The 111,674-nt window shown below is 41.6% G+C and overlaps 1 protein-coding gene across 13 annotated transcripts; it reads left to right on the forward strand.

The window, feature by feature from the left end:
- Window positions 1–35,810: 35,810 nt before the first annotated feature.
- Window positions 35,811–90,932, forward strand: LOC309620999 (integrator complex subunit 6-like). Of its 13 annotated transcripts, none has more exons than XM_082377834.1 (19): window positions 35,815–41,586; window positions 41,728–41,805; window positions 63,376–63,525; window positions 64,327–64,416; window positions 64,634–64,817; window positions 65,077–65,205; window positions 67,592–67,755; window positions 70,235–70,387; window positions 74,319–74,451; window positions 77,990–78,084; window positions 79,049–79,159; window positions 81,337–81,555; window positions 82,594–82,717; window positions 84,135–84,277; window positions 85,915–86,149; window positions 87,886–88,260; window positions 89,168–89,231; window positions 89,953–89,989; window positions 90,669–90,932. In XM_082377834.1, exons 1-19 carry the CDS (start codon window positions 41,476–41,478, stop codon window positions 90,777–90,779), a joined length of 2,706 nt encoding a protein of 901 aa, XP_082233960.1. In that variant the 5' UTR covers window positions 35,815–41,475; the 3' UTR covers window positions 90,780–90,932. The 13 variants fall into 13 exon arrangements, 12 of the variants coding, with proteins under 12 accessions (XP_082233958.1, XP_082233960.1, XP_082233962.1 ...); XM_082377833.1 differs by having other exon boundaries at window positions 35,816–41,586; window positions 89,138–89,231; XM_082377836.1 differs by lacking the exon at window positions 65,077–65,205 and having other exon boundaries at window positions 89,138–89,231.
- Window positions 90,933–111,674: the final 20,742 nt, after the last annotated feature.

The raw sequence follows: 111,674 nt of genomic DNA on the forward strand, positions 1-111,674 counted from the left end.
CAGAAGTAGTTGATGAAATATATAGGAACACTCTCCTATATTACTGGTAGGAATGTCAATTGCTCTAACTCTTTTTGGAAGCAGTTTTCAAATATTTAGTAAGAGCCATGAAACTATTTGTACCTTCTGAAATTCCAATTTTGGACACTATCCTAAATAAATGATCCAAATGATTGGAAATTCGTCGTGCACAGATTGTCAGCAAGGTGCCATTGATCCTACTAGAATATGGGAAAATGATGCATAAAGTATGTAAAACAACTGATGTTCACTGTCGCCTAACCTCTCCCCGCTTCCCCAGACCCCAGCAGCTGCCTAGCACCCACATGCACACTCTTCTTTTCATTCATTTACTTGCAAAAATGCTCCTTATCATAATGTCACTATGTCACATGCGTTATGCCAAAGGCACTCACCCCCCTCCCAAAGGAGACAACCCAAAGTCTCATCCTTGTTTTACATCGAGCTTCAAGTGCAGTACCTCTGGGTGATGATCCTTCTTCTTGTTCCTTTCTGGATGTGGCACCTCATAGTTCAAAGACCTACAGTTAAAGGATAACATTAACCGTCCCTAACAGTCACAATACAAGATGAGAATAAGATAACAGAATACCTGCAATACAATATCCATTTAGAAAGGGGGAGGGGAGAAATCACCCTCGGTGGTCCACAAATTCTCACATATCTCACGTTCTGCTGGAGAAGAGAAGCAGGGCCTCCCCACTCTGACAAAGGCGTGAGTTTCTTAGGCGACCTTTCTGCTGTTCCTGGTTTCTGCTCTCTGGGAAGATCAACCATGTCCATTTTTGTCGTGGCCACATCTGAGGAAGGCATGGAGAAGCAGTCCCCTTCTGGGATGTAGCACCCACTTCCTGGTGGTAAGCTATGTGCATGGTGGGGTAAGCACTCACACGTCCTTGATGGTGAAGCTAGAGGTTTCTCCAGCAAGATGACCTCTTTATCAACTGAGGAGGTTAGGGATCTCTTTGCTTCTGGTCAATTCTATAGACTGATGACAAAAGAAGACAGTTACCAAACACTAGATTCCAGACTGCGTGGTTTTGTCTCTTCGCATCAATCTGTGCCGGCTAAGCCCATTCCCCTGTCTCTGAGTTTAATGACATCCTTGGTTTCTGCTTTAGGACAGTTCACAACAATACCCTGGGATGGAGAGGCCCCGTGAGGATAATTGGTATCTTTCCCAGGCGTAAGGTGTTTGGGAAAGACTGAGAAGATCAGGCTTTGGCTCCCCCGAGGTCTCTGCCTTCACTGGTCCTACTTCACCTTGGGGCAGATAATTGGGCTTTGTCCACCTTGTACAATAGTCATCACTCAGCCATCTTGGAGTGTAGGCTACAGGGCTTCTATTAGGAGAGCTGTGTTTTCTTCCCTCTCTGCTTTCAGATGGATCAGTTTCACCACCCAAAATTTGTCTCTTGCTTGTAGAACCTTTCTGAATGCCACAAGGAGCAACTAAATCAACACCAGTATCTCGATCCTCTACAAAATCCCATAAGGCCCTAGCCTTACTAGGCACACAGTTTACAAAAAATGACCACTTTGAGGCCATATAACTGGTTTGCCCATTTCCCAACTCAAGATAGAGGGCTTTTCACTGCCATTCACCCAACCTTGCCTTAGACAATTCCACATTATTTGGCTTGTTTCTTTTCCCGGCCCTACTTCTAGGGACCAATTTCTGCATAGGAACCCTTTAGTTGCCTGTGACAGCAAAACCTAATTGCTGTGTTCTTGTGATAAATTCAGCTGAATGGGTGTCAAGTAATGCTGGTTTGTGAGATGGGGATGGAGGAGTGAAAATTTTCCATACTTCATTTTTAGTCTTTCTGATGCCTATCAGTGCTTCTTATGCCCCAATATTTGGGTAACTTGAAAGTGTCAGTGCCCTTCAGGCAATGATCGCCAGGAGCACACCTGCAGTCAGATAAGTTGGGTTTATTACTCACTTTGCAGTGAGGAAGAATGAACACCATGGAGAAACAATGAGGTCTTTCAGTAAAAGAAGTGTGATGGAGTTCTTCCAAGTACGTAGGACTGAAGGGTAAAGGGGGCCAGAAAGTGATATTAGCAAGAAAGTAATTGAAGGGTTGGATCTTGCAGTTCAGGCTAAATAAGAGGTCATGTGTGAAGGATAATTTTGAGGACAGGGGAGAGGAGGACAGCAATCAACAATATCCAATACTAGGGAGATGACCAGAAAGAAAAAGACCATTTTGTCAAGACCATATCAATTGAATGATGGGGGAGAAGCCAGATTGCAGTAGTTGAGGAGTACACAGGAGAGTAAGATGTGAAGGCAGAAAATATAGACAATTCTTTGGAGAAGCATGACCTTGAAGGAAGAAGAAAGGGCACTAGCTAAAGATAGGCAGAATCGAGGGTGCTGATTATGTTGGTGTTATTTTAATGGGAAAGACTTGAATTTGTTTAAATGTTGATGAGAAACATTAAAGAGTAGAGAAGGGGTTGAAAATAGAGAGTACAAGGGAGGAATGGAGGAAAGGGGTCAGGAGAGGATTCATTCAAATGTCTGAGGGGCTACCATTTCCCTCACACTATATAGGTCCTGAAAATGCAGTAGTAATCAAAACCCAAAGCACAGGTGGAGAGGCTGGGCTCAGAAGCAGTGACCCCTCTTCCTCTGTGACAAAAAGAGAGGAGGCAAGGATGGCTGCTGAAATGAGTGGGGTTTCAGTGGCTTGAAGGTAGAAAGCTGAGGGGCTTCCTGCTTTAAAATATCCATTTTCCCTGAAGAGTAAGAAGCATCTTTTACTGACGGTTAAAAGTGGGACATGGAAAAATGTGATGGTTAATTTGATGTGTCAACTTGGGTGGGCCACACTATTGTGGTATTTGGTCAAACACTAGTCTAGATGTTGCTGGGAAGGTATTTTTCAGATGAGATTAACTTTAAAGTTAGTACACTTTGAGTAAAGTGAGTTACCCTCCATAAAATGGGTGGGCCTCATCAGTTGAAGACCTTAAGAGCAAAAGACTGAGAGCCTCTGAGGAAGAAGGAATTCTGTCAACTCAAAGGAACTGAGCCTGTGGACTCAAGCTGCAACATCAACTCTTCCCTGGGTCCCCAGCTTGCCGGCCTGCCCTGCAGAATTCAGACTTGCCAGCCCTCACAATCGTGTGAGGATTCGGAACTCCTCAGAATCCTGATAGATAGGTAGACATATGTTTACCTAGAGATATATCCTATTGGTTTTGTTCTCTGGAGAAGCCTGACTAATACAGAGAGAGACTGAGACTGCTGGCTTGGGATACAGAGAAGACTGCTAGATGGCATCCAGGACTGAGTTCGGGGTGGCGACCAGGGATTTGTAGTGGCCGGCACCCATCCACATGGTGGCAGGGTTTCCTCTTGCAGCACTCAGCAGCCCTCCAGTAAGGAAGCAGAAGGAAGGCAGGTGCAGTTGGATTGATCCAGGACTGGAGTTCTTCTGGGGAAGTGGAATGAAAATATAAGAGGATACGGAGTCATTGAATTATGTACCACAGGTCTGTTCTGGATCGGGAAGGAATTGAAGACAGAGGTGAATTGACTATGAGAACATGGAAGCGTCAGGACTGAAATCTGGTGAGATTAAAAACCAAACCAAAACAACAACAACAAACACGTATGTTATGGGTTGAATTGTGTCCACTCCAAAAAAGATATGCTAGGGGCTTCCCTGGTGGCGCAGTGGTTAAGAATCCGCCTGCCAATGCAGGCGACACGGGTTCAAGCCCTGGCCTGGGAAGATCCCGCATGCCGCAGAGCAACGAAGCCCTTGCGCCATGACGACTGAGCCTGCGCTCTAGAGCTCGCGTGCCACAACTACTGAACCCGCATACCACAACTACTGAAGCCCGCGCCTAGAGCCCGTGCTCCGCAACAAGAGAAGCCACTGCAATGAGAAGCCCGTGCACCACAACAAAGAGTAGCCCCCGCTCACTGCAACCAGAGAAAGCCCACACACAGTAACAAAGACCCAATGCAGCCAAAAATTTAAAAATTAATTAATTAATTAATTAATTATTTTGAAAAAGATGCTGAAGTCCTAATCTCCAGTGCCTCAGAGTGTGACCTTATTTGGAACTAGGATCTTTATAGAGGTAATCCAGTTAAACTGAGGTCATTGGTATGGGCTCTAAACCAATATGACTTTATATGTCCTTATAAAATGGGGAAGTTTGGACACAGAGACAGGCACGTATAGAAGAAAGACAAAATGTAGACACAGGAAGAACATCATGTGAAGAGAGAGGATTGGAGTGATGCATCTACAATCCAAGGAATTGCCGAAGATTGCTGGCAAGCCACCGGAAGGTAGTAAGAGGCAAGGAGGGAATCCCTTAGAGGTTTCAGAAGGAACATCACCCTGCCAACACTTGAATTTCAGATTTCTAGCTTCCAGAAGTGTGAGACAATACATTTCTGTTATTGTAAGCCACCCAGTTTGTGGTACTTGTTATAGTAGCCCTAGCAAGCTAATACTAGCTATATGGAGAGTAAGGGAGTCAAAGAGCCTGAAGAATCAGAGTTGAGTAGAGAGTAGACGCTAATTGAGTTCAGACCCCTGAAGCAGTTAGGATGTTTTGAGGGGATGTACAGAATAATCAGTTGCCCCAGAGTTTCCGAAAAACCCGGATTTATAGAGGGTGATACCAGGTAACTAGGGGGCTTCACTGGAGCCACTGGACTCTTTCTTATCTCAGCCCAAATCTTGCTGGTGGTCCTAGGGCACCCCAGAGAAAGCCAGGGGTTCAGAATGTAGCCTCCCCAAGGTAACCATTTTGGGATCAAATGATCACTCTCTTGCTTTCACCAAACATTGCTACGAGGGCATTTTGTGTGAAACTGTAATGGCAAACAGACTTTCGGTTCACCAGAGGGTGACTTCCTTTGGCCGTCACTAGGCAACAAATCAAGATGGATCCATCTGTAGCCAATTACATGCTCTCCAAAAAAAGACACTTTCTTTAGGAAGCAAACCTACAAGTCCTGTACAACACAATACCCACAGCAGAAATCCTTTACTTTGCTAAAAGCACTTTCACCTTTTGGAGTTTCTTCAAAATGAAGACCAAAACTTCACGCCGTACACTGGGTTATATGTGTAGTTAAGACACTCATTATTGTATGAGGAGTGTCTGGTTTTGTTTTATAAAGCGAGGGTGGCAGGTGACCCATTTCACTGACCTACTTTCAGTATAAATCAGAAGTGCCAACTAACACCCATCTCACGTCAGTTGCAGAGATCTGTCTTTCAAAATTGATGTACTAAAGAAAAATATTACTTCAGGTTTCCTCATAATCAACAACAAATGCCTGTTGGACCTCGGCTCCAAAGATGAATAGCACACAGTTCCTGCCCTCAGTGATATGTGCTACGACCTAGTTGGGGAGACAGTATATGTAAATAGGAAGATAATAATAAAAAGTAGCATAGAGATGATCTCACTTAATCCTCAGAAGAATCTTGTGAGGGAGGTACAATTATTGTGGCCATTTTACAGATGAGGAAATCAAGGCACAGAGAGGTTAAATAAATTGCCTAAGAAAACATAACTATCACGTAGTACCTCCAGTATTTGAGTCCAGGAAGTCTGGTTTCAGAGTCCACACTCTTAAAACCACACAAGAGTAAAAATGAATGACTCTTTGAATGGCGGCCTCTTAGGTGTTCTAAGTCTTGGGCTAGGACAAGAAGATGGATTATTGAGAGAGAAAAGCCTTTTGATCAAAATTTCATATTCAGGTTCACAGGAGTTTTAAAATATGCATAGCTTTTTCAAAGTACACTAAGTTGTTATAAATAGAAAGTCAGCCAGTACTAATCAATTATAAAACTCATAGGTGAGTGTGATAAAGGCTCTGGCTTCTTGCCTTAATCATTTCCATCATCGTCCTCTAACTCCGCTGTGATGGTTGGCCATCTGGCCAGTTGAGAAAATACTACCACCAATAAGGAACATGCAACCTTCCATTTGCATTTAAAGAACAATAGCTATTATGACTATGTACAATAGCCAAGACATGGAAGTAAGCCAAATGTCCATCGACAGATGAACGGATAAAGAATATGTGGAATATATATATATGTATACAATACACACACACACACACACACACACACACACACACACACACACACACACACAGTGGAATATTACTCAGCCATAAAAAGAATGAAATAATGCCATTTGCAGCAACATGGATGGACCTAGAGATTATCATACTAAGTGAAGTAAGCCAGACAGAGAAAGACAAATATCATGTTACATCACTTATACGTGGAATCTAAAACAATGATACAAATGGACTTATTTACAAAACGGAAATAGACTGACAGATATAGAAAACAAACTTATGGTTACCAAAGGGGAAAGAGGGAGGGATAAACTGGGAATTTGGGTTTAACAGATACACACTATTATATATAAAATAGATAAACAAGGGCCAACTGTATAGCACAGGGAACTATATTCAATATCTTGTAATAAACTATAATGGAAAAGAATCTGAAAAAGAATATATATATATATATGTATATATATCTGAATCACTTTGCTGCACACCTGAAACTAATACAACATTGTAAATTAACTATACTTCAAAAACAAAACAATGGCTCTTATGCATTAAGCACTATCATGTATCAGCCTGTTTGTATATATTACTTCAATCTTCATGAAAAACCTATGGAATTAGTATTATCATTACCCTATTTGATATCTGAGGAAACTGAGGCACACAGAGGTTAAAGTACACACAGCTGGTGAGTGGTGGCTGGGACATGAACCAGGTCTGACTATGGTCTGTTCTCTTAAACACTTCACCCTAATCAATTCCATACAATATTGAACGAGAAAATTATGTCTACGTGTCAATTGACTGTGCTGTTTTATATTCCTATCAATGTTTATATGTCCATTCTGGATGCCTCTTTTCAGCTTATTTTGAATATCATTGCTCTAGGACTTACAGTCATTAATTTTTGTGGAGAAACCAGAACTCCCCTATGTCTATAATGTATGGCAAACTTCTCTAATTTGGGCTAACTCATTCAATTCATCCACTCTTCCTATTTAGGGGTGTGCAGGTGCATGTGCACGAGTGTGTGTGTGTGCGTGTGTGTGTGTGTGTGTGAAGCAACAAGTTAGCTCAGGATAGCTATCAAATGAAGGACCGTACCTATAACAGCCTTGCATTTCTAGATGCTATTGCTGTGAGAGAGCTACTGCTACTACTGCTACACACACACACACACACACACACACACACACACACACACAACGTGCCTCAAGTTGCAAAATCATCCCCACCTTAAGGTCAGTTGGGGAAGTGGCCTTGGGAGCCCCCCATGCTGGAACTCATGTACAGGGAGTGCTGGGAGAAAAAAATAAGTGTCTGACATAGAAAAATCAAACTTACCTGAGGTTCCCTAAGTGAGGCTGTAAAGTGCTCAGAGACCAGCTTCTCTGGCAGCCGCTCTTGGACATCCACTGTCAATCATCCTGCTCTGTGACTCCTTTTCCCTTTAAAACAATCTTGGCGTGCATTTGAACTTGATTTTCTCTAGATTTGAAAAACAGACTGCAATGATCAGAGATGGCATTGTGAGGTGATTTTCCGAGGCTCCTGGTGATGGGGACTTAAAATGTTCTGTCACCATCTATTCTTCTCCAGTCCCACCACCTCCACCGTAGCCCGGGCTCCCATTTTCTCCTGCCTGCATGATCACTGGGTGGCCTGGATAACCACAATGACTCCCCCCTTCAATCCATCCCACATACCGGATACCCGAGTAATAATCCTTAAATATCCACACGTGACACTTACTCCTCTGAGCTAAGCTTTTCAATGGCTCCCCGGATGTCCAATAGCAGAAAGTCTAAACTTACCTGTTAGTGGGAAATCTGCTCAATGTTATGTGGCAGCCTGGATGGGAGGGGAGTCTGGGGCAGAATGGATACATGTATATGTATGACTGAGTCACTTTGCTGTGCACCTGAAACTATCACAACATTGTTAATCAGTTATACGCCAATATAAATATATATATATATATTTGCCTTGAAAAAAAAAACTTACCTGTTAGCCTATCCAGACCTTCCCCCATCAGGCCTCATCTCGGCCTCCACCCACTCTCACTTCCCAGACTCCTAACACGCCTCTTCTACTCTGATCAGGTCTGTCCCATCAGTGTCCCATGAACCCGGCAAGCACATTCATTCACAGGTTGTCATATTACAATGAGATGCTGTATCTGTTTCATTCAAAAACATATTGGAGGCCTGCTCCATGCCAGAATCTCAATCAGCTTCCAGATCACAAAGTTGAACAAGATGGTCCCTAGCCATCTGGTGGAGGTGACAGACAGCTAACCAGGCAATCAGATTGCAGCGTGATGGGTGGTGTGATGAGGGAGGTCCAGGGAGCTGTGGGAGCCCAGAGGAGAGGACCCAAACCCAGGCTTGGGAGAGCAGGGAAGGACTCAAGTTCTGGAGACATGAAGGATGAGTAAGAGCTCGCCAGGCAAGGAGCTGGAAAGGGGAAGAGGCATCCCCAGAAGAAAGAGTAGCATTGACAAAGGCCTGGAGAGAGATCCTGACCTGTTCCCAGAACTGCCAGTAAGTAGTTCAGCCTGGCTGCAGGCTTGAGAGAGAGGGCGAGGAGAAAGGGTTATGAGAGCACACAGGAGGAAGCATTCAGTTCTGTCCACTGGGTAGCCAGGGGGATGGGGGCTAGGCAATCAAAGAAGACGCCAGAGGCAGTGAGAGTTTGAATATGTTTCGGACATCTTTGCACTGTGCGTGCACCTAGCCCTCTCCTGGGCACACAGGAATCACTTAGGAATTAATTCTTAGTTGGACATCAGCCTCTTCAGCTGATAGGCCATATAACAGATGCATTTTGGCCAAGGGATGCTGTATTAGTTATGCCTTGGTAACGAACAACGCTAAAATCTCAGTGGCTGACGTCAATAAAATTTAAATTCTTGCCCTCACAAAGTCCATTGCCAGTCCAGGTGACACTCTGGAGCAGCTTTCCCCCATGTGGTGACTCAGTGATACCTGCTGCTCTGATTTTGTGTCTCTACCTACGCTTCCGCAATCACTGTGGGAGGCAGAAGAGAAAGTGGAAGGACTCACACTGAAAATTGAAATATGTCACGAACTATGTCACTTCATCTCACAAGTCATTGGCCAGAGTGAGTGACATGGTCCCTCCCAACAGCAAAAGGGCACAGAGAAGAGGAATCTTCCAGAGTGCTCAGAAGAAGAGAACCAGCTCAACTAACACCAGCTAGGTGAGGGCGAGACTTCTCTTAAACATATTACTTAGGATTATTGTGTGCTAAGTGGGTCAGTTGGCTTATTGCTTTCAGAGAGCCAAGTACCCAAATGTTTGGGCTTAGATGGTTTTGTTACAGTTGTTACTTTTCCTAGCTGGAATCTATGCCATCATCTGTTCTTGGGTTTGAGCCAACAATGCTAGGCCATTTGGCAAAGTGATACATTACACGAGCTGCAGTATTAGTGAAGTTGTTGTCACCATTTGGAAAATGCAATTTGTCCATGGTGTGAATGAAACAAGACAAAGAGGTAAACGGCAGACCCAGGACAGATGCACTGCACTCGCTAGGTATTTATTGCCTGATGAAGATCTTCTTCATCTATGACTTTTGACGGGCAATTCGGCTGTTTCCTTGGATCAGGCTAGTGTGTAACCTATGTTACACTTTTATCCATTTTTATCTATATTTCCTATATACAAACTCTATGAAGTAATATGTACAAGGCATATGTCTGGTGTGTGCTCCCAGAGTGGGTACCTAACATGGCAGCTCCTGGAAAATGGCCCTCAGAACTTTCTGAAGACATTTGCAACTTACATGCAAGAATGATAGAGACCAGTTAACACTAGCTTCCTAATTCACTCTAAATATGGATGCTTACCGTATATGTATTGATTGTTGGAACAATAAGATATCATTTTTTGTCCATCATAGTAGGAAAGGTTTAAAAGTTTGATAATATTAAAGAGGATGTGGAAAAGCTAGCACACTCTTGCTGAAAGTGAAAATTGGTATAATATTTTCAAAGGGCAACTTGATAGTATCTATTAAAAGATAAATTTCAGACCCAGTGATCCACCATTTCAAGTGCTAGAAATTTATCCTATAGAGACGTCACCACAAATGTGCAAAGATTTATGTACAAAGATGTTTATTGCAGTATTGTTCATAAGAGAAAACAACCCAAATGTCTATTAATAAAGGAACTGAGAAGATATACAATAGTGCATTAAAAAAAAACCTAGATAGATCTAATGTACTAATATGGAAAAATGTTCATGTTGTACAGATCAGTGAAGAAAGAAAGTTTAAAAATAGTATGGGACTTCCCTGGTGGCACAGTGGTTTAGAATCTGCCTACCAATGCGGGGAACACGGGATCAAGCCTTGGTCCAGAAAGATCCCACATGCCGCGGAGCAACTAAGCCCGTGCACCACAACTACTGAGCCTGAGCTCTAGAGCCGCGAGCCACAACTACTGAGCCGGCATGCTGCAACTACTGAAGCCCGTGTGCTCTAGGGCCTGCGTGCCACGAGTACTGAGCCGGTGTGCCTAGAGCCCGTGCTCCGCAACAAGAGAAGCCACCGCAATGAGAAGCCCGCGCACCGCAACAAAGAGTAGCCCCGGCTCGCCGCAACTAGAGAAAGCCTGCACGCAGCAACGAGGACCCAATGCAGCCAAAAATAAATAAATAAATAAATAAATAAAATTTTAAAAATAGTATGAATAGGTTGTTTAAAAAATTGTTTTGTCTTAATAAATGCTATTATACATACAAGAAAAATGTTTGGAAGAATAGATACCAACTCAACAGTCATAATCTTTGTAGTGCTGGAACTATGGGATACTTTCGCTTTCTAGAATACTTGTATGGCTCTGTAATGATTTTGGAATCAGGAAATGACATTAATTTTTTTTCTAATTAAAAAACAATGTAAAAACTTCTTCTGAGAAAACATATAACAGCATTCTTTGAATAAAACCTAACTTCTGAGAAAATCCTGGTTTACTCTATAGCTCAGGGAGTAGATTTGACAGCACTTAACTTGACCAGTCATGTGTAACAGAGTAGAGTTTAGCAAAAGGCTCTGAGCAATTAAAGCTGCAGCATAATTACCAGGCATCAGAGCTTCTGATGGAACCCAGGCCTTTGCACTGCTGTCTTTGATCTGCTCTCAGGGCCTAGTGTTCTAAGCACTTAACACTTTGGGGGATGAGAGCACAGTTCACATGAGACTACCTTCCTTAAAACCTTCCATGGCTACCAGTTGCCTACAGACTAAATCCAAATCATCTAACATGGCATTCAAAGCCCTACGCCATTTCCCAACCCTAAATTCCCAACCCAGTCAAAGGGCTTATACAGCATAATGTTTAAGAGTTTAGGCTTTAGATCTCCAGCCAGATCTAGGATTGAATTTTCTGCCTCATCTCTCTTTCAACAAACCCTAAACTATTTGTAGCTCGAAGCCAAGTTCACCCATCCTTTCTCCATACGCTGCCCTTCCCAGATCCCCATCAGAAAGCATCAAACTGTTTTCCCCCTAAACTCTTGCATAGCTGTATCTGCACTGCTTTCGTGGTATGCACTTACACTATCTTACAGAGTGGTTTTTTTTGTGATGACCTCCCTTAAAAAGGTCAGCCCGACGAAGTTAAACCCCATAGTGCACTGCATATTGCTTGCACATGCCAGACTGATAGCAAATATTTATGGAATTGAATGAACAAACACGAATGAATTTCCCTTTTAATAACCACCCGGCCAATTCATTCCTGCTGCCAGCAGGTGGCGGTATTCTCCGTTGGCTCGTACCATTCAGCACACTGCTGTTCACCAGAGCCTAAAATCATTCTGCAAGTCGAGCAAATCCCAGTTTAAGATAGTTTGGCAGAGATGAAAGTTCTGAACTCAGGGTCAGGTAACCTGGCCTTTTAGCTCCAGATCTGCCACTAACTACATATGTGACGTTCAAATCTGTTCCTTCACTTCCTGGATCTGTTTCCGTGTCTCCAAAATGAAGTAGTAGGATGGGATCATTTGCATAGCTTGACATTCTGTGATTTTCATACTCTGCAAACCAAGATAACTAGAGGTATGAGATCCTTGGATAGTTGCCACCATTATTTCTCATGTATTCTAGAATGTTCTTGTGATAACAATATGGTCAGAGGCATTTCCTTAGAAGTCCTCTCCAAATACTCTTGCCTTGTTTGGATATAATGGGCTACACCAGGGCCTGATCATCCTGAGTCTCTGACTAGTGTTGACTCTCAGGAAGAAACTGGGTAATGATCCTTAGAAGTGGGGGAAAGAGGTGGATGAGGGGAGGAAACTCAGTTCAAGAACTGTGGAGTCAGCCAAAGCCTCTAACAGTGGGAAGAAACTCTGTTGCATGTATTTTGAAACTGCTTTTCTTCTGTATAAATGTGTTTCAAAAGTCAGATTTTGGGGGAAAGGAGTAGTTACTTCTTATCATTACTATTATAATTCAGCTGTTTAAATTTTTTAAAAACCACAGTTCTACATCAATTAAGCACTGTCCCTGCCTTCCCAGTTGGGGAGCAGACAGGAGGCCTAGGGAAGTACAGGTAGGACTAAGGAGAAGAGAAATTCTTCTTGTCCAGGTCAGGTTTTAAAGGCAAGAAAGGACAAAGGGCTGCCAAGTTACTTTAAAAAAAATGTACATAAATAGGGTTTTATATTTGGTTACCAGAGTTAATGGGCATTGCATTTAAAGTTTTGGTACTTATACGCTTGTCATAAAGAGATATATTCTTTTGATAAAAAGTTGAACTTAGTGGGCTTCCCTGGTGGCGCAGTGGTTGAGAATCTGCCTGCCAATGCAGGGGACATGGGTTCGAGCCCTGGTCTGGGAAGATCCCACATGCCGCGGAGCAACTAGGCCCGTGAGCCACAACTACTGAGCCTGCGTGTCTGGAGCCTGTGCTCCGCAACAAGAGAGGCCGCAATAGTGAGAGGCCCACGCACCGCGATGAAGAGTGGCCCCCGCTTGCCGCAACTTGAGAAAAGCCCTCGCACAGAAACAAAGACCCAACACAGCCATAAATAAATAAATAAATAAATAAATAATAATAAAAAAAGTTGAACTTAGTGTAGAAGTCCGATTCTAGCTCCAAGGGAGAATCTTCACCCTTGATGAAATTTGGAATAAGGACCTCCTCTGAGAGGGAAACTAACAGGTAGGGGAAAAAATGCTTCCTAATTACAAAGAAAAACTGCTTAAACTTTAGCTGACTCAATGATCTTAATGCATCTAAAGAAATAATGTCTTTATAGATGACAGCAGGAGAGAGAAAGAGAGAGAGAGAGTTTTTTTGGTACATGTGCAGCATTAAGGGACAGAGAGACTGAATCTCATAATATTAAGTGAAAAAAAACTAGATTTCAACCTCTGTAGACAATATGATCCATTGTCTTTCATTGTAGTGTATACACATAGAAAATGAATGGCAGAAAATATAAAAAATGTTCATAGCAATTATGATGCAATGACAGGTGATAAGCAATTTTTGTTTTCTTCTGTAAAATTTTCTGTATCTTCTCAATTCTCTGTGGAACTTGTAGAATCTTTACAACGTGAAAAGCGAAACGAATGTCAAGTCCTATTATGTTAAGAGTGGAAAAGGCAGGTAAGGTTAAAGTTCTGTGGATCCTCGAAGCCCATCTTACTGCCCAGCCCCACAGATTCCCAAGGGTAAGATATAGTCACAAAGATGGTCCAGGAAAGAGCCTACTTAGTACTGAATCACTAAGTAGTTACGTATCCTGCTAAACTGACCTGCATTATGTGTGAGGTGAAAAGAGCCCTTTTGCCCCTTGAGCTTAAGGAACTTAGGCCAGAAGCAGGCCTCAGCAGAACTAAGGTAGGCCTACTTTTTTCTCCTCGGTCCACCCTGCTTTCCTCTTTGGGCAAGGTCAAACGTGCCTGCTCGTAACAGGAGGTGACCCTGGTCTGTCATGTCATAACAGCCCAGAAGATGCAGGGGTTAGGGCAGTGGTCCCCAACCTTTTTGGCACCAGTGACCTGTTTTGTGGAAGACAGTTCTTCCACGGACCGGGGGTGGGGGGATGGTTTCGGGATGATTCAAGCGCATTACGTTTATTGTGCACTTTATTTCTATTATTATTACATTGTAATGCATAATGAAATAATTATACAACTCACTGTAATGCAGAATCAGTGGGAGCCCTGAGCTTGTTTTCACTTACTACTCACTGATACGGTTTTGATATGAGTCTGCAAGCAATTGATTTATTATGGTCTCTGTGCGGTCAAACCTCTCTGCTAATGATAATCTGTATCTGCAGCCGCTCCCCAGCGCTAGCATCACCGCCTCAGCTCCACCTCAGATCATCAGGCATTAGATTCTCATAAGGAGCGCACAACCTAGATCCCTCGCATGCGCAGTTCACAGTAGGTTCCTATGAGAATCTAATGCCGCTGCTGATCTGACAGGAGGCGGAGCTCAGGCGGTAATGCGAGCGATGGGGAGCGGCTGTAAATACAGACGGAGCTTCACTCACTCGCCTGCCGCTCACCTCCTGCTGTGCAGCCCGGTTCCTAACAGGCCACAGACTGGCACCAGTCTGTGACCCGGGGGATGGGGACACCCCTGGGTTGAGGGATAACGTGGAGAGAACTTGCTCCACACTGAAGAGCAGGTCCCAGTCCTCTTCCAACTAAAAGAAGTTACCACACGCCCCCTGAAAAATCTCCAGCCCTTAGTAGAGGAGGGAAAGGGGAAAAGCAGGGGCTCTCAAACTTTGATGACAATCCCAGTACACACATAGCACACGCTCATTCACACACCTGGAATAAAATATCCAAAGACAATACCTCCTTTTTTTTGACTTTTTTTTTGAAGTATAGTTGATTTACAATGTCGTGTTAGTTTCAGGTGTACAGCAAAGTGATTCAGCTATACATATACATATACCCATTCTTTTTCAGATTCTTTTCCCATGTAGGTTATTACAGAATACTGAGTAGAGTTCCCTATGCTATACAGTAGGTCCTGTTGCTTATCTATTTTATATATAGTAGTGTGTATATGTTAATCCCAAGCTCCTAATTTATATCCTCCTTCCCCTTTGGTCACCATAAGTTTGTTTTCTATGCACAGACAATACCTTATGATCAGGGCCGGCTGTCTAGGCATGTGACCTGTAAGGTAGCACAGGATTCCGTTCTCGGGCCCACATTTGGTTTAATGTCCTGCTGTCATTGTCTTGAAATTCTGAATAATTTGATTTTTGAACTTGTGCTTTGCAAGTGAAGTCAAGTGGAAGAGTAGAGCATGGCTGCGAGCAGACGCCATTCAGGCAGTATGTGTGGGGGCTGCCACCGCTTGCTGGCCCGCTGGCACGTAGTGTTTTTGATGCCCCGTAATCAGGGAACTGCCCTGGGCCTGTGCCGCATGGGAGTCCAGCAAGGCTGAAAGCAAGGACAAGGTCAGTGTGCTGAGGAAGGCGGGGCTGGGGTGGGGGAGTAGTGGTGGTGACAAACCAAAGAGGCCCTCCTTTCCTCTCGCTGGAGAGGAAACTTGTTTCCAGCGCAGAAGGCATGCAATTGAGTTCTGAGAAACATGAAGGCCGAGGAACCGTATCACATCCTATTGTGTTACTTTCCTATATTAGCTAACCTCTTATGCTGGAAATGATGACAGAGAAGGAAAGGGGACGATAAGCCAAGGCTTTCCCTCTCATCGTCCCTTACTCATCAGTCAGCTGAAGGGAGGGTGTGGGTAGAAGTCTGGTGTGCGAAGCAGTGCAGAGTGAAGTAAGTCAGAAAGAGAAAAACAAATACCGTATGCTAACACATATATATGGAATCTAAAAAAAAAAAATGGTCATGAAGAACCTAGGGGCAAGACGGGAATAAAGACACAGACCTACTAGAAAATGGACTTGAGGACACGGGGAGGGGGAAGGGTAAGCCGGGACGAAGTGAGAGAGTGGCATGGACATATATACACTACCAAATGTAAAATAGATAGCTAGTGGGAAGCAACCGCATAGCACAGGGAGATCAGCTAGGTGTTTTGTGACCACCTAGAGGGGTGGGATAGGGAGGGTGGGAGGGAGGGAGATGCAAGAGGGAAGAGATATGGGGACATATGTATATGTATAGCTGATTCACTTTGTTATACAGCAGAAACTAACACACCATTGTAAAGCAATTATACACCAATAAAGATGTTAAAAAAAAACACAACAGTTGAATTAGTTTTGTGCAGCCAGCCCATTGTCCTGGTAAGTACGACCTACATAATATATATGCATGTAAGAGCTGTAGAATTATGTAATTTTGGTGATTTTGCATATAAGTTAGATGCTCTTACATTTGCGTTTATTTTATTTTTTAATTTTTATTGCAGTACAGTTGATTTAAAATGTTGTGTTAGTTTCAGGTGTACAGCAAAGTGAATCAGTTATACATATATGTATATCCACACTTTAAAAAACTCTTTTCCCATATACATCATTACAGAGTATTGGCATTTGCGTTTTAAACTGGCATTGCAAGACAAAAAGATGTAAGGTAAAATTCCCGTTAATAATGAAAAACATCTTTTTTAACTTAGGATGACAATCAAGAGCACATGAAAAAATACTATGACAAGTGAAGCGGGAGGTTGTGGAAGAAAGGAAAAATGCTTATATTTGAACAACTTTAACAATACTTTTTATCTGCTTTTTGATCAAGGAGTCCCACATTTCCATTTCGCTCTGCAAATTCTGTCACCAGTCCCGCTTATGGTGTGTGAGGCCTTTTGATACTCGCTACTCTGGTCTCTTCTATTTGTTTTCAAATGTTGCTCATGATCCACTGGATTGATTTCCTGACCCCGAAAGGGTTGTGACGGGCACTTGGGAGAACACTGCATTAGAGGTTAGAGTGCGTGGTCTACACTCCCCCAAACATTTTTCTCCTCAACTAAAGCAAAGGGCTTAACAGCCAGGCCTGGGGTCAATCAGAGGTGGTATTGTTCCCCCTTGAGGGAGATAATCAAAGGTATCAGAAAGAGTCCTGCCAACACCTTCACAAGACTGCTTGATTCATTATCGCCATGGCTTCTAGAACCAATGAGATGGGTAATTTGGTGCCTCGAGGCCTTATTCGCGTCTCTTTGATCTTACCTCAGAAGACTCTGTAATCCATCAAAGTAATGCTTCAATTACGTTTATCCCAAAGCTATTCCAGGTACTAGGTCAAGAAGTCACCCTCTATTCTATTTCCCGTTTAAAATCATGCATGATTCTATGATCCCAGTAAGGTCATCAGACAGGATTATACAATGTGTGCCAGTATTAATATATTGCAGAGGACACTACATTTCTAACAAAACTAATACTATGGTGTATAGAGCATAGCTTAGGAGTCAGTTAGATGAAGATACTAATCCCAGCTCTGCTCCTCTCTTAGGCATGTGACTTAACTTTTCTGAGTTTTTATTTCCTCATCTGTAAAATGGGAATATTAATACCTACCTCCTAGTGTTGCTGTGAGGATGAAATAGTTCATGTTTACAAAGCGCCTAATAGGGCTTAGTAAATGATAGTTGTTGTCATTTGTATTTTCAACCGAGAAATTTAAGTTATCTACAAATACATATTCCTTATAATACAACTTTCATCCTGAATTGTCCAGTCCAGCCAAAAAGGTTCTTTCTGGAGTGTCTGTCCAGTGGTTCTTGATCAGGGGTGACTTCGCCCCACCAGGCGATATTTGGCCATGTCTGGAGACATCTTTGGTTATCACGTGTTGGGGAAGGTGATGTCTAGCGGGTAAAGGCCAGGGAGGCTGCTAAACATCACATTGTACACAACAAAGAATGATCCAGTGCAAAATATCAAGAGAGGCGAGGCTGAGAAACCCTGCTCTGGTTGAAGCCTGAACTAGCACCTGTAGGAAGGTACAGAGCTCCTTCAACGCCTCCACAATTGGATTACGGCAGCCCCACCACCCCAATCTTCCAAATTTCCCAGAGCTATCAGAATACATGGCACGTGATGTAGTATCAAAGAATAGCCATAATTATCTGAGAAAGTTATTAACACCCTCCTTTTTTTTTTCCAGCTTTGTATCTATATAAGTCCTGATTCTTTTCACATACTGTAACCAAAACAACATATGACAACCGACTCAACACAGAAGCAGATTATGTGAATCTAGCTGTCTTTTATTATACCAGACATTAAAGAGATTTTTAAAAATGCAAAACAATGTCACTTTTCTCCCTCATTTTTTTTAGTTTTGGGTAATGTAAGGTTTTAAAACAATTCATTTTACCAGTTTTGAGAAATACATATACTCTCTATGAAATTAAAATCGCAAATGAGACACAGCCTTCATCACCTACCTGGATTACTATCACATCTAGGAATCATTTTTCCAGAAGGAAATATATTCTAAATAAGAATCTAGCTGACCTTTATCATCTGTTTTCTAGGGATAGATACAACTGGAGTGAGAATATGAGTATTCCTGGAAAATGTGTAACTGGAATTGTTTGAGATAAAAACAGAAGGGTATTCCCATAGAAAAGGTTAAAAGATTTTATGGAAAGGAATTGATAAATAGAAGGGTAATAAGAGGTGGAATTTGAAGTAGAAAATGATGAGATAAGGCTTAAAAGTGAAAAATGAATTGAAGCTGGACCTTGGTCTACTAATGAAACTGGAGACAGACTGAAAGTTAACTAATGAGAAACCATTCAAATTTTCATTAACAGGACGATGGGTGAACAAACTGTAGTGTATTCATACGATGGAATGCTATTCAGCAACAGAAAGGATGACTCTCCACAACATTGTGATGAGAGAAAAAAGCCAGACACAAAAGAATATATACCGTACGATTCCACTTATATAAAGGTAAAGAGCGGGCAGAAATAACTGATGGGGACATGATTCAGGACAGTGGGTACCTACAAGGCAGTAGGGATTGCCTGGAAGGAGGCACAAGGGGACTTTCTGCGGTTACTTGGGTAATACTAACACGGATGCTTACATTTTTCAAAGATCATAAAACTGTACACTCAAGGTCTGTGCCTTTAACGGAATTAAATTATACCTCAATAAAAAAATAAAAATAAGGTAACCAACCAATGGATCGATAATGCTTTGAAAGAATCTGTCACTGATTTCACCTAAGATGCTGGTTTCTTTCCAACTGAAATGGTTGAAGCAAAGCTGTCACGTCTTGTGGTCTGTTTTTGTGTGTTGGCATCTCTAGCCTTACGTGCCCCTGTGTCCTAACATGGAGCTTTATAAGATTTCTCCTTCTTACAGTACAGAGAGGGCTAGAGTGGGGGAAAAGACTCATTTTTCCAGCAAAAACATCCCAAATCATCTATTTCTCCCCACCTCCGCTACTCCACCAGGGTACACTAAGAGCCTCCCATGGGAATCCCCTGCTTCCCATCCTGCCCTGCTACAATTTTGGTCTAGACAGCAGCTGTGTCAATCAGATCACGCACTTCCCCCGCGTCAACCTTACACTGGCTTCCCACCACATTCAGGAAGAAACCAAGCTCCTTCCTCTCTCCCACAAAGCCCTGCATGAACTGTCCCTGCCCTCCTCATTAGCTGTTCCGCCACGTGTTACTGTGTTCCAGCCTTCTTTCAGTTCAAAAGCACCACGTTCTTCCTTGACACTGGACACCCACGTTGGCTATTTCACCTGCCTAGAAAGCTCTCCTCTGTCACTCTTCAACTGACTAACTCTCAGACATTTTACAAATCTGCTGGAATGCTGCTTCCTCAGAGAGGCCTTCCCTGATTTCGTCAATCTGTTAGTGTCTCCTGTTACTCATCCTTACAGCACATCACATTCTTTTCTTTCATGGAACTTCTCATGATTTATAGGTATATATTTATTAGTGTGTTCATTTGTTTGGTGTGTGTTCATTCCCTACTAGAATGCTGTTTCTTCAGGGTCGAGGGCTTATTCATCAAGAAATATTTGGTGAATGAATGAATGAAAGCTCTCATCCTGCTAACTACTTTGAAAGGGTTTCATAATGGAGTACTTTGGAGGATGCTATGAAGACTGGATTAATGAAAAAGACAAGGGAACATTAGTAGAACTACTCTGGACAGAACAGAAAGAAAAGCAGTAGTGCGATAAGGCAGGGTATCTGTTGTTTCAATGAGTGATTCTGGGGTGATTCTCAGGTGATTCTGGGGCAGATGATCCTAAAATGGGACTTATTCTTTAGTTGATGATACAAACACATAATTAGCACTGGGTGCTGGGGATACAACAGAGAACAAGATAGACAGTCCCTGCCCTCACGGAGTTCACATTCTAGTGAGCAAATGACTGTCTAATACAAGGTGCTCGAGCTGTAACAGTGGCTCTCCCTACTCCATCTCCACCCCTGCAATTAGAAGCCAAGCAAGGACCAAGAAGTACCACTCTCACCTGATCACGTTGCTTCTTTCTGCCTTCTCACTATTTTAGAGTAAATCCTGACCAGGTCATTGCCCTTCCTATTTTCACTGTGTTTCCCAATCATGACTGAACAACAAAACTGTTTAGAGAGCTCTTGAAAATACTGACATCCTGGGCTCTCCTCCCTCAGACATTGTTTTAATTGTTCTGGGGTGTGGCCTGGGCATGTAGACTTTTTTAAATCCCCAAGGTGATTCTAATGTGTAGCCAAGGTTGAGATACTTCATTAGAAAGAATACTGCAAGACATAACAAGGCTTGGGTATCTGTGATTTTTAACAAGCCTTCCGCCTTGCCTGAACACTTGAACCCTAACCAGAAGTTCTCCATGTGCAGTACTCTGAGTGCCTGAATCTGCTGGGGAGCTTGTTAAATGCAGACTTCTAGATTCTACACCCAGAGTCTGAGATGAAGCCCATGCGCCTGCATTGAAACACGCATTCTCCATGGCTCTTAGGCACACGACAGTCTGAGAACCTTGGGTCTTAGAGACTGACCACTCCCACCAACAGTGGGTGCAAAGCCCTGTTCTAGGTGGTGTTGTGGATTACAGAAAGAAAGAGTACATTAAGGACCTCACAACCTAGTAGAGGAGAGGAAAGCGGGGCGTGGATAGCTGAAAGTCAAGGTACAGTAACAGAGATGACATAGCAGAGATATTCAGGTAGAAAAATATTAAATTGCTGATATTCAAATATTTTAAAGATGGGGAAAACTTTAATAGGTCAAAATAGGGCTGGAACAAGGAGGTCCAGACACCCTCACCAGCCCCCTTTTCTGGTCTGGTGCATTGGGTCTCAGTAGTGTCAGGTTTTAAGGGTGGAGTTTTCATTTCTCTGGGATAAATACCCGAGTGGCATTTATCATGGGTAATATGATGAGTTTTTTTTTAACTTTTAATTTTTGGCTGCGTTGGGTCTTTGCTGCTGTGTGCTGGCTTTCTCTGGTTGCAGCGAGCAGGGGCTACTCTTCGCTGCGGTGCGCGGGCTTCTCATTGCGGTGGCTTCTCTAGTTGCAGAGCATGGGCTCTAGGCGTGCAGGCTTCAGTAGTTGTGGCACACGGGCTCAGTAGTTGTGGCGCACAGGCTTCATTGCTCCACGGCATGTGGGATCTTCCCTGGCCAGGGCTCGAACCCGTGTCCTCTGCATTGGCAGGTGGATTCTTAACCACTGCACCACCAGGGAAGCCCTATGATGAGTTTTTAAGAAATTTCCCAACTATTTTTCAGAGTGGCTATGCCACTTCACATTCTCATCCACAATATGTAAGTGATTCAGTTTCTCTGCGTCCTGGCCATCCTTTGGTATTGTTACTTTATTTTTGTTTCAATTTTAGCCATTCTGATAGGTGAGATTTCATTGTTGCTATAATTTATATTTCCCTAATGGCTAATGATATTGAGTATCTTTTTATTTGCTTATTTTCCATCTTTGTATCCTCTTCAGTGAAATGTCTGTTCATGTGTTTTGCCCATTTTCTAATTGAATTACTTGCTTTTTTACTGTTGAGTTTTGAAAGTTCTTTATATATGCTAGACACTAGTCCTTTGTCAGATGTGTGGCTTACAAGTATTTTCTTTCAGTCTGTAGCTAGTCTTTTCATCTTCTTCCCAAGGTCTTTCACACAGCAAACTTTTTTTTTGCTTTTTGATGAAGTCCAATTTACTGATTTTTTTAAAAATTTATTTATTTATTTATTTATTTATGGCTGAGTTGGGTCTTTGTTGCTGCGTGTGGGCTTTCTCTACTTGTGAGTGAGGGCTACTCTTCGTTGCGGTGCACGGGCTTCTCACTGCAGTGGCTTCTCTTGTTGTGGAGCACGGGCTCTAGGCACACAGGCTCAGTAGTTGTGGCGCCCGGGCTAAGTTGCTCCGTGGCATGTGGGATCTTCCCAGACCAGAGCTTGAACCCGTGTCCCCTGCATTGGTAGGCGGATTCTTAACCACTGTGCCACCAGGGAAGCCCCCATACAAATTTTAGAATAATCTTGTTTATATTTGAAAAAAATCTTGCTAAGATTTTGAATCGTGTTAAAGCTGTACATCAATTTGAGGAGAACTGAAGTATTTGCTATGCTGAGTCTTCCAATCCATGAACACAATATTCTCTATATTTATTTAGGTAGTCTTTGATTTCTTGATCAGTCTTATGTAGTTGTCAACATACAAGTCATAGTTCTTTACATGCTTTGTTAGATTTACGCTTAATTATTTCATTTTTGAGCAATTATAAATGGTATTGTATTTTTAATTTTGGTGCCTACGTATTCATTTCTAGTATACAGAAATGCAATTAATTTATATGTCTATCTTGTATCCTGGGAACTTGATGAACTTACTTATCAGTTCTAAGAGTTTTGTGGTAGATTCCTTGGGATTTTCTACATAGACAATTATATCATCTGCAAATAGACACAGTTTTACCTCTTCCTTTCTGATCTATATGACTTGTTTCCTTTTCTTGCCTTATTACATTGTAGAGAACTTCCAGTAGTATGTTGAATAGCCACAGTAAGAGCAGACATCCTTGCCTTGTTCCCCATCTTAGGGAGAAAGTATTTATTCTTTCCCCATGAAGCATGATGTTAGCTGAAGACTTTTGCAGATGTTCTTTATCAGGTTGAGGAAGTTACCCTCTATTTCTATTTTCCGATAGTTTTTTAAAAATCATAAATAGTTGTTGGATTTTGTCAAATTTTTTCTGCATCAATTGATATGATCATGTGATTTTCCTTCTTTAGCCAATTATTATAATGGATTACATTGATTCATTTTTTAAAACTACTGACCCATCTCTGGAAAAAAAGTCATTTGGTTAAGGTATAAACTTGTTATATCTCTGGATTCTATTTGCTAATATTTTCTTAAGTATTTTTTCATCTAAGTTCATGAAGGCTATTGGTCTATAATTTTTGTTTTTGCTTTTGCAACCTCTTTGTCTGGTTTTGATATCAGAGTAAAACTGGCCTCATAAAATGAGTTGAAAAAGTGTTCCCCTCTTCTATTTTCTGGAAGAAGTGGTGGATTATTGGCGTTAATTGTTCATTAAATGTTTGGTAAAATTCTTGAGTGAGACTATCTGGGCCAGGAGATGTCTTTTAAGGGAGACTTAAAATTACAGAATCAATTTCCTTCATTGTTATAGTGCTATTCAAATTTTCTGTTTCATATTGGGTGAGTTTTGGCAGTTTGTGCTTTTCAAGCAATTGGTCCATTTTATCTAAGTTCTCAAAGTTACGTGTGTAGAGTTGTTTGTAGTATTCTGTTATTATCCTTTTAATGGCTACAGAGTCTGTAGTGATATTCCCTGTTTCATTCCTGATATTAGTCATTTGTGTCATCTCTCTTCTTTTTCATTCTTGCTAGAGGTTTTTAAATTTTATATACTCTTTAAAAGAACCAGCTTCTCTTTTCATTGATTCTCTGTAATATTTTTTCTATTTTCAATGTCACTGATTTGTGCTCTTTATTATTTCCATCCTTCTTGCTTTGGGTTTATTTTGGTCTTCTTTTTCTGGGTTCTTAAAATGGGAGCTTGGATTACTAATTTGATACTTTTCTTTTTTTCTAACATAAGCATTTAGTGCCATAAATTTAGTGCCCCTTTAACACTGCTTTAGCATGGTCTCAAAGATTATATGTTGTATTATCATTTTAATTCGGTTCAATGTATTTTTTAATTTCCCTTGAAACTTCTTTGATCTATGAATTTATTTAGAAGTGTGTTCTATAGTTTCCCAGTGTTTAAAAACTTTCCTGTTATCTTTCACTTATTAATTTCTAGTTTGATCCCACTGTGATCAGAAATCAAACTCTGTTTGCCTTCAGTTCTTTTACATTTGTTGACGTTTGCCTTAGGGCCCAGAGTATGGTCTATCTTGTTATTATGTTCTATGGGTGCTTGAAAAGTAGATGCATTCTGCTGTTGTTGGATGGAGCAGGCTCTAAATGTTGATTAGACCCTTTTGGTTGATAGTGTTGAGTTCTTCTGTATCTTTGCAGATTTTCTGCCTGGTGGTTCTATCAATTGTTGAGAGAGGAGTGTTCAAATTTCAACCATAACTGTGAATCTATTTTTTCCTTTCAGTTCTATTCTTTTTCTGCTTCACAAATTTCTCAGCTCTGCCATTTGGTGCATACACATTTGGGATTGGCTCTTTTATCATGTAATGATCCTCTATTCCTGCTACTTTTCTCTGTTTCATTGTTCCTGCCTTCCTGTGGTTTTAAAAACATTTATTAGAATTCTATTTTGAGTTATCGATAGTGTTTTTAGTGTATCTCTTTGTACAGCTTTTCTAGTGGCTGCTCTAGGTATTTTATTATGCATACATAGTTTATCACAGTCTACTGGTATCATCATTTTACCAGTTCAGGTGAGTGTAGAAACTTCATCTCCCTTTATGTCCCTTTCATTTCCCCCAACTATAATATAATTGTCTCAAATAATTGACAACCAGGTCAAGGTAGTGTTGTAGTTTTTGCTTCAAACATCAGACATAATTTAGAAAACTCCAAAGGAGACAAAAGTCTATTGTATTTACCATATTTTTTGTTCATTCTGTTTTTCTCCCTTCCTGATAATCTGAGACTCCTTTTATTATTTCCTGTCTGTTTATAAAAGTTTCTGTAAACATTCTTTCCCACTGGCATCATATTCTCTTAGTTTATCTTCATCTGAGACTGTCTTGATTTCACCTTCATTCCTGGAAGATATTTTTGCTGAAAACAGAATTTTGGACTTCCAGTTCTTTTCTTTCAGCACTTCAAAATGTTGTCACTTCCTTCTGCCCTCCATGGTTTCTGATGAGAAATCTTCTGTTATTTGAATTAGTTTTCCCCTGTTGGTAAGGTGTCATTTCTCTCTGTTTGATTTCAAAATTTTCCTTTTTTATTTATTTATTTATTTATTTATTTATTTATTTATTTATTTATTTTATTGATTGACTGATTGATTGCTGTGTTGGGTCTTCGTTTCTGTGCGAGGGCTTTCTCTAGTTGTGGCAAGCGGGGACCACTCTTCATCGCGTTGCGCGGGCCTCTCACTGTCACGGCCTCTCTTGTTGCGGAGCACAGGCTCCAGACGCGCAGGCTCAGTAATTGTGGCTCACGGGCCCAGTTGCTCCGTGGCATGTGGGATCTTCCCAGACCAGGGCTCGAACCCGTGTCTCCTGCATTGGCAGGCAGATTCTCAACCACTGCGCCACCAGGGAAGCCCCCAAAATTTTCCTTTTGTATTTAGTTTTTATTGTGATTTATCTTGGCCTGAATTTCTTTGGATTTATCCTGTTTGGGGTTTGTGCAGCTTCTCGGAGTTGTAGGTTTGTTTCTTTTGCCAAAATTTTTTGGCATTATTTTTTAAAATATTTTTTCAGCTCCTCTCTCTTCTCTGTTGGGACTCTGTTGACATAAATGTTAGATCTTTTGTTATAGTCCACATGTCTCCATTATAAGAGTTTTTATAAAAGGATATTTTTATTGCTCTATTTTCAACTTCAATGCTTCTTTCCTCTATCCTGTCCATTCTGCTGATTGGCCATCAATTGCATTTTTTATTTTTGTATTTTTCAATTCTAAAATTTCAATTCGTTGTTTTTTTTTAACTTCTTTCATTTCTTTTCTGGGATTTTCTTATTTTTGTTTCAAATGTGTCCATAATTGCTCCTTGAAGCATTTTTATGATGACTCCTTTAAAAGCTTTGTTGGCTAATTCTAACATCTCTGTCATCTTGGTGTTGGCATCCACTGATTGCCTTTTTCCATTATGGGAGAGCTTCCTGATTCTTTGTATGACAAGTGATTTTGTTTTATGGACATTTTTTTATTATGCTGTGAGACTCTGGTTCTTATTACGCCTTCCATTTTAGCTAGTTTCTTCTGACACTGCTCTGGCAGGGGAAGGGCAGACACGGCCTCTTTACCGACAGGTGAAGGTAGAAGTCCAGGTTCTCCACTTGGCCTGCATTGACACCTAGGGTGGCTCCTCATTACTGTTACACAGGGATGCTAGCTCTGCCTCTCGGACTCTTCACTAGGCTTCCTCTGACTTCACCCTAAAGGGGGGTCGGGAGCCTTGTTACAGGCTGTGGAGGGTGGAAGTCTAGGTTCCACACTAGGTCTTCACTAGCATGAGTGGGTTTGGGCCACAGTCTTTTCTGTGGGGTTTGGCTGGAGTAGAGCGTTCATTGTCTAAAAGGTTTCTGTCTTGCTAGGCTGCCCCTCTCCTTGTCCTTTGGCTGGAGAGAGCAGGCTTTCCTTGGGGATTTTCTGTCTTTGCCTTTTCTGCCTGTGTACCCAGTCTGGGATCTAGGAGGCAAAAAGAAAACCAAGACAATTCACCATTGTTTAGAGCCTTGCATCCTCCAGGTTCCTACTCCTTCTGCCTTTTTCTCTCCACCTTTCAGTGTCTTCTTGGGTTTGTTTTTATTAAAAATGTCCAGAGTTTTAAACTGTACTTCATGGGAGGAAGAGGGGAAAGCACATCTACTCCATCTTTCTGGAAATGTGTTTTGAAATTCAGAATTTGGGGGATTTTAAGATGGTAATTGGATGCACAGTGGTTCTCACACTTGAGTGTGCATCAGAATTGCCTGGAGGGCTTATTAAAGCACAGTTTTCTGCCTGCACCTCTCAGAGTATTCTGATAAGGGAGGTGTGGGGTGGGGCTTGGAAATTTGCATTTCTAACAAGTCCTAGCCAATACTGCTGGTTCAGGGACCACATTTTAAGACCACTCCCTTAGGGATATCTAGCCTGATTATTCTCCATTCTGGATGCCCATTAGAATCACCTGGTAAACTTAATTTTCAAAAAAAGAATGTCCAGTCGTCACCTACCCCCCACCCCTCAGATACTTTTATTCCACTGGTCTGAGGTGAGAACTGGGAATCTGGTAGTTTTTAAAGCTTCCCAGACGTGAATGTTCACAGCAGCATTATTCATAATAGCCCCAAAGTGGAAATAACCCACATATGCATCAACAGGTAATTAAAATGTGTTATATCCATACAGTGGAATAATATTCAGCCATGAAAAGGAATGAAGTACTGATAGATGCTACAACATGGATGAATCTTGAAAATATTATGTAAAGTGAAAAAAGTCAGATACAAAGGGCCACATATTATATGATTCCATTTATAGGAAAGATCCAGAATGGGCAAATCCATAGAGCCAGAACTTAGTGGATTTCAGGGCTGGTGGGATTGGGAGAAAACGGGGAGTGACTGCTAATGGCCATAGGGTTTCCTTTTGCAGATGATGAAATGTTTTGGAATTAGTGAGTGGTGATGGTTGCACAATCTTGTGAATATGCTAACTGCCACTGAATTGTACTTTTTAAAAGGATTAATTTTATGGTATGTGAATTATATCTCAATTAAAAAACATTCTTCCTGGGTAACACCTAACACATTCCAACAATTGGCAGCATTATACTTCACATGAAGTTGCAAATGCTGACAGGAGTTACAGAGATTTTAAGTGTCCAGGTAAAGGGTTTGTATTTATTTCTGTAGATCACAAATTTAGTTTTCTGAATATGTCTGATTAGAAGAATTATCTGAGAGCTTGTTAAAACTACAGAATCCCAGACCCCTTCAATGAAGATTTAGATTCTGGGTCGTAATTAGATTCACGTCTGGGGTGGTGCCTGAAAATCTATCAACAATACCTGGAATGATTTTGATGTTCAAACAAGTTTGGGAATTACAGTCTTAAGTGATGGGGAGCCATTAAAGGTTTTTTTTCTCTTTTAATTGAAAATTATGTTATTTTCTGAAATGTCTCCTTGTTTCAGCAGCTTATTTGAAGAGTGTTAATTTAATCAGAATTTTGATTTAGCACAGATGTTTGCCAAAGAGCAAGGAAGTGTTCTTATATTTGAGCTACATTAAACAGTGGGAAATGGTCTGTGTATTTGTAAAGTCCAGTTGATGTTAAGTCTAATTATGTCTCTGTAGTCAGTTCCCACAGTTAACAGATGTGAATTGATGTCAACCTTAGTTTTCGAACTGCTTTCTCATTGTTTCCTCCATCGTGTTCCTTTTTTCTTTTATCCATGTGTAGCACGTTTCTAACACTCACATCATTCATGCAGTGTTTTTCTAAATGAAAAAATATCTCTCTTTTCTGACAATAATAGAACAAAATTTTTAACTATAAAGAAAAAAATTAAAGTTCTCCATAGACTTGCCTACTTCACAGAAAGAACTTCTATTAAAGCTGTGGTATATGTACTTCCAGACATTTTATGCATATATATAAAGGTGGAATCATACTATGCCTTCTGTCTTTTTCACTTAATTTGGTAAACAACTTTTTCAAAATTAATTAATTTATTTTTGGCTGCGTTGGGTCTTTGTTCCTGCTGGCGGGCTTTTCTCTAGTTGCAGCAAGCAGCGGCTACTCTTTGTTGCAGTGTGCGGGCTTCTCATTGTGGTGGCTTCTCTTGTTGCGGAGCACGGGCTCTAGGCGCGTGGGCTTCAGTAGTTGTGGCACGTGGGCTCAGTAGTTGTGGCGCACGGGCTTAGTTGCTCTGCCGCACGTGGGATCCTCCCAGACCAGGGCTCGAACCTATGTCCCCTGCATTGGCAGGCGGATTCTTAACCACTGTGCCACCAGGGAAGTCCTGGTAAACAACTTTTTAAGGATCTATCTACCTTATCAATCTTAATAGCTGCCCAGTATGTATGTATACACCGTAATTTGCTTAATCAGTACCATTTTGAGAGACTGAAGTTATAATCCATTTTGTTGCTAATGTGATTATTTTTTAGCCTTTGGAATGAAGATCTAAACATTTGAAAAATAAAACCATGAATGTACTAGGAGAAAATATAGAACATTTTTTATAATCATGGATTAGGGAGAGCTTCTTAAAACACAACAACAGGGGCTTCCCTGGTGGCGCAGTGGTTGAGAATCTGCCTGCCAATGCAGGGGACACGGGTTCCAGCCCTGGTCTGGGAAGATCCCACATGCCGCGGAGCAACTAGGCCCGTGAGCCACAATTACTGAGCCTGCGCGTCTGGAGCCTGTGCTCCGCAACAAGAGAGGCCGCGATAGTGAGAGGCCTGCGCACCGCGATGAAGAGTGGCCCCCGCTTGCCGCAACTAGAGAAAGCCCTCGCACAGAAACGAAGACCCAACACAGCCATAAATAAATAAATAAATAAAAATTTAAAAAAAAAAACACAACAAACCCAGAAGCCATAAAGAATATGTCAATCAAACTTGACAGCAGAAAAGTTAAAACTTTTAACAGACACCATGAACAAAGTTAAAACACATATCAACAGGTCGGATTAAATAGTTACAACAGAATTAAGAGTCATACTGTATGAAAAGCACATAGAAAGTATTAAGAAATATTGAAAATTCAATAGGAAAATGGATAAAGGATATGAGTCAATTCATAGAAGGGGAAATATAAGTGGCTCATAAAATTCTGAAAAAACTATTCAACTGCGCCAATTAAATAAATACAAATTAAAACAACAATGCAGAAGTACGTTTTATTATTAGCTTTGCAAAAATTAAAAATGATTAATAGTAGCCTGTTTTGGCTGGAGTGTGGGAAAATGGGCACCGACACAGTGTTATGAGGGTGAAAATCGACACAACCACATGAGAAGGACAGTTTAGTGCTCCCTGTCAATCCGTAATTGTCCACACCTTATGATCCAGCGGCTGCATTTTCTAGGACTCTAATCTACGGAAATGGCACAAGTCCATAAAGATATTTGCACAATACTCATTGCAGCACTGTTTGATAGCAAAATGTAGAAACAACCAAATGTTTTTCAATAGGGAAATGGTTAAATAAATTATGGTGCAATACTGTGCAACTTTTAAAATGAAGTAGAGCTGCGTTGTGCTGTCACGAAAAGATAACCAGGAAGCAATGTTGGGTAAAAAACAAAATTGTAGAACAAGATGTGTGCTGTGATCCTATTTTTATAAACAATGTTTTTTAAATGTATCTATCATGTATGTGTATATAACACGTAGCATGCTCTTTCTCTCTCTCTCTCACATGCGCGCGCACACACACACACACACACACATGCCTAGAATACACACAAACACTCACATTTACCTAGAAAAATGTCTGGAATGTAACATAGCAAATGTTAACAATAATTACCTCTGGTGAGTGAAACATTCACTTTTTTGCACACGTCTGTATGGTAATAAACCTGAATTTGTTACAATGAACAAGCAAAGCATTATTTCTGTAAACATATATATAGAGAGAATATATATATATTTAGAATATGTATATGCATACATATATTCCAGATGAAATTATAGAATTCATCTAGAAGGTATGTTTTTGTGAAAGTTGACAGTTTTAGAGCAGGGGTATGAAAATGATGAGAGCTGGGCTTTAGTTTAATCTGGAGAGAGACAGTACCGAGGAAAAGGATAGATGGCAGAGACACTGTAGAAAGGAAATCTATAGGACCTGACAACTAATTATATGTAAGTGGACAGACGAGGGTGAGTTAAAAATAGCTCTGTCACTGAAAGAACTTGGAGATACCATTAACCTGGGTAGGGAAGCTAGAGGAGCTGATTTTGAAGGGAAAATTGTAACTTCAGAGTCTAGACAGATGTATTAGTTACCTATTTCTCCAAAACTTAGCGGCTTAAAATAACAATAATCATGCATTATCTCTATGGTTGCTGTGGGTTGGGATCTCTGGCTAGACACAGTAGGGAAAACTTGTTTCTGCCCCATGATGTCTGCTGGGAGCTGGAATCATCTGATGGCTCTTTCACTCACATGTCTGACGATTGATGCTGGTGTCAGCTGGGGGCGTAGTTGGGACTATCTGCCAGAATACCAACATGTGGCCTCTTCATGTGGCCTGGCTTCCTCACAACATGGTGGCTGAGTTCCAAGAATAATCATCCTGACAGAGAGAGAGAGAGAGAGAGAATCGATCCAGGTGAAAGCCATTGCCTTTTATGACCTTGCCTTGGACATCTCCCAGTATTTCTTAATATATATATATATATTTATTTATTTATTTGGATGTGACAGATCTTAACTGCGGCACATGGGTTCTTCACTGCCACATGCGGGATCTTCATTGTGGCATAGGGAATCTTTAGTTGCAGCATGCAGGATCTTTAGTTGTGGCATGCGAATTCTTAGTTGGGGCATGTGGGATCCAGTTCCCTGACCAGAGACTGAACCCAGGCCTCCTGCACTGGGAGTGTGGAGTCTTAGCCACTGAACCACGAGGGAGGTCCCTGGCCATCTCCTAGCATTGCTCCCACTGCATGCCATTGGCCAGTGCATTCACAGCCCCCATCCCCAGATTCAAAGGCAGGAAGCATAGACCCCATCTCACAGTGGGAAGAATATTAGTAACATTACAAAAGCATGCAGGTGAGATAAATACATAGATGTGGCCATCTTTGGACAATACAGTCTCTCACACTCTATCATATCTTAAGGTGAATTAGACTATTAATGGCTCTAAGTAATGGATTATCACTTTCAGAGCTATTTCTATTTAACTAAGGACCCCAGTAGTCCCCCATGGCTCAACCTAAGTGAATAAGTCATTGAAGGTGAGGAGGCTACATCATTAAAAGTGGGAAGCATGATTCGAGGAAGAGTATTTTATCTTATTTTTTTTGAAAGACTTATTCTTTTTTTGTTTTTTGTTTTTTAATATTTATTTATTTATTTATTTGGCTGCACCAGGTCTTAGTTGCGGCCCACGAGATCTTTAGTTCCGGCATGCAGGCTCTTAGTTGTGGCATGTGGGATCTAGTTCCTTGACCAGGGATTGAAGCTGGGCCTCCTGCATTGGGAGCGCAGAGTCTTAACCACTGGACCACCAGGGGGATCCCCGAGGAAGAGTATTTTAGCCTTTAATATAAAAGGCTCAATATAGAAAGACTTAATATAAAATTAAAAAGTCTCAAAGTCTTTAATATGGCACACAAGGTTGTCTATGATCCGGTCCTTGCCTAATTCTTAGATTTAATCTTCCAATTATTCCTTAACTCACACCTTAAATACAAAGTATGTCAAAATACCAGGTATGCCAAATTTCGAGAAGTTCATCAAACACACTATCTTAGGTCAGGTTCTCCAGAAGCAGAGCCTGGGACAAGGATCCGGGTCCTTGTAACTTACTGAAGGAGAGCTCTCAGGAAGAAGGACGAGAGAGAGAGAGAAGCAGGGTAGTGCAGGGAATGGAGCTAAGCAAGAATGTGGCCTCATTTGGAGTCTAGCTTTGGCCAGATCCCTAAAGCTGTAAAGCACGAATGACACCACAAGGTGATCCCATTCTGAGGCAAGGGGGCTGTGTCGCTGGCTGCAGGCTGGGGGAGGGGAGGCGGGCAGGCTGCCCACATGGCATGGAGCCTAACCTCTGGGCCCAGGCAGCTCTCCCTCCTGAGGGGAATTTTCCAGAGCAGGGGGAGCAGCGGTGAGCCTCCAGCAGCTCGTGTTCACAAAAGGGGACGTGGGCTGGGCACCAGCAGGGGCCACCACGCACAGTCACCTGTTTCAAGGCCTCAGAGCCTGGCTCATACTAGTCCTTTATCCTGGGATACAACCGCCTCTCCTTTTCTTCACTGATATCACCTCCTCCAGGACGCCTTCCCTGATAACTAGCCGGCTACAGCCTACCCTTCTGGGCTTGAATAAAACCCTGTTACAGCTATCTCTCTAGCTCAGCACTTACCACGTTGTATTGAAAGTATCTGCGTACATAACCAGCCTCCCTCGGTGGAGGAGAAGCTCAGATGCACAGGAAGTACGTCCTGCTCATCGTTTAGCCCCAGGCACTTAGCGGAGTGCCAAGCAGAGCGGGCCGAAGTACATATCCGGGTAACTGAACACCAGGTAAGTGACTTCCTAGGTGACGGTGCAAGGCCCTCCAGCTCTGCTATCAAAAGCTCTTCCATCCCCACATAGTTGGGGGGGGGGGCGGGGAATGGAAAACCTGTCAATATATTTGGGACAAATTAAGTGATTTACGACAAATAAACTAGCTGTAGAGGTTCTTGCTACACCTAAGTACAAATACAGTTCTACCATTGTTACATTTTAAAAGGTATGTGCTAACATGGTTTAAATGCTGTCAATTTAAAAAAAAATAGCCTTAAGAAGAAGAGGGGGGCTTCCCTGGTGGCGCAGTGGTTGAGAATCTGCCTGCCAATGCAGGGGACACGGGTTCGAGCCCTGGTCTGGGAAGATCCCACGTGCCGCGGAGCAACTAGGCCCGTGAGCCACAACTACTGAGCCTGCGCGTCTGGAGCCCGTGCTCCGCAACAAGAGAGGCCGTGATAGTGAGAGGCCCACGCACCGCGATGAAGAGTGGCCCCTGCTCGCCGCAACTGGAGAAAGCCCTCGCACAGAAACGAAGACCCAACACAGCCATAAACAAAACAAAACAAACAAAAAAAAAATTAAAAAAAACTAATAAATAAAAAAAGGGAGAGGGAAGAATTATGAAATCTATGCCTTAGCAGGAATAGAAAACCCAGAAGTTAAAAAAGAAACTAGAGGTATGTCATTGCCGTGGGCTAACTAATATGCAAAGGGCCTAAACCAAGGGAAAAGGAGTGAGATGAATTTGAGTTATACCTACAAGGTGAACGCTCGCCAGGACCTGATGGCCTGGTGGATGGGGGGAGGGGCGGAGGGCTGCAGATGGCTGTGGTTACTCCCTGTGTGTGCTGTGCCCCCCGGAGCTCCACAGAAGGGGTGAGGATGCCTTGTGAGTTCCTGACTGAAGCCCCACCCCACAGGGGACATGGGGCGGTGGCCTCAGGGTGGTGAGAGAGAACGAGGGGAGCAGCACAGAAGATGTGAAAGGAAAAGAGGGAGATTCCAAGATGGCCACCCAGAGGCTCCTACCCCCTGACTGGTGACAAGAGGTTAGCCAAGTGGCAAAACCCGCTGGGGAGCTTGTCTGGGGGCTGCCCTGGGCCAAGTTTCATCATCAGCTCTTTTTATTTTTAGCCTACGCCACCTCTCAGAGTAACCAGGTCTATAAATGTGCATACCACTTGCTGTGCCTGGGCCCAGGGCAGAAGGGAGCCGCTAAAAAGCCTTGTGCTAGGCCTTGTGCTGGAAAATGCGCTGCCCTCGGTTGGCAGATGCCTGGATCTCCGGTGCCCCGGGTTACCTCCTGGACCACTGCCCTCAGTTCTCTGAGCAGCCCACCAGAGCCATCACCCCTCACCAGCTCTCCTCCAATCAGGCTTCAGAAATAAGGCTCCCCGAGCACAGGCAAAATCAACAGGTGTCAGGAGGCAGATCGCAGCAAAGCCAGGTCCCACCCAATCCCACAGGGTGGGTTATCCAAGGCCAATCTGTCGGGGAATAAGAGGGCACTCTCCCAGGCCTGTGGTGCTTGCCTGGAGCTGGTGGGCTTCCTCCCACCCTCCTGACTCTCTTCTGGCCCCTCTGCACCCTGCTGGCGAGCTGCTCCCGTGCTGGGCTCCTTCAAGTGCGTTCAGGCTCTCAGGCACCCCGCACACCCCTCTCATTCTGGTACTGCTCCTGCAGAGTCGGGGAGGGAAGCTTGGGCTCTGGCATCGGGAGGCTGACCACCTGAGCAAACTCAGTGTCCTCCCCTGGCAAAATGGGACGAAAAATAATAGCCCTTAACTCGCAGGAAGGCTGCCCTGGCACATGGTGCTTAAGAAAGGAAGCGCTCACGACTCTAGTGTATCCCCCCAAAATCTGTCAGAGGGGGGCAGCTTCTCCCCACTCGGAGACTTACTTTTACTTTTACACTTCACTCAGCCAGCTTGTGCCCTTGCATGCAGGGCACTGGGCTTTTTTTTTTTTTTTTGCCACCGCAGGGCATGTGGGATCCTTGTTCCCCAACCAGGGATGGAAGCTGCGTCCCCAGCACTGGAAGCGCTGACTCTTAACCGCTGGATCACCAGGGAAGTCCCACTGGGTCTACCTTGTTCACTGATGTATATCTGGCTCTTGGGAAAATCTCCCGGCACATAGCAGATGCTTAATAAACATTTGCTGAATGAGCCCCTCCCCCTCGCTCCAAATATGCGTCTCTTCCTTTGTCGCCTGTGTCAGCGAGTGGACCCAGTTTCCACATTGCCGGATAAAATCCCAAATTCTCAGCAGGGCCTAGTAGGCCTTACATGACCTGATCCCTCTCACCCCTGCAAGCTCATCTCTAGCCACCTCTCTCCCCATCCTACTCCCCCCCACCCCAGCTCCCCTACACTCTAGCAATACAGAACTTTCTTTTTTCCATTGGTTTTCTTTCAATGTCTCTCACCATCTGACCACCTCACCATTGCCTGCCTAGAACATTCTCTCTCCTCGCCTGCCCCATTCCTTACCTCCACGAGCCCTCCTTCACCAGGCTACTTCCTACATTTCCTGCAAGTCATATCCTTCAGGAAACCTTCTCTGTATGTCCTCCTGACCTCTCCAGCCCTTCTAGAATATACGTTCTTTCCACTGCTCCCAGAGCACTATGCATTTCCTCTCTCATAACACTTAATAAAACATTGCATCTACACTTTTGATTATTTTCCCCACTAGAATGTAATGTATGAGGCCATGGACTATATCTATTCTTTTATTTAATGCTTACACAGAGATAACTCTGTGCTAAGCACTTCTGTAAACTCTGTAAATATTAATTCATTTAATCCTCATAACAATCCTATGAGGTACTATTGTTATCGCCATTATACAGATGATGAAGCTGAGGCAGAGTTAAGTAACTTGCCCAAGGTCACATAGCTAGTAAACGGCAGAGCTGGGATTTGAACCCCCAAATCCAAGTTCTTAACCGTTATAACATGCTGTGTCCCTTGTTCACCAGTATATTCTCGTTGCCTGTCATATAGAAGGTCCACCCAAGGAATATTTGAATAAAAGAAAGAATGGCTAAATGAATAAAGATTGTGGAAATAACACAGTCCTTTGTGGGACCAGTGGGAGGAAAAGCGGTAGCCACAGACCGAGACAGAGGTTAAGTTTAGGAGTCAGAGAAGTTGAAAGCAAATAGTCCAAGGGGTAAGGAAGATTCCAGGACAAGTGGCAGGTGATGAAAGGCAAGGTGGCGGGGGCAGGGGAAGCTCAGAAAGGCAAGTGACAAATGGCTCTACAGTCGACAAAGGAAAATATAGAACAGACCATTGGATTTGGCCAGGAGCTGGCCCCTGGGACCTCAGAGTAGTTTCCAAAGAGTGCTAGGGAGAAAAACCAGATTGCATGGCCTTGAGGAGGGAGTAGATGGTGGAATTTGGAATTTGGGAGGGGGTAGTAATCAGGTTAAGTAAGGTCTTTTTGTCAAGATGAGGTGATTAGGGCCTGCTTAAAGGCAAGAAGTAACAAATCTTTGGCGAGTGAGAAATCAAACCAGCCCTCATCAAAACAAAGAGTCTATTGTATGGTGGTGGACCACCCCAAGGCCAGCCACATGAAATGGAAACATGCACAAAGTATGCTAACATTTGTTGTGAAGAGAATGAAGGCCAGGAGAGCAGTGCTTGGTAGGAATTCCTTCCTGAGAGATGTCTGGTAACCTCAGACATGAGGTACAATAGAAAGGCCTGCAATGAGGGGCCATGGTGAAGTATTAAAGTGAATTGATTTAGAGGCTATGAGTGGAAGAAAAGCAAAAAAAGAGTAGAGACACGAAGAGAAAAGAGAAAACTATTTTCAAAAGCTCAGGAGTTCAAAAAAGCAAGAGCAACCCAGAAAGAAGACAGGGGCATTGGTGTAGGTCATAGAGCTGCCGCGAAAAAAGAATTCTGTTAACTGGCCAGAGGTGGCAGCGAAAGTGGGCCTGAAAGTTGGAAGCTGCAGGGGTTCTGCCCGGGGGTGGGGGGGCAGTCAGCTCCAGGGCTTGGTCTGAAGGGGCCTACTGGGCCCCAAATCCCAAAGACCCCGCATCCACAGGGACAGGGAGCTAGGCCTCCCGCCCTGCTGGGGTGGGGTGACAGGCAGGGCTGGGCACCCCGAGGAAAGGGGCACCTGGGAAGACAATGAAAGAAGGGCAGCCACAGCACATGCAACTGTTTCTTTCAACAACCATTGATTGAGCCGGTACTTGGCACCAGGCATTGGTTATAGGCTCAGCCTGCCCTTCAGGAGTTTACATTCCAACAGCAGCAAAGCCAAAGCACAAGTCAACCTATAACAAGCGGGGCGGTGCTGATATTCTGTAGCAGAGAAAGACGTAGAAAGGGCTCTGGGGGTCTTAGTGTTGGTGTGTGTCAAAGAAACGCAATAAAAATACCCACCCCAGCATAATGCAGGGTTTACTTTCCCCTAAGAAGTGAAGAAGAGAGGCTTCAGGCTAAGGGCTTGGAATTTGGTTTAATCTGAATAAACTCGTAAATCCACCAGAAGGTTATTTTTTTTATTGGGGTATAGTTGATTTACCATGCTGTGTTCGTTTCAGGTGTACAACAAAGTGAATCAGTCATACATATACACATATCTACTCTTTTAGATTCTTTTCCCATATAGGCCATTATAGAGTATTGAGTTCCCTGTGCTATACAGTAGGTTCTTGTTAGTTATCTATTTTATATATAGTAGTGTGTATATGTCAATCCCAATCTCCCAATTTACCCCTCCCCCCTGGTTATTTTTTGTATATTGTCACTTTTGTAGTTTATAATGAAGACATGGATGTTGTCCCACTGGAGCGCCTGGTGACTAAGACTATTTGTGCTTCCTTAGCATTTTTTGGAAAACTGTTTCAATAGTATTCACCTTGGAGGGTTTTTTTCTTCTTTTTTTGGTAAATTTGTAATTTGTATTTGGGATACTTTGTAATTTTTAACATAGCCTCTTTCCTGATTATAAAAGCAAAGCACGCTCATTGTAAAAAGTTAGGGGAAAATTGTAAAGATTTTTAAATGTCATCTTAAAATACTGTCTGTGAAGACATAGAGAACAGACTTGTGGTTGCCAAGGGGGAGAGGGGGGATGGGAGAGGGATGGAGTGGGAGGTTGGGGTTAGTAGATGGAAACTATTACATATAGAATGGATAAACAACAAGGTCCTACTGTAGAGCACAGGGAACTATATTCAGTATCCTAGGATAAACCATAATGGAAAAGAATAGGAAAATGAACATTTATATGTATAATTGAGTCACTTTGCTGTACAGCAGAAATTAACACAACATTGTAAATCAACTATACTTCAAAGAAATAAACAAACAAAGAGATAAATAAACACTGTGAACTGGGGCATATCACAGTCCATATACATTTATAATATATCATATACATAATACATAAATATTTATTTATATGTTTATAATTAAATATCTTGATTATATTTATTATATAAATATATGTTTGTTTATATATATTTAAGTATATAAATAAGGACTGTGATATGCCCCAGTTCACATATATATGTGTGTGTATATATATAGCTCCTAATAGGAAATCTTGTATTTCTTCACCAAAGGATAGTCTAAACAAGCAATCAACCCCATGCATGTGATCCAGTGGGCTGAAAGTGCTATATTATGACTTGGAGTTGACTTCAACAAAAACTGTGAATGAGGCAAAGTTTGTTTCCGGGTAATAATCTCATCCCCACCTAATGCGAGGCAGAATTCTTAGATGGTCCCCATGATCTCCCCTGCGTGATATTATGTCCTGTGTAACCTTCTCTCCTTGAGTGAGTGTGGGTAAGACCTGTGACTTGCTTTTAGTCAATAGAATATGGCGAAGGTGACGGATGGCACTCTCATGATTAAGTTACATTATATAAGGCTCCATCTTAGAAGACTGCAGTGAGTGATTTTCCTGCTGGCCCTGAAGAAGCAAACAATCATACTGTGAACAACCTATGGGAGGGAGGTAAGTGCAGGTGGACCCGAGGGTGGCCTCCACCCAGCAGACAGCCACAAGGAAATGAATGCTGCCAACATCCATTCAGGATTCAGATTCACCTTGGAATCTGATTCTCTCCCAGTCACGCCTCCAGATGAAAACACAGCCTGGCTGACACCTTGATTTCGGTCTTGTGAGACTGAGCAGAGAATCCAGCTACACCGCGCCCAGACCCCTGACTCATGGCAACTGTGAGATAACAAATGTGTCTTTTTCATCCTTATTTCCCCATTAATTCCCACCAGCTGTATCCCAGATGGGCCTGAACTGTGCTATGCATGTTAGTATCTCTGGCTGAATTTTTGTTCCCACCATTCCTTTCAATCCAGAATCCCTCCCTTCCTGCTAAGTGCCTCATCTAGGAAACCTTCTGAACTTCGAGACCACTGGACCATTGCTTCCACCGCTTTTTTTTTTTTTTTTTTTGCCACACCACGCGGCTTGTGGGATTTTAGTTCCCTGACCAGGGATCGAACCCAGGCCCTCGGCAGTGAGAGCATGGAATCCTAACCACCGGACCACCAGGAAATTCCCCCACTGCACTTTTTATTTGCATCACTTGTTTGTCCCTGATTCATACATTGCTATATGGCCTCTTCTGAAATCTTATTTTTATGAAAATGTTATTGAATATGGATTTTATATATATTACAAGGAACATATCGAATGAAGTTGTAAACTCACTGAAGTTCAGGATTCCACGTTGTGCACAGCATACTGCTGGGAATACACACCTCCATATTTAAAATTCGAGTTACATGAAGCAGTCAGCCAAGCGGGGTTGGCCACTCATTGAGACTCTCCGTAGAGCCAGACCTGAGAACATCCCTCAGTGTTGTCCTCATCTCCCTGAGCTGCACTTTCCTTTACTGAAAATTGAACATAATGCCACCTACCACAATTATTTCAAAGACTAAATGAGACTAACGTGGGTGGCTGACACTTCATAGGTGCTCAATAAATGTGAGATGAATCAGAATCCAGGATGGCAAAGCTTCCATGTGTAAAGGCTGCACAGACACGACAGTGGGTGGAATTATCACAGGCAGGGCAATACTTCAAAGTGCTCAATGAAACTGAAGAAGCTTGTGCACACAAAAGGCCAGTTTAGGTAACTGTGTTTAAGTTTTAGTTTCCTTTCTAAGTAGATATACGCGGAATGCAAGGCCAGCGACCGACTCACAAACACTGATCAAGCGTGGGGAGGGATCTGAAGGAATGCGAGTAGGTCTTGCCAGGAAAGAAGTTTGCTGCTTCTGAAATGTTTTGGTCTTAGCCACTGGCAGGATTGATCGATTGCAGTTAGCAAAGCGTCTTCTATACAGCCTGTCCAAGCATCTGTTTCTGTACCTCTGCACAACTGTTGCTCAAATTCACTCTTCCTTTCGAATTATCATCTTTGAAGAGCAAGAGAAAAGTCCATCCAAACCACCCTAAGTATCCTAACAGCTTCCAAGTCCTTTAAATGAGGGTCCTTAACATTTCCCCTTACCCCCTGCCTGGGTTCAAACTTCAACTCCCAGGGTTCGCCCAAGTCCCTCCCCTTGCCCTGTCATCTAATGAATATGCAAATAACATATAATTGGCAGCCAATGGCGTGGGTTCTGGTCACATGGTGCCCATGGTAGGTGAGCGGACAGAAGTTGTGTGTTGGTTAACAGACAGCTCTCAGTCTGGGGCGAGCGCTTCAGTGAGCTTGGACCGATGCTCGGGCAATAGTCCCTGCGGCGGCAGCGGCGGCGGCGGCAGTAGTGGTGGCAGAAGAGAGGAAGGGGGAGGGTCCCGAGGGCTACACACGCTCACACTTTCAAGTTCCCTTGGACGGAGAAGAGGTGCGGCTGCAGAAAGAGGAGGCCAGGAGCAGTTCCATCCGTCCCGTCCCGTCTCCCCCTCTTACTCTTGCTCCCTGCACCCTGGCTCTGCGAGAGTTGAGGGTTCGGGTGGCAGTACGCGGCAGTGAGGGCAAGAGGGCCAGGAGAGTGGGCACCGGAGCCAGGGGTGCGGGGGAAGATGCCCATCCTGCTGTTCCTCATAGACACGTCCGCCTCTATGAACCAGCGCACTGACCTGGGCACCACCTATTTGGACATTGCCAAAGGCGCTGTGGAGTTATTCTTGAAGGTAAAGGGAGGGGAGGGGAGAGATGGGGAGAGTTCGCTAGGGATGGGGGTGGTGGTGGATTTAGGTGCTTCTGTAACGTTGGTATCGCCCCCTCCTCCCCCTTTCCCTTCGCGGCCCCCTCCGTCATCCCTCGTCCCTCAGCTGCGCGCCCGGGACCCGGCCAGCCGCGGAGACAGGTACATGCTGGTCACCTACGACGAACCGCCGTACTGCATCAAGGTAAAGGGGCCATCCAGGGGGTGGGCCGGGCGGGAAGCGGGAGCCGGTCGGCCTGGGCAGCCGAGCCCCCCTGCCCCCGCCCGAGGCGGTCCTGCGTCGCCCGGCGGGGCGGGCGGGGCGAGGTGGGGGCGAGGGCGGGAGTGAGTGGCGCCTCCGCGGCTTCCGAGGAGCCGCGGCGCCGGGGGTCGGGGAGGGGGCCGGGGGAAGGGCGGCCCCGGGGAGAAAGCGCAGGAGAGCCGGGCCGGTGGCGGCGACGAGCGCAGCCGCCTCGGAAGATGGCGGACATTTTGCTTTTGTATGAGCCGGAGAGGGAGACCGAGGGCGCTGCTGAGATGGAAAGGAGGGAGGGGAGGGAGGAGAGGGGAAGGAGGGCCCGAGACCCGGAGGGAGGCTGCGGGCGGGCCCGCCCCTTCGGGGCGCACCGCGCGCGGTGGAGGCCGAGGGGCCGGACGGAGCCGGCGACTCCGCCCCGAGGTGCTGCGGGCTCGCGCGCGGGTTTTCCTGGAGCCCTGGCTCCGCCCCCGGCCCCTCCTTCCCCCCCTCCTCCCTTCCTTCGCCGCTTCTCCTCCCCCTCTTCCTCCCGCTCCCCTCCCCTTCCTGCTGAGAGCGTGGCAGAGCCGGCCGCCGGCCTTCAAAGATTAGACTACTGCTTTTGCGCTTCTGTGGTCTCTAACCCACCCCCACCCACTGGAAAATCAGTCCGCGGAGCCAGCCTCCCAACCCCCAGGCCCGGAGAAACTCTTTTCACTTCTTCTCCGGCATCGGTCCGGTTAAGCCCGGCTCTGTTACCTTAGCTACTGTTAGTGTTTCATTGGCGATTCCACCCAAGCCGCGACAGGGTGGGGCGGAGAGATGCAGAGTCTGAACCCGCGGGGACAGAGCTTTTTAGGGACCTGGCCTACCTATTGACATCATAAATTAGGTTTGTGTTAGTCACGTAGGGGTTTGTCCAGGGAAAAGAAAGGAAGGAAGGGGAGGACTCGCTGAGCGCGGTTACAATAGTCAAATGTGATGACTCGATCCACAGGGTTCTGACCTACAGGAGAGAAGTAGGGAGCACTTCACCTCCCTACCCTTGTCCTAATGGTGAGGAGATAAAGAACTGCTTTGCCTGCAGTAGCCCGATAAAATAGAACTCAGACTATTAAAGCAACCTGCATAAGAGTCCTGCTTGCATATTGAAAATTTTAAAATACATCACCATGATCCTTGACGTCTTTCGCTAGATACCCTCTTTTTCTCAGAATTCTCTTAACAGGGTCGGGGAGGCACTGGATGTGTTGTAATCCGTTTTAGCCGAGTGAGGTGTTTGAAAGAATGGAACCTACCAAACTGAATAGTTGGCTATAGAGAGCGTTCCTTCAGAAATAAAACCAGAGAGGCTTTACTTTTGTAACTCGTAGCTTCGGTTAACAGTTTGATTAGTAGGGTCCCCTGAAGACCGGTCTGGTTTTGATGCTTTGTTTTCCGTTTTTGATTTATCTATTTAGAAAAATGGAGCAAGTAGACATCTTTAAGAATGCCATAAGCTTTTTAAACATGTCAGTTTCCTACAAGGGTGTGACCATTTTTTCCACATAGAAAAGCAGATGTTTGTCCATCCTAAGTATGAAAGTCTACACCCTTTGAGTACTCATACAGATAAGAACCCACCGTTTGTAGTGTGGCCATTTGAAATCCTCCTTAATTTGAAGTAGTAAAAAGGATAAACTACAAAGCAGTGTGCCTTTTTTTTTCTTGAAAGGAATAACTTATTTAACATTTTCCTGAATGCCAAGACTCATAGTTTAAACATGATTTTTGATCTATAAAACTTTTATGGCAATATTTACAGAATCTTTGGAAAGGAAAAAGAAAGTCTGGCCCCCTTCTTAACAACCATCATTACAGCTTTTTACCTAGCATTGTAATCATAGTGTACATATTACTTTGAGTTCTGCCTTTTCCACCTATTTTGTCCTATGAATTATTCCCGGTTGCCACATAGTCTTCATACTTAAAATTTTTAGTGGCTATGTAACTTATCCATGGTATTTTAGAGGCTCCAGATAGTTCTGTGAACAGAGGGGAAAAGTTGAATTCTGTTTTTAGTGGAAATTTCATCTGTCAGCTCGTTTTATCTTGCCATCTTCTACACTACATTTTTTCCTAAAGTAAAAAACCTTCTTCCAAGTTGACATTGATCTTTCTTTTCTTATACAGGGCAGGTATGGGAAGATACTTTGTATAATACTTTCAATTGCTGATCATGAGTTATCTTCTTTAGTCTTTAGGCTTCTCTAAAGTCATTCAGGTTTTTTCATTTTAATCTTACATGATAACTACATGTGCTAGGGAATGGTTAATGATCTTAATGATGTTCTTGTCATTTTGCTGTCTATACCTGAATTTCTAATAATATGCCATATTTTGGTAGCATTTTCTTTCTGTGAGTCCCTTTCAGTCACTCCCTGCTGCCCGCCCCCATCCCTCCCCTCAGCATGTGGTAACTATTTGTTCTTTTGCTTTTAGGATCTAGCCATTTTGGAAGGTCTGAAATTTTAGAACATTTGGTGAATTTTTCTTAAAATTTAGTCTAATCTTTCACTTGCTAATAGCTGGGAGCCATAAATGTTCTGTTTTCTGTCACACTGATTATCAAATAGGTCTTTATTTGACTGTCAGCAGGCGTCTTAGTTGCTACTTAAAACTGCACTCTTCGCTGGGAGCCTGAGGTCCTTTCAGCAAAGTGATGTTAGATAGGGTTTTATTTGTTAACTTGTTTTTCTGCAGAATAACGTGAAGTGTATTTTTGGATTTCTGTACAGTTGGAGGGCCATTATTTATCTCTTGTCAAAGTAACTGCCTACTTATTTCTCAGGTCTTGGTTATATCCAACTCTAAACACTGCAAAACCGATTTTTTTTCCTAGTAGAAGATTCAGTTCTGCTGGTGGTGTAACAGGCGTGAGTTGTGCATTTGGTTGGAAGGTTTTTTTCCTAATAGGCGTGGAACTATTCCCAGTATATCCACTTACAAGCTCTGACAATAAATCTTGTTGTGAAAAGTTACTGTGACTGGAATTCTTCACTAAAGTATACTGTTGAGCATGTGAATATAGTATTTCACCCAGGACTTAGTAGCTTCTTACTGCATACCCCTCAGGACATGGCTATGCGCTCTTTTAAAATTAGTCATACCTGTTACTTGCAGTCAGCTGGGCATGGATGGAATTAAGTTTGATTTGGGGAACCATACAAAAAGCATATGAAATGCAAGTATTTTGTGCTACATCTGTTTCAAGTGTTGCTTTGTAGACAGGTTTTATACATAGTGTCACAAATGTTAACACTACATTTATACAATGGTATCTTTAGTGTACACAGCTGGGATGAAGCCTTTTAATATTTTTAAATTTCCAGTGTATCCTTATAAGACGAATACATGGTTTTAAGAAGTGGGGTGGGTTTTTTTTTTCTTTTTCTTTTTTTGGTATAATAGTTCTTAATAGTTTTGGCTGAGGTTCTGCTGTCTTGTATGTTTTGTTTTGCTATGAGTCATAATTTCCTTTTATTCAGTGAATAGCAGAGGTAAGCTTGTCGCTACTACTAACTCTGAGCAAATTGAGGGCACCAAGAAGAAAGTGAGCCGTGAGACTGAAGTAGATAATAAGTATTCAAAATGGTTTGATGTTTGAAGCTACTTTCTTAAAGCGATTTCTTTTTTATTGAAGGAAATGCTTTTTTTTCTAAACATAAAACTGAGTCATTTTTCTAGAAATAGCTGAAACACATGTATAAATCATGTACAGACTTTTTTTTTAATAAATAGGGAGAGTTGTTTCAGAGAAATATCCCAAGTCTGTAATTTGAAACAGAGAGCATTTGAAAAAGTGCAATTTTCCCTTGAGTGTTGCTTTTTCACATCCTGTAGCCAGCCTTGCTTACTGGTATCTGTGTGCCTTCGTCAACATGTATCAGCAAAAGGCAGTATTTTGGCTTACAGATTTAAGAAGTAAACCTATGCTTTTTAAAGGATCTGTGTTCCAAGCATTTAGTGGTATTTTTAACTAAGGCTTAACTTTTTCATATGCCCATGAGTATATTTTATGGGGCTTATTTGGAAAAGGAGTGACTTTTAGGGGAGCCTTTCATTGTGGTTGGAAGCTAAGGAAGTGGTTTTGGGTGAAACAGTGGCAACGTGGCCTGTGAGAACAACCGGAGGCAATGGAAGGTGCATTGAAAACTCAAAATGCCACAAAAGTGGGGCATTGACTTTTATAATTAGTTGTTCCTCCCCTGATCTTGCTTCCTTTTCACCTTCCTCATTGGCCATTTGAAGCGTGTGATGATAGTTATTTTGAGACGAAAAAGGGGGAAAGAAATCATCAACAAAATGAAAAGGCAACCTGCTGAATGGGAGAAAATCTTGTCAAATTATATACCTGATAAGGCGTTAACATCCAAAATATGTAAAGAACTCATATAACTCAATAGCAAAAAAACTAAACAATCTGATTAAAAAATGGGCAGAGGATCTGAATAGACATTTTTTCAAGGAAGATATACAGATGGACAGCAGGTACATGAAAAGATGCTTAACATCACTAATCATCAGGGAAATGTAAATAAAACCACAGTAATATCACCACAGGCCTGTTAGAATAGCTATTAACAAAAACACAAGTAACAAGTGTTGGAAAGGATGTGGAGAAAAGGGAACCCTCCTCCACTGTTGGTGGGAATGTAAATTGGTGCAGCCACTATGGAAAACAGTATGGAGATTCCTCAAAAAATTAAAGATAGAACTAACGTATGATCCAGCAACTCCACTTCTGGGTACTTATCTGAAGAAAATGAAAGCATTAATTTGAAAAGATATATGTACCCCCGTGTTCATTGCAGCTTATTTATAATAACCAATATATGAAAACAACCTAAATGTCCATCGATGTATGAATAAAGAAAATGTGATATATACATACAATGGAATATTATTCAGCCATAAAAAAGAAGGAAATCTTGCTATTTGTGCCAACACAGATGGACCTTGAGGGCATTATGTCAAGGGAAATAAGTCAGACAGAGAAAGACAAATACCATGTGATCTCACTTAAATGTGGAATCTAAAACAAAACAAAATGAAAACAAAAACAAAACAAGCTCATAGATACAGAGAACAGATTGGTGGTTGCCAGAGGCAGGGGGTGGAGGGTGGGTAAAGTGGGTGAAGGGTGTCAAAAGGTACAAACTTCCAGGTATAAAATAAATAAGTCGTGGGATGTAATGTACAGCATGGTGACCATAGTTAACACTGCTGTGTGGTATATTTGAAAGCTGCTAAGAGAGTAGATCTTAAAAGTTCTCATAAGAAAAAAGAAAAAATGTTGTAACTTTGTGTGACAATGGATATTAACTAGCTTTTCTGTGGTGATCATTTTGCAGTATATACAAATATCAAATCATTATGTTGAACACCTGAAACGAATACAATGTTATATATCAATTAAACATACATACATACATACATAAAAAGTAAATGCTCCCAGACTTCTATCCAACCTGTGAATTAAATATAGTTTACTAGAAAGAATTTTAAGAATGAGGTACTCTGCCTGATAGCTCTTTTTCTTTGTGTAAGAGTAGAAGGAGGAATTTGAACTTTAGTGAAAGCTTATACAGAGAACCCTCTATCGGTCATGTGTATACTACTATGTTTATCTGCACTTTTGTTTGTTTATTGTTTTGTTTTGCAGCGAATAAAATATTTCTTGTTAAAAAAAAAAGAAAGAAAGAAAAGGGGAGATTTAGGGGTAGAAGACTAGATCCCTGGTCAAGGGAGTAAGTGCTACTTTCACATTAGGTACCAGCTGGGAGATGACTAGGAAGTGCTGAGACAATTATGGAGTCCTGTCTGTTCTGTATCCTAAACCTATCTTGTATCCATTCTTTCTTATTTGCTCCTCCCTTGTTTCAACTTTCATCTGGACCATTGTTTCAGCAGGCACTCAGTTGGTCTCCCTCCTGGTCTTGCTTGCCACTGATTCTTCACCCTCATCGCCACTATATTGCTGATTCTTAAAATAAAGTAAATTAAAAAGTCATTCCCCTACTAAAAATTCTTCAGGAACTCCCCATTATATTTCAGAATAAAATCCAAACTCCTTAACCTGGTTTTGCCAACAGTGTCTCTCCACACTCTTCAGAGTCACTTCTCCAGACTCACTCTGCCTCTTGCTTCTGTGCCATTGCATATGTTGTTCCCTCTGCCTGGGACACACTGGTTGGCCTGACATGCCTCACGTCTTCATTCTACGTTCTCAAAAGTCATCCTGCCCCTCTGCCCACCCCTACTCCAAATAGTGAAACAACTTCCACTATGATCCCTTAACCCTCTGTCTAGAACTTAACCCAGAAAATGCTTCTTGCTTCTTCCTGCAATCCCTTCCTCCCCTGAAGGTAGCCGTTGGTCTGACTTTTACCACCATTGTGGTGATATGACCAAAATGGTGTTTCTGGAAGATAAGTCTGACTTTGGATTGCTACTATAGCAATCTAGGCTTTCGTATACCGTATGTTCATTCAACACCCTCTGTGGACTATACTATACTATACTTGGGGCCAAAGGAGACACCAAGAAAGACTTGGCCCAAGAGGAAATTGGAATAGTAAAAGATATGGTCCTAATCCTCAAGGGTCTTGAGAATAGTCATTGGAAAAAGGTGACTGGAGAATGTGGATTAAGATACGGGAGATGTCAACAACAGTGGACTCTTAACCAACAGATTGCAGGTGAGGGAGGGAGAATTGACAGGACCCAGTGATGATTCAGTTTATCCAGTCAAGATTGCAACTAGTTAAGACTGGATCGCAAAAGGGCTTCGAAACCTACAAGCTAGAGTTTGTACATTTCTCCTGGAATGAAGAGCTATGAGGTGGATTTGAAGACAAATAGGGTAAGGCTTGTTATCTGTGTGCTTGCATGGTTATCATGCAGAAGCGTACGTTGAGGTGGGCTGGGGAGATGAGAGAATGAGAGGTGGGGGAGATCTAAAATATGTAGTTGAAATTGCCTAGTTTTGCATTAGTGCTGGCCACTTGAGAGCTTTTGACTTTGAGGTTAGGATGGGGGTAGGAGGGGTGGCAGAAGGGCAGGGCACACATAAGGAAAGGGCAACTATTGTCCTTTTCAGTTTGCCTTTGCTTCAGGAAGATGACTAGAACTGTTCAGAAGACAGGGTTCTCAGTTTCACGGAGTGTTCCAAAATGGCAGCTGTTCCACATCTCAGGGAGAAATGTGCTTTCCAGAGAAGGGCAGGATTGAAGGACCCTCTGAATGCGGGGAGGAGGGGACAGGGATGAAGAAGGGAACCAACTGGCTTAATTTAAGTACTTAAATGAAAGCTCTTTGTAAACATGGCTGTCAGTTCCCTTTTACGAAGAGTGTAGATGAGAGATCCAGGCAGTCTCTTTGTGTGCCTATTGGAAGGTTGGAACACGCTATCTCCTGGATAGTGTTCTAAATGGTGATTAGGTTCCCAGACCTTCCTCCCCAGGAAAGCCTATTTAACCCTTAATGCCACTTAGCCATAGAACTATTGTGTTTGCTATCGTTTCTACTGGGAAATGGAGTTGGGTTTCCAAGGTGCTTTGTTAAAAACACATCCTTTCCCCCCCTTCTTCCTCACAACTCCAGGTGGATTAGTGGTCCCAGAGAGGGGTGGGGACACTATAAGAGCTCCAGCAAAGAGGGTGAAGGGCTGAGGTGTCCGTGAGTCATTCATGTCAGATTGGCTGTATTTGCGCCGTTCAGTACAGCATCTGCTAGCCACGTGTGGTTATTGAGCCCTTGAAGAGGCGGCTAGTTTGAATCAAGATGTGCTGTAAATGTAAACTAAACACGGGATTTTGAAGATTTAGTACCAAAAGTATATAAAATATCTCATTAACAATTTTTATATTGACTACAAGTTTAGACAATATTTTTGATATATTAGATTAAATTAAATATATTATTAATCTCACCTGTTTCTATTTTTTTAATGTGGGTACATGAACATATAAAATTACATATGTGGCTTTCACTGTGTTTCTATTGGACAGCCGTGTTGGTCTCTATTTTTTCTTAACATATTTATGATGTTCATGTCCTAGAAATTGTTTCTGAAGGGGGATCCTCCCTCTCAAAGTTCTGTTTTAAGTGAGCACCTCCATAATGGAGTCATTTGTGCATGAAAGGTTATCATACAGTTCAGAGTTGATTGGGTTGATAACCCTTGGCCCTGGGGTAAAAATATGAAAGCATCCCATTCTTGTTTGTATTGAAAGCCAGTTTGGTTGCTTAGACTTTTGGATACAGTTGGTGATCCAACTGGTTGGGTTAGAAGTTTTTTTCCTGGGCTAAGTAGAAAAAAATATGTATGTGAACTCCTAATGTAACTACAGTAATTCAGAATTCTGTTTGTAATATGTGGTCACCAGTGGCACAAAATGTTCCATGCTTCTAGTGCTATTAGAAATATGTAACATATCCCTTATTAGATTTACATAGCTACTTGGCCCAAGAATTCCCAGGAACAGTATTCATCAACAGAAGGAGGATAAAGGATAAATTCTTTAGCTTGGCATAGTGTAAAACCTAAGAAACAAAGAGGGGTTTGTGTCACTGCTCTTGTTGAAGGATTTCTTGAGGTTCCCTAGCAAGGCCCTTGTCTTATATCATGGGAAGTCATCAGTAGCATTAAAAGGAGGGGGGAGGTCCAAGTGGAGCCATGGGCGGGCTCCCATGATTGTTGCTTTCTCTAAGCTCAGTCCTCCTAAGGGGGATTACAGGAGTGACAATGTTATTTTTTGTTACTGTAATGGCTCCCATTTAAGGAATAAATACCAATGTCTAATTCTGAGCCTGGGTGAGAGTACAGATATGTTGATGAATAGCATGTATATGATGTGGAACCATTTTATAGCCCTAGTTTTAGATCCTCCTAAAACCTATCTTATAGTCAAAGGTGTTATCTAGCTTTTACAGATATGATTCGACTTATATCTACTTCCTTATAATAATGAACAATAATATAATAGCTTTCTAATAATAGCAGCTGACATTTATTGAATAATGCTTATGTACAGGGCAATGTGCCAATGAATGTACAGTGCTTATTTCATTTATCTTCCCAACCAGCCTACATCACAGGTACTATTATTATCCCCACTTAACAGATAAGGAAACTGGGGGCCAGAGAGGTTAAGTAACACAACTGAATAGTAACCCAGGTCTGTCTCTATTCCGAAGTCTTAAGTAACGAGCCACTTCACTTTCCCTATCAACTATGGTAGAATATTCCTTTTAATAATTTCTCAGTGGTATTTTCTCATTATGGTATATGTCCTGGAATCATGTTTTTTAGACAGAATTGTCATGCTGTTATTTATAGTTGCTTTTGATATAACAGTGTTTGATACTAGAGCAAGCACTCGATGAATGAAAATGACTACTGCTAGTGTTACCATTTTTATTATTTCTCTGATTCTTTGTAGGTGAATAGCATGGTGCATTTGTTTGTGAAACACTTTGGTCTTTGATATCACAGTTATGCCCCTACTCAGGGAAAGAGATGGAGTTGTTGGGACTCTCAGTTGATGGAACTTGAGATAGTTGGGGAGTAGAGGTTGAGCACTGGGGCCTAGGCCGAGTAGGCCCCGTGGGAAGAACGGTAGGCTTGAGAAAGCAACAGGGTGGTTTTTGGCGATCTAATGGCCTCCAGAAATTGATACATCATCTTCACCCTGTCACTCTCCTGATAAATGTTTCTCTTGTAGGGAAAAGAAAGACAGTCAGTGTACTCCAGAGTAGCCATTTAGTTTCCTTTAATCCACAACCTGTGGGAGAGGCAGAAGCCATTTTGTAAAAGGCCTGAGTACGCCATACTGCCTTCGCCGAGTTTTATCTATCAGCCTGTGCCTGATCTAATGGTCCGCTCCTCATTTCAGCCAGATCTCCCACTCTCCTCAAGCCACACCCCTGCCATAGGCAGATAGCTTTTTCCCCCGCTTCCTGCTTAGTTACGTTGGTAAGGGATGAATTTCAGAGGATTGGAGGTGCTGCCAACTTAGCCACTGGGGTCTTAACCAGAGAAAAGTTACACGAAGGCTTTTGTGCCAGATGTGCCAGATGTTCGTAGAAAAAATTGAATTCTGTATCTTAAACCATATGTGCGTGATTATCTTAATATATATGTGCCTGTATCTTCAGCCATATGCACCTGCTCTTTCGTTAGTTATATCCTGCCCTGTTAAGTCGAATAGTTCACTAAACTTAGTACTAAGAACCAAACTCTGGACTTGAATGCTATTGAACGAAAGGCTCAAAACATTTGTTTGTGTGAGTAGGGAGTAGTATTACTGAGGAAAGTAAATATAGTTTATTAAGGTCTTAGGATTTACTATATAGCTACTTGGGCTAATTTACTAATGTTTATTCTTTTTGTCCTTGCCTATATTTGAAACTGTTAATGCTTCTTCCTTCCAGAAACTTATCACCTCCTCCATTCTGTTTCTCCACCCCTCTCTCTGATAATTCTTTCCCTATCTGCCAAATTCTTTCCCTTGCTGAATGCATCCTACCTCATTCATGATTTCAAATATTCCTTCTACTCCCCAACTTCAGCTTCTCACCCAGGCATCGCTAGCTGACGACGGGACATCTCTCCACTTGCCTGTCTATCCTGCCATCAGCTCACAGTTAGCATGTCAAACAGACCTCCTTATGGCTCTAAAACTATCCCCTCTTCTATATTCCCCATCTTTTAGTCGCTCAGGATTGCAAGGTGGACATTATTCAGCTTTGATCCTGTCCTTCCATCTTTTTCTGAGGCCTATCCCTTTGCGATGTCCCTTACATATGTTCCTTCAACTCAATGTCTGCTGCCAACACTTCAGTCCAGGTCCTGACTTCTATGCTTTGGCCACTATAACAACCTTCTTATGTAGTCTTCCAAGTGCTTCCCAAATTCCTACTCTCTACCCATACCAACTGCTAACTTTCTAAAAAAAGATGGTTTCATCGTATCACTCCCCCACTCATAAGCCTTCAGAGACTCCCCAGTGCCTATGGAATCAAGTCAAAATTGCTCAGTCTGCCATTCTGAGCTCTCTAGGACCTGCTCCATGTGTCTGTATAAACGTATTTCCCATCATTTCCCCACAGGAGCCCTGCCCTTCAGCCAGACCTCTCTCTTCCACCCCCTGAGTTTGTCTCCCCACTCCTGATGCCAACTCTTAGACCATCAGTTAACCAAAGGGAGAAGAGAGAGAGAGCCAGAGGAGCCGGAGGCCTGGGGGAGGAGAGAAAATGAACCGAAAGCATGCCAGCAAGGGTGTGACTTGAGGGGGAGGATGTGACAGAAGGTGCTTTAAATGCTGTTATAATGATGAGGAGTTGCAGGAGGAAGGGGGAGAGAGCTGGACTCTGACCTTTAGTGGTTGATTAGCCTGAACCAGACCAAGATGTTTTGATTTAAATTGGCCTCAAGATGCCGGGAAGCCCTGCCGTTTATCTAACCAGTCCCTCTCTGCCTTTGTCTCTGTGGAAGGGAGCCCACGCAGCTAGACAGTGGATAATGGGATTCCAGGGAGAATATCTAGTCTTTAATACAGCCGTGACATTGGAAAGTTGGGGGTCCCTCCTGTTGTATGTCTCGTAGGAGAACGTGCAAGATGTTTGGAGCAAAGCGCTCCTTTTTCTTAAAAGCTTACGTGTGTATAGACATTGTAAATTCCATTTCATAGTGAAGTTTTTGAGCTATATGTTAGAAGTCTATTTAAAGTCTTCCTAGGTACTTTCATAAAAATTAGATTTGAAAAAGTGGTCATAGGATAGCCTGTCTGGTAGCTACTGATTAGACACATGACCCTGGGCAAGTCACATAACCTTCTACGTGTCAGTTTTCTTATCTGTAAAACGAAGGGATTAGACTAGATTATTTCCACTATTCCTTCTGAAAAAAGTCAGGAGAGAATTGTATAACTGAAAGGCAGGAAGTGGAATAATTCTGGCTGGGACGTCAGGGGTATTTCAGAATTGCTTTAATTTTTTGGGGGGGGTGGGGCGCTGCGCCGCATGGCATGCGGAATCTTAGTTCCCCAGCCAGGGAGTGAACCTGCGCCCCCTGAAGTGGAAGCACGGAGTCTTAACCACTGGACCGCCAGGGAAGTCCCTAAATTGCTTTAAATTTTAGAAAACAGTTTCTGTAAGTGGTCAAAGTGCTGTATCACGTACCTACTGGTTAAATCGGGCACTCCATCTTATTGGTAAATGTCACTTCATCTTATTGGAGTCATTTCTGCTTGCTGCCAACAGTTTAACGTTCAGGACAGATTCCTAGCAATGGTTACCTCTGAATAGTGGAACTGACAATTTGGTGAAGAGATAGACTAACTTTGTATTTCTGTTGGGATTTTTAACAATGAATGTGCGTTACTTTTATAATGTAAAAAACAGCTCATACAAAATTTTTGAGAGAATTTTTTAAAAAGAATTAGTCTGGAGGAAAGAGATGCCATAAGATCTTTAGAAAGTAAGGAATGGCCATTCTGCGCTCTCCTCTCTTCAACTCTTTCTGTAATGTTTGGGTGGCTTAGTCTCACTCCTGTCCTTGTGTATTTTCCAAGGCCACTTTTGTTGATTTTTATCTTGTGTATGTGTTCATAAAAATATCTCCTATCAGAACCCCAAACCTAAGCAATTGAACATGTGCTCTGCATGATAGCGTTATTTTGTTTGTTTGGTTGGTTGGTTGATTTTTGTTTTTGTTTTTGTTTTTCTAATAATGAGTATTGGTCAGTAGCTACAGTTGAAATGAACTCGGAGTGAAAGAGGAAACTTAACATTTATATCTGACCGAGTTGTTTGGTAAATTCTTTGCAACTCTATGGTATTTTTCTTTCAGTAACAGTTCAGTTGCCTCTTGGACAGAGGAGAAAATTTGGTTTCTACATGTTAGCGTCCTCTGGTGAAGATCAAATTTCTTTTGATCTTATGCTTTCACATGAACTCTGAGAGGTGTGCTACTTCATAATTTTATCTTAATTCCCTTGGGTAAGAATTGAAAAGTCATAAATGAATTTTGCAGATATTTTAGACTAATCCTTATGATTGTTAATCCACTAAAAAAAAAAACCCCTCATCCTAGGTATCTTAAAGAGACCAGTAACACAAAATGGTGAACTTTGTGAGGGTGGAATCAAACTGAATCATGTCTTTGCCTGGTTTACTTAAAAATATGTGGTTATGAGAGTCTTTAACCATCTGCTGAAAAAACAATTCAGCAGGCCACAGACTGTCAAATAAGTTTCTGCAATATATTAGGGGGTCAATTTCTAAGAATTTTTTTAAAAAGTAGAAGACTCAAGTAAGCTAGATTTCTTTTTTGTGGTCTTGGCTGGTAGTATTTCCTGAAGCTTATGGATGAAAATTGGTGGACTCAACCACAGAATGATAACATTCAGAGTTCTCTGGAAGAGAACTGATGTAATCAAATAAAATGGGCTTCGAGTATCTTAGCAAGTTCAGGACACTAAGAAGTGCCCCTGGGGAAGTAAATTTGACAAAAAGGAATCCAAGAGAACTGGATATTCTGTTTTGTTTTTTTTTTTAACATCTTTATTGGAGTATAATTGTTTTACAATGGTGTGTTAGTTTCTGCTGTATAACAAAGTGAATCAGCTATACATATACATATATCCCCATATCTCCTCCCTCTTGCCACTCCCTCCCACCCTCCCTATCCCACGCCTCTAGGTGGTCACAAAGCACCGAGCTGATCTCCCTGTGCTATGCGGCTGCTTCCCATTAGCCATCTATTTGACATTTGGTAGTGTATATATGTCAATGCCATTCTCTCACTTCGTCCCAGCTTACCTTTCCCCTTCCCCGTGTCCTCAAGTCCATTCTCTACGTCTGCGTCTTTATTCCTGTCCTGAGAACTGGATAGTCTTAAAACAAGTAATTTTACAAGAGAGAGCTTTATTAGTACACATAAAACACAGAATAATAGAATGTCTCCTTTGAACCTAGAACTGTATCAGTACCTTGAGTCAAGTGAGAAAACCACAAAAAAAAGTGAAATCAGACCAAATTGCTAGAGTAGTAAGGGAAAAATATTGCGTCAGATAGGGTCAGAAGATATAGTGCAAGAAGAGTTTTCAAAGTTGATACAAGAAGCGAGACAATCCTATTCTTTCAATGATATAGCGTCTGCCTAATGTGTATTTCATGGTTTTAACAACCTCCTTTAAAGTGCTCTAGCTGTAAACACAATTTAAAAAGACGTTTTATATGGAGACACACACAAAAAATAAAATAAAATAAAATACTGAAAAAAAAGACATTTGAACATATTAAAGTGATTTCAGCTGTTACAGTGTTCTGTTTACCTAAAAGGGCAAGTAAACCTCATCTTATATGTATCAGAATTGGAGTCCATTTTAGTTGTGAGAAGAAAATTCTCGAAGTTGAAAACTTTTAACTCACACAAATATTCCATATAAAGCTAAGGGCAAAGACCAAGGGAAAAGTCATTTGTCTTCTCAGGAGAGAGAGTTGATTGGAAAAGCAGGGCTTCTTATTTTTCATGTCATCCTGTCCCACTGGTCACTTTACCAACACAAGAACAGTTTGTGATGACAAAGATGATAGAATGTTAAATTGGAGAAGAAAGTTAAGTTAGTTGAAAAATGCCGTTGAAGTTGATTTATTCAAATTGTCTGGGTTGTTGCAGAGCAAGTTTCCCCCAACTTGTGAAGAGCAGATGGAAAAAGGAAAATAGTTTATCTTTCAACAAGAGAAATGATGGCCCTGCTAAATTTAGACTCTTTGGCTTTAACTTGCAACATCTGGGAAAATACTTAAATCCGTTAATCATCTTGTTTGTAAGCACCTAGAAGAAGAGCCCAAGGTTCGGGATAGCCCTCTATATGAGTTTATGAAGGGCAAATATTACCAGGCTGATTTCATTTCCTTTAATAGAAGTTAAAAAGTCTTGTCAAGGAGAGGGAAACAACATGTATTTTCACTCTGCAATCCAGTGAGGCTTTTTATTCATTGTGAAGGGCTTGCTAACAAGCTAGGAAGCCTTGGATTGAATTGAACTGCTCTTCAGGCTAAGGTCCAAAGAGGCTTTCGGGTGCATTTGCCCAAAATGGGTTAGTGCAGTGGCTCAGCACCCAGTCAGAGGGACAGAGCAAGTGATGCCCTTCCAGTGAGAGGTTCTCTCGCTGCATGTGAGAGCCTGGCTTGTGACAATCTGTAATAGAGAAGGATTATTTTTGCTGTTTGAAAAGATTCACTGCCATTCTCTTTCAGGAGCTGTCACCCTAGAGGATTTTAACTATTCAACTGTTTTTTTATTTTTACATATTCCATTTATATGGTCTTTTAAGGGGCGCTTCTTCTGTGGAAAGCTAGATGCAGCTGCCCTAAAAAATGTTTTTCAGTTACCTTGGATGGAGAAGTTAATACCGTGTTCATTAAATCTGCACTATATACTGAGTCTAACACGATCATTTATATTTTGGAAAAGGATTGCAAGTGACCTTCAGAGATAGAACAGGCGTTTACAGAAAGGGCCCTAACACCACTGCCACATGGCCCTCTGGCTCCCGAGTGCTCCTGCCACATCCTCTTCAAGGACAGTTGATCTGTTTTTATCTCTTTTACTTGTTTATACTTCCTGGCAAGATTTCCTTGGAGGAAAGGGTTCTTCATTTTAAAAAATAAAAATAAAATAAAAATCAATGAATCAGAGAAATGGTCCTGCCGAAATGGGATGAAGTTTAGGAAGGACAAGTGTTCGGATGCTGAGGTTTGGGGGAGCCATTAAATAGCACCCCTACCTTTCCCTCCTCCATTGACACCAATGGAGAAATAAGACACAGGAGCCAGCCAGAATTCTAAGTAACAGCGTTATTCCTGAGAAAAGCTAGACTGGAGGGTATAACTTAGATGTGTGTTCATAAAAAGCTTCCAAATAGTTTGCATGTTGACAGACCTCCACTATAGTTCTGTCATAGGGGCAAAACCTACCCTTTAAACACCATATGGCAGAGAACATACCAGATAAGGACATGGAAATAGGGGTGCAGAGGGTAGTAGAAAGTATTTCTTTTAGGCTTTGCCCTTCTGAGGAAAGGAGTACAGACTCTCTCCTTTTTGTGGTGGTATGAGTAGGGAATAAAAGGCTAGTGGGCTAGTCCGTAGAGCTGCGGGGAGAACCCAAGTCATTGACAGACTGAAAGGCCCATACTCTTCCTGCTGATATTCAAAGATGTCTTTAGTTGGCTATACAAATTTAAACCAGACCTGAATTAGCATATTTATTAAGATATGAGGCATTTTCTTTCTGTAAGTCAGATTTATATAAAGGATGGATACAAGGTATGGAATGCTAGGATATGAAAACTGGAAGGGACCTTAGAGTTGGTTTTCAGTTTTTTCATTGCTTAGGTGACGAAACAGCCCCAGTAAGGGGAAACGACTTACTCTGGACCACTTGTTTTGCTAGTTAGTTACAGCCAGGATTAGACCAGGGTCTTCCAAGTCCTAATTCACTGCTCCCCACACCGAACTGGTCTGCGTTCTGACATCAGGGAAAGTAGGCTTAAATTAATGAAATTTGGAAATTCCATTAAACTTATAAACCTTTAAGCTAGTATAATGAGACATGTCTATGAGGTGAATATGTAGAATAGGTAGAACAATCTCTAGTATAGTGATTTACATTGGTGGGTTCTAAAGTTAGGCTACCTGGGTTCAAATCCTGGCTGTGTCATTTATTAGTTGTTTTGACCTGGACAAGTTGCTTATCCTCTCTGAGCCTCAGTGTGCTAATCTATAAATGGACATAATAATAGCACCTACTTCATGGGGTGGTTATGAGGCTCAGATGAGAAGGATAGATATAAAATGCTCTGCTTAGCATAAGTGAGTTCCTGACACATAGGCACTGATTAATATTACCTATGATTATTATTTATCATCATCATCATTATTCTCACTTTACTTCTGGGAGGCTTTAAAAACTTGACCTGTGAAGACAGTAAACTCTTAGTTTAGGATTTCATTCACCCCAGGTTTTTCCTTTGTCCTAAACCTTTATTCTTTAGTCATCTCAGGTTAGAAGTTTTGTAATCATCTGTTACTCTGTCTCATTTAGGCCTATGGTCTGTCTGTCACCAAGTCCTATCTTGGTGGTTCAAAATGTTTCTCAGTTAACCCCTTCCTCAGGCCTAGATGCCTATTCTAACCTCCTAGCTTATTTTTCCTGACTACAGCTTCTCCTTCTCCAGTCTATCCTATAATTCACTGCCAGACTGACCTTCCTGAGACACTGTTTGATCCTGTTTCTCCCAGCCTTGGAATCTGTAATGAGTCTATTTTCTGCTGAAGCAAGGCCAAGTTCTGCCTGACCTTCAGTTCCCTCTAGATGATCTCTGTCCAATAGATATATAATGCCAGCCATACACAGCATTTCAAATTTTCTAGTAGCCACAGGTGACACTTTTAGTAATATACTTTATTTACCTAAAAGCATTCAAAACATTATCACTTCAACATGCAATCAATCGAAAAATAAATAATGAGATATCTTCATTCTTCTTTGTTGTTGTTCTAAGTCCTCAACATCCCATGTGTATTTTACATTTATATCACATCTCAAGTCAGACTAGCCATGTTTCAAGTTCTCAGTGACTGGGGGGCTACTGGATCAGATAGTGCAGCTCCAGACGGTGCCTCTCTGACTATCCACTATCCCCCCAACAAACAAGACATACTCAAGTCTTACTTCCTCCTGGTCTGTTAAAACAAAATAAGGATGGTAATACCATGCCTATTTTATAGGATTGTCTTGGGCAAATGTGAAGTATGAAAATGCTTTGTAAGCTGTAAAGCTCCATAAAAATGTATGGAAGTTATTATCAGGAGTAAAGGTTTTACTGACATGAGAGTAGGATATCTTTGGAGTTACTTGAAAGAAAAGACTGTATTAAGAAGGTCAACGGGCTGTCCTGAATTCATTTATGAAAAAATCAACTGCAAGCAATGAATGAAGAATATAAACATATACTTTCTCCCACTAGAACTAATAATTATCTTTTTGGAAGAATTTTTCGCATTAATAAGGTTCTCTAGATATTTAAATTACTCTGTAGGCCTTTTTTCCCCTTCAGCATTCTGAGGACTGGATTTAGGGGCATTAATTCTTCTCTTGAAGGAGCTAAACTGCTACCAAGAAGTTTATTGCTTTGGGTTGTAAATGTAGCCCATGCACTGTGTAGTACTGAGATAGGAATAGCATTCAAATTTCAAGTATTGTCTAATTCATTGCAAAGGATTGGAATTGACCTAAAAATTGAATGCCAGTGATTCAGGTGCAGAAACAATTTGTAAAATGTTTTCAATTCATATTAGAAAGGAAATTTTAAAGAGCAAACATTCTGACAGATTGATTAGTGACAATTAGGACACATTATTTTAAACACAGATGAGTTATAGGGTGCTTGCTTAGGTGGTACTCAAACCTTATCCCAACCCTTTACCAGATCAAGTAGTTCACTGATTTTTCTTTAGTCATGCCTTGAACTATCTTGTGGCTCTCAGGAGTTCAGCACTCGCTGCAGATATAACTCTGAGTGTACAGTGTAGAAGTTAGATTGCTAAATGAAGCCGTTCTGAAAAAAAAAAAAAAAGTCAACTTTGTAAAGTGGCTTCTGGGTGAAAGACCCCACCATTCACAGGCTTGCCCAAGCAAGAGAACTCAACCTAATGTATGACCCTTTTTCTCCCTCACCCATGCCCCTAATTAGCTACTAAATCCTTCTGACTCCACCTCTGAAATACTTCTTTAATCTGCAGCCTCCTCTCCATCCCCGCTGCCCTCGCTCAGGCTTTCATCACTTTTCTCATAAGCTATTGCAACATTCTCCAAACCAGTTTCCCTGCCTCAAGCTTCAGCTTCCCCTGCACCCCACAATTTATTCTCCAACTCCCAGCAGAACGATCTTGCTAAAATACAGATCTGATCATGCCACGCCCCTAATTAAAAACCTCAAGTCATTCCCAGGGCCAACAGATAAAATCCAGACTACTGAGCACAGTGTACACAGCACGTTATAGTCAGAGCCCAGCTTATCAGCTCTGCCTCCTGCTGCGTACTCAGAGTGATGATAATCAAATTACTTGCGGTTCCCCAGGAAGCCCCGTCCTTTTATAAACTCTGTTCTCTTCCTTTGCCCTGCCCCCTCCACTCCTCACATCAGTGTGGGGATCCCATGATCTTCTCCTCATGCCATTAGACTTCTTCAAATGCCCCGTCTTCTGTGACAAGCCTTCCCTAACTCCCTGGTCATTTGTTCTTTCCGTCTCCATAACTGCATTCCTTATTCCTTTGCGGCAGGAACTCCTCAAGGGCTAATTCCTCTTGATATCTCCAGCATGTAGCATTCTGCCCAGCATAGCATAGTTGGTCCATAAAACTTTGTTGGATAAATAAAGGAAAGAACTGATACTATCCCTCTCCCTCACCTGCAGCCGTAGACCTTCTCTTCTACCCCAAATAAGAAAGCTAAGTTTTGAACTCAGTGTGATTTATAATCACCTGCTGATATTTCTAGGTATTTGATGAGGACAATTCAAATCATAATCCTTCCTTTTAACAAAAGTTTAGTTTGTCTAGTTCAGTAAGATTTTCCTTGGGCCACAAGGAATTATTCCCATCCTCTACTTTTCCCAGCTACTATAAGTCTTATATACAGTCTGGCCAAAGGAATAATACATGGAAAGTTTCTACCTTTAGATCCTTTGACTTACAGGATATGTTAGGAAACACACACACACACAAAGAGGAAACTCACATTTTAAAAAAATTAATTAATTAATTAATTTTATTTTTGGCTGTGTTGGGTCTTCGTTGCTGCACGCGGGCTTTCTCTAGTTGCGGTGAGCCGGGGCTACTCTTCGTTGCGGTGTGCGGGCTTCTCATTGCGGTGGCTTCTTTTGTTGTGGAGCACGGGCTCTAGGCGCACAGGCTCAGTAGTTGTGGTTCGCAGGCTTAGTTGCTCCACAGCAGGTGGGATCTTCCCAGACCAGGGCTTGAACCCGTGTCCCCTGCTTTGGCAGGCAGATTCTCAACCACTGCGCCACCAGGGAAGTCCCTAAAAGCACATTTTTAATTTCACAGAATCCAGACTATTGGACTGGAAAGGATCTTAACCAGGATCACCTTCACCTTGTATGGTTATGGACGTTGCAAACTGTTCAAGCCTAGGGGGCGCCATTCTCATGGGTCACAATGTGAATGGCTCTCCAGGGTTGTAACATGCACAGCCTTACACAGTATCCCTGTTTATCTAATCCTCTTCATTTTCAGATAATGAAACTTAGGTCCTAAGAGATGACAGGTTTGCTCAAGGTCATGCATATACTTCATAGTAGGGTACAGGCAATGGGCCCCTTTTCTGCCTTTCAGTCACTCTGACCCAGATTGCTTTAGGAGGCTATGAAACTAGAAAAGATAGCGTTTGCTCTAGTTGTGTGGATAATGGTCTTTAGCTGAACATGAAACTTCAGTCATTTCGTTTAGCTCTGCATTATTTGCGCTAGCTTTCCACCTCTAGCTCTACTGGTCTGGTTGGCGTGACTTGAACCTTCAACATATTACACTACTGCCCGCAGGGCTACCAAGACTCAGGTGGCCGTTCGTCCCACAAAGTTGCCAGGCTGTGCTGTCTACTGTCTCCTTTGCTGGCCGATTCCTCTGTGACCTACTGTTAGCTGCCATCTTCTTTTGGCTTCTCTTCTTGGCGTTTTGTGCTGCTTTGTCTTTATAACCACATTGCTGACCAGTCAACGTGGTCCTTTCCTTCCATTCTACAAATGATTCAATCAGAGCATGTTGGCTGTTGACCTTGGGTCTTTGGTTCTTTGCTGCTGTTCATAGCTGCTGGGGGTGCCTAGGCGATGCTGCTTCTTTGTCAAAACTTTTTGTTTCTTTTCTTTCTCCCCTATTCCAGATTTGCGCCTTTCTGAATGCTTAAAGATGCCAGAAGGATTGTCTCCACATAGTTGTGGCTCCATTCCTATAATTCCACCTATACTCTTGTTTAAAGTGAAAATATTGTTTGGGAGAAAAAAATCTTGGTTAGAAAAGTTCATGTAAATCAGACACTCAATAGCTAATTGTCTCTATCAAGGACGATGCATTTAAAAAATTACTCCTTCCTCTGCCCCGTACTCTGTGCTCATCCTCAGTGCCAAACTAAGGTAAATACTGAGGTGTTTTGGTAGGTTTGATTGAGCCTGAATAGCAAACTAGACTTCTTGAGCCAAAGCCCTCCAGCCATAATGGACTGAATGCAGATCTTTCTGAACCTAATGGCCTGCTTTTGTTCCACTTCATCAGTCGAGATATAGAATAGAATTAGATTAAGGAATTATTAATTTGTTAGAGGTTTGATACTTGCTATTTGGTGGTTGTTTGCACTTTATATATCGTTCATTGTATAACTGAGAATTTCTTTGTAAATGTTTGGTTTTCAGGCTGGTTGGAAGGAAAATCACGCAACATTCATGAGTGAACTAAAAAATCTTCAGGCTTCTGGACTGACTACTCTTGGTCAGGCTCTAAGATCCTCATTTGATTTGTTAAATCTCAATAGATTAATATCTGGAATAGACAATTATGGACAGGTAAAAAAATTTTTGAGTGAGTATAGCTAATTTATTTTGGTGACTTGGGGTAAGAATTTAAGATTGGGCATGGCTACCAAGTTTTCTGCTCCTTTTTATAACGTCCAAAAGGAGGTCCATGTATCTTTTAAATACATACTTTAACAAAAATCCTTTTGGGGGAGTCTTGTATGTGGCTTGACCATAAAATAGTTAAAATTGCCTACGCATCAGATCATCAGCTATCATGGGATGAATAAATTGCTGAGAAATATTGGAACAAGACAATTGAAGAGAAACTTTCAGAGTCCTTAAGTCCCTCGTCCCTCTCAATTCAACGAAAAAGCTCTAGTATAAGAGGAAGGCAGAATAGCATTTGCTGATGCTATCATTACACTTTCCTACTGTAAAAGCTCTGCTCACAATAACCAGTCCCTGGCCAGCTTGCAGAGCATAAGTCACTAACGTCCCCCTCACTGTGCCAGGATTCTGAATGATACACGGGTGTGGGGGATGCTGCCATTATAATCCCTTTAATATCTTTCTTTTATGATTACTTGGAAAGCAGAGGGAGAGGGGGATTTGGATGTTATAGTTTGGGGTGGTTCCTGAATTATAAGAATTCCTCCGTTTATTCTGAATGTTACCTCTGCAGGGATTGTTATTTTGATTCCCACCCACTTCAGTCCCTAATCTTTTCCTTCTTATTGATCCAGGCAAATTTGATCACACACTTGAAAGATCACAGGCGAGGCAAATGTAAAAGTTGAAATACAATGTTATTACTTTACACAGCTCTAATACTTCTTAAATGTATTTTAGGGGAGAAATCCATTTTTTTTAGAACCATCTATTTTAATTACCATCACAGATGGAAACAAGTTAACAAGTACTGCTGGTGTTCAAGAAGAGGTGAGATTTCATTTTTTCAAATTTCGTTTAAATGGCAGAGAACATGCAGCTCTTTCAGTTAAGAATAAGTTTGATCAAACGTTCCATCTTGGTAATCCTTGAAAGATTGCCTCATTTTATTGACAACATCAAAGAAAGGTGAACTCTATAACTCTTGAACTGTCTTCATTTTTGTATGGGTTGTTATGATGAAACTTTTCCAATTTTGCCTTATCAGCTTCATCTGCCTTTGAATTCTCCTCTGCCTGGAAGTGAACTAACCAAAGAACCTTTTCGTTGGGATCAAAGGTTATTTGCCCTGGTGTTGCGTTTGCCTGGATTGGCTTCTACTGAACCAGAGCAGCTAGGGAGTGTACCAACTGATGAATCTGCCATCACACAGATGTGTGAGGTCACAGGAGGTATTGGCAATATTTACTATTTCTAAAGGAAAAATTCAGGGCAGCAGAGCACCGTTTTTCTTAAATGCCACATCCAGTCTTTACTTCTTTTCCTTCTGAATCTTTCAACTCTGCTGCTTAAGCTCATCATCAGTGTGATGTTTGCTGCCAGTGTAGTTTTGATGATTTCAAGTTGTATTTTAGGATTTCAGATGCTTGTATTGTTAAGTAGTGTTTTATTTGATAAAACTTGTACTATTTGTTTTTCCTTCTGGTATAGGTCGCTCCTACTGTGTTAGAACACAGAGAATGTTGAATCAATGTTTAGAATCTTTAGTTCAAAAAGTTCAGAGTGGTGTAGTTATTAACTTTGAAAAAACGGGACCAGATCCACTTCCTATTGGAGAAGGTACAGTAGATAACCCTTTTTTTTTTTAACCTTAAAGTGTTATATAGGAGAGTGATCTGAAGTTGAGAAAACATTGAACTAATCGCAATAGACGCAGTCTTCACTAGCCACACACAATCAAGTGGTTACAAACATCCATCCAAACAACTACCATTCATTCATTGCCTGTGGATACATTTCAGGTAGCCAAATTCTAGCTTTAATTCAATGTCAAATCTTCCTCAGAAAATTCTCCCTTTTCCCTACCCATTTCATATTCCTGGTCCCAGTCTTGGGATGACACTGAATTCTTCACTTCTCTATTCATGAAATATCTGGAGATTGACTACAGAGTGCCATTTAACCAGCCATCTGCTTTTGGTCTTGTGAGCGCCAAACGCGCCAAGCTATCTTGATGAAATCTGTGAGTGTTTAGCCAGGAACTGCTAATATTCTATAAGATCCTACACCAGTATTTTCCTGGCCACTTTTTAACTGCAGAACCTTTTCTCTTCAAATGAGATTTTATAGAAACTTCAACATCTCAAAATATGAAAGCAGAGCTACTTTTGTATTGGGAAAGGGAGTCATACCCCATTGCATGGCTTCCTCAGAGCTCTGTTCTAGGGCATCGCTTCTCCTCATTCCTACACACACATACATACATATGTGTACCTAGACTCCATCATCACCACAGTGCTTGTCTGATCTGATCCATACATTTTAATCGCTGTGCCCACAATTAGTGGTAGCTGCCTGGAGAAGCAAAGGGAGTAAGTGCAAAGGGGCAGAAAGACACACATTTCTTGCTGAAGCAGTGGATCCTGTGGTTCCTGACCTTTTTGCTATTTAGTCCCCAGAACCCTTTGAGAAGCTGTTAGAAAAAATAGAGACCCCTCTCCCCAGGAAAGTGGACATGGTCAACACATACACACATAATTTTGCATTTCATTTCAGGGGTTCTTGGACTCCAATTTAAAAACACCTGCTGTAGGGACTTCCCTGGCAGTCCAGTGGTTAAGACTCCGGGCTTTCATTGCCGAGGGCTCAGGTTCTATCCCTGGTCAGGGAACTAAGATCCCACATGCCGCGTGGCCAAAAAAAAAAACCACAGAAAACGAAAACCAAAAACAACAACAACAACAAAAACCACCTGCTGTAGAAGACTGAGGCTTCACAGCCCATTTTAAAGTAATTAAATTAGTTGTAAAGGAAGGACGTGTTATATTGGTAACGATTGACCACTCAGGTCTATAATTTTGTGTTCATTACCTTCATGTGAACAGGGAACTTTCCTACTGAAAACCAATTTGATGGTGTCACGTAAATAGCTCAGACATTCTTTCTAGCTCCATTTCCCCTTTGTCCAGAGTTCTTAACCTTTGAGATTCTGGTGAAAGCTAAGAACTTTCTCCTCAGAAAAATGCACATCCCCAGAATTGTGAGCTCAACTTTAGGGGGTGTGTCTTGGTCCCCTGAAGCATTACATGTATTCTCTAGAGCTCCATGGGCTGCAGTAAATCCCCTGCTCTAAAGTAATTGCTTGTTTAAAGTAATGCTTAAGTAAATCAAATGATATTGAAGAAAAAAATGAGACTCAAATCACTAACACATATCTTTTACAAATATAATTTAGACTAATGAATCATCCCCTTAAAGGTTATGTAACTCTGCCTTGTCCTGTTTTCCGGGGGCAAATGAAATATGCTAGTTCAAATAATTAAAATGCATTCAGGATATATTATTCAGCATTATACGATGCCCAGTTTCCATGGGATTTTAATGGTGGGATGGGCAAACTATAATGAATTAGTCCACATAAACTTGATGCATTTGCTTTGTGTTCCCTCCCCAACTATATACATAGATTGTGTTGTCAGCATTCCTTCTACCTTTTGGTGAATTTGCCTTTGTGGTCATTGGGTCTAACTGTTTAGTAAAGAATACTTTTTTTCATCTAGTTGGAAATAGAAAATCTAAATAGAATTTATGACCCATTTGTCAGATTCAAAAATGTAAAACTATACCAGGAAATGAACAATTTCATTTGCCTAATTTGGAAAAATAACTGTTGTGGTTTATTTAGTGTGTTTAATTTATGTGTCCAAATCTCAGAAAATTTAAAACTAACTTTGTAACAGTCTTCCATATAACTACATATTTTGGTTGTAATTAAGGAATTGGGGGGGGCAGGATGTTGGATTAGAGGGGGTGGATTAGATGATGAAAAGAGTTGCTAGAGAGAACATTCAGAAATCCTAGTAGAGTCACTTTTTACTTCCATCTTTCATGAATCACTGATTTGGTTTTGTTTTGTACTTTGCTTTTAACTGAAAAATCTGTACAAGAAGATCAGAGGCTGTGAAAGGAAATTCATGCCTTAGTCTGTCTTTTGTTTAACTTTTAGATGGACTTATGGATTCATCCAGGCCAAGCAATTCATTTGCTGCTCAACCATGGCATAGCTGTCATAAGCTCATTTATGTGCGACCTAACTCTAAGACTGGTGTTCCTGTTGGACATTGGCCAATTCCAGAATCTTTTTGGCCAGATCAGAATTTACCTTCACTAGTAAGTGTCATAAAACAATAAGGTAAACATCATTCTGGATTTTCCATTAGTTGATTGCAGAGAACCTTTTAAAATAGCTTGGAAGCTTTTAAGTTGTGCCTTCTATTTCTTACTGAAAAGTCTAGCTTGTACCTAAGAGCAAGAGAGGACCTCCTTTCTGTTCTGGCATTCTTTCTTTCAGTTGCCTTTGCCACTTGACCCGCCCTCTTCAGATGTTAAAATATTGTTATTTTTGATGCTGTTGCAATCTGTGACTTGGTTGTTATTTCAGAGCCAGAGCCGCTGACTTGATTTACATGGTAAAAACAATCTCTAAAAAGGGCAGGCATTGATTTTCACGTACATCCCCTGGAAATTAGAACTTAGTTTGCACCTTGTATAGGCTCTAGAAACATATTCAAAGCAGAGGTCATTCTACTTCCTCCGAGGGAGCCATTAGACATGTAGTGGGACTTTGTGGGCCTACTTTTCAGGTTTTTGTAATCAGTGGACTTGAGTTCCTTGGCAATGCACCTTTCAACAATGGGTAATTAAGCAATATTTTTAAAATAATCTCTAAGCAAGGGTTTATCTTTTTGTTCACTGTATTTGGTGGAAGAAGGTTTGATATTGTAGTTGCTCCTAGCACCAGATGAATTGGCTTGGGAGGGGGGAAGGCGCGGTGTCTAGTAATAAGGGAAACCATATGAAACCCACTCTCCCTTTCATCTTCCTCCCTCCCCGCGGCCAATATAAAAAGGCCAGAGTAATCCTTGAGGGAGGGAGGGGGCACAAAAAGGTCACTGCTCTTCCAGCACCTTCTTGGTTCAGCTAATCTATAGTCTATCTAGGTTTTAGACATTTCTGACATGAACTGCATTTTCTCCTGGATTGCTATTTTGAGGCTCCTGCATTTTTTTCAGAGGTGGCCACGAAAGGCCTGAATGTACGACTGAAGAGCCATCTTCAGCCCCTGCCGTGGGTGAGGCTCTGTCTCCTAATCCCATCCCTTGGGGCACCAAGGTGGCGCGCTTGTCAAACCTCAGGGCCCAGTTACTCTCAGCCCCTTCAAACCCCAGACTGAATGTTTTCGTTACAAATTTGCTTCATTATTGCTGGTGACAGGGTTTCACTCATGTCTTTTTTTTTTAATGAAGTTCTCTTTTTTTAAATTAATTAATTTTATTTTTGGCTGCGTTGGGTCTTTGTTGCTGCGTGTGGACTTTCTCTAGTTGCAGCGAGCGGGGGCTACTCTTCATTGCGGTGCGTGGCCTTCTCACTGCGGTGGCTTCTCTTGTTGCGGAGCACAGGCTCTAGGCATGAGGGCTTCAGTAGTTGTGGCACACGGGCTCAGTAGTTGTGGCTCACCGGCTCTAGAACGCAGGCTCAGTAGCTGTGGCTCACGGGCTTAGTTGCTCCACGGCAGGTGGGATCTTCCCGGACCAGGGCTCGAACCTGTGTCGCATGCACTGGCAGGCGGATTCTTAACCACTACGCCACCAGGGAAGTCCCCACTCATGTCTTTTTATAGATTTCAATCTAATAAGCCAGAAATATTTTGCAAGTTTGATTAAAATAAAAAATTTTTTAAAAACCGGAATAGAAGGAATTTCAGGAAACTCACACATAGCTCGTAGCTTCAGCTTTAAAAGCACATTGGAAGGCTATATTTCTCAGCTTCCAAAACATCTTGTAGGTTTGTAAATCATAAAGCCAAATGGGCATGTTTTTCCCTTTTATGAAGGAAACAGGTGTTTTGTCGTATTCACATCAGCCTTACAGATCTCTCAGCCAGGGTAGGTAGAGCCACGTCTCACTCTTGACCCTGGAACTTGTCCAATCTCTTTTTCTCTCCATTTGCCCTTGCTGCCACCATTTCTGTCTTTGGTGCTCGCCATCCCCACAAGCTAAAGCCATTAATAAAATGGCTGCTCCATCAATCTGCTCTGGTACCCCAGGTACATGGGCCTTTCAGCCCAGCCAAAAGCATCCCCAGCTCTAGCTGTTCAAGGAAGTGTGTGGGTGTGAGAAATGCTGTAAAAACTCAGCTGCGAAGAAAATTTCAACCAGGCTCTGGAGTTGTGATGGGCTCCTTTTCAGTCTCTATCTTGCCGTTTCCATGCCTTTACAGTCATTCACCTTGCTTGTTAGTAGCTCCAGCTCTGTCATTACCTCATTAGAAAGCTTCACAGATTTCTTCTTCCCTAGCAGTGTCTGGCCTGTCTGAAACCTCATGGTACAGAGGAGTGAAGGGCAGGTAGTCCTTGGAGGTTGCAAAGTGGATCTGAATTTCAGAGTTCTTAATATTCAAAGCAGTTTTATTTTTTACTTCCCTGAAACCGTAGTTATGAGTGTTATAATTTACCTTTCTCAATTCATCTTTCTCAAAATAGTAGTCTGGATCTCAGCGATGGTTTAACAAAACATAAAAGGGTTGCAGAATTGTCAGAAATGTAAGCCCTCTTGATAACGGATTATATTTTCCCCTCTTGTTTTTTAGCCTCCACGAACATCTCATCCTGTTGTGAGGTTCTCCTGTGCAGATTGTGAGCCAATGGTAATAGACAAACTTCCCTTTGACAAATATGAACTTGAACCTTCACCCTTAACTCAGTACATCCTGGAACGAAAGTCTCCCCATACCTGCTGGCAGGTACTTATCCTTTGTTGTCAGCCAAATGTCTGGAACCACTCTGAGATCTGGGAATTGTTTTAAGAAGTTTCGAAGGTTAATCTGGGAATAGTCGAGCTGAGTCTGTTGATAATGTTTCTCACAAATGCTATCAAATAAGCAACAAGTCCAAGCAAATAATTTCAGACTGATATGAATCACTAGCCTACCGTACACTGCCATTTAAGGAAGTATGATCTGATGAAGCCTATGTATTTGAGGATTTAGAGGACTCCCCTAAAGCCTATCCAGGGACCCCAGGTTAAGAATCCCTAACCTAGGGACTTCCCTGGTGGTCCAATGGTAAAGAATCCGCCTTCCAATGCAGGAGACGCGGGTTCAATCCCTGATTGGGGAACTAAGATCCCACATGCCGTGGGGCAGCTAAGCCCGTGAGCCACAACTACTGAGCTCGTGTGCCTCAATGAGAGAGCCCGCGTGCCGCAAACTACAGAACCCATGTGCCCTGGAGCCTGTATGCCACAACTAGAGAGAGACCTGTGCACCGTAACAAAAAGATCCCGCATGCCTCAACAAAGATCTCGTGTGCCGCAACTAAGACTCGACACAGCCAAAAAACATAAGGAAAGTAAATAAATTTAAAAAAAAAGAATCCCTAACCTAAAGGATGTAATTCTATTCACCTATGGATTCTTCAGCTGAAGCAATGTTCTCAGTCCTTATTGTGAACTTGACAGATTGGAACTACAATATTTTTTTTTAATTAAAAAAATATTTAAAAATTTCATTTTTAAAATTGGGATGCAGGATCTTAGTTTCCTGACCAGGGATCGAACCCGTGCCCCCTGCAGTGGAAGTGCGGAGCCCTAGCCACTGGACCGCCAGGGAATTCCCAGTACAAGATATTTTTTTTTTAAACTGGAGTTCCTTTATTTATTCTTTTTTTTTAGCAGATATTCATTTTTAATTCTTATGTATGTATTTATTTACTTTTGGCTGTGTTGGGTCTTCGTTTCTGTGCGAGGGCTTCCTCTAGTTGCGGCAAGTGGGGGCCACTCTTCATCCCGGTGTGCGGGCCTCTCACTATCGCGGCCTCTCTTGTTGCGGAGCACAGGCTCCAGACGCGCAGGCTCAGTAATTGTGGCTCACGGGCCCAGTTGCTCCGCGGCATGTGGGATCCTCCCAGACCAGGGCTCGAACCCGTGTCCCCTGCATCGGCAGGCAGATTCTCAACCACTGCGCCACCAGGGAAGCCCACAAGATATTTTTGACCAAAAAATAAATAAATAAATAAGCCTGAAACTACTTTATTTGTGTAATGTAATCAAACCCTTCTTCCTGTAGTACAAACCACATTGGTGAGTGTAGTGTGGGTTTTCCTTGGATGAGGCAAATGTACAGGCAAATGCACATACACTGGCTCTTCCAAGGGTTATACTTCAGCCAGAAGGGCTTCCTGATTTGTTAATAGACTCACCTTTGGATTTTAATTTGTGAAAATCTGGACGTGGCAGTCACAGCCTTTTTATTTGAATATAATAAGGAAGCCCTACACTGTAAGGATGTTTGTTCTATTTCTAAACTACAGCACCGTATAGCAATCAGTAATTGTTAGGTTCTACTTACGCAAGGAACACTTTCAGACTGCCATCTGTTTCATCCTAAAATGTGAAATGATTGCTACTAGTTGCCTTTAAGCTACTTGAATTCTCCAAAGATGCTAAAACTGGGTAGAAAAAAAAGGAACAGGCATAAAACAAGGATGTAAAAGTGCAAGAAACAGAATGATCTCATAAATATGATATTGAGCGAAAGAAGCCAGACGTAAAAGATCACATATCATATGATTCGACTTTATATAGTTCAAAAAGAGGTAAGACTGCCTGACTCTGTTAAAAGTCGGGACAGTGATTTCTCTTGGGGGTACAGAGTAGTGACCAGAAAAAGACATGAGGGGGTTTCCGGTTAGGTTCTATTTCTTGATCTGGGTGCTGATGACACACGTGCATTCGCTTTTGAACATTCATTGAACTGTATACTTATAATTCATGCACTTTTTTGAACGTATGTTTATATTTCAATAAAATACACCAAAAATGTGCTAGAAATGTAGAGATAGGGATGATAGAATGCTAAGTTAAAATCAAGACAGAGGCTTGAATTTATGAATTGAAAAACATTTTGGAATAAAAGCAAATAAAATTATAAATTATACTTCTTCCCTAAATGAAACCCTCTTTTCTATATGGCACCTTCCTTGTAAATCTTCTCCAAAGGAACTTAAGAAATCCTTAAGATCCCTGCAGCACCCATTAAATATGCCATATGTCTTTCTCTCGCATCTTACGTTACTTTGGTTTAGAGTAGTTTAATGCGATGAATTAGTGGGAGTGAAAAAGAATAAGATGAGCCAGGAGCTGGGAAGTTTGGCAAAATCATAATGGAGACTGGATTCTAACCCTAGCTCTGCCACCAGCTATGTGGTCTTGGATCAGACACTTTCTCTAGACTAGATGGTCTCTAATGATCCCTTTGAACCCCCAAATTCTATGAATCTGCAGGTGATAAGAAATTTGGAAAAACTCAGTGGGCTTATGGGAAGGAAGGAAGGTATGAAGGTGGGAAGGGAGGGAGTAAAGACAGAAAGGGAGTGAGAAAGGAACAAAAAACAGTGCTTTTCCTTTCAGGGGAATTACAGGTCTGATCCTTGCTGGCCGTAACTTTTTTATCCTTTATGATGATTTTCCCCCTTTTCTATTATACACACTTAGGAAACTGGAGGAAATCCAACATGTTTTATTACAATTATCTGTTTCTATTAAGGTTCAGATTAAGACATGAAATCTAGTAGGTGAGTCATGTTTTAGCACAACCCATTTTTTTGTGGAGGCATCCATTACATAGGAAGGGTTTATTCTTAGCTACAGCTAAGTATAGCAAGAATTTAGTGAGCTGGTAGGTGATATGGCTGGTACCAAGAATTAGCAAAGTAAGTGGGTTCTGTTCACCATCAGGGTTTGACTTTTGTCTTAAATAATCCTGCTGAAGGGCTTTAGAAAAGGTAAAGGTCTAGGTCCCTAAAAGTACATACTGATGCCCTGATTTGGGCCAAAGAGTGAACATGGAACACAGAGAAAACATGATAGCCAGAGGACTCCAGAATAGCATATCAGGTGTATGGGACCTGAGAATATAATACATATCACATCAGGAATATCAATAAGGAATAAGATGCTAGTCATGTGGAATAAAGATTAATGTTTTCATTTTTATTGAATGTTTGCTCCACCAGGATCATTTACAAGAGAAAGTGCCTTCCAGATTGAACCAAAGCATCTCCTTGCTCAATATAATTGCATCAAAATAATTATCACCAGTGCCTGGCTTGTAACAGACTGCTCAATAAATATTTATTGGATGAAAAATGAATAAATGGGTAGGGGAGTGGGGCATAAAAGGGAAGTAGAGCAGAACTTAATAGTAGTACACATGAGGAGTGTTAGCATAATCCTTTAAATGGGCTTTGTTTTTGTAATTGCATGCTTTAGGCATAGGGGCTTGTTCCATTTTCCTAAGAGTCTCCACTCTGGTCACCACTTGTTCTTTTGAGAAGTCAATTTGTTTTCATGGCTGGTATCACTTAGTGGTATTTCAGCCTTATTTTCCATCGTGCTAACCAAGTAAATATTTGGGTATTGTTGATGCAGCCTGTGGTCTCTGAATCGTTATTGCATAGTACGGTTTCATTTCTTAACGCAATTTGCAGAAGAATTGCAATCTGAACATTCTTCTTTAGTACGATATGTTTTGACATAAATATAGTGAAAGCACTATTCCCATTTTTAAATTACAATTAAATTGTGCCAGAGATGTCAGTATGGAATGTTGCTGTGTTTAGTTTTACATAAAATCCTTATTGTCGTAACGGTACATTACTTCACCATCTTCTCAGGTATTTGTTACTAGCAGTGGAAAATACAATGAACTTGGATATCCGTTTGGTTATTTAAAAGCCAGTACGACTTTAACTTGTGTAAACCTCTTTGTGATGCCGTACAACTACCCAGTTTTACTCCCTCTTTTAGGTAAGTCAAGTATGTGCCACTTAGTCATCTTTGAAATACAACAAAAAAGAAAAATCGACGATGAACTAAGCATTTTAAACGTAGTCAAAGAGTAGTGGATATCAGGATATATAAAAGTCTAAAAACTGATTTGGAAGGATAGAATTTGCATCCTGTTTTCTGTTTTGTTCATTTTCCTTTCGTTGTTTTTACATCAAACAGAAGAGACTCTTCACCTCGGGGGGCGTGATTCTTATGCTGCTCTCTGGGTTGCAAGCTCCAATGCTGTCACCCCTCTTCTCTTCAGTTTTAAGTGCACTTGGCTTTTGGTAAACTAGTTTGGGCCCCCCAAAGTTGATTGGGGTTAACACTTCAAGTATCTGATGGTTTTCTTCAGAAAATAGGGCTTCCGTGGGGCTGTTGGCCTGCACTAAGTTCCTCCACAAAAGAATATTGAATGCTCTTGAGGCATGTGTTTTAGGCAGAGTAGCAAGTTAAGGAAATAGATACAAGAGTGAATTCTGCAATAACTGCAGTTGTAGAAGCTGTGGCTTCCATGGCAAGATTCTAAAAGGAACAACTCCAGAAGCTGTTACTCAGACATCACTGAAAATGTGTGTGATTTCTTTTTCTCATTTAAAGAGCCACATCTGTTTAGAGTAATACAGTACCACACGGTATCCTTCTCTTTGTAAAGTTGTGAACATTTTTAGTTGCTGAGGTTTCTTAATTTTTGCAAAAAGGATCAAACCTTTACTAAGTTTTAATATAGTCATTGAAAGCATAAGATTTTTATTGCTATCAATATTATATGTATTAAATGTCCTGAAAAAGCAATTCTTTTGAATGTTGCAAGTTAAGAAGGTTAACATAAGAATCATGTTAGTAGGGTGGTAGGTAACCAGATTATCACAGTTGGCAAGATTATCTCTCAATCAGGAAAGTAGGAAATTGTTTTTTCTATTGAGGATCAGTAACTACAGAAATTAAGGCATTTGTAGCAACTTGTCTTTTTTTTTCTTTTCTTAAGTATGCCACATTCAGTCACCTTTTTTTAAAAAAAATTAAGAACTGGGGACTTGTGTAAAAAATAAAGTTCATCTCCATATTAAGGCCAGTTATTATCAGGAGGAGGGAAAGAGAATAACCGAAAGAGGATAATCTGACGTTTATTTATCACTATATATCCGCTGCTTCACAGTTCACGCTATTTATAAATTTTATGTAGTGTTTTCACGTACATAATCTAGTTCCTCAGAACAGTCCTGTGGGAAAAGGCAGTTATCATTAAACTCATTTTATGGATGAAATGGAGGCACAAAAAGGTGAAGTGATTTCTCAAAGCTCACTGAGCTAAGTACATAGTATGTGTCTGAGCTTGAACTCAAACCCCTGCCTTTTTGAAGCAGGAAATGGGGAGAAAGGAACCGGAAGAGAAAATATCTGTAGTTTTTGAGGTGTTGGCAGTGTCATTTTACTCTCGTTCCACACTCTCATCTCATCTTTCAAATGTGGATGAGCTGATTGTTGATGACATTTTTACTGTACCATCCTGGAGACTGCATGTGAATGGAAATCTAATACCATGGAAATCATTTTCTGAGCTACAAAGATAGTGACTAAAGCCGTGTCACCCTAACTGCTCTCTACCCTTGATCTAGTCTGTGGAAGATTTTCTTTTTTCCTCTCGCCCCCGTTAAAAAATAAATCCGACAAGAAGTAATTAGACTAAATTGGCTCCTGGGTGGAATCATTGCAATTGGCATTGTTAGAAATATTAAGACTATTATTGACTCTCATTGTCTAATCTATTTATATCTAAATGTCTCTTCAGTCTTGTAGTATTTACATTTGTCAGTTAGTTTCCAAAATCTGCCTAATTCCCCACAGACTTCACACAAAGACATGGTATAACAGGATATTTCCACGGTCTCCCGTTCCTTTCTGTCAAGGTATGAATGGTCTTTAAAGGACCTGCATGCTACAATGAGCCAGAAATCTCTTCAGATCTTTTTTCCTTTGTTCTTTCTACCCTGTACCAAAAGAACAAAAGACCTACATTTTATGACTTTGTAAATTCATTTAAATTAGTTTCAGCAGGAGTGAATAATTTATTATAGTAGTAAAAGGAAGAAAATATGTAGTTGCTTTTCTTAACCAAATAAATTCAGAATTTCAAAGAATAGCCCTATTTGTAGAGAAATTGTGCATATGGCATAGGGATGGTTTTGTTCCTAGAAGGAAAGCATTTGTTTTTTTGGATAAAAGCCAGTAAAACATGAAGAAACAATATAGAGAGTGAATTTATAATATCTTTGATATTTATAGTAAGTGTGGCAGGTTCATGTTGGTTGATGTCTGGGGATATCAATTTTGAATTATTATATTAAAAAATTTCTTATCCTTGGAAGGAAATAATGAGATATTTTGGGAATTTTCCATGTAGTGTATATGATGCATTTGGATTATTTAAATAATTAAATTTGAGTGTAAAAATATAGGGGATATCTCCTTTTTTAAGGAAAATATCTTTAGTTGTATTAATAATGCACCTTATTCAAGAACCATATTTAGTTGTACAGAATTTTCAACTTCAACATACATCTCTACTTGCTTTTACTAGTGCCATCAGCCAATTGTTAACTAATGTTTGAGAGACCCAAAGTTTGGCTCAAAATGCCTGACCACTGAAATCAAGGAAATGAAGAGGGGGGAAATATGGATAAACAAAATATATGCTGATTAAGGAGAATCCAAAATGTAATTTAGAGCATGCCATCATTGCCCAGAAATTATTGAGGTATAATTGACATATTCTATTAGTTTCAGGTGTGCAACATAATGATTCAATATTTGTATATATTGCAAAATGATCACCACAATAAATCTAGTTAACATCCATCACCGCACATAGTTCCAATTCTTTCCTTGTGATGAGAAGTATTAAGATTTACTCTCTTAGCAGCTTTCAAATATGCACTACAGTGTAGTTAACTATAATCATCACGCTGTACATTACATCCCCATGACTTATTTATCTTATAACTGGAAGACTGTACCATTTGACCCCCTTCACCCATTTCACCCCCACACACACACCTGGCAACCACCAATCTGTTCTCTGTATCTATGAGTTCATTTTGTTGTTGTTGTTCTTGTTGTTTTAACATTCTCTATTTAAATAAAAGAAATATTCCATCCACCAGTGACCATGGATTCCTTCTCAGGTGAAAATTACTACACTAGAGTTACCAATATGTAAGATAATATTTCACATAGATCAGAATCAGTGTTTTAATATTATATTTTATGTAGCTTCACAGATGGAAGATGAATATGTAACCTGAGAATTTATTTCATTTTCTAGAAAACTGCTATATATAATTTTGGTACATAGTACCAAAAAAAGATAATCAGATAAACTCCGATGAAATGTTCATCTAATGTAATTGAAACTGGAAATTTCTAGGAAATGATATAATAGATGTGGGTTGCTTGATTTAGATCTTGGAATTTAGGACTGGAATAGTGTAATATTTTCTTGGATTTTCTCTTGCAGATGACTTGTTTAAAGTTCACAAGCTTAAGCCAAATGTGAAGTGGCGACAGGCTTTTGACAGCTACTTAAAAACTCTGCCTCCATACTACTTATTAGTATGTATTAACTCTATCCAATCAATCAAAAACTTCACCCCTGAAATAAGATAGTTTTTTTTTTAATTTGTACATTTGGGTCGCCATTGTCTTCTCAAATTATGTGTAAGAGCTTGGGGATGTCATGGCGGCACAAAAGAGAACTGCTTATTTTATTTCCTTTAACTGCCATGGTTATTGTTATAAAACACATCTATGTTTCTCTTATAAAAGCTAACCTTGTGAAATTATAATTTTGGAATTTAAGAAAAATAGGACTGGATTTATGTATTATATCAACTTCCCTTTTTAACTCTAGAAATTCGCACTATTGGGTTTTCCTCTGAAAAAAAAACAAACAACCTGAAGACATTATATTTACTTATGGCTTGTTAAATGTGTCCTTGACACAGCATGAAGTAGGGGCACTGGTTAGAGGGAATCCAAAAAGAGTAAAAAATCACTTGGCGTCATTTGGACTTTTACAATTTGAGAAAAATATTCATAATTATTTTGAACTGGTCATATAATCTAAATCAAGATTATCAAAATCATTTCAGAGGTGGATGTGGTAAACTTTAAGCCAAGTTTCTAGAGGTGAAAAGGCAGAATCTTAAGTGGTACCGTTGGTGTCACTGGGAGGAGAAATTGGGGTGTGTTAGTATTTACCATGGCAGGAATGGGGTGCACAATCAAATGCAATGTGAAATGATTTTATGACTTGGGAATTAAGACTGAAAGCAATTTACCTGTTTGAATTTGCTGTTACTTGCTCTTCTTATCCCACTCTCTTCTGATTTTTTTACTTTCTGCTCCTTACTTCTCTGCTATTTTCATTGCCACTTTTTAATGTTCCATGTTTGGTTTTATGTGCAGCACCTTGACTTCTAAGAAATGAATCATGTCCCTTTGCCCCTTATAACTGAAGTTTGAGTATTTTAAGATTTATTCTATTCTTACTGTTGTGTATTTTGTTTCCTTATAGCCATTAAAGAAAGCACTAAGGATGATGGGAGCTCCAAATCTGATATCAGATAATTTAGATTGTGGACTTAGTTACAGTGTTATCTCTTACCTTAAAAAACTCAGCCAACAGGTAGTATTGGTAAAAACAAACAAACAAAAATCCTTTGCCCTCAGAAGTGCATTTCCTTATTCTTTAGTGTAACTGTAATTTTCAAATTAAATGTGTATATATTTCTACACTTTATGGATTAGTAATAATGTGATTCTCTATGGCTTCTAGCTTCACCATTAAACTGCAGTTAAGGGTCTGTCAGTATCATTTGATGCTGTGCCATTTCTCCTTTCGCTTGCCAGTTTGTTCTACCCACAAGCTGGTTGATATTTTGTGGCCTAGGAGGGGCAGAGGCTTAATAGAATTATCCATGGGTCACATTTTGTCTATCCTCAACCTAGTTTCTCCTCAAATCACGTTGGGCTAGAGCATCCCCCTTTTTAGGTCAGCACACTGAGGCATGGTGTGATTAATGACTTGCCTGAAATGCGTTTTTAGGCGATAAATATCAGTATGCTTTTTCTTGGAGAGGGGGAGGTGAGACCAGTGCTCCTCGCACTGGAGGGTGACAGGCCCTCCATCTGTTCCCCCACCTCATTTGCCATTATTCACCTTGTCCCTTGCCTGCCCCTCTCTATTAGTACCTCATCCTCCACTCACCCCTACTTATCATACTTCTCACCTCTACCTAGCCCATTCTTGCAGGGTGGAAATGTTTGAGAACTACTGAGTTAGAGCTTCACTGCCATACAGATGTGTTATGTTATATGACAAATTAATGCAGCAGCTTTACTTTCTTCTTGTGCACAAATGTATTCCCAGGTAGGGAATAGTAGTAGCATTTGCAGTGACAATAATGCTTCAAGTTGGATATGTTTCAAAGCTGGGCCTTTAGAAAACAGAGCAAATAAGTGTCAGAGCAAATAAGTGTCAGATTTCTGACACCAAAGAACCAAAATGACTCCACAATTTGGGATGCTGACACACCTTGCTAGGAACTGGCAAAAACTTAAGTATAGTCTGGAGCTTACCAGCTCCTACCAGACCAGTGTGCTCATAAATGCAAAAGAGAGTAAAGGCAAACCCAGATCTCTGATCTATCAAGTGTCCCCTTAACCCCTTTCCCTCTCTGCTAATAGATTTTTGTTGTTGTTAAATGTTTTGTTTTGGTTATTTATTTATTTATTGACCTATTGATTTATATCTTTTTATTTGATGTTTACCTTAGGCCTTTAAGGCTGTGTCAGCAGGGTATGGCCAGAAGGAAGAATAGTGAACAGAGTTGAAACTCATGCAAGTTCTGGGGCTTTCTGGGACACGTTGCTTGTATAGTTTTATCAATGACCTTTCAGGACCAATTTGTGGAAACAGACCCTTCATTTGCTCTTATCCCTTATTTCATGACTAAATTTTTAAAAAGATAATAAACGTACTTAATTCCAATAATTAGGGAAAATTTATGAGTATCTCTGACCAGACCACAAGAAATTCAAAATTAATTTGGGCTTACTGGACATTGGTGGAATTCCACCTTTTAGAGAAAAAGAAAAGATTGTTACTAATTTATACTAGCTCTAATTACTAATTTAATTACTAATTTAATAACTCTATGTCACCAGTGTTCTTTGAACCATCTCAGATGTATGTAAATCACGAAATATGCCCAAATATATTGCTACAATACATTCTCAAGCAATATTTATCAATATGGTATAATAGTGTCTATTAAGAGGATTTTTTTGTTGTGAGTTAGTAAGAAACTTACTGAGTGCGTATTACTTGTTGGGGGGTGGTCTGATATTAGAAATAAACACTATAAGTTTTTTTCAGACATAATGCAATCTATGTAATCTGAATTTTAGCACTAGTGTACTTTTATAAATACAGAGTTTTACCCTTTATGTCTGGGTCTGAAATGAATATGTTGACTTAGACTAGATTTTACAGTAACAAAATGTGATTTTAAATGTCTACGAATGTAATTCTTACCCATGGTTTTCATTCTCTCCATGATTCAATCATAATTTTGACACTAGACAAGAGAAAAAAAGTGTATTATTTGTCTTTCTAGCCCCCTCTCTCTGTTTGCTGTGGTAGTACAGAGAAGCACAGGAAAATGTTTAATTATCCGTTTTTCTGTGATTTGCGATTGAAATTTGTTCAATGGGGTTCTTAAAGTATTACCTTTCTTAAGTAGTAAAAACAATAGTGATAATATAGATCTTTTCATAACATACTATGTACTTTCATTTTAGACCAAACTAGAGTCAGAACGAATACTAGCATCAGTGGGGAAGAAACCTCCCCAGGAAATTGGAATCAAAGTGAAAAATCATTCTGGAGGTGGAGTGTCCCTGACTCACAATAAAAATTTTAGAAAACTATTGAAAGAAATCATAGGAGAAACAGCACCGAGACTGGCAGAATTGAATACCAAAGAATTTGCCGGCTTCCAAGTAGGGCTCTTAAACAAGGTAAACTGTGACATAAATAGCTTGTTTGGGGTGGGAGGTGGTAAGGTCTGTGAAAGATAAAGGGGAGAAGGAACAAGAGTAAGCAGAGAGAGCTTTCAGATCCCTTGCAGAACATTTGGTCCTATCTAAAATGTCCATAAGACATTTGGTCCACACCAAAAGGTCCTTGAAATCTGGTTCGATCCAAAACATATCCATGAGCATATTTGGTTCATGCCAAATGGTTTTGGACAGAACCAAATATCAAGGGCCCTTTGGTGTGGACCACATGTCTCCATGGACATTTTGGACAGGACCAAGTGTGACCAATTATCAAGGACCTCTGGCGTGGACCAAATGTTGTACAGACATTTTGGACAGGACCAAATGTCTGCTAACCATCAGATTACGCTGCTGAACTAACACTTGTGAGAGGACGGGGGAAGGAAGGAGAATTGGGTATGAAGAGCCTCAGACATAGGTGTGGCTTCTTGAAAGTCTTGGCCAGCCCAGAAGGGAAGCCTGGCGCCACGATTTCCCATAGAGGAGGTCCACGTTGGGCAGAACTGGCCAGGCCCTAACGTCCCCCATCATTCTCCATCACTGGCTGGGGGCAGCCTGGGGAAGAGCACAGCCTGGGCTCCAATGCTGCCCCAGATCCCGAAGGTACCGCGGCTGGAGGTGCTCAGATCACCGCAGCCCTTGTAGGATCAGCCACTGCTTCCCGGATGGACGTCCCAGCAGCTCACCTCCGTGGCTGCCGGCGGACTACCTCTAGATGACAAACAGTGGGCCTGCAAGGCTGCCCCCGGCACAAATCTCAGGATTTGATGTTTTAAATGACATACTTGTAAAAGGATATTCCCAGTGGCCTTAAAGCTGCGCGGGTGTATTAGAATTCAGAACAGAGCCAGCGAAGGCAAATTTTCCACTGGCAGAATTCTACTGTAGTTAGTTGTAATGAATATCCCTCTCTTCACTAAGATTTTAAGAGGATTAGGAATTATATTTCTATATTAAAAGCCTCAGGAGTAACTGAAATTGTTTCATTTCAAATAGGATTTGAAACCTCAGACATATAGAAATGCTTATGATATTCCACGTAGAGGTCTTTTAGACCAGTTAACCAGAATGCGATCCAATCTGCTGAAAACACACAAGTTTATTGTTGGACAAGATGAAGGTAAGTGAACAAAGAAGTACTTTTTGTTGATTAGGGAAATGTCAAGTCTGACTCTCACGAAGATGTTTATTGCATAACGAGTAAGTTATTTTGTAATACTTTATTATTTATAATGCCTCTTTTCCCTGAATCCCTTCAGCTACCCAGGCACAAGTTTATTGTTCTCGGGTTTAAGGGGAAGTGTGCATTAATCGGTGCATATTTTACACTACACGTTTTAGCTCTTGTAAGTCTCAAAACAGCCCCATGAGATAGATGCTGTTTTTATGCCCATTTTTATGGACATTGGAACTGAGAGTGAGCATTTTAGTAGTTTGCCCAGGTTTAGTGAGTTGGAAAGTGGCAGAACCTAGGTCTATCACATTCCGGAAATTGCATGCCCCGACGCTATACCGCCCAGCCTACTGTGATGAATTCAATCCAAATTCCTCATTTACAGGAAAAGAATGAACCTGATATTGTCTAGGATAATTGGTGACGGTGTGTAATTCCCCTTTACTCCATTTTGCTCGTTTTAAGCAGGGTCATTTGTCCATTAAAATGTGCAAATCTTAGCCTGGCCAACCTCCTGAAATTATACGCCATTTTGTTTTTGTTTTTGTTTTTGTTTTTTTTGGCAGGGGGGACTTTTCTAGGAAGAGAGCCTGTAGATCTAATCAAATTTTCCAAGAGGGTGAGGCCCGCTAACCAAGATTCTCTGGATGATAAGAGAAAACCATGGAACCTAGGCTCCTTTTTTTTTTTTAAATAAATTTATTTTTAAAATTTATTTTATTTTTGGCTGCGTTGGGTCTTCGTTGCTGCGCGCGGGCTTTTTCTAGTTGCGGCGAGCAGGGGCTACTCTTAGTTGCGGTGCGCGGGCTTTTTCTAGTTGCGGTGAGCAGGGGCTACTCTTAGTTGCGGTGCGCGGGCTTCTCATTGCGGTGGCTTCTCGTGTTGCGGAGCACAGGCTCTAGAGCACAGGCTCAGTAGTTGTGGCTCACGGGCTTAGGCTGCTCCGTGGCATGTGGGATCTTCCTGGACCAGGGCTCGAACCCATGTCCCCTGCATTGGCAGGTGGATTCTTAACCACTGCGCCACCAGAGAAGCCCCGAGCCTAGGCTCTTTAAAACACAAAATATGGGGTTTTGAGTTGGGATGGTGGTATAGGGAATGTCAGCCCATTCTCAAACCTGGTATGAAGAGTGAGGGAGTTGTTCTTGCCCTAGGGATTTGAGCTTGTAGGCCGTAGTGATGGTAGACTGAGTGCTGAGTGGGATGAAGAGAGATGATTTTAGATCCTAGGCTGCTAGATTCGAGATTTTAGACTATCGGTTGCCGAGATACACAATGCTAAATCAGACTATGATCATGTCCTCTCAAAAGGATCACACGCTTCTGCTGTATAGTATCTGTTTCTTTTCCGGTGATTTTGCAGATTCCCTTCATAGTGTTCCAGTCGCACAAATGGGTAATTATCAGGAATATCTAAAGACATTGGCTTCTCCACTTCGAGAGATTGATCCAGATCAACCAAAAAGACTACATACTTTTGGCAATCCATTTAAACAAGATAAGAAGGTTGGGATATCTATTTCTATGTCTGCCTAAATTGTGATATTCTTGCAATAATTCCTTTCTTCTTGGCAACATGTACATAAATCAGAGGTTCTCCTTCTGTTTGTTTAAGAGATAAAATACGCCTCCAGGGCTCTTTGTGAATGGAAAGTGGGAGCCTCCTTATGCAAGAGTGTGTTGGTTAAAAAAAGTGATAGCTGGCATTTATTGCGTACGTAGTAGGAGCTGATGTTTTAAATGATAACATTGAATGCTCACAACTGCAGATGAGTACTACTATCTGCCCTATAATATAAAATCACAGCTCACAGTGGTCAAATGGTTCACCCTGAGTGACACAACTGATAAGAGCCAGGATTTGAACCCCCGTCTTTCCAGCTCCAGAGTCTGTATTTGTTCCCATCTCCACACACTAATTCCTTTAATATTGAGATCACCATTTATTTCCTCTGTTTACATTATTCAGATCTCTAGAGCTGTATCTAGACAGTTATAAAGTATTCCTCTTGAAATATGAAGTACTAAGTGGTGTTGCCTTAATGGCTTGTTCTGTATGTGAGATGTGTGCGTGAGATGTACATGTGAGATGTGTGCGTGCGCATGCGTGTGTGTGTATCTCTGTGTGTATAAGTGAGAGATATACTGACTTGAACATATAAGCATGAAGACAAATGGAGATTATATCTGCATTCATGGAGGAGACCATTGTTATAAAGGTGCAGACCATGCAATAATGTCTTCTGTAACAAAAATAGACTGAAAGGTATTCTGCTTCACCTGAATCTTCAATTAACTGGAGTTTTTCTTACTCTTTCTGTGTCTTGGTTTCCTCATTTGTAGCACTGGAGATAACTATGACACCTAACTAATAGAGCTCTGTGGAGTATTGTTAGTACCTGTACACCATTTAGAACATTACCTGACACGTGGTACATGCTCAGTGACTATGTTTTCCCCTTTATGTACTGTTTTGCTTTGGGAAATGCTTTGGAAAAGTCATTTATCATGATTTTATTCAAATAATGGGAGCGCGCATTCTTGGGTTATCCTTGGATGAGAACAGCTTTTAGTTAACCTTCTATACTGCTGGCTCTCATCTTTTATCTATTCCCAAGGGTGAAAAGCCCCCTCCCTCATTTCTGTCCAGCACCAAGGTGGACATATTTGAATCTCTGTGAGATTGCTGTTGGGGGAATGACATTTTCCATCTACCTGCCCATCACCATTTTCATGCAGCATTGTGTACAGTGACTATCAATATTTCTTAAGGATGCGTTTAAAGCACACAAAAGGGAATGATTTCCCTTACCAAGGGTTGATGCAAAATGGTTTGTAACTTCTTCAGAAAGGTCACTGTGGGTTTATTCCCACTTTGGAACTCTCATCGAGTTGCTCATTCCCCAAGCTTTCTGGTTAATCATGATTGTGTTATGTTTGACCTTACAACAAGTTTCCTCCTCGTTCCACTTAGACTAGATTGAAATTGAGTAGCATTTTCTGAGAACAGTCTCTGTGGGGAATGGCAAATCTCTGGCCCATGATTAAGATCTATATTGCTGATGTAGCGTATGATTGTATATGCATGTGAAGAGTTCTTGCAGTGTTGTCTTTAATGGAATATGTTCATTGATGTTTTCTAGGGAATGATGATTGATGAAGCAGATGAGTTTGTAACAGGGCCACAAAACAAAGTGAAACGTCCTGGAGAAGCCAGCAGTCCTCTGTCATCTAAGAGAAGGCGGAGTATGTCCCTGCTGTTGAGGAAACCACAAACACCACCTACTGTAACTAACCACGTGGGCGGAAAGGGACCACCCTCAGCCTCGTGGTTCCCATCTTATCCAAACCTCATAAAACCCACCCTTGTACATACAGGTATAGAGTAGTGGTTGTGATTTCCTTATGGCCCCTAGAGGACTAAGACACTAAACAATTTTCTTTTCCTTTGTATTCATTTCTTTTGTATTCAGTTTTTGTTCATTAAGTAAACCGTTATTAAACCATCTATGTGGTACGTACAAAGGGCCCCATGGGGAGTGGAGACCGTGTTTCAAGGATCTCAATAAATATGAGGGGAGGAAGATCTCTACTTACATAGTAATTAACACAAGTTGGAGAAATGGCAAGAGATACGCCTGTTTGCTTTGCCAAGGCAGGGCGGAAGGATGTGCAGGCATTTGGAGTTGCTGAGTCAGTAGGAGCAAATGGGCTCAATAAGGGATGGGTCTGCATGTGTGCTCCGTGTCCTCAGTTCCTCTCTGTGCTCCAACCCAGTGCAGTCTGACGCGGCCTCCTCCATTCCACTGGATGATGCCCAATATAAATCCCGCATCCCACCATTGCTCTCCATTCCTCTGATCTGTGCTACCCTCATGTCACCAGGCTACTCCAATAGCTTCTTATCTGATTTCCCTATTTCCCATCTTCTCCACATCTGTCACTTTCTGCCCTGCAAACAAAGTGATCACGCCAACACAGAAGTGAGATCACGCCACATCCATGCTGAAAATCCATCATCACCTTTCCTAGGCACTCAGAACACAACCCGAACTGCCGACGCTGGTCTACCAGCTGTGCACGACCTGGCCCCGCCATCCTCTCCTAACACGTGGCCTGTCGTCTCCTCCTTGCTCTCTGTGCCTCTGTCCTTTGCTCTGTGCTCCCTGGCCAGTCCCCTCCCCGGGTCTGTGCACGTGCCCTTGCCGCAGCCTGGAACTCTTCCTCTTAATGAGCACAGGCCGGCTCTCTCTCCTCCTCCAGGCTCTGCCCAAAGGACACCTACCTCCTCAGGAGGGCCTTCCCGACCCCGTGGTCCACTGGGGCTCCCCCTCCTGCTGTCTGTCCCATCCCTGCTTACTTCTTCCCTAACACGAATTCAAACTGTAATTGTTTTGTTGGATCATTGTACACTCACTGCCTGGCCTCCCCATGAGCATGGAAGTTCCATAAGGGCGGGGATTGTTTCCGCCTGTCCTGTTGGCTGCCTCTCCCCAGCTCCTGGCACGGTGCCCGGCACAGAGCAGGACGAGTCAACGGACGAGAGGTGTCAGACCTGGAGTAAAAGGAAACTCACTTTTCTGAGACAGAAAAGATGGATGAGGAGGATCGTATACTGAGAGGGATTGGGGGTGGGGTGAAGGGGGACATACAGAGCCTTCAGATCCAATGGCCACCACCTCTGTTTCCTCAGAACTTTGGAGGGAGAGAGGCGGGAGTTTGGCAGGGGGGGGGCCATGTAGTCTGATGTCAAGCTCGGTAGAGCATGGCATTTCATAGGTAAATGACAGAAATCATGACACCAAGTGAGACTTGCTGCTTTTCAGCTTGTAAAGCACAAGCTGCAGCTAAACCCTCAGCACCAGGGACCTGAGACTGTTTAGCAGTTGTACTGTCTTACTTGGTATCCATATGTATTCATGGTGCCATGAAGAGAAGAAAGCGCGTTTGTCGTATTACCTTCCTGCGCTCAATTTGAGGGGTCTCAGGCTCCATCTGGTACATCCGCTTGCTTTATGAAACAATTTCCTCAAAACTGAGGAGCGCCGGGCTGTCCCTGTGGAGTTGCCATAATGCACCTACGTCACAGCTCCACTTGTTAATTTGGTTTCCAGATGTTACTGTCACTCACGACGCTCATGAGGAGAAGATGGAAAATGGTCAAATCTCACCCGATGGCTTCTTGTCAAAATCTGCTGCCCCAGAGCTTATGAATATGGCAGGAGATAGTATCCCACCCGACCAAGTGGATTCTCTGTCTGATGATTTCACTAGTCTCAGGAAAGATGGCCTGATGCACAGTCCTGGTAGTAATGCACTCATAGGAGGAACCAAGAACTGCAATGTCTCTGTAGAGGATCGAAAAGTGTCAGTAACATCTGCTTTGGAAACTGGGCCAAATACGTTGCAAATAACTCCTGCTATGGCACAAGGAATCAATGCTGATATAAAACACCAGTTAATGAAGGAAGTTCGAAAATTTGGACGAAGTAAGTAGTGACGGAACATCTATCAGTAATATAATGGGAGGTCCCTTTCCTTTTAGGATTCAGAATAGATTCCAGGTATCTCTTGAGGTGCATTTTCGGGAAGTACTGGGTTTTCACATAATTTAAAATGATTCCTCTTGCTTTACCTAAAAAAGACCCAATACACCTTTCTCTCTCTTTTTCCCCTTACTTGCTGTAATAGTTTCCTTTTGCTGCTGTAACAAGTTATCACAAACTTTGTGGCTGAAAACTGTAGTATCTTAGAGTTGTGGAAGTCAGATCTGAAATCATTTTCACTGGGCTAGCATGAAGGTGTTGGCAGGCCAGGGTTCCTTCTGCAGGCTCTAGGGAGAACCTGTTTCCTTGCCTCTTCCAGCTTCTACAGGCTGCCTGTGTTCCTTCGCTCGTGGGCCCTTCCTCCATCTTCAAGCCAGCAACTTAGCCCCTTCTCTCCTCTCTAACCTCTGCTCCCACCCTTCCATCTTTTCTTTCTGACCAGCTCTACTGCCTCCCTTTCGTAAGGATATTTGTGGTTACATTGGGCAACATGTATAAGCATGGATAATCTCCCCATCTCAAGAGCCATAACTTAATCACATCTGCAAAGTAAAGTCTCTTTTGCCATATAAGGTAATATGTTCACAGGTTCTCAGAATTAGGACATGGACAACTTGGGGGGCCATTATTCAGCGGACCACATTTAATTAGTGTTTAGAGTTTCCCTAGCAGATATGTGCAGATGTCTTGATTTGACAGTTTCAAATACAAATTATACCTAACTTTCCACACACAAGGAATGATTACTGATGATGTATAACGATTGAATTTTATTTTTCATCCATATTTTTAAAAATACTAATTTTTTAAATATCTGCAGAGTATGAAAGAATTTTCATTTTGCTTGAAGGAGTGCAAGGACCTCTTGCAGTGAGGAAACAATTCGTTGAATTTACCATCAAGGAAGCTGCAAGGTGGGTGTAAAGAGGAAGTCTTCACAGTATTTTCTTTTAAGAAGGCGGGCCCAAGGCAAGACAGGCGGAGGCATTGGTGCTGCCTTGCTTTTCTTTTTTTTTTAATTAATTAATTTATTTATTTATTTTTGGCGCTGCTGGGTCTTCGTTGCTGCACGCGGGCTTTCTCTAGTTGCGGCGAGCGGGGGCTACTCTTCGTTGCGGTGCGCGGGCTTCTCATTGCGGTGGCTTCTCGTGTTGTGGAGCACGGACTCTAGGTGCACAGGCTTCAGTAGTTGTGGCACGCGGGCTCAGTAGTTGTGGCTCACGGGCTTAGTTGCTCCGCGGCATGTGGGATCTTCAGGACCAGGGCTCGAACCCGTGTCCCCTGCATTGGCAGGTGGGTTCTTAACCACTGTGCCACCAGGGAAGTCCTGCCTTGCTTTCCTAAGCCCTGGCCCTCAGTCATCGTTACAGCTGTCTCCAGAGGCGTTTAGATTAATACTACCTGAGGCCAACTCATTCATCCAGGTCTGTGGAGCCTTCTGGACTCCTCACACTCTGAGGTGGGCCTGGGCTCTCAGTTGGTACTCGGTATTAGCTAAGCCCTATGTTTACATGAACATACATTTTCTATTTCCCATGTGAATGGCCAGTTCCACTTTGTACCCCGCACGGTACCTCACGCATCATAAATGCTTTAAGGACCTTTTGGTTAATAAAATTTCTTTTTCTTTTTTAGGTTCAAAAGACGAGTCTTAATTCAGTACCTTGAGAAGGTACTAGAAAAAATAGAATCCCATCACCTTCTCAACAACGTTAATCACATCAACAGCAGATCATGATGTTAATGCAAAGACCAAGGAGGAAAAAAGAATAAGTTTTCTGTGCTGTAGGATAGAATGAGATATTGTTGAGTATCCTACGATGTTTTAGTCAAGGGAACTGCCTTCCAGAGGCTATGAAAAAGCAGTGGAGCTTTTTGTTTTCAGATCCTCTGGTGGGAAAAGCTGGCTTTTGCCCTATGAGTTTTCTTTGAAAGTATTAATTGGTTGTTTTGTTGTTACTTTTCCCAGTTGAGGAGGGTGATGTTATTAATCCAGCAGGTTAAAATCAGTAAACCCTGTCGCCCCTGCCACATGTGATAAGGGTTCACTCTTGAACTTGGCCGTCCTGGGCATTTCCAGAGTGACGAGGGGCCACGTGCAGGTGGAGCACTCCTTGGTGCTCTTACTATGTCCTTTAGAAAGAACAGGTGTTCAGAGGCCAACTGGTAATCTTGTGTGTGCTGAACAAAGTTTTCAACCATTCCGAGTTGTGCCTTTAAAACCATGCAACATTCAGGACAGTTTGGATCAAAGAGTAAGAAAGCTGCTATTTGGGTAACTTATTTCTCCGTGGGAGGGGCAGGGGAAGTCACCAAACAATCTACCTCCAACTCTGTTCTATTTTGTCTAGAGACATTACAAAGTGCACCTGAGGCTGCCTCAACCCCTGACATTTGTTCTCGCATGTGACGACAGAAAATCTTCAGGTGGACTTGTGCATTCTGTGCTTCAGAAGCACTAAAAGAAAAAATAATGTATATATTTCCTTTAATGTTTATACAAAGGTTTATATGGAGCAGTATTGTTATGTCTGTATTAATTTGCAAAAATTTAAGTGTACAAAGATTTTGACTTGCATATATAAAATAAATCATTTTATTGATTTTTCACAAGGTCACTGATGCTAGAGAAATTTCTACTTTTCTCTTCTGATTTGTTATTCCTTTCAGAAAAAAAAGTGCACACTATTTTTTTTAATAGATTTATTTTATTTCTTTATTTTTTGGCTGCGTTGGGTCCTCCGTTGCTGTGCACGGGCTTTCTCTAGTTGCTGCGAACAGGGGCTACTGTTCTTTGCAGTGTGAGGGCTTCTCACTGCGGTGGCTTCTCTTGTTGCGGAGCACAGGCTCCAGACACGCAGGCTCAGTAGTTGTGGCACACAGGCTTCAGTAGTTGTGGCTCACGGGCCTAGCTGCTCCACGGCATGTGGGATCTTCCCGGGCCAGGGCTCGAACCCGTGTCCCCTGCCTTGGCAGATGGATGCCCAACCACTGCGCCACCAGGGAAGCCACCACACTGTTAAATTAAGATGTTAGCAGAAGGATGTAAACTTCAAAACGTCACTCACGGAACTGAGTGAAATTGGTGAACACGGTGGAGTAGGGCACTCTGGGTAGGGTACTCCAGAAACCCTGGAAACACTAAGAAAAAATGAACAGAATCAAGTTTATTGGAACTCTGGAAGATCGTTAGAGGTTTACAGCAACCAAGCAAATGTTAAGTCAGTAGGAGAGCCATTGAAATGTGATAGGAGAATTTGCTGGCATTTAAACTTATTCTTGCCCCAGCCCTTCCCTAGTAGAGCAGCGGTCTTGAGGATGTCAGCCTGCATTCCAAGTGAGGGTTCTTGGCTCAGGAGGGAGGAGTTTACCTTACTCCCAAGGAATTGTGTTTGTTTCAAGCTGTCTAGAAGGCTCCCTGAAGGACTGACGCAAGGGGATTTTTTGCTTTTCTGTTTTAACTCTAAACTCTTTTAGAGTGGAGAAGCAGCTATGTGAAGGATGTTCCTCAGAAACTTTCAAAGGCAAGTGAATAAGCTGCCGATGCTTATGGCAAACAACAGTCATGCCAGAATCCCGGAAAGAAAAAGGGAGGAGTGAGATGCTTTGGAGAAGAAGGGCTTTGAAATGTTCCCATGTATATCTGGTTATGTAGAAAGCCATGTGCATGCCCAGGGCAGGACTCAGTCAGAAAAGACCAGAGAAGACCATAAGATTTTACCTCTGGCTAATCTTTAGGGTCAGCAAAATAAATGACAAGAACAACTAGTTAGAAGATCAGTAAGGAGGGACTTCCCTGGTGGCACAGTGGTTAAGTATCCGCCTGCCAATGCAGGGGTCACGGGTTCAAGCCCTGGTCTGGGAAGATCCCACATGCTGTGGAGAAACTAAGCCTGCGAGCCACAACTACTGAGCCCACGTGCCACAACTACCGAAGCCTGTGCGCCTAGAGCCCGTGCTCTGCAACAAAAGAAACCACCACTAGGAGACGCCTGCGCACTGCAGCGAAGAGTAGTCCCCGCTCGACGCAACTAAAGAAAGCCTGGGTGCAGCAACGAAGACCCAACACAGCCAAAAATAAATAAATAAATTTATATTTTTTAAAAAAGGAGATAAGTAAGGAAATAGAGGACTTGAACAGCACTATAAACCAATTAGGTCTAATAGACACATGTACAACACCCCACACCACAACAGCAAAGTACATATTCTTCTCAAGTACTCATGGAGTATTCTCCAGGGTTGACCATATATTAAGCCACAAAGCAAGTCTCAATAAATTTTATAACATTGAAGTCATACAACAAATCTTCTTTGCCATAACGGAGTCAAACCAGAAATCAGTAACAGAAGTCGCACCCTCACCCCATACCATATACCAAAATTAATTAAAATGAATCAGTACCTACCTATAAGAGTTAAAACCACAAAATTCTAAGAAGGAAACTTTGGAGTAATAGTTTATGACCTTGGATTTGGCAGTGGTTTCTTAAATAAGACACCAAACACAAGCAACAAAAGAAAAATATAGATAATTTGACTTCATTAAAATTCAAAGCTCTTGTGTGTCAAAGATCTCAATCAAGAGAGTGTGACAGGACAGCCCATAGGATAGGGGGAAATATTTGCAAAGCACATATCTGATAAGGGTCTAGTGTCCATTATATAAATAGAATTCTTTCAACTCAACAACATAAATATAATTTAAGAAAGAAATAGGCAAAGAACTTGAAAAGACATATCTCCAAAGAGCGTATACAGATGGCCAACAAGCACATGAAAAGATGCTCAGCATCATTAGTCATTAGGGAAATGCAAATCAAAAGCACAATGAGTTAACATTTCACACCTACTAGGATGGTAATAATCAAAAGAAAGAACAAGTGCAGAGGATGCAGAGAAATTGGAATGGAGTACTGATACATGGTACAGCATGGGTGAACATTGAAAGCAGTATGCTAAGTGAAAGAAGCCAGAGGAAACAGAGCACATATTGCATGATTCCATTTATATGAAGTATCAAGAACTGGCAAATCCATAGAGATTGAAAGTAGATAACTGGTTGTGAGGGGCTGGGGAAGGGGGAAATGGGAATGACTGCTGATGGCGTTTCCTTTTAGGGTAGTAGAACAGTTTTAGAACCAGATAGTTCTGTGATGGTTGCACAACGTTGTGTGAAGGTACTTTATGCCATTGAGTTGTACATTTTAAAATGGTAAATTTTACGGAATTCCCTGGCGGTCCAGTGGTTAGGATTCTGTGCTCCCACTGCCAGGGGCCTGGGTTCGATCCTTGGTCGGGAAACTAAGATCCCACAAGCCACGTGGCGTGGCCAAAAAAAAAAAAATGGTGAATTTTATGTACAATTTACAGCAACAAAATGCTCCAGAGCAGCCCGGCTGCCATCTGACACCACTTGATGCCATATGGAGCAGAATGATTGCCCATCTCAGCCATGCTCAAATTCCTGACATACAAAATTATAAGATGTAATAGTGGGTTTTTTTGGTGTTTTTTTTTTAAATCACTGACTCCTGGTTTCTGGTTCCTCATGTAAAGAGCTTGGAAGCCACCACTCTGTCCCAACAAGTAGAAGACTGAACAGACTGGATCTGTAAGAGTGGGAGACATCGGGCAAACCTCCAATATTGGTGAGACAGACAGGCAAATAACAGGGAGTCATGGCTTACTGGAGCAGAGATTCATGACTGAAAACCACTGTGAGAACCAGTGCCGGGGTAGGAAAACCTGAACTATAACTGACAAATTGCTAGGTGCTCAGTGTGGACACGTCTGAGAATTAAAAACGCCAACTTTTGGTTGTCAAGATGTCAGTTCTTCCCAACTTGATCTATAGATTCAATGCAATCCCAATCCAAATCCCAGCAAGTCCTCTTGTGGATATAGATAAACTGATTCTAACGTTTATATGGAGAAGCAAACAGTATTGAAGGAAAAGAACAAAGTTGGAGGACTGATGCTACCTGACTTCGAGACTTACTGTAAAGCTACAGTGCAATCTAAATGTCCATTGACAGAGGAATGGATAAAGAAGATGTGGTACATATATACAATGGGATATTACTCAGCCATAAAAAGGAATGAAATAATGCCATTTGCAGCAACATGGATGGACTTAGAGATTGTCACACTGAGTGAAGTAAGTCAGACAGAGAAAGACAAATATCATATGATATTGTTTATATGTGGAATCTAAAATAAGGTACAAATGAACCTATTTACAAAACAGAAATAGAGTCACAGATGTAGAAAACAAACTTATGGTTACCAGGGGAAAAGGGGGGGAGGGATAAATTGGGAGATTGGGATTGACATACACACACGACTATATATAAAATAGGTAACTAAGAAGGACCTACTGCATAGCACAGGGAACTCCACTCAATACTCTGTAATGACGTATATGGGAATAGAATCTAAAAAAGAGTGGATATATGCATATGTATAACTGATTCACTTTGCTGTACAGCAGAAACTAACACAACATTGTAAAGCAACTATACTCCAATAAAAATTAATTAAAAGAATAAATAAAGCTACAGAGGTGCGCAAGGAGAGGGGATTCAGAGCACCGTCTAAACGAGCTCCAGAGACGGGCGCGAGCCGCGGCTATCAGCTCGGACCCCAGAGACGGGCAGGAGACACTAAGGCTGCTGCTGCCACCACCAAGAAGCCTGTGTGTGAGCACAGGTCACTCTCCACACCTCCCCTCCCGGGAGCTGGTGCAGCCCGCCACTGCCAGGCTCCCGTGATCCGGGGACAACTTTCCCAGTAGAACGCGCGGCGCGCCTCAGGCTGCTGCAACGTCACGCCGGCCTCTGCCGCCGCAGGCTCGCCCCACCTCCTCCGTACCGCTCCCTCCCCCCCGCCTGAGTGAGCCAGAGCCCCCGAAGCAGCTGCTCCTTTAACCCCGTCCTGTGTGAGCGGAGAACAGACGCCCTCAGGCGACCTACACGCAGAGGCGGGTCCACATCCAAAGCTGAACCCCGGGAGCTGTGCAAACAAAGAAGAGAAAGGGAAATCTCTCCCAGCAGCCTCAGGAGCAGCGGATTAAATCTCCACAATCAACGTGATGTACCCTGCACCTGTGGACTACCTGAATAGACAACGAATCATCCCAAATTGAGGAGGTGGACTTTGGGAGAAAGGATATATTATTTTTCCCTCTTTTTCTCTTTTTGTGAGTGTGTATGTCTATGCTTCTGTGTGTGATTTTGTCTGTATAGCTTTGCTTTCACCATTTGTCCTAGGGTTCTGTCCATTTTGTTTGTTTGTTTGTTTGTCTTTAGTATAGTTTTTAGCGCTTGTTATCATTGGTGGATTTGTTTTTTGGTTTGCTTGCTGTCTTCTTTCTTTCTTTTTTTAAATTTTATTACTTTTTTATTTTTAATAATTTTTTAAATTTTTTATTTTAATAACTTTATTTTATTTTATTTTATTTTTTCTTCCTTGCTTTTTTTCCCCTCCCTTTTCTTCTGAGCTGTGTGGCTGACAGGGTCTTGTTCCTCTGGCCAGTGGTCAGGTCTGAGCCTCTGAAGTGGGAGAGCCGAGTTCAGGACATTGGGCCACCAGACACCTCCCAGCTCCAAGTAATATCAAACACCATAAGATGCAGTCCTGCCCACCAGAAAGACAGGATCCAGCCTCATCCACCAGAACACAGGCACTAGTCCCCTCCACCAGGAAGCCTGCACAACCCACTGAACCAACCTTAGCCACTGGGGGCAGACACCAAGAACAACGCGAACTACAAACCTGCAGCCTGTGAAAAGGAGACCCGAAATACAGTATGTTTAGCAAAATGAGAAGACAGAAAAACACACAGCAGATGAAGGAGCAAGGTAAAAACCCACCAGACCTAACAAATGAAGAGGAAATAGGCAGTCTACCTGAAAGACAATTCAGAATAATGATAGTAAAGATGATCTAAAATCTTGGAAATAGAATGGAGAAAATAGAAGAAACGTTTAACAAGGACATAGAAGAACTAAAGAGCAAACAAACAATGATGAACAACACAGTAAATGAAATTAAAAATTCTGTAGAAGGAATCAATAGTAGAATAACTGAGGCAGAAGAACGGATAAGTGACCTGGAAGATAAAATAGTGGAAATAACTACCGGAGAGCAGAATAAAGAAAAAAGAACAAAAAGAATTGAGGACAGTCTCAGAGACCTCTGGGACAACATTAAATGCACCAACTTTGTTTTTTTACAAATTTATTATTTATTTGTTTATTTTTGTCTGTGTTGGATCTTCGTTGCTGTGCGTGAGCTTTCTCTAGTTGCGGCGAGCGGGGGCTGCTCTTCATTGTGGTGCGTGGGCTTCTCATTGTGGTGGCTTCTCTTGCTGTGGAGCACGGACTCTAGGCGCACGGGCTTCAGTAGTTGTGGAACGTGGGCTCAGTAGTTGTGGCTTGCGGGCTTTAGAGCACAGGCTCAGTAGTTGTGGTGCATGGGCTTAGTTGCTCTGCGGCATGTGGGATCTTCCCGGACCAGGGCTTGAACCTGTGTCCCCTGCATTGGTAGGCGGATTCTTAACTGCTGCGCCACCAGGGAAGCCCCTAAATGCACCAACATTTGAATTATAGGGGTTCCAGAAGAAGAAGAGAAAAAAAAAAGGGACTGAGAAAATATTTGAAGAGATTATAGTTGAAAACTTCCCTAATTTGGGAAAGGAAATAGTCAATCAAGTCCAGGAAATGTAGAGAGTCCCATACAGGATAAATCCAAAGAGAAACACACCAAGACACATATTAATCAAACTATCAAAAACTAAACACAAAGAAAAAATATTAAAAGCAGCAAGGGAAAACAGCAAATAACATACAAGGGAATCCCCATAAGGTTAATAGCTGATCTTTCAGCAGAAACTCTGCAAGCCAGAAGGGAGTGGCAGGACATATTTAAAGTGATGAAAGGGAAAAATCTACAACCAAGATTACTCTACCCAGCAAGGATCTCATTCAGATTCGACGGAGAAATTAAAACCTTTACAGACAAGCAAAAGCTAGGAGAATTCAGCACCACCAAACCAGCTTTACAACAAATGCTAAAGGAACTTCCCTAGGCAGGAAACACAAGAGAAGGAAAAGACCATACTTAATCTCTAAATAGAGGCAATAACAAAATCATGATTCTGTCTAACCTGATGCATCTCTCCCACAACCAAGAAAACACTAACCTTTCTCTGATAGAAGGCACAAAGTCCTATCTTAAGTCTTGTTCATTCTTCTACCTGATTCACACCCCAGTTTAATATCCTGTATCTTAAATACTGAAAAATATAATTAGCTAATAATACATCTTGTGTTAGAAGATAAGGAGATGAGAGGCTGTCAAAGTCAAAATTATTTGGTTAATATATATGTGAATCAATTCATACAAAAACAAAGAAGTAATACTCATAATCATTACAGTCCTTGTTTATGCATATGGTTATGTGGTTACTTCTACTACCCATCCCACATCTTTTTACCCTCACAAGCCCTTTCCCTGGTGATTGATTGTCCTTTTCCTGATGGGGTGACCCAGCGTTTCACTCCTGAGATTCATGGCCATTAGGAGTCCTGAATGAATTAGGATGGTGTAGTTTCCGTTGACTTTAATCAGTGGGCATGAGAGCACTGAGAGGTCTCCTACAGGAGCTGCTACAGTGTTGAAAGGAAGGAGTGATGGCTGGCATCCTTGTCTTGTTTTTGATCTTACATGGAATACTTCCACTTTTTCATATAGGAATAACGTATGCTATAGATTTCTGGTGTGTAACCTTCTTAACATACTTTCAAATTTTTCTGTATGAATAGTTGTTGCATTTCATCCCATGTGTTGTCCGCATTCATTGGGATGATTGTATTACTTTCCTCTTTTAATCTGTCAATAAAATGCGATGGTTCTATTGCCGGTAAGCTCCAAATTCACCTTTTTGTCCTGCTTCCATGAAAATGTTCTGGGTCCTTTCCATTTTTTTCTTGTGGCAGTTGTTACTGAAGTTTACCACTAGAGGGAGCCAGAGACAGTGAAAAGCTAGAGTTTTGCTTCCTGGTCCTAGGTTGCTGGCACAGCTGGCTTCCGCTGGACACCAGGCTTCTCCAGCGCCAGCCTCTGCACCTCACGTGGCTTCTCCAGGGCCCGGCTGGTGCAGGGCGGTGTGGCCAGCACCACTCCATAGCCACAAGCTTCCTTTAGACCCCTCTGGGGCAGTAATATATCAGAGTGTTTCTGGTGAGACACCTCCCCGTGTACAACAGTGCCAGTCACCTCAGGAAGATTTCCAGCAACTTCCAGAGCACAGATTTCCAGAAAGTTCCACTGGTGTGGCTCCACTACAACTTTATTGACATTCTGTGAGTTTCTGCCAGGCTCCTCCAGCCAGGTGAGAATTTCAACACTGGGAGAGGGGATCATTTTCCTTGGGTGAAAAAGTATCTCCTGTGTGGGTTAGTTGAGTACTTTATTTCAGCCCTGTAGTTAGGTGCTGTCTCCAGGGCACTCCTAGCTCAGCCATGTTTCGGGAGGGACTTTTCCTCGGGTGACCTATCTCAGCCCTGGGACAAGGGATTTTGCCTTGGGTGCTTCATCTCTAATTTCAGAGGGTGGCACCACAAAAATTCTCTGCCACACATTGAGTCACAGCTGGGCCTCTCCAGCAAGGTCTAGACTTCCGCCCTTGAGGGGGTGGTTCCTTGTATGCTCAGTCTAAGCGTGGTGAGGACTTTTGCTGGTCCTCCATCTCAGCCTGAGGGTGGTTACTCTTCCTGGGAGAGGGCTCTTACATGAATGCGCTATCCCAACCCCAGGGGTGGATGGTTGGTTCCTCGTGGGCTCTGTCTCAATCTCTGTGGGATGGGGCTATTTCTGAGGTGCTCTATCTCAGCCCTAGAAGGGAACTTTCCATAAGTGCTCTCTCTCTCTCAGTCCTGAGGGATGACATTTCTTGGGGGCTCGATCTCGCCCTTGGGGAGGGATACTTTCCCTTGGATGCTTTATATCAGCACTGTAGAGGACTCGGTTATGTTGAGGATGGTTTCCTTGGTTTCTCTATCTCTGTCCTGGGGTGGGGGATGACTATTCTTTCTTTAGGTGCTGTATCTCAACCTGCGGGGGACACTTCCTTGGGTGTTCATCAGGGTGAAGTTGGGGGGGTGCTTTCCTTGGATGCTGGACCTCAGCCTGGGTTAGGAACTCTTCGTTGGGTGCTCTATCACATGTTTAGGAGGGCAGATTTCCAGGAGGTTCTGCCACTGTGGTACCACAATGCCTTCCCTGTCATTCAGTGATCCACTTCCAGACTTTTCCAACAAGGTCTGAGTTTCAGCTTGGGGAGGGTGCAGTGGGATTCTCATGGGCGCTATATCTCAGCCCGGGAGGAGTACTTTCTCTTGGTGGCTCTATATCATGTTCCAGAGCATGGAGTTCCAGCAAATTCCACTGGTGTGACACTACAACATCTTCTCTGCCACTCTGTGAGCCACAGCTGGGCTTCTCCAACATGGTCTGGATTTCTGCCCATGGAGTGGAGGGGAGTGAGTCTTTCTCTAGTGGGGGGTGCTCTTCTTTGGGTGCTCTGTTGTCCATTTGGGTGGGAGGACATTTCCTTGGATGCTGTTTATCAGTACTGCAGGTTGTGGCTTCTTCACTGAGTGCTCTCTCTCAGCTCGGGTGGGGAGAATTTTCTTTGATGTTCTACCTCAACCTGAGGCTGTTCTTTGGGAACTCTCTCAGCTGTGGGAAGGGTCAAATTAGTGGCTGCTTTATTTTAGTCTTGGAGCAGGGTGCTTCTTCCTTTGTTGCCCGGCATCAGCTCTTCAGTTGGGGTGGGGGGGGGAATATCCTTGGGTGTACCATTTCAGCTGTGGAGGGATATCTAACTCGGATATTCTATGTCAGTCTGGGATAATGGCTCATCGTTAGCGTGCTTTGTATTACTTTTGGGGTGGGAGCTCTTTCTGTGGTTCTTTCTCCGTCCTGGCAGACGACTCTTCCTTGGGGAATCTGTCTCAGCCCTGTTAGGTACAGGCTTTTCCTTGGATTCTCTATCTCAAACTCCAGGTGGCTTGTCCTTGGTATTCTATTTCCGCATTGCTGGGATTTTCCTTAACTTTGAGGAATAGGACTTTTTCTTGAGTGCTCTATCCCCTGGGGAGGATTCTTCTTTGCGTCCTCTAACTCTACCCTGAGAGGATCTTACTTGGTGCTCTGTCTCAACTTGGAGGGGGTAGGGTGGTGGAGAATTGTACTTACGGTGCTCTCTCTTTCCCAGGAGGGGTTTGAAGTCCTCTTCAGGTGCTCTAAGTCATCCATGAAGAGGGCTCTTCTTTGGGTCTCTATCTTAGCTCTGTAGGAAAGACTCTTCCTTAGGAGCTCTATCACAGCTCTCCCTGGTGCAGGGGCAGTGGGGAGGGACTTTGCCTTGGGTGCTCTATCTCAGCCTGGGCAGAATTCTTCCTTGGGTGTTCCTTCTCAGCTCTGAGCAGGAGAGTCTTCTTTGTGGGATCTAACTCAATCTTTGGGGCATTCTGCCTTGAGTGCCTTAACTCAGCCAAGGTTGGGGGGGAGTGGCTTTCCGTTGAATGTTCTGTCTTAGCAATGGCTGGGGGATGGGGGTTAGGGGATAGATTTCCTTGGGTGCTATAACAAATTATCATAGACTGGGTCGTTTATCAACAACAGAAATTTATTTTGTACAGTCTGAAAGCTGGAAGTTTGAGATCAGGGTGCCAGCATGGACAGGTTCTGGTGAGAGCTCTCTCCCAGGTGTGACTTCTCCTTTTATCCTCCATCGTGGAAAGAGAGCCAGCTAGCTCTTTGGCCTCTTCTTATGATGGCACTAATCCCATTCCCATGAGGGTGGAGCCCTCATGACCTATTACCTCCTAAAGACCCCGCCTCCAAATACCATCACACTGATATTAGGGTTTCAGTATATGAATTTTGAGGGGTGGGCACATTCAATCCACTGCAGGTGCTCTATTTCAGCTTTGGAGATAGTGACAGCTCCTTATATCTGCTCTTTCTATGTTTAGAGCTCTCGACTTCTTACTAGACAATCTCTTGATACTCTATTCCCCGTTATAGTCAATAATTCTTTATATTAAATGTTCACTGTTCAAATTACTATCTGGTTTCTGTCTCTTGACTCAACACAGTCTGAAACAGAATTGGTGCCGTGCATGGTCCCTAAGGTAGACCCTTAGGATGAGATTTGGGAACTTATTTGATTGTGCCTTTGGGCTTGAGTACAGTGCTCTGCTTCTTGCTAATGGGAAATGGGATGAAAGTAATCCATGGCATGAAGTGACATCACAATTTGTAAAAGTGTCACGATGGATGATTGCCATAAAGCGCCAACTGAAGTAGTGGGGGGCCAGTGTATCAAAATGGTTCCAGCAATGCGCAAGAGTTCACTTGCATCATATGCTCACAAATATATGGTGTAGTCTGTCTTTAATTGTAGCCATTCTGGTGGGTGTTTAATGGTATCTCATTATGGCTTTAATTTGCTTTTCTCTGATGATTAATGAGTTGGAGCATCTATTTATGTTTAGTAGCCATTTGGATATGTCCTTATGAAGTACCTTTTAAGGAATTTTGCCCATATTTGGATTGTCTTTTTCTTATCAATTTGTAGGAGTTCTGAGTTCAACTCCTTTGCTGGATGTATATACTATGAATATCTTCTATGAGTCTCTGATTTAGTTTTTTTAACATCCTTATTGGAGTATAATTGCTTTACTTTTTCAGTCTCTTAATAGTGTCTTTTGATGAAAAGAAGTTCTTAATTAGATCTGACTAGTCAATCATTATTTTTCATATCTTATTTAAAAATCTATGCCCAGAGTCATGTACCACAATGTTCATTGCAGCTCTATTTACAATAGCCAGGACACGGAAGCAACCTAAGTGTCCATCAACAGATGAATGGATAAAGAAGATGTGGCACATATATACAATGGAATATTACTCAGCCATAAAAAGAAACAAAATTGAGTTCTATGTAGTGAGGTGGATGGACCTAGAGTCTGTCATACAGAGTGAAGTAAGTCAGAAAGAGAAAAACAAACTCAGGAAATGGTTTAAAAAAGACATTTTTAAAAAGATTTTTTGTCTGCATCCCAAATTTATTATTATTTTTTTTTATTTTTTTAAGATTTTTAGAAATTTCATGTAATGTCTGAAACATTTATATTAACATATTTCCATACAAATAACCCAATGAAAGTTTAGTATTAGTTGTTTTGTTTGTTTGTTTTTTTATACTGCAGGTTCTTATTAGGCATCAATTTTATACACATCAGTGTATACATGTCAATCCCAATTGCCCAATTCAGCACACCACCATCCCCACCCCACCGCAGTTTTCCCCCCTTGGTGTCCATATGTCCATTCTCTACATCTGTGTCTCAACTTCTGCCCTGCAAACCGGCTCATCTGTACCATTTTTCTAGGTTCCACATACATGCATTAATATACGATATTTGTTTTTCTCTTTCTGACTTACTTCACTCTGTATGACAGTCTCTAGATCCATCCACTTCTCAACAAATGACTCAATTTCGTTCCTTTTTATGGCTGAGTAATATTCCATTGTATATATGTACCACATCTTCTTTATCCATTCATCTGTTGATGGGCATTTAGGTTGCTTCCATGACCTGGCTATTGTAAATACTGCTGCAATGAACATTCGGGTGCATGTGTCTTTTTGAATTATGGTTTTCTCTGGGTATATGCCCAGTAGTGGGATTGCTGGATCATATGGTAATTCTATATTTAGTTTTTTAAGGAACCTCCATATTGTTCTCCATAGTGGCTGTATCAATTTACATTCCCACCAACAGTGCAAGAGGGTTCCCTTTTCTCCACACCCTCTCCAGCATTTGTTGTTTGTAGATTTTCTGATGATGCCCATTCTAACAGGAGTGAGGTGATACCTCATTGTAGTTTTGATTTGCATTTCTCTAATAATTAGTGATGTTGAGCATCTTTTCACGTGCTTCGTGGCCGTCTGTATGTCTTCTTTGGAGAAATGTCTATTCAGGTCTTCTGCCCATTTTTGGATTGGGGTGTTTGTTTCTTTAATATTGAGCTGAATGAGCTATTTATATATTTTGGAGATTAATCCTTTGTCCATTGATTCGTTTGCAAATATTTTCTCCCATTCTGAGGGTTGTCTTTTCGTCTTGTTTATGGTTTCCTTTGCTGTGCAAAAGCTTTGAAGTTTCATTAGGTCCCATTTGTTTATTTTTGTTTTTATTTCCATTACTCTAGGAGGTGGATCAAAAAAGATCTTGCTGTGATTTATGTCAAAGAGTGTTCTTCCTATGTTTTCCTCTAAGAGTTTTATAGTGTCCAGTCTTATATTTAGGTCTCTAATCCATTTTGAGTTTATTTTTGTGTATGGTGTTAGGGAGTATTCTAATTTCATTCTTTTACATGTAGCTGTCCAGTTTTCCCAGCACCACTTATTGAAGAGACTGTCTTTTCTCCATTGTATATCTTTGCCTCCTTTGTCATAGATTAGTTGACCATAGGTGCGTGGGTTAATCTCTGGGCGTTCTATCTTGTTCCATTGATCTGTATTTCTGTTTTCGTGCCAGTACCATATTGTATTGATTACTGTAGCTTTGTAGTATAGTCTGAAGTCAGGGAGTCTGATTCCTCCAGCTCCATTTTTTTGCCTCAAAACTGCTTTGGCTATTCGGGGTCTTTTGTGTCTCCATACAAATTTTAAGATGATTTGTTCTAGCTCCGTAAAAAATGCCATTGGGGGGCTTCCCTGGTGGCGCAGTGGTTGGGAGTCCGCCTGCCAGTGAAGGGGACACGGGTTTGATCCCTGGTCTGGGAAGATCCCACGTGCTGCAGAGCAACTAAGCCTGCATGCCTAGATCCCACAACAAGAGAAGTCCGCTCTCCGCAACTAGAGAAAGCCCGTGAAGCAACGAAGACCCAACACATACGAAAATAAATAAAGCAAATGCAGAAAATATATTTTAAAAAAAAATGCCATTGGTAATTTGATAGGGATTGCATTGAATCTGTAGATTGCTTTGGGTAGTATACTCATTTTCACAATGTTGATTCTTCCAATCCAAGAACATGGCATATCTCTCCATCTGTTGGTATCATCTTTAATTTCTTTCATCAGTGTCTTATAGTTTTCTGCATACAGGTCTTTTGTCTCCCTAGGTAGGTTTATTCCTAGGTATTTTATTCTTTTTGTTGCAATGGTAGATGGGAGTGTTTCCATAATTTCTCTTTCAGATTTTTCATCATTAGTGTATAGGAATGCAAGAGATTTCTGTGCATTAATTTTGTATCCTGCAACTTTACCATATTCATTAATTAGCTGTAGCAGTTTTCTGGTGGCAGTTTTAGGATTCTCTATGTATAGTATCATGTCATCTGCAAACAGTGACAGTTTTACATCTTCTTTTCCAATTTGTATTCATTTTATTTCTTTTTCTTCTCTGATTGCCGTGGCTAGGACTTCCAGAACTATGTTGAATAATAGTGGTGAGAGTGGACATCCTCGTCTTGTTCCTGATCTTAGAGGAAATGCTTTCAGTTTTTCACCATTGAGAATGATGTTTGCTGTGGGTTTGTCGTATATGGCCTTTATTATGTTGAGGTAGGTTCCCTCTACGCCCACTTTCTGGAGAGTTTTTATCATAAATGGGTGTTGAATTTTGTCAAAAGCTTTTTCTGCATCTATTGAGATGATCATATGGTTTTTATTCTTCAATTTGTTAATATGGTGTATCACATTGATTGATTTGCGTATATTGAAGAATCCTTGCATCCCTGGGATAAATCCCACTTGATCGTGGTGTATGATCCTTTTAATGTGTTGTTGGATTCTGTTTGCTAGTATTTTGTTGAGGATTTTTGCATCTATATTCATCAGTGATATTGGTCTGTAATTTTCCTTTTTTGTAGTGTCTTTGTCTGGTATCAGGGTGATGGTGGCCTCATAGAACGAGTTTGGGAGTGTTCCTTCCTCTGCAATTTTTTGGAAGAGTTTGAGAAGGATAGGTGTTAGCTCTTCTCTAAATGTTTGATAGAATTCACCTGTGAAGCCATCTGGTCCTGGACTTTTGTTTGTTGGAAGATTTTTAATCACAGTTTCAATTTCATTACTTGTGATTGGTCTGTTCATATTTTCTGTTTCTTCCTGGTTCAGTCTTGGAAGGTTATACCTTTCTAAAAATTTGTCCATTTCTTCCAGGTTGTCCATTTTATTGGCATAGAGTTGCTTGTAGTAGTCTCTTAGGATGCTTTGTATTTCTGTGGTGTCTGTTGTAACTTCTCCTTTTTCATTTCTGATTTTATTGATTTGAGTCCTCTCCCTCTTTTTCTTGATGAGTCTGGCTAATGGCTTATCAATTTTGTTTATCTTCTCAAAGAACCAACTTTTAGTTTTATTGATCTTTGCTATTGTTTTCTTTGTTTCTATTTCATTTATTTCTGCTCTGATCTTTATGATTTCTTTCCTTCTGCTAACTTTGGGTTTTGTTTGTTCTTCTTTCTCTAGTTTCTTTAGGTGTAAGGTTAGATTGTTTACTTGAGATTTTTCTTGTTTCTTTAGGTAGGCTTGTATAGCTATAAACTTCCCTCTTAGAACTGCTTTCGCTGCATCCCATAGGTTTTGGGTCGTCGTGTTTTCATTGTCATTTGTCTCTAGGTATTTTTTAATTTCCTCTTTGATTTCTTCAGTGATCTCTTGGTTATTTAGTAACGTATTGTTTAGCCTCCACGTGTTTGTCTTTTTTACGTTTTTTTCCCTGTAATTCATTTCTAATCTCATAGCGTTGTGGTCAGAAAAGATGCTTGATATGATTTCAATTTTCTTAAATTTACTGAGGCTTGATTTGTGACCCAAGATGTGATCTATCCTGGAGAATGTTCCGTGCGCACTTGAGAAGAACGTGTAATCTGCTGTTTTTGGATGGAATGTCCTATATATATCAATTAAATCTATCTGGTCTATTGTGTCATTTAAAGCTTCTGTTTCCTTATTTATTTTCATTTTGGATGATCTGTCCATTGGTGTAAGTGAGGTGTTAAAGTCCCCCACTATGATTGTGTTACTGTCAATTTCCTCTTTTATAGCTGTTAGCAGTTGCCTTATGTATTGAGGTGCTCCTATGTTGAGTGCATATATATTTATAATTGTTATATCTTCTTCTTGGATTGATCCCTTGATCATTATGTAGTGTCCTTCCTTGTCTCTTGTAACATTCTTTATTTTAAAGTCTATTTTATCTGATATGAGTATAGCTACTCCAGCTTTCTTTTGATTTCCATTTGCATGGAATATCTTTTTCCATCCCCTCACTTTCAGTCTGTATGTGTCCCTAGGTCTAAAGTGGGTCTCTTGTAGACAGCATATAGATGGGTCTTGTTTTTGTATCCATTCAGCCAGTCTATGTCTTTTGGTTGGGGCATTTAATCCATTCACGTTTAAGGTAATTATCGATATGTATGTTCCTATTCCCATTTTCTTAATTGTTTTTGTAGGTCCTTTTCTTCTCTTGTGTTTCCCACTTAGAGAAGTTCCTTTAGCATTTGTTGTAGAGCTGGTTTGGTGGTGCTGAATTCTCTTAGCTTTTGCTTGTCTGTAAAGCTTTTGATTTCTCCATCAAATCTAAATGAGATCCTTGCCGGGTAGAGTAATCTTGGTTGTAGGTTCTTCCCTTTCATCACTTTAAGTATATCATGCCACTCCCTTCTGGCTTGCAGAGTTTCTGCTGAGAAATCAGCTGTTAACCTTATGGGAGTTCCCTTGTATGTTATTTGTCGTTTTTCCCTTGCTGCTTTCAATAATTTTTCTTTGTCTTTAATTTTTGCCACTTTGATTACTATGTGTCTCGGCGTGTTTCTCCTTGGGTTTATCCTGTATGGGACTCTCTGTGCTTCCTGGACTTGGGTGGCTATTTCCTTTCCCATGTTAGGGAAGTTTTCGACTATAATCTCTTCAAATATTTTCTCTGGTCCTTTCTCTCTCTCTTCACCTTCTGGGACCCCTATAATGCGAATGTTGTTGCGTTTAACGTTGTCCCAGAGGTCTCTTAGGCTGTCTTCATTTCTTTTCATTCTTTTTTCTTTAGTCTGTTCCACAGCAGTGAATTCCACCATTTTGTCTTCCAGGTCACTTATCCGTTCTTCTGCCTCAGTTATTCTGCTATTGATTCCTTCTAGTGTAGTTTTCATTTCAGTTATTGTATTGGTCATCTCTGTTTGTTTGTTCTTTAATTCTTCTAGGTCTTTGTTAATCATTTCTTGCATCTTCTCAATCTTTGCCTCCATTCTTATTCCGAGGTCCTGGATCATCTTCATTATCATTATTCTGAATTCTTTTTCTGGAAGGTTGCCTATCTCCACTTCATTTAGTTGTTTTTCTGGGGTTTTTTCTTGTTCCTTCATCTGGTACATAGCCCTCTGCCTTTTCATCTTGTCTATCTTTCTGTAACTGTGGTTTTTGGTCCACAGGCTGCAGGATTGTAGTTTTTCTTGCTTCTGCTGTCTGCCCTCTGGTGGTTGAGGCTATCTAAGAGGCTTGATGGGAGGCTCTGGTGGTCGGTAGAGCTGACTGTTGCTGTGGCAGTCAGAGCTCAGTAAAACTTTAATCCACTTGACTGTTGATGGGTGGGGCTGGGTTCCCTCCCCGTTGGTTGTTTTGCCTGAGGCAACCCAACACTGGAGCCTACCTGGGCTCTTTGGTGGGGTTAATGGCAGACTCTGGGAGGGCTTACGCCAAGGAGCACTTCCCAGAACCTCCGCTGCCAGAGTCCTTGTCCCCACAGTGAAACAGAGCCACCCCCCGCCTCTGCAGGAGACCCCCCAACACCAGCAGGTAGGTCTGGTTCAGTCTCCCCCAGGGTCACTGCTCCTTCCCCTGGGTCCTGATGCGCACACTACTTTGTGTGTGCCCTCCAAGAGTGGGGTCTCAGTTTCCCCCAGTCCTGTCGAAGTCCTGCAATCAATTCCCACTAGGCTTCAAAGTCTGATTCTCTAGGAATTCCTCCTCCCGTTGCCGGACCCCCAGGTTGGGAAGCCTAACATGGGGCTCAGAACCTTCACTCCAGTGGGTGGACTTCTGTGGTATAAGTGTTCGACAGTCTGTGAGTCACCCACCCAGCAGTTATGGGATTAGATTTTACTCTGATTGCGCCCCTCCTACCGTCTCACTGTGGCTTCTCCTCTGTCCTTGGACGTGGGGTATCCTCCTTGGTGAAGTCCAGGGTCTTCCTGTCAATGATTGTCCAGCAGCCAGTTGTGATTCTGGTGCTCTCGCAAGAGGGAGTGAGAGCACGTCCTTCTACTCCGCCATCTTGGTTAATCCCCCACAATTAGATTTCTCGGAACCCTGCATCCCAAATTTAAATTAAAAGTTGTATGCAAGACTTTAAGGATGCTTTTTGTGCATATATATCAATATTCATAGATGGTACAATACTGGAGGATATCCATTTTTATAAAGACAGAACTCTAAGAGGAAGAAAGTGGGAAATTTGCCGTTAGTATACTGATATCTGACTAATACTCAGTTTATGTTCATGTTGCCTCACTTTTAGCCATTTCAGATTGTTCCTAGCCCTTTATAGGTCCATGATGGTTGTAGGAACGAGGCAAACTACTACATGTCATTTGTAATTCTAAAATTACTGTTACTTCCTCTGAGAAGACATGTCTATGAATATGTAAGTATGTTTCAGTGGGGCAGTGTAATCAAGAGGATTTTTCATTTAACACATGATCATTAAAATGAAATAATTTTTTTCATAGAAATCAAATCATCTATTCATTGCCTTTATTTAACATTTAACTTTTAACTCTTGATAGTCTAGCAGAGCAGTCATGTACCACAATGTTCCCTGCAGCTCTATTTAAAATAGCCAGGACATGGAAGCAACCTAAGTGTCCATCAACAGAGGAATGGATAAAGAAGATGGGGCACACATATACAATGGAATATTACTCAGCCATAAAAAGGAATGAAATTGAGTTATTTGTAGTGAGGTGGATGGACCTAGAGTCTGTCATACAGAGTGAAGTAAGTTAGAAAGAGAAAAGCAAATACCATATGCATATATATGGAATCTAGAAAAATGGTACTGATGAACCTAGTGGTAGGGCAGGAGTAAAGATGCAGATGTTGAGAACGGACTTGAGGACACAGGGGAGAAGGGGAGGCTGGGGCAAAGTGAGAGAGTAGCACTGACATATATACACTACCAAATGTAAAATGGATGGCTGGTGGGAAGCTGCTGCATAGCACAGGGAGATCAGCTCGGTGCTTTGTGACCACCTAGAGGGGTGGGATGGGGACGGTGGGAGGGAGATGCAAGAGGGAGGAGATATGGGGACATATGTATACGTATAGCTGATTCACTTTGTTTTACAGCAGAAACTAACACACCATTGTAAAGCAAATATACTCCAATAAAGATTAAAAAGAAAAAGAAGGAAAAAAAAATTCCACCATGTTGCATTTTGGTGAAAATTGACAAGCGGATAGTAAAAAGTGTATGGAAATTAAAGGGCTTAGAATAGCCAAGACAATCTTTAAGAAAAACAACAAAGTTGGAGGACATGGATTACCAGATTTGAAGATTTACTACAAAAGTACTGTAATTAAAACAGTCTGGTAATGGCGCAAGGATAGGCCAATACACGAATGGAAGAGGACAGAGAATCTAGACACAGATCTGGAAATATGCTAAACAGCTGGATTTATAACACAATGTCCCCTGCCAACCACTGTGGATAAGGTAGTGTTTTTAATATGTCCAGCTGTTATGTACATGGGAAAAAATAAAGCTTGCTTCTTACGTCATCCCATTCCACAAAAATTTATTAGAGATGAATGGGAGATCTGGTGGCAAATTTAGAATATTATCTTCATAGCTTTAAGGTAAGCAAAAATTTATTTTTGAGGATAAAAAAGGACTAACCAAAAATAATAGATTGTCTAATTAGACATAATTAAATTTGAAACTTCTGTTTACCAAAAAGACATGATTAAGAGAATGAAAAAGCAAAACATATATATAGAAGATACTCAAAATTTTGTAGATATATAAATTGGATAAACATTTATACATTTAATTATTCATATATTCATATATATCTATGTATTATATAATCAATTTAAACAATGTATATAAATATTTGTGCATATTTATGTATGTACATATAATTGGATATATCTCTCTCTCCAGAAAATCAGTGAAATCCAGAATATATGCAGAACTGTAAATCAATTTAAAACTTACAAACATCCTAATAAAATATGGGCAAAAGACCTGAAAACGCACTTCGTGTAAGACATACTCAAATGGCCAATCCATATCTAAAAGGTGTTCAACTTCATTAATCAGCAGAGGAATGCAAGTTTAGACATAATGAGAAGTCACTGCACACCCACCAGAGTGAAATGAAAGACTGCCTGTAGAGCAAGTGTTTGTGAGTATGTGGTCCAACTGGAACTCTCACACATTGCTTGCTGAACCCAGATTTCCACCTAGAAGCTCAAGGACATAGTTGAAAGGTTAGCTAGAACTCTCTTAAGGCTGAGATAAAGAAATCAAGAAAATACTATTGAGCAACCTGCTTTGAGTTGGCAGCAAGGTAATTCTTGGAGCAATAGAAAGCATGAACTAATGGAGAGTTTCTTTAAGGTGTTGCTGTGGGAACAACTCAGCCTTGAGTTCTCTCTGCAAAAAGTGTGAAGTGTCCTAGTCTGTTTCAGGAGAAGAACAGTTTTAATAAGACCCTGTGAGAGGGAGGAGGCATATTCCCCTCAAAGGAAAAAATAGACCAAAACAACAGACATCAACCTTGCTAGTGAAGAAAAAGCATATCCCCATATGTTGGCTATTGTTACTTCTCCTTTAGTGAATTGCTTCTTCTTGAAATGCTCTTGACTTTCCCACCTACTATGTTTGTCCTTTTCATACTGAGTTATATCTTTTTATATGTTGAGAACATATACCTCATATCTCTAATAGTCATTGTAAATTTTTCCCCTAGCTCGTTGCAAGCTATGCAGTATTCTTTTCTTAAAAAAGTTTTTGCTGTTTAAGATATTTGGAATGAAATAAACCTAATACAGAAAATAAGGAAAGAAGTTAAAAGGAAGGCAAGACAACACAACTTTCCCTATAAATGTTAAAGTTAAATAATAACCGGGAGTTATTATGGTCAAGATGATAAGAAAATATGCCTTCACACAAACTTCTAAATTGCTGCAATTTTTCTGGAGGTGCATCTTTCATGATTTCTTCCCATGAGATACTACTTCTACTAATTTATAGAGATGAATTTTATAAATG

This window comes from Balaenoptera borealis (assembly GCF_965194805.1).
Source record: "Balaenoptera borealis genome assembly, chromosome: X".
Lineage (NCBI taxonomy): Eukaryota > Metazoa > Chordata > Mammalia > Artiodactyla > Balaenopteridae > Balaenoptera > Balaenoptera borealis.

Excerpts from the sequence above, each read along its gene's own strand:
- LOC309620999 (XM_082377829.1), top strand. The coding sequence starts at position 41,476 with ATGCCCATCCTGCTGTTCCTCATAGACACGTCCGCCTCTATGAACCAG. Across the intron at positions 41,806-63,375 it reads AACCGCCGTACTGCATCAAG|GCTGGTTGGAAGGAAAATCA; the intron begins GTAAAGGGGCCA and ends TTTGGTTTTCAG. Across the intron at positions 70,388-74,318 it reads CTCCCCATACCTGCTGGCAG|GTATTTGTTACTAGCAGTGG; the intron begins GTACTTATCCTT and ends CCATCTTCTCAG.